This window comes from Carettochelys insculpta, chromosome 15 (assembly GCF_033958435.1).
Source record: "Carettochelys insculpta isolate YL-2023 chromosome 15, ASM3395843v1, whole genome shotgun sequence".
NCBI lineage: Eukaryota > Metazoa > Chordata > Testudines > Carettochelyidae > Carettochelys > Carettochelys insculpta.
In genome coordinates, this window is record NC_134151.1 from 23,431,827 (window position 1) to 23,576,005 (window position 144,179).

The 144,179-nt window shown below is 45.0% G+C and overlaps 1 protein-coding gene across 4 annotated transcripts; it reads left to right on the plus strand.

Moving 5' to 3' along the window:
- Positions 1 to 715: 715 nt before the first annotated feature.
- Positions 716 to 60,434, plus strand: P4HA2 (prolyl 4-hydroxylase subunit alpha 2). Of its 4 annotated transcripts, none has more exons than XM_075009717.1 (16): positions 716 to 808; positions 1,253 to 1,299; positions 18,317 to 18,416; positions 21,579 to 21,675; positions 25,282 to 25,433; positions 27,606 to 27,743; positions 28,872 to 29,111; positions 33,556 to 33,755; positions 37,075 to 37,251; positions 42,930 to 43,000; positions 48,272 to 48,371; positions 50,213 to 50,266; positions 52,309 to 52,368; positions 56,965 to 57,033; positions 58,064 to 58,160; positions 59,951 to 60,434. In XM_075009717.1, exons 3-16 carry the CDS (start codon positions 18,335 to 18,337, stop codon positions 60,019 to 60,021), a joined length of 1,608 nt encoding a protein of 535 aa, XP_074865818.1. In that variant the 5' UTR covers positions 716 to 808; positions 1,253 to 1,299; positions 18,317 to 18,334; the 3' UTR covers positions 60,022 to 60,434. The 4 variants fall into 4 exon arrangements, 3 of the variants coding, with proteins under 3 accessions (XP_074865818.1, XP_074865815.1, XP_074865816.1); XM_075009714.1 differs by lacking the exon at positions 52,309 to 52,368 and adding an exon at positions 52,438 to 52,503; XM_075009715.1 differs by lacking the exons at positions 716 to 808; positions 52,309 to 52,368 and adding exons at positions 838 to 856; positions 52,438 to 52,503.
- The last annotated feature ends 83,745 nt before the right edge of the window (positions 60,435 to 144,179 follow it).

Here is a 144,179-nt window from a genome sequence, read left to right on the forward strand (position 1 = left end):
GGGACGGAGAAGATGACCCGTGGAAGTCCCTTCTGCTCTGTGCTTCTAAGAGACTGCAGTTTCCCTGTATGACCATGAACCTTTCATTTCAGAGTACAACACCTAGAGAAACAAAGACATTGACATTCAGTGGAGAGGAAGCCAAGGGAGCGCTCTAGAACAGTGTTTCTTAACCTGCATTCTACGGAACACTGGTGTTCTGTGGACAACTGGTAGATGTGCCAGGAGCATGTGGAAAAAACGTTGGAAGTATATATTTTCTGTTAGTAAAAGCAGATACAATGTTATTTCCTCATTGCTGTGATACCTGATTAAATGACTTCATTTTGGTGTTGCTGTATATATATATTTTTTTGGTCTGACAACAATTTTGTTTTGGAAGAAAATGTTCATAGGTGTTCCACACACAAAATATTATTGTTCGGTGTTGCGTGGGCTCCAAAAGTTTCAGAAACACTGCTCCAGGAATGGCTTTACACAACGCTAGGGAAATTAAGGACGATGAGCTCCCCGATAGAAGCGGGATTAACAATTCCAATCAGAGCAATTCTATCGGCCTTGCCCCAGGAGCAGGATGCAGATGTTGGGCCCCAGTCACCCCTTTCTATACAGCCGCTCGCTAAGCCTGGCTTGCCTGGGCCCTGCTGCCCGCGAGGCGGCGGCAGCTATTCCAAGCATTACGGCTCGGGCGGGCAGCTGCGCAGGGGAGGTGGGAGCTGCCTGTGCCTGGGCAGGAGGAGGCGGAGCGGGGCTGCAGCTGGCGGTGTCGCGGCTGTTCTGGAAGGCGGGCGTGGGCGGCGTGTGGCTGGTGAGCCGGGGGCACTGGGCAGCGGGACCCGGGGAGCGAACTTTCGGGGTGCGGAGGCTTGTGCGATGCTGGCCGCGCGCGACCCCTGTCCGGCCGGGCAGGAGGAACGTGGGGAGCCGGCGCGGTTTAGAGGGAAAGCAGTGTTGGGGGGCGGGGCACGTGACATGGGGGAGACCCATGGCAGCGGGGGGGGGGACATAGGGGAGACCCGTGGCAGCCGGGGTGGGGTGGGGAGTTGGGACATAGGGGAGACCCGTGGCAGCCGGGGTGGGGGGTGGGGGGGAGCTGGGACATAGGGGAGACCCATGGCAGCTGGGGTGGGACATAGGGGAGACCTATGGCAGCTGGGGTGGGACATAGGGGAGACCCATGGTGACTGGGGCAGTTCTGGCCTCACTCATGGAAGGGGCTGCCCCAGGCACATTCTCCTCCTTGTGTTTGCAGGGGCTTTGGCATCGCAGACGGGACCCGCGGAGGAGACACCCCGGCAGGTACATCCCTGGGTGTGCTGGGGTGGATGGAGGTGGATGTGTTTGGGGGTACCAAGAGCAGGCTTGGGAAGCAAAGGGGGCAGCTCTGGTCCCTGTAACCTGGCTTGCGGGGAGCTGACCCTTGCCCAGCCCTGTGGTGTGTGACGGGGCAGAGAGGTGAGAGTGGAACTCCCTGGCCAGGACACCCTGGGCAGGGTGGGGCAGTGAAGCTCTGGAGACCTCCGTCGGGGTACCTGCTCCCTGGGGAGAGGAGGTTAAAAGTGAATTGTCTCATTGGGTCCTTGTACTCCCCAGTCTGGCTTCCCCTCCCTGCTGTCCCGTCAGGCCTGGTTCCTTCCCTTCACCCAGAGAAAATTCAGGAAAGTTGGTTCCAGCTCTGCGGATGGGAGAGGCACCCGCGGGAGCAGCCAGCCCTTTCTGAAGCACTGGGACACAGGAGTTATGCCCTGGCTTAGACCCAGGGCCTGTCTAGTGCAGTATCCTGCCTCTGAGCATGGGCAGAACCTGGTGCTTCAAAAGAAGCCAGTCACAATGATTAGGGGTTAAGTCTTGAAGCCCAAGGTTTTGAATTCCTTCCTTCATTTTGTTTGCATCAGCTGTTATGTCTCTGGCTAGTCTTGTTACCCTTGGAGACAGCCAAACCCTTTTTAAATGATCCAAAGTTTATGGCTCTAAGGACATCCTGCAGCAGCACATTCAGCAGTCAAGTTAGGGGTTAAATGAAGAAGTATTTCCTCTTAGCAAAGTCTGCATTGATACCTTTTAATTTTATTGACGATCTCCTGGCTAACGTGAGGTAGCTGGTAGAGGAAGGCAAGCGGTGCCCGTCTCTGGTAGCTCATTGTTTGGTATACTTTGATCATGTCTCCTCTTATCGGTTGTCTGTCTAAGGTTGTGGTGTCCAACGCAGTAGCCACGTGGCCCTTTGGCTGGTTGAGTGTGGCTTGTTAGCTTGAGCAATAAATATATAAATAAATATATTTTCAGAATAATGGGGCTAGTTTGCTCTAGCAGTAGCCACTCTGTTAATGCTCCAGAACCGGTGCGCCAGGAAGTGGTGCTTGGTGTGCCTCAGAGTCGATTCCAGAGCTTAGGGGGGTTGGCAGCCAAGACTCTTGGGTTCTATTGCTCCCGACCGTGGAACAGGGGAGTCTAGCTTACTGGCTAGAGTAGGAGGGGTTGGGAGCCAGGATTCCCCAGTTCAATTGCCCCCCTGCACCTGGAGTTCTGGGGTCAGCCCCCTCCCCAGGAGTGGGAGTGGCAGTCGAGTGGAGGGAGGCTGGGCTCTTGAGTTCTATCCCCCCACCAGAAGGGGTGGGAGTTTTGCCTAGTGGTTAGAGCAGAGGATTGGGTTCCCTCTTGGGTTCAATCCCCCTGCCTGGGAGAGGGGCTGGCAGTCTAGTGGAGGGAGGCTCTTGGGACTCCAGCTAGTGGTTAGAGCAGAGGGTTGGGAGCCAGGAATCCTGGGTTTGATTTCCCCTCACCATCCCTGCCCCTGGGAGGTTGGGAGCCAGGACTCTTGTGTTCTGTTCCTCCCTGCCCCGATGGAGTCTGGCCTGGTGGTTAGAACAGCGGGTTGGGAGCCAGGAGTCCTGGGTGGGAGGGGTGGCAGTCTAGTGAAGGGAAGCTTGTGGGTTCTATCCCCCTCCCCCTACCAGGAGCGGGGTAGGAGTCAGGTAATCATGCAAATCTCTTCAGTTTCAGTTTCTCTTCATAGAACGGTTTTCATTGCTCCTACCTGCATCTCTTCTCTCTAACAAACATTTGGGGCTGAGGTGCCTGCATATAATGGCATGATCATATTTTTGTATTATTTCCTCTCCCCCCACCCCCTGCCCTGAGTCCTCACACCTCAAGAGTTTTCTCTGAGGTGGATAGATGGAGTTTTCCAGAGCTGGCCTGTCTACAGCAGGCGGTTTGGAGCCAGTTCCACTTCTCTGCCCATAGGCAGTGACTTGCAGCTGCTTCCTTCAAGTGATTCTTCCAGGCAGGGGAAGAGACAGACAGAAACCTTTACCTAGCTGATGCCCAGGATAAAAAGAGGGGATGCCCGCTGCACTGCTGCCAATGTGTCTTAAAAATAATTTGGGTCACCTGTATCTTCCTCGGGCAGGCCTCTTTGGCTTGCTAACAAAGGGATAACATGAAGCAATGTCTGGAACTTAAAAATTTACATCTTTTTTCCAGTGAGTTGTGAACCGTTGGAACAGCTTCCTAAAGAGACTGTTAAATTCTCCATCACTTGGAGTCTTTAAATCATGACTGTCTATTTTTCAGAAAGGTATGCTCCAATTCATCCACCGGCTCCTGGGCTCGCTAAGGAACGGAGGGTGAAGGTCTGAGCAGCATTAGACAGAAGGTCACTCTACATCGGTGGCCACAGACTGGTTGATTGTGATCCTGGGGAGTCTACCAGTTGATCGTGGTTGCAGGCTCCCTGCTAATCCCAGCCCCAGGCTGCCAGTCCATTCCTGGGGGCAGCCAGAGCAGCCCAGTGTGTGTTTGGAGGGCTGGTGGGAGGGCAGGTGTCTCCATATACTGCTCCTGCCTGCAAACCCCAACCCCTGCAGCTTCCGTTGACCACAACCAATGGGAGCTGCAGGGGTGGTGCTGCCAAAAAGGGGCAGCATGCAGAGCCACATGCCTCCCCATACAGGGCAGCACGTAGGGCCACAGGGGCACATTGGCCTCTTACGGGAGTGGTGTGAGGCCAGGGCAGGCAGGGAGCATGCCTCAGCCTCGCTGCACTCCCAGTCGGGAGCCATCTGCCCTAAATGCCAGCTGGCAGGAGGCCACACCCTAATCTCCAGCCAGCATCCCATACTGCCTCCAGCATGCCAAGCCCAGCCCTTAGCCCCTTCCCAAAACCAGCACCCTAACCTGCTGCTGCATCCCATCCCCACTCTGACCCCCTCCCCAAACCAGCACTCCATACGTCCTCCTATGCCCCAAACTACCCCATGCACCCCAAGCCTGATTCCCTTCCCAGAGCCCATACACCCGTCTGCCCCATGAACCCCAAGCGCCTGCCCACCCCGACCACCATCTCAGAGCCAGCACCCCTCACCTCCTCCTGCATGCGAAGCCCAAAGCCCCGCCTCCATACCCGAACTCCCTCCCAGAGCTTGCACACACCACCCCCTTGTGCATCCAGTCCTGCGCAGGCTCAGATCAGAGTTCCCTTCCATACTGTGAACCCCTTACCCTAGCCCAGAGCTTGCACCCCCCACCCCAGCCCACTGAAAGTGAGTGGGGAGAGGAGCAAGCAATGGGAGAGAGCAGGATGGAGTGAGTGGGGCAGGACCTCAGGGAAGGGACAGGGCCCCAGGGAAGAGCCAGGGTAGATGTTGGATTGCCCTTAAATTCAGAGCGTGATCTTAGGCATCAAAAGGTCAGAGAACACTGGTCTAGATGTCATAGTAGTACATCTAGCATTCAAAGTCTGTCACCCTCTTATGTCCTAAGCCAGGAGGATTTTCAGTTTAGCTAGAAACAGCCAGACCTTTGTTAAATCATGGATTCAAAATGTCATTGCAAACTTGTGAAACTCCCCCCACCACCATAAAGTCCTGGGCTTGATTTTCCCAGGCCTGGTACCTGTGCAAAGGCAGTGGGCAAAATTTCAGGATCAAAGGAGCAGCAATTTGCACAGGAGTCACTGACGAAGTGTCAGGCACTGGAGAATCTGAGGTGTCCATTCTTTCAAGTTATGTCTACATACAAGCTTGTACTGGCATGGTTAAACTGGTGCTAACCCCTGAGTGGGCACTCTTTATTTTGATTTAGTTTAAATCAGTTCTTAGTTCAGAGACCAAAAAATATGGCTCGTTTAAACAAAAATTTTGGTCACTACAGGGTTTTGCACTTGTAACTAAACACGTTTAAAAATAAATGAAACTGGTTTAAATTTTGTGCCTAGACAAAGCCTTAAGTTGGTCCTCTTCTCTCTGTTTTTGCCATCAGCAGTTCTATTCTCTTCTCCTTACTTTTCCCTCTCCTGTGCTTGCTCACTCTCCTGTCCCTCTTCTATCTCTTCTGAGTCTGTCTGTCTCCTGCCTCCCCAGCCCCCACAATTTCTGTCATCTATTCTTAGTTCCTTCTTCACTTCTCTGTCTCCCTGGTTTTACTGGGTTGGAAGCCAACCCACTATCCAGCTCACCCTCTTGCTAGTACATGACTGCTGTAAATCAGCATAGCACAGAAGTTAATTGACTGAGGGTCTGACATTTTGTTTACTCCTTAACTTCTATTTTGTTTTGCTGCAGCCCTGACTCAAATATATACGACGACAATTTGGGCTTTCCATTTTTAGACTTATGTCAAACAGTTGGCATATTTGCCACTCTGTTCATGGCAGCAGATTTCTAAGGAGTAAAATATAAATGTACATAAATTTCTGTGACTGATTCTGTGTACAAGGTTTTATGTTTGTGGGGAAGCAAGATGCTACAGTGTCAGAGTACATGCAGACTCTCAGCTGTCTATAAAGTGCCGATAGCAAAGGAAAGAAAATGCAATTCTTCCTGATATGTTTTAAATTAACATTTACTCAACACTTAATGCAGTTTCAAACCATCTTTTGTTTTGAATGTTCCAAGAGAATTTGGAAGTTTATCTGAGAGATTTTGATCCATTAAAATTATGAGTCATGTGCAGCAACCCAGTTACACTCCAGGGGTTAACAACATGCAGTTTGGTCAACAACCTCTGGACTTATGGACTTATGGTTCTGCTCTGTTGGCTTATTCAGCGCTCCACAGACCATTGTGTTTAATAAGAGATGAGTTGGTTGTTCTCTCTGGGGAAATGATGGGCGGGAAGGATTACTGCTCCTAAGACTGGCATGACTTCTCTCTTTTTTTTTTTACTGCCACGAATTAAATATTTTTTTTTTTGCTATGATTTAAAGGAGCTATTAGAAACTCATCCAGAAGCTGATGTTTCCTATGGTTACATAACTAGGGATGTCACAAGATACCTTTTATACTGAAAGGAGTCAGTGCAAATTTGTGTGAAGACACTGCACTGATATTGACATGCAAAGGGATTTCCAACTTCACTGCACCCCAACCCCTTCTTGAGAGTAAAACTTACTACGTGATCCCAGAATGGACGGCTGAAGCCTAAGCCTGCCTGATTCCGTCCACCATCCCCCCCGCCCCCACTTCAGCCCCACATGCAGGGACTGTGACCTAAGCCCCGCCACTCTGTGCTGAAACCCTTGGGCTTTGGCACCAAGCAATGGGGAACTGTACTTTGGGTTATAGTTGCCAATGTTGTGGGGCTGGAGCAGTCCCAGGGAAAAACTGGCAGCCCCCCCATCAGCTTCTACCATATCCACAGGGCCTCCTACTGCCGACTGACCCCATGGAGAAGTGCCTCCCCTTCCCACTTCATGCAACCGTCTGTTTTACAGTATTTGGGAGTCTGTGGGGAGGAGCAAAGGTGTGGCACAGTGGAGGGAAGAGGTGGGATGATGGTGGATCAGGGTGAACTGTCAGGGAAGGTTAGAGTCTGGAGCAGAGCTGGTGGTCAAGCAAGCACCTCCCCATCCACTGCCACTTTTCAATTCCCTTTGATCTTTTTCTATCCATGTATCCACATGGGGTTTCTTTCCATCCATCCATGTAAGAATACATTTTTAAGGGGACAAAGTGCAAATGTGCACCCCCAGTAGAAACAAAACCCAGCTGTTGGCCTTCTGCTAATCTGCTGGGTGGCACTGGAATCTCTTCCTCCACCCCCTCGCCACCACCAGATGCTCAGCATACGAGGAACACTGATCCTAGCAAAGCTAATGCCAGTCCTAGCAAGCCCACTAAAACAGGTGCATGATCCACTTTCAGCTCCTGACCCACAGTTTGAGAACAGCTGCCCCTGTGTAAACAAACAGCATTTCCTACCTTTTTTCCTTTGGTCTGTTTTGAAAAACAAGGACAAGCAAGTTATTTCATTGGTTTGGGGACATGTTGCTTTTAATTATTTGCAGACGTACATTGGAGGCTTTGGCAAGGAAGCTGGTGATGCAGGCATGTGGAGACGAGTGCAAGGCCTTTGGTGCAGAGGACAAGTCAAACAGAAAATGGTTATCTTAGGGATGGGCCGGGGGAGGATTCATCAGTGCAGAGGCAACTAAGCCTCCTTTGCACTAGGCTGCCAGCCCACCCTAGATGATCACATGCTGTAAGCGTTTAGAGTGCAGTGACTTGCAGCAAAAGAGGGTTCTGCAATAAAGTCTGATGGCTAGAGGGCTGGACTACTGTGTGATAAATCCAGACTCAGTTTCCATTGCCAGAGCAACTTTACAGTTGGCCCAGGCAAGCATGGGTCTACTGAATGTGTTGGAATTAAAGCAGTAATGGATTTATCCTAGGCTCGCTTACTCACAGGCTTACATAGGCAACCACCCGCTGGCTGGAGATCATCATAATGAAGGTGTCTGTGCTATCTGATCTGCTGGCAATTAGTACATATGATAGCAAAGTTATCTTAAAGAAGATCCTTCATACGGTTTGTTCTAGTATGCAGATGCTGTTCAGCATTCCTCACTAAAATCATGTTAAATGGTGCACGTTGCGGTTGCTTTGCTTTTTGAGCTTTCCATTCATAGTAAACTCACCTCCCAGCATGCTGCGATCTGAACTGTGCCTGGGCTGCACGGGGAGGGTTTTAGAGTTTGTGTTAGCCATTTAAAAATCATTAGCCTTGAAGCCACGCAGGGTGACAGCAGCCTGACGTCATCCTCATTTGAAGCAGAGAGACCATTGTCTGTTGGTAGAGGAAAAGTAAATGTCATGTGATTAGTACAACTCTGTTTGTCCTTTCTGCTGCTGGAAGTAATGGTACTGATACATAGGATGCAGAAATGGCATGCGGGGAAAACAGACGCAGCACAGGCAGCAGTTTCACCTTAAATTGCTATTTGTTTAAGTGTTGACCTCTCTTCATGGCTTATATTTGGGCCACGCCTCTGCAGTACATACCGTCAGCCAGTCAGTAGCCATGTATGTGTCTGAAACAGTTAGTTCTTTGTTTAGGTCAGGCTGGTTAGACTGTACCATGATCGTTTTAAATTTAGATACGTGCTGGAAGCAATGTTTATTTTGGCTTTGGTTTTGAGGTATAGTTCATGTCTGATGAGTAAGTATTGAGTAGAACCCAAGCTGTAAGCCGTATTCACTGCTCAGGGCTGATTTACTGCAGTCACGTGATTCAGATAAGTTGGATATTAATGGGACTTTCATTGTTTCTTGTTATGTGGTATCCTGTCTTGCAGTGCATATACCTTTACATCCCATGGTGTGCGTTGGGATTGCAAAATTAGGATGTAACTAGTAGCGAGAGAACTGAAGTAATTTTGTATCATTTCAGAAAAAAAATTGTAAGATAAATATGGAAGTAATGAATCGATCATCTGTTGTGTACCTGGGGCGATTTACTATGAAAACGACTTTAACCAAGCATGTGCAATGACCTCGCTCAAGCATGTCAAACATGCCACCCGATCAGAATTTTTTTGGGGCCTGCAACTCTGTGTACATAAAGTACGTGAGTGCAGCCTGCATGCCTACTCCGGGCGTGTGGCAGGGGCGCCTGGGTGCCCAGCCCCCTGCCTGCTTGCTCAGGGAGCCACGTGTGACTGTTCAGGGGTGGCAGCAGCTCCTTCTGCCCTCACTCCCATTGGTGCAGGCAGCAGTGGGTTGGGGAGCCAGCCAGGAGCCACTGCTGGGTGCAAGGAGCCACGCGTGGCCAGCCCCAGAGCCATGGACTCTGGGAAAGGCAGCGGCCCCAGCCTGGCACCTGGCCCGGAGCAGAAGCAGCATTGCAGGGACCTGACCCTCTTCAGCCCCAGCACGTATGAACTCCTGGTGCTCCTCATCACCACCACTGGCATCCTGGGCGTGTGCCACAACCTGCTGGTGCTAGAGCTGTAAGCCCACTTCCAGCACCTGTGCACCACCCCACCTCTTCCTGCTCAGCATCAGCCTCAGCCACCTTCATCTCTTGCCTCTGCTGCTGCTGGGCCTCGGATGCATCCCACTGCCTCTAGGACGGCTTTGGCAACAGCCTCTTTGGTAAGGCAGGGAGCTCCCCTGCACCTTCCCCACTGCGTCCCCAACTACTGCCCTTCTTCCCCCATATTGCCAGCCACCCACCATCAGAGCTGGATTAGTGGGTCACATGGCCCTGGGCCAGAGCATGTGCTCGCTCCTCCCATTTTAACTCCTGCCAGGAAGATGGGGTCGGGGCATGCCTCACACTCTAGCAGGCAAATTGGCTGGGACCCCTGTTCATAGCAGGTTGGCTCAGTGGTTAATCCACCACTGCCCCCTATCATTACCCACCTCACCATAAACTCACTCTGTTTCCCACCAGCCTTTCCCACTTTCTCTTTCACCAGTCCTATCCTCCCACAGCCCTGCTAGCCACTTACTGTACAATCACCTTTTCTTTTTTCACTTTCTAGCTCAAACCTGCATCCACACTTTATCCTCTCCCTTCCACCACCACCTTATCCCAGCTCCATCCCCTTGCCCCCTGGTTCCACAACATTATCTTATGCCTCTCCTACCCTCCCTACCCCTCCATCTGAACAACCGTGTCTCCAGACCATCAGCGTGTTTTCCGCATATCCCTACTGACTCTTCCATTTTATCGGTTCACCAACTGTTCTGCCAGCTTCATTCTCTTATTGATATTGTTTCCCTACCACCTCTTTCTCCTCTTTTTCCTCCAGCACCTTAAACTTGTATTTAAAGATTATTCTATAAGAGCAAATAACAATTTTACACATCACATTTTATGAAATATTAAAATTATAAAACAATAAAATTCATAGTATTAAATTCTCAATTAAAATTTTTGTATTGTATTCAAACAAAACCTGAACAAATTATAGAATATGCCTCCTTAATCTATAATAGTGAACAATTACAGCTTTCTGATCCAGGTACATTTTCTTAGGTGGCCCTGAAAGCTATCAGTTTTCGTTTGTGCAGCCTTCAGTCGGCTTTACGTTTGACATGCCTGTAGCTGGTGTGTGTGTGTCAATGCCCCTCTGCTGGATGGAATTGGAACTGCTCAGTTCCATGGGTTAAGACAGTAGTTCTCCAACTTCCATTGCTCGTCGACTCCCTTCTGACGACAAAAATTACTACAGGATACCAGTAGCAGGGACTGAAGCCTGAGCCGACCCAAGCTCTGGCACTCTGGGCAGGAGGGCCAAAGCTAAGCCCCACGGCGTCAGGAATGTGGAACTCAAATCCAGAAGCCGAGGCCCTAGGGACCCTAACCATCCCTGATAACCTGATTAAAATGGGGTTGCAGCCCACAATTTGAGAACTGCTGGTTCAGGATATCCTCTGTTCCTAAGAGCTAACACACATTTTCCTCTAGAGAGCTGTGCTTTTTGAAGCACAAGAATCTGAGCTCTGGCCCTACTGAGGAGTGTTGGTGCACTTTTTCTGATAGCTGTGAAATTCCTTTTTGGCTATAGATCTGGCATTGGAAAAGGTTCAGAAAAGGGCAACAAAAATGGTTAGGCGTTTGGAACAGGCACCATAGGAAGAAGGATTAGAAAGACTGGGAATTTTCAGCTTACAAAAGAGGAGACGAAGGGGGATGTGATAGAGGTCTATAAAATCATGACAGGTACGGAAAAAGTGAAATAAGCAAATGTTACTTTCATGTTCCCATAACATAAGAACCAAATGAACATAACAGGTAGCAGAATTAAAGCGAAGAAAAGGAAGCTTTTCTTCACGCAGCTCCTGGTAGGTCTGTGGAACTCCTTGTCAGAGGAAGATGTGAAGACCAAAACTTTAACAGGGTTCAAAAAAGAACTAGATAAATTCATGGAGTTTAGGTCCATTAATGGCTATTAGGCAGCATGGGGTGGAATGGTGTCCCTAGCCTCTGTCTGTCAGAGGCTGGAAATGGATGATGAGAGGGATCGCTCGATGGTTGCCTGCTGTGTTCACTCCCTCTGGAGCATCTGACATTGCCCACTGTTGGAAGACAGGATGCTGGGCTAGATGGGCCTTTGGTCTGACCCAGTATGGCCGTTCTTATTTGTTACATATGTAGTACTCGCTTGTTCCCAACTATCTGGCTGTTCTGTCCATCCTAGGTACAGTATTCACAGCCTCCATTACCATATTCTTTGAGAGCCTCACAGTCTTCAATATGTATCTTCCCAGCTCCCTGTGAGGGAAGGAATTTCTATTATCCCTACTGTGTAGATGTAAAACCGCAGCACAGAGATTAAGTGACTTGCCCAAGGTCACACAAAGTCTGTGGTGGAGCAAGGAATTGAGCCATAGCTCTGCTCGCTGGCTTTTGAATTCTTGATCGCCCGCCTCCCAATTGTCATTGATCAAGTAGGACAGTCCTATTCACGAGACAAAGGAGTTAACCGGGAAAAAAAAAAACCCAAAACGTTTTTTGCCATGTTATCCAGTTGAAGGAATAAAGTTCTGGGGCCTGGTTTTCAGAAGAGATTCACACGCCTACCCCCCCATAATTTCAGGTGCTGGCATTGTGGGTGTCTAAAATTAGTGCTGAAAATTGAGCTTCGGGTAGAACCAAATGTGTTTATAGATCAATATAAGGTTATATAAAATATGGGAGACATGGATTGCATGGGATATTTGTGTTTGTTGGTTTCAGCATATAAAGTAAGAAAATATATGGCCTTTTAGAGAGTCCTGCTCTTAAACAGAGTCCAGGAACAAACCCTTGATATAGGCTGGATGTGCTTCTTTGTCTCTTAGTACCAACAGCATTTTTTTTTATTAAAAAAAAAACAACTAAAGGCATCTTCTGGCCTGTGTGAGCCTGGGAAGCATTTCAGACTGCAGAAGTGTCATGATCTTGGATTAACAAAGTCGTGGCTGGGATAATTTAGTTAGGGTTGATCCTGCTTTAGGCAGGGGGCTGGACTACATGGCTTCCTGAGGTCCCTTCCAGCCCTCACATTCTGTGATTCTTGTGAAACATTTTGGTTTGTGAAGTGAAATTGTGATTTTTAAATCTTAACACAAACAGGCTGAAATTAGGTCATAATGAGATCAGTCTTCTCGTTCTGAGAAATCAGTTGGCCTGCGTTCAAGTTCTGAGGCTGGTTGAAGCAATTAATATTGGGCTAAGCACTGAGAGGGTGCCAGCTAATCAGGGGAGGGAGGGATTTGCTCCCACTTGCCTCTTGTTCATTTGAGCACAACATCCTCTTTGGCTGGAAAGAGCAAACTGACATCCAGGAGCCTGAAAGATCAGCCAAAAGAATTGATTTGAAAGCAGAGGGTGCTAGTGGCACCATGAGGATCCCATTGCAGTTTGTTTTATAAAGCCTCTTCCCAAAGCACAGCAAATGCAGAGTATAATGATGAATCATTGTCGCAACTACATCAGGAGTTTGCAAACTGTGAGGGATTTTTTAGCCCACATGAAAATTGCTGCAGGTCTCTGCAGACACTTAATAGTTGTTTCTTGCAAAGCACTTTGAATAAAAGCACTAAATTTTTTAAAAACTTAATAAAGTAATATCTTCATAACTGTGTGTGTCATCAACTCAAAAGCTCACAGTGGACTCACTGAGTTTTTATAAACTATGGAGCACATTAACACATGGCTTGGGGTTTGCAGACAGATCCCTGCTTCAAAAAGCTTGCAAATAAGGCTTGTATCCTACCAAACACCTAGCATCACTCTCACTAAACCTAGACCTGAAAGTCGACCTTAGATATGCAGTTCCAACTATGACAATTGCATAGCTGGAATCGAGGTACCTAAGATTGGTTTATCAGGCCACCCTCACAGAGGGAGGTCGATGGGAGAAACTCTCCCATCGACCTCCCTTACTCCTCATGAGGATGAGTACCAGGGTTGACCGTTGAGCCCTGGTAGTTTGATTTAGGGCATTCCTACTAGGTGCACTAAATCAAGTCCTGTAAGATTAGCCCTGACCGGGTTGATATTCTGGTCAGTATTGACATACTGCTGGTGTTGCTTGTTACTTGAGTCAATGGGAGGACTCCGAAGAATCAGAACTATAACAAGTAACAAGGATCTGGCCTTAATGGCTTCCCTGCCTTTCTTCAAATGCAGCATAAGTCACTGGTCTGGACAAGTTAGTTCCATTAAGTTCTAGCAGCAGTTTGGGGAGAGCCGTCATCCCGTGACCACCATATCTACTAAGCTTGGCTGAGAAGGATGGGGGGGTGGTCCCTCTCTGCTGCAGCAGTAAGTGAGCTGGCTGGGAATGAAGGCAGGGGGCAGGGAGGGTGTCTCTCCCTTTCTCCTCTGCCACAGCAGCCCCTGAGCTGATGCTGGGAAGGAGGGACTTCTCCCCTGCAGCCGCAGCCCTGGAGCTGGGGAAGACTACCCCATTCTCTGGCCACTGCAGCCTTGCATGTCCCCAGTCCCCCGTCTCTCCTGTTTTTCACTCCACTGCCCCCTCCCACCTACCTCGTATTCCTCACAAGCCCACCGCCTCATTTTACATGTGCACCTTCTCCAGGGTCCTGGCGCTACTAATTAGGTGGGTGACCCTTCATTATTTCATCTGCAGCTTCCCAGGTGTGCACCTTAGAAGGGCCTGTCTGTGGACCACCTGAGTGGATCTTGCAGATTGAAGTTTGAGAACCTTTGAGCTAAATGAAAGATTGCAGATGTATCAAGAAAAAAAATTATTAACTTTCTCTTTTGTGTCTAACTTCAGATGGGCTTGTGAAGTTGATCTGGCACCTACTTAAAATGTTTTAACTTGACAGCTTAATGTCTGCAGTTCTCCAGGGAAGGGCAGGGGGTATTTTGACTGTGTGTTGCTGCCTCCTTACTGGGGCAAGGGTCTTTGGTGGCTGAATTTTGGCTTTCCTGCCTGGTTCTGCTGCTTGAAAAGGGCGAAGGGTGAGTTTGAGTTGTAGGCAATAACAGGGCTGCAAATGAGCAGCAACCCATCACTTGGTTTTCTTAAACAATTGCGGTCCTTCCCTTGGGATGGATGAGAGGAATTCAGTGCACAGGCCTCCTGGATACAAAAGTGGTGTGCCCTTGCGGGTAGAACCCACATGTCGATAGCATTTCAAAGTAACATTTTGGGGAATCTTCAAATCCTGTCACTCTGGGAGAAAATTCTGTTCCTGCTTCTGCTGTAGCCTTCCGCCTCCCTGCTGCCTGTGAGAGCCCCTTTCTTCTGCTGGCCGTTACAGAAGTTCAGCAAAGCACTCTTCTTGGCAGGAGCAATGATTCACGGATTTTGCAGTTTGAGAGAAGCCAAGTGTTTTGTACAACATTACTCAGGTGTGACTATTTAAGTGCAGCTTCCGAGGTGTGTTCAGGGTGGAAAGGAGAGTGCAAGATACTAAGTCTTGACTCAAATTGCCCTACACTGGTGTTGCGGTGGATGCAGCTCCGTTGACTTCAGTGGCCTCAGCTGTTATGTCTCTGGCTGTTCTCACCAATATTAGATCATAACCATACCCCAAATGAAGTGGGAAATAGGCATCAGGTGTTGGATGAACATGCCTCCCGGTGTCCCTGTGCTGTCAACACTTGCCGTGGTGGCTTGGCCATTTTCTCAGCTGCAACAAGGCCCGTGGCAGCTTGGAAACCGTTTCCTTGCATTGCACCCAGTTGTCATTCAGGAAACTCAACCCAAAGGAGATAGAAGTGGCCTCTCCTCTTCTTACTGCACTGGTTTTGCATAGTCTTGTGATGAATTGGGGCCAATTAATGCTTTTGAAGTCTCTCCCAATTCTTGTTACAGAAGAGGTAGCCAAGTTCAAGCAAACAAAAGGAAGTAGTAAAGGTTACCTCAACTAATGTGACTTTTCTGCTTTCAGATATAATTTTAATACAAAGCCTACCTAATAGGAAGGGTGTGCGTAGGTGAAATGGTTGCCCTGAGTAGCTGCCTTCTACCTAATGATTTCTAAGCCCTTCTTAAAAAACTGCAGTGTTGTGTTTCCATTTTGGCTTGAACAAACAAGTTAGTTTTATATCCAAGTGTGTTGGTCTCAGATAAAGGGAGTTTCTGAATCCTTAAGCTGTTCAAGCTGTAACAGAGTGTGGGTGTTGCGGCTTCTTTCCAAAAAGGCTTTTGAAAGAATTGTCTTCATGCTATTGAAGGCAAGTTGGTGCTGGTGTTTGAGATGTAGGAGCTGTGCAAAGAACACATATCAACAATGTTAAAACTCCAAGACAGGAGCCTTTCTGTTGTTCAAGCAAGGCTTGATTTCAGTGCTTGCTGAGTATTCCTGATATTATTACTGATTCTTTGTGTGCGTGTGAAGTCAAAGCTGTTAGATTTGGTAAATTTTATTGTTCTTGGCAGATGTGCTGAACTACAAGAGAATAGTGGGAGTAAGGAATGAAGGGTTATAATGTTTTAAGTGGAAAATTTCTTCATAGACACTTGGCTAAACTGTGTGTGATGAAGCCAGAAAATATCTCTGGGAAACAAGAACAAGCTATACAGCTGGACAGCCAAGGTTTAATATAGCCCAGTACATGTATCTTCTGACAGCTTGACTCACTCTCCTGTTCTGCTATGTCACTTACTGTGGCTTTCTTGTTGGCAGACCTCTTCCTGGTACTACTCATTCACCCTTATTTAGTGCTCAGGTTACCTGTATATTAGCTTTGGAGTAGAACATGTGTCTGAAACATAACAGCTGTAAAACATACGACACTGAAAAAAAATTAGCATTACCCAATTGAGAGCATGTTTTTCCACTTGCACATGTGTGAACTCGATGTACATATTGCAGTAATATTTCAGATTCTTCCAGCAGATTTAGAAAGTGGAATGTGGGAGGGTTGCTTCATAAACTGACCAAAGGTTTATGAATATAATAAACATCAGAACACAGAGCTGGCATGTAAGTGGTTATGCATGACAGATTTATCCTTTACTGGGGTATTAATGCAAGCTTTTGCACTGAATCATCTTACTTTGCTGTCTGCCTGTTTCTTCTTAACCTTAGAGCAGAGCAGCAACACTTTGTCCTGAGTTTTTGCAGTAAGTGTACATGCTTAAGTGACTATGCTAGAGCTTAGTCAACTGCAGATACACAGTTTGAGCTACAGTAACTGTGTAGCAAGAATCAATATCTTTGCAGCAAACTGTAAAGTCTGTTCTCACTGAGGGAGGTCGACGAGCGTTTCTCCCGTTGACCTCCCTTACTCCTTGTGAGAGGAGGAGTGCAGGGGGTCGACTGCTGACCCCAGAGAGATTGATTTTGTGTGTATTTCTCGGGTGTGCAAAATCTCCCTCTTAGTATAAACAAGCCCTTAGCCATTGTTTTGCTATGTTCTTTGAAGGGGTAGTATATTTTCAAAGCAGGTTGTATTTGCAAACTACTTCATATCTGGAATTAACCTTGATCGTCTGGGGCTCAAAAAGGAACAGTTGCAAACAGGATAGTCCATAAAAACAACGAGAAGTCCTGTGGCACCTTATGGACTAATAGGTATTTTGGAGCATGAGCTTTCATGGGCAAAGACCAACTTTGTCTGATGAAGTGGGTCTTTTCCCATGAAAGCTTATGTTCCAGAATATCTGTCAGTCTATAAGGTGCCACAGGACTTCTAAATTTTTTTGCAGATACAGACTAACATGGCTACCATGCAGGATAGTCTGCAGTTTATGATGACCCTAAAGACTACCCTTAGGAATTGTGAAGCTTATTGAGACTTAGAGTCTTTGCAATGAGCATCTTCGCTGTAGTAGGAGTTTGTGGTCAGCAAGATTTGGAGAACAGTCAGTCCCAGAGAGACCTTCCTGCAAGATGGTCTCCAGATTGCACGTACAGTACAGGCGTCCACTGTGTTCAGTGGCAGGGATTCACCACCAATGAAACTACAGCTCCTAGAGTGCCCTTTTGCCGCATATTCTGTGCTCCTACCCAGTATTCCCTCTAATCTAACAAACCCAGCTGTCAGTGCTCTGCTAATCATTTCAATCTCCTGAGCAGCTGCACACGTGCACAGCTTTCAGGGAACCCTACTTCTAACCGACCTGCCTGCTGCCATTGGCCACATACTGATTCCCTCCCGTAGCCTCTATCACACACGTCATCGAAGGCCGTAGGGTAGGTGGGGCTTTTGCCTGCAGGGAGTGCTGCCCTGTTTTCCCACTCCCAGAGTTGTCACCCCCTAGGCAACCAGCCTTCTCCCCTGCTACTCCTGAGTCCAGGTCTGCATGGCAGCTCCTGGTTGTTGGGTGGTGAGGCTGGAAAGCAGCCATGCAACTGGAGCAAGAAGACAACCTGCTGGTAGAGGGGTAGGTAAAAGGGACAGAGCTCATTCCCTCAAGCCTGCATGGTTTATATGGATAGGGAAAACCAGACATGCCGTGGTTAAGAAGTTCACCAGTGAGTTAAAGGCAAAGCCAGTGCTCAAAACCGTACAGTGAAATCAAAGGGAGTTTTGCCATTTACTTTAGTGGAAGCACCATCAGATCCTTACTCTCACTCGGAGGCCATTAGATTTCATCACTGAAGCCAAGAGATTTTGCTTTTGCTTTTGTTGGGGTAGAAGTTAGCTTCAGGTGCACAGAAATAGCCTGATTTTAAATTTGTACTTTTTTTTTAAATGATGCTTTTGTGTCAAAAGTTCCAGTGCCCTGCATATGGCTGAGAGCAACATTCTTTCCCCGGGTCCCACTCTCCATGGAATGTCCCTTTCCAGCTGCTCAGTTCCCACCCTTTCAATCCTGTTCCTGTTTCAGAAAATAAGCATTTCCTCCAGGTCTGGAGTCCTTGTGCCACTTGCTCTCATTTCCCTTCAGAGACAGGTGCATCTCTTCTGTGTCACACCTTATCGTGTCACTAGAGCAAACTTGGTCTTGCGGGGGGCATGCAAAACTTGGCAGCGAAGAGCCTAAGGGGATTTGTCAGGTATCACACTTTTGGAAGCATCTTTTAAATAGGGATTTTGGATTCCCCCTCATTCGAGTATCTTTAGCATTATGTGCACACAGTATATTGAATATTTTTCCTCTCTTAATAACCTACAGACTCCAGTCTTATCGAAGATGAATCCCTGGATACCTTCCCTGCTCTTGACCTGCATTAGCTGCACATGGCGCACCCAGGCTGAGTTTTTCACCTCTATAGGTAAGGAAAGAATCAGTGCAATTTTATGCCACATTGTGTACAGTTCTTTAGTGCACCTGAAGAAGGGTCTCTTGGTAAGTCTCAACACAAACCCATGCAATAGGGCTCACATTAACGGTTAGAGAATATTATACCCTTGCAAGCCTATAATGGAATAGTGCATAGTAGGATTTGCACTGGGACCACTTACTCCCTCCAAGCCTCACTAGTGAGGAGCAAACTGGAGTAGATTTCCCTCCTCCAGACTGGGCCACAGATTCGAACAAATCATGCAAAGGGAAAAGGTGCTTAATTCTTTGTGTTGTCAGTGGGCATTGCATGCCTGTTCTGGTCTGAGCATGGCACTTAACCCTTCCCTGAAAGTTTTATGTTTAATCCCTGAATAGCTTTGAAACAAACCTTCTGTACTTGGAAGAGCTTCTTAGAAAGCGGGAAGCTAATACGGTCGTTTGGAGAACGCACAGAATGAGGACTTACATCCTTTTCGCATTACTTTGTCTGAAATTTAACAATATACAGCAAAGCTTCATGGTAAATTCACTAGAATTTCTTGCCAATATCATTGTGCCAATTTCTCTCTCACCTTGGATAGAGTGCCTGGGGCCTACATATTAACCAACTTGAATAGATTGTTTCTAAAAAGTTCTACTTATGGACAAATGAAGGCAAGCTGCAGGCTGGACTGATAATTGCATCTGGTAAATCTGTGCTCCCTGGTTTGAACTGATGTGTTTTACCTATATAGCTAAATGGGACTTTGTATAATAGGGCTGAATTGTTTCTGCCTCCCACTCTTCAGTATGATCTGATTATATTTTTTATTTCTGCCCTGATAATTACTTAAAGCTGTTTTGCAACAGCTGTAAACAGAGATGACACATGGGCAGGAGAGCACGAGGGGTGCATGCCCTCCATGCTCCGGGTAGGAGGGGCAGGGGGCCAAAGTCCATGGCCGTGTTCCCTGCAAGTTGAGGGTCGGCTGTCCCAGGAGAGATTCAGCTGCCACCAAGCCACTTAGCAGAGTGCCCACAGTGGGCAGCACATGTTTCTGTCAGAAGTGCACATGTCACGTGCCTCAAGGAGGGCGTGAGGCTGCCCCACATTCACTGGGGGACAGGGCAAACTGAGGCTGCATTGTTCCACTGTCCCTGCTGCTGCCAGTGAGCATAGGGGGGCTGGAACCCTGCTGCCAGTGCCAGTCCCCTGGCCCTGCTAGTCCCCAGGCCCCAACGCTTGGGGGAGGAAGTTGGGGGAAAGAAGCGGGGAGGGGACAGACTAAGGGTGAGGGAGGTCAGTTGTAGGAAGAGGTGGGCCTTGGGGAGTAGGAGTGCTGCCCCAGCCCTTCCCAGGGCTGGGAAGGAGGTCACATGACCCCTGTCCCCCTCCCCTTCATTAGTGGTCACCTGTAAATTACTTCACATGCAGGGTACAAAGAGAGGGCAACAATAACGTTGTGTGATTCCCCCCTCTCCCCAAAGTCTTTTCAGACCTCCTATAAATTGTTCAGTAAAGTAATCACATATGTCACACAGAATATTTGAAAACTTTGAAAACAATCCGACTAGTGTTTCTAACCCAGGCATCTTCGTTTTCTTTTTCGTTCAGTAGCACTGTCTCAGTGTACAGACCTCAGTACATTGTTGCTTATGCAGGTAGATTGCTCAGAAGCCCCTCAGAGGTTAAGAAGCACAAATCCCATTAGCTTTCAGTGGGACTTATGCTTCTGTATCTGTAATACTGTGTGGTGAATCATGCTTTATATTCAGTTGTGATTTTAATGGCCTCACAGAGATTTATGCCCTATTTAAATAATTGGAGTTACATTGGATTTGCCTCGATTAGATTTCTGCTTTATTTTTTAAAATTCCTCAGCCTGAACAAAGCATATGAAGTCTCATACAAAACAAATTGTTTTACATTCCGGTTAAATATCAGAAAATAGATAGAAACATATTGTTTGGTAGTCTCTCTTTCATTGGCAGTTAAAGATAACTTCTGATATGCATTTGTTGTGAATGACCTTCTTAATGTCTTTTATTTCCCCATTTCCAAGTCTGATCCAGGCTCAACAGAACTCATTTCTGGGTTCATCTAGAACCGCTGCTTAATTATGCTTCAGTCATTATTAATTAGGAAGGCTGAAAAGAAATCTGCAGCTACATTTCGGTCTAATCAAATCATCCATGTGTGTATTCAGCTTTGCTTGCCAAAACTCAAGGGCTTCTCCTGTGTAAAACATAAAATGAAGTAATATTTGTATACTAGCCATCTCCATTAGAAGCCTGTTTACATATCAGTTAAAGACTATCGGACTGTAAATCTTTTGTATTTGTTGTCTCCACGGTTATCATTTGCAAGTCACATATGAAGTAACTATAATTCTAACTAGTGCATGTGGCATTGTCTAAGAAATTAGCACTACAGTAAACTCTTTCATATCTGGCAGCCCTGGGACTGGGAGGTTGCTAGATATTCAGATATTCTGGATAATGAAGAGGTATACCTAGCAATGTGTAACACTACAGAAAAACAAGATATGATATTAAGAAACAAAAGTGTATGCAGAGTACTTTATTAACCAACAACAGTAGTATTGTACACTGTAAATTTATACTGTATTTATTTGTATTTATGTCCACTATACTGTATTTATGGAAAACATAACTAAAGTTTATGTACAGTTAAAATGCCAGTTATTTGTGAGTTCTGGATGGTAGAATGCCAGATATGGAAGAGTTTCCTTTATGAACTAATCTGTGTACACATGCAGAGCAGATGCTGTGACCATTATTTTGACCACTGACTGTGAAACTTCAAGTTGTAATTATGGCTTTTGACTGCACATGGGTGCATGTAACTAATATTGAAATCACAGAAAGGCAAGGAAGGGTCAAAGCAAAGTTCCTTCAGAAGACATGAAGGTTGACATTTTCAAAGCTCCCAAGGGGATTTGGACAGCTGATTTTAACAGGAATTCAGTGTCCCAATCACTAGGCTTTTCTCATTTTAGCCTCAAAGTAGTAAATTGCTTGCACCTGAACATACTGCTCTTTCAAACTGTTTTACTAGCTCTAAAACATCTGGGATGTTTCCTTTCTGTGCCCATAGGAAAGGGTAGTCCCTTGCTTTACTTGTGTAGTAAAATGTCTCCTTCCATTGCAGGTCAAATGACAGACCTGATTTATGCAGAGAAAGATCTGGTGCAGTCTTTGAAGGAATATATTCAAGCAGAAGAATCTAAGCTCTCTAAGATTAAAAGGTAAAGGGAAGGATTGCGTAACAAATCTGCTTTTCTCCATGGTTTATATGTTGACAGGACAATATCATCTTGTCTCCGGCTCTCTCTCATTGGCCTGGATAGGACTGCCACTGCTTTCCCCTGTGCCTGACCAAGGTAGAGGGAAGAAATAGGAGCAAGCTGGTGGAGGCTTATTCCAGTAAAAGTCAGGGAGAGAGTAAGCCCCCCACTTTGACTGTTTTTTTGGACTTTTGTACCCTCAAATTCCAGCAGAGACCAAGAGTGTGTTTTCAATCAGCTGAGATGCAGAGGTGGGAAAGTACCCAAAAAGAAGTTACTTGAGTAAAAGTGCAGTGGTGGTGGCGGTGGCTTATTTAACTAAAAGTCACCAGTGTCCCTCTAGAAAACCACTTGAGTAAAAGTGCACACATCACATCTAGATTGTACTCAGGTATCCAGAAGTGAAAACACCTGCACTTTTACTCAAGTAACTTTTTGGGTACTTTTCCCACCTCTGCTAAGATGTTGGAACTTTTCTTCTCACATGAAGACTGTCATAGTTATCTCTTTATGCTGCTATCAGCTGGACTGTGTCAACATGCCATGGTTGAATTACCCTTGTAGACCACTCAGAAGCAGTAACCTTAAGGCAGAACGTGGCAGGCTGCTTGTTTAGTAAACTCACAATGAGCACTTTGCACGCACGAGTTCTATTCTGCACTGACTTTGTATTTACTTCCAGTGCAAATCATGGTGGTGTTTCTGATTTTTAAATTTTCATGTGTTCTTGGCCCTAGCTCTGTCAGAAGCCACTTGTTTCCTTGTACGTGGTCGTGACAGCTGAGATGTTCCTGCTGGTCATCCCTGTTTAAATATCCCCAAAATCAGATTGTTTGAATTTGTTAGTCTTCTTCTTCTAAAAAGATGAATAGTGAGTTCACCCAAAGTACTGGGTGTTGGCATTGTGTTTTGTGAATGGGGATTACAGCATCACAGGTAGAAGAGCACCACTCTATAGGGCTAGATTTAAAAGGGCTGTTCATCTGTAGATGGGGCCGGATTTTCTGAAGTGCTCAGAACTCATCAGTTCCACTTGCTCTCAATGGTAAATTCTGGATGCTGAGAATTTATTAAAATTTCACCACTCCATTTAAAGGTTAGACTCAGAATTCTAGGGATGGAAGAGACTTTAGCAGGTCATCAATTCCAGCCCCCTGCTCAAAGCAGGAAAAAAGTCAACTTTCTAAGGGTGGCATACTTGGATTTGAGCCAAGGACCACTTGATCTGCAGTAAAACACTCTGCCACTGAGCTATACATGCATATGTTCAAATGGCTATTGAGCGCTCTTCAAAAATCTAGTGATTAGGGCAAAAGTAATCTACATGCCTTACAAGTTTTGAAATCCAGTCAATATATTATCTTTTACAGATCGTAAGGATCATATAGATTTTAAATGCAGGTTATTGATGCAACAGTTTTTTGCATAAAATTGGCAGAAATGTCTTGTGTATTTTTTAAAATTGATGTAATTTCAATGAAATAAGTTTTTGTTTTTTTTTAAATATTCCCCCACACTGTTTGCAGCCTAGATGTTGCAGCATTCTACTAATATATCAGAACAGGAAGCCAAAGCTCATTAGATACTAACAATAGGCAAAAGTGAAACTTCCATATTGTGATAAAATGAGGACCAGATTCTGCCTCTTTTACTCACGGAGAGTGGTACTTGACTACTCAGTCGGTCTCATTGGTTTCACTGGGGCTGTTTATGAAGTAAGGTACTACTCAGTGGCTGCATCTACACTACAGCGATCTGTTGACAGAAGTTACTGTCAGAAGAGCTCTTCCAGCAAAACTTCTGTTGATAGGTCACATGCACACACAAATGTATATCAAAAGAGCAATCCGCTCTTCTGACAGACTGGCCAGACTGCCAACCTGCTCTCTCAACAGAGCGGCCAACCAGAAGGTCAGCAAACAGAGCTGCCCAGTGAACTGAAAGCTGTGTCCATTGACAGAGGGCTGCTGGAGCATCTACATGACTTTTTTTTTGTCAACAGAAACTGTTGACAAAAGCATTATTCCTCCTCATGAAGAGGCAAAATGCTGTCAGCATTTTGTCAATGTTGACAAAACACATTTTGTGTGTAGACGCTCCTAGTTTGGTTGACAAACCCTTTAGTGTAGATGTAGCCAGTGTGATTAAGAGTACCAAAATCTGGCCATCACTTTGTACAGCAAATAAACTTCAATCAGTATAAATAGTGAAAAATTTAGTTACTAAAATTGAAAGATTTTGAAAAATTTGAAGGAAGTTATTAGGACCATGAGCAAAATTAGCTGCTTTGACAACATGTGGCTTTTAACCTGACAGGATCCCTTTAAATTATCTTTGAAGAATTAGTAGCGTTGGATTCTGTTTTGCACTGGAACATTATTATACGCAGGAAAATATATGAACAACAAGGTGATAATTCCATAAATTATCTTTACTTCAGTTAAAACCATTATTACATGTATAGCCCACTGATTGAGACTGAAAACTTGCAGGTGGAAGCTTATGGAGTGTGCTCAAAGATCTTGCTTAGAGCAAAGCTCTTTCATTGTTCATTTGTTACTTTTGCCTCAGTAGTGTGCTGAGTTCCATCTTTTTGCTGTGGAGAGAAATATGAGGCACTGGTGAATGTGCAGTGGTTCAGCTAAGAGATTAAATAAAGAGGTGGGTGAGAGCACAGCTGTAGCATTAGTGAAGTACCAGGTATCTGACTAGAGTGAGTTCATTTCTGATGCTCAAATATAAGGCCTCATCACTACCACTTTTGAATTTGATAGCCTAGTTCTGCATGAGTGTATGATGGTGCAATATTCATTAACTTATTGTTAGAAAAGCATAATCCTAATACTTTGACAAATTAAGGGGTTTCTCCCCATCTGTGTGCCTCAGTGACTCCCACAATACCCTAAACAGGTTTTGGAAAAACAATCTGATTTTCATTAGTGCCACACTGAAGTGGAAGATCAACCTGCTTGGGGTCAATCTTCCAGGGTTTCATTTTGTGCACATGAGAAATGATGCTTCCAGGCATCTATCTCAACTCCTGTACTCCTCGCTAGAGGCAAGGAATAAGGAAGGTCAAAGAGAGAAACATTCCCATCCACCTGCCATGTGGACCGACATAGAAGTGGACGGCAGATAAATTGATTTTAGCTACACAATTGGCATAGCTAAAATTACATATCAGCGGTCAACTTCTGTCTTGTGTAGATGTTGCCTTTGTGGTGGTAGTGAGATGTTAAATGAGAGCAACCTTTTAAGAACTGCAGTGTAGTTCATCTTGTATTATGTATATTTTTCACCAGTCAACATGATATAAACAAAACAAACAAGTTTATGCAAATGAGGTTTGTGCCCAGTGGCTTAAAAGGTAGGAAAGCAATAAAGTATTTATATTTTATTGTAGATAAAAAGTGAGTTGTGCCATGATTCGCCTTTACAGAGTTAAAAATAATTGGATAGTTGTCTATATATAGCAAGAGGAGCAATTTGTTCTTAGAGGTGATGATAAAAAGGAAGACATGCATTCATAAAATCATCTCAAATTAAGTCATGTTGTTCTTTTTCCAGCTGGGCTGAAAAAATGGACGCACTGACTATGAAATCAGCTTCTGACCCAGAAGGTTATCTTGCACACCCGGTAAATGCATATAAATTAGTGAAACGTTTAAACACTGATTGGCTGGAATTGGAGAATCTAATTCTTCAGGACTCAGAAAATGGTAAGGCATTCAAGGGAAGAAAACAGTTTCTGTAAATTTGTTGCAAGTCTGCTTTTTCTTTCTTTTACTTCTTTTTCCTCTTCTGCTTGTACACTGGAAATCTGCAAACCTCATTGTTGTGATTTCGAATACTATTGCCTGAGTTGTATGAAACATGCAAACTAGAAGTAACTTACTGTTTACTAGTTAACATTTACCCTTCTCTGTCACCATCAGACATTTCCCTTTGATCAATCCTCTGTTCTGTCCCAGGAATAGCACCATTAGTTTAATGATGGCAGAAGCCGTTCATGCTGTTTCAGAAATCCAAGCTGAGAGAAGATGAATGACACACCAAAAGGTCCAACTATTAGGGCAATTTTTATTTAAGGTGTTTTTTGCTTTTAGATTTCGGCTTTATGGGAAAGATCTCATTCCACTCAGCCTTCCCAATTTTTATTCTTTTTTCCCTCACCAGTAATTTTGCCTCTAGTCTTTGACCAGCTTTGGCCTTTGGATCAGCAGACTTAAGAAAACCTGCTGCCTTGAGTGGCTCTCCAAGGGCTTCTGATGTGCTTCAGCATAAGCAACTGGCATATATTATAGCATTAATATCTGTATATTCGTCTATTGTTCATGAGTTTATCCTTCTAAAACTGTTCCGTGTGCTAACTCTGCCTCTTACTGTATCTTCTTCAGAGAGTCTTGCTTCCTTAAAGCTTAAACACTTTTAATGTCCATTTATTTTTGCTGGACTTTATGAAAGTGAAAGAAGAAAAGGAGGAGATATTTTTCTTTGACCTCCACTGCATGTTTTCTCTCTCTGTTCTGCTTATGTTAAAAGTTTAGGTGCTTTGAAGTGTGTCTGTCCAGCCAAGGGTTTTATAGTTGCCCTGGAAGAAATGAAATTGTGGATTTTTCTAACTACATCACTTAATTTCTAGGATCGCTTACTTTTGTCTTTAATTTGCTCTAAGAGACTTCCCTGTCATATTTTGTGTGATTGATATAACACTTAAAATAGATGTCCGAACACTTGTTTTCTTCCTTTTTTTTAAACAACCTTTCATGTAATTTTGGATTGTTCAACACTTCAAGTGCGTTATGCAAATAAATGTCAATTCTTCCGTCATGCAACCTATTTTGTTAGTTGCTGTGTTGAAATACGAACAGAGACTGTTGAAAGAATCCCTTTAACATGCACATACTATGGCTCTGCTGCTAACACGGTATGTGATATTGGTTCATCCCTCTTTGTTTAATTTTCTGCTATTAGAAAAACCCCAAATGAACACTTAACTTGACCTAACTGTTTTATACTTTCTGACATTCACGCTCTTGTTAAAGATGGGTTGAAACAGTTGGGCGCCATCTACAGTAGAGACTCGCGGAGCCTCTGCACACTAATGCATTTTGTCAACAGAAGCTGTTGACAAAAAGCTATGTAGATGCTCTGGGGGGCCCTTTTGTCAACAGAGCGGATCAAAAGCTCGATCTGCTTTTATGTGTAGATGCAGTCTGCCGACAGAAGTTTTGTCGGAACATCTCTTCTGACAGCAACTTCTGTAGACAGATGCTTCTAGTGCAGACATAACCTTTGAAGAAATACATAATCAAGCCTGAAACACAACCTATATGCCTAACTAATGTCAGATAAGTACTCAGTCTCTCCCCAAACGCCCTCTTTAAAAGGAGATCGGTAGGATCAGGGAATGTCTGGCAGCCTCTCTTGGACCATCTGAGAGCTCTCAGAACTCCTATGAAATTTTAGAGGCTTCCAAAGGTTCATATGCTGAGTTATCACATCTGCCTTAGTGGAGAATTGCCAAAGGAGAAGGAAGGGAGGCTACTGGGAATCAGAGGGTGAAGTTAGGAAAAGGCATTGAGGGAAAATGAAAATGACTAGGCTGAAGCAATCATGTCCATAGCCCTGCTTTATTATGGTGCACCACTAGAAAACTGAGTGTCTTTTCTTAAGGTCTCATTTGAGCTCACCAGCTCTGCCTTTAAACCAACAAAGAACGATATATGTATATAACTGAAGAAGCTGACAAGAGGACTGTCCACAGTTAAATCTCAATTATTTGAGTCCCCCTGAGGACGTGTTGCAAAACAAAACCCGTTCCCAGTCTTGCGTTGATTTATATACAGCCACATTGTGGAGTTAACTGTTTTCTTCTTTTTAACCAAAAGGTTTTATCACAAACCTCACAATTCAACGTCAGTTCTTCCCATCTGAGGAAGATGAGATAGGTGCTGCAAAGGCTTTAATGCGTCTACAGGACACATACAAGCTGGACCCTGAGACCATTTCTAAGGGAGAACTACCAGGTAAGGGTCGAATAGTCTACTCTGCTTAAAGGCTTGTTTGTGTTAAATAAATGATTTTTCTTTTTACTGACATGCCCAGGGTGGCTGCATTTCAGGAGACTGGGCAAAAATGTCAAAAGTGTTATTTCACAAACAAATAACAGACAGTCCTTGCCCTGGGGAGCTTACAGTGTGCAGAAGGATGGCTTAGTAGAGGGTGTTTGGCTGCAGTTAGGACATCTGGTTTCAATTCCCTGCTCTGCTACAGACTTCTTGTGTGACAACGATCAGGTCAACTAGGGTGTATCTATAAGTCCCTGAGCCAGGTCTGCAGGTGTGTGCTGTGGAGCCAAAGGCAGCGTTGTAGACATTGGAGCTGGAGGACAGACCCTGAAGCCTGCCCCTCATTGCAGGGTTCAGAACCAGTGTTCCCTGTAAGCTGAGTTCTTGGGCAGCCACCCAGAAAAGACTCAGGTGCTGTCTAGCTGATTAGCAGAGTGCCCACAGCTGGTAGCATATGTGTCTACAGGTGGTGCACATCCCTTTACCCCTTCGTGCACGTAACAAAATTTATTCTGCCCATCGGTGGTTCTCGTAATTTTTTCCCTGTTCAGAACCCAAGCTCCAATACAGGCCCAAACTTCTACAGAGCTGCTTTTAGTGCTGTAGTACCAGCCCAACTGTCTTAGGTCCAAGGCTCACAGCTGCTTGCTGTGTAGCTGTACTTTTATCTGTTATGGGCCACGGTTCCTCATCTGTAAAAAGGTAATAACAACACTTCCCGAACTTACACGGGTGTAGTGAGGAAAAACACGTTAATGATTATGAAGTATTCAGATATGCTATTTGGGAGTCAGGTAAACATCACAGATGGAACATAGGCTAGTGCTCCCAGTCCTGTTTATACACAAAACTCCCATTGACTTTCATAGGAGATAATCCCATGGAGCTGTGGCAGAATATGGTGCTTAATTCTTTACGGAAAATGGATTTTGGTAAGCAGTAGAGAATTTGAGCTCTTGACAGGCTTTTAAAAGCTTTATTCAAATGAGGTCACTATTTACAAATATTTCCCAGTTTGCTCCAGGCCAAAAATATTTTCACTCGAGTTGAAAGAGCGCTGACAATTTTTTTAATTTATAAATTCAGGAACAAAATACAGATCCTCATTGTCAGTGGACGACTGCTTTGGCATGGGCAAGACTGCTTACAATGAAGGAGATTACTATCATACGGTGTTATGGATGCAGCAGGCACTGAAGCAGCACGATGAAGGGGAAGATGCAGCTATCAGCAAAGTGGAGATCCTGGACTATCTCAGCTATGCAGTCTTCCAGTTTGGTGACTTGCACAGGGCCGTGGAGCTCACTAGGCGCCTCATTTCTCTCGGTGAGAAGTGCAAATGATTCATTTTTCTAAAGCCAGGGTGGAATGGAATATACTGTAGGCAGCTGTGCCAAGAACACTCATGCTTCACCCAGCGTGGGAATGTTTGTGGAGAAATGCCCTATCTGATGACACACAATAATGTTAATATGGGGTACTGTGGCCTGACTGGATAGAAAGCAGAGGTGGAAAAAGTACCCCAAAAGTTACTGGAGTAAAAGTGCACCATTCACTTCTGGATACTTGGCCGTGTCTGCACTTACAAAAAACTTCAAATTGGCCATGCTAATGGCCAAATTGAAGAATACTATTGAGGCACTGAAATGAATATTCAGCGCCTCATCAGCATGCTGCCAGCCACAGCACTTCAGAAGTGCTGCAGTTCGCTCACCTGCAGCTTGCCTACATGGGGGTCCTTTTCAAAAGGACCCTGCCAGCATTGAAATCCCCTTATTCCTATAGCTGATGTTGATTTCAATGTTGGCAGGGTCCTTTCAAAAAGGGCCCCCGAGCAGACGAGCCAGAGGCCATTTCGAAGTTTCTTGTAAGTGTAGACGTAACCCTTGAGGACAATCTATGTGGCATGTGTGTACTTTTACACTAGTAATTTTCCAGAGGGACACTGGTGATTTGTACTTATGTACATTTTCCCCACCCCCAATGCAGCTGTACTTTTACTCAAGCAACTTTCTGGGTACTTTTCCCATCTCTTATAGAAAGCCATCCTCAAAATGTATCTTACAGTATATGCAAAGCTGACCCTAAACAGCAACACGCATCTGACACAATGCAGCGTCAGTTGTGTGTACTGTCTGTCATGGAAAGAGGCTTTTAGTGGCAAAATTCTGTATTGTCTGAGGCTTTTCTAGTCATACTCAACTGACTCTTGGGATGTTGTTTCCCCCACTCAGTCCTACCAACCTCTCTACTTCATGACTAGGTTCCAGCATAGTTCTATTGCTTTTTTATGCCCAAAGAAAAGGCTTTTGTCCAAGTTTTTCAAGGGATTTTTCAGAGGCTTAAATGATGTGGTATATTTAGGCTTTTAAAAGGCACTGTTCTGAGCTTACAGCACATCAGCTTTCATTCCTTCCTTCTGAGTGAGTTACAGGTTAAGTCATATGGAAAGGGATGATTGTACTTGGTTGTCTGACGTAGCCAAACTGAAATGCAAGGTCATGGGCTGATCAGTTGTGCTCTGTGCCTAAATACTGGTAAACAGCTGCTGTCTATTACTGCGATGTTCATTGTGCTCCGGTAGTGGGTAACGTGATCTTTACACATGCACATACACAGTCGAACACAAGGTTAATTTTGTCAGGCTCCTGAGGATCAAAATCACCATATAAATGTGAATGTGTATAACTGTTAAATACAGTCTTCCGTGCCAGGGGCCTCTGGAAACCATAAACCTATTGCCCTTATAGCGTCACGCAAGGGACAGCTTTGGCAACGGCTGCTCAGGAAGGCTCAGTGATTCTATCAGTGTGAAGAGGCTTGCACAATACTTTCCTGTGCTCTGTGGTGCCGTCCCGTGTGGTGAAATAAACTGCAGAACCCAGCAAGTCTGTGACACGTACAAATCCACATGTTACATGCAGAGCCTTGCAGATCTGCAGATATCCACAAATATCTGCAACCGCGGATTCCCACATTTGCAGGCCATGTTGTGGAATGGATGTGGATGCAGATTTTATATTCGAGAAGGGCTTTATAAATAAGTGCTCTCAGGCAAGCTCCAAGTTGTTTACATTGTAAGATGAGAACTGGGCAGAGAGTGGGGGGAATTGCATTTGGTGTCTGTTTTAAAACTGGGTTAAGCTATTAATGAGGACCAGGGAATTTTCTTTCTTGGTTCAGAGAGAGGAAATCTCTTATTGATGCATATAGACACATACAAATTGATTTAACTGAAATCCACACAGGATTGAAGAGATCTATTACAAGGTAGCTTCTTTAATAAACCTATTACGTGACACAGTACTGAAATTTTTGCTAGAGGTTGGCTCTTATCTAGGGTGGCCATTGGTCCCATTTTGACCAGGACAGTCCTGTATTGCAGGGGTCAGAAAGGTGTCCCGACTTACTTTAACAAAAGGGCTAATTGCCCTGTATTCACACCCCCTGCTGAGCTGCCTTTCCCTCAGGTCAGCGCAGCCGCAGCTGCTGGCGGGAGAGCTTGTGTAGCATGTGTTCACTGGGTCACGTGTGTAGGCAACAGCAGGGGTGGGAGCCAGCAAGGGCCGTGCCATAGCGAAGGCAGGGTAAGTTGGGGTGGGTTGGGTGGTGTATGTCCCTCAGTCCTTCTTTAAGATTTTAATGGCACCTGGTACCCCAGGGAGACACCCTCTGCCCAGCCAGGGCTGCAGCCCTGTTCCCACCTCCCTGCAGCTTGGGGAAGCCAGGAGCCTCACTGGCAGAGCTGCAGCCCCATTCCTGGATCCCCGGGGCTTGGGGAGAAGCCAAGAACCACACCTGCAGAGCTGCAGCCCCATTCGCAGTGCCTGGAGGCATGGATCATCTGGCAAAAACCCCCCACTCCCTGCAGGGCAACCACCCTGCAACCAGGGAGTTTCCCCGTGGGGCAGCAGCCCCATTCCAGTGTCCCGTGGCTTGGGGCAGCCAGAGAGCCGCACTTGCTTGGCAGCTGCAGCTGGGAGCCCCCTCTCTGCACTGGGTGTCCCATATTTGGCCTAGAGCAATATGGTCACTCTACTCTTATCCAGACTTCTGGAGGTATTCTTGCCCAGATCTGGGCTTAGTGGTTCTGATCCATCTTTAGCCTTGCACGTGGAGCATGGGAAGAGAGGAAGAAAGGGGCTATGTGGTGACTGAACTACAGCCAGATCTTCTCTTACCTCCGGCATGAGCTCACCTCGAAGAGAGCTCCACAGTCTGTGGATAGGATGTAGCATATAGCCAATGTGGCTCCTCTGGAGCAAAGTGGGAGTGCAGGTCATGGCTCTGACTTAACCCGAGGCATTCCCACTCACTTTCAAACTTGGAGTGTCCGTGTGAGTGCTGGTGGGAACCATTCTCAGCAAAGGGTTTCAGCCAGTTCTCACAGTTCCTTCTTTCAGTGGATGTATGCAAGGATTCATATAAGACTAGGGCATAATTAGTTTGTGTCAACTCTCTCACCTCTGGAAGAACATATTGAGAAATATGGATGCAGAAGTCGCTTTGTAGAAATTATTTTTAGGTACCTTGTTAATCTCCATCTCAAATTGAAAAGAGAGGTAGAATTTAGCCTGTCAGTTCAGTAGAAGTGTGGGAGGGAGTCTGGTTTGACATGAAAGATATTTCAGTTTCTTTTTTTCTTGTGATTCATACAGAACAAGGTACAAGCTGTACCTCTCTGGTCCAGCACCCGAGGGATTTGAGTGGTCCCAGTGAGGGAATTTGCCAGACCAGGGGAGGTCATCCCCTGGGCTCACCTGAGGGGACACCAGCCTGTGGGCTAGGCTCCCCTCCTGGCTGTCAACCCCCGTCCTGTTCCTAGGCTAAGTACACCATATATTGGAGGTGCAAACAGCCACATGCCAACATGTCCTGTAAGCCTGTGAAGCAATATAGGGGGTTCTGAAACACCACATTCTGTGCTTGCTCAAAAACTTTCTTACGTCGCTGTCTTTCCTTCTCCAAGCCTGTGCGTTTTAGGGGTGCTGGATGGGCTGGTATTACCAGTTAACATTAAAAGCAGTTTACAGGAGCTATTTGAGTGGGCTAAAGAGGTATTTTAAGAAAATGGCCATCTGCAATTCCTCCCTCGCATCCAGGTGGGCTTAGCGAGCTCTCTGCCACTGCATTAATGGAAAAATGAATCTGCTTAATAGAAATGCTTGAGATGAAAAAATATGTGGTTGTTTTGTCTCACTTTCACATCCTTTTGTAGGTTAGCTTACATTAGTTCCCTGTATTCATAGGGCTCGCTTGCTTATCCATTTAGTTACAATAATGATTAATACCTTGAATGACATCTGTGGCTTTCAAGTTCTGGTCAGGGGGTGGTTCCTCAAGTTTTGCAAATAATGAATGGTGAATTATTTTATTTACATGCTATGTCCACCTTGTGCTGTATTCATATATACACACACATACACACACATATATTTGTTGTGTTTATATTTTATATTAAAACATATAAGTAAAGTTAAAGGGCTTGCAGCCACCTCTGCAGGAGGATGTAAGAGCAGAAGAAATACCTCGTGTCCTCCCTCCAATTTGTATAACCAGTCTGTCTTTCTGGTCCCACAGCTTTCAGAGATTGGACCCCATTGTGCATGTTTGTGCCTCTGCTCTAAAACAATTTGTGTCTGGCAGGAGGCTGGCGTGGGCAGAATTGCCAGAGCTGTGTTGATGTGCTCCAGGCTTTCTCATATTAAATTACTGAGTTACTATGAATGAATTTCACTATATTTTTTCCTTTTCGTTCCCTCCGATCAAGATCCTGCTCATGAGAGGGCAGGCAGCAACCTGCGATACTTTGAGAAGCTGCTGGAGAAAGAGAGAGTGGCAAAGCTGCTAAATAAGACGTCAACTATAACAGAATCCACGGTAGCAGGCGGCATGTATGAGAGACCTGCTGACTACCTGCCAGAACGTGATACATATGAAGCTCTCTGCAGAGGCGAAGGTGTGAAAATGGTGAGAGAGCAAAGTGCTAACTTGGGGTGTTCTTCAAAGAATTGCTTCCCTTGGATTTAATTTGGAAATTTACAATGTAAACAGGAGGGTGGGAGAAGTATGTAGGTTAAGTGCAGAGAAGTCCAGCAGACCCAAAAATAAAAGAAAATAACCTGATCACAGCTGACTAAACATTCCCCATTTTACTCATGTGTCTGTTATTTCAAGATGGAGTCCTTCCCTAGTCATGGAGGTCACTGGATTCTCCATGCCTGGATTATTTCATGGCCTCCAAGGCTCTCCTCTGGCCACGAAACAGCAGGAACAGGAATGCCACTGCTTGCAATTCTGATGTCCACGCTCTGTTTCCATTGGCTCTCCTTACCTCCTGCCAGCTCGTCTCCTCCTCCTCCTCTTGTATTCTTGGGGACTCTCTAGGACCCAGGGTTGTAATCTTTACAGGCAAGAAATTAGGCTTAGATCTCAAGAGTTAACTACCGAGAAAAGGGCTCAGTTAACTGAATGGCTGAAATTTCCAGAGAAGGGTATTATTGCCCACCTCCCCCTGTTCATCACAGTATCTGTTTTTTAACAGAATCTTCTTTCCCTATCCTCATCATTCTCTTAAGACTAGTCCAGATGTATACATTTCTCTGCCAGTAGATGGTGAAAGGAACATAACTTTGATTCTGTTTCTCGTGCTTTACATAGGAAGCCTAGTAGGCTGTGGTTTCTTGTCCCCCTTAGGTGGAAACAGCCCTTTCTATCTGAGTGGGGTTTCTATGTGTATAAGCAAGCTCATTGATGGAAGGCTTAGGGTCTTGCTTATGTCGAGTCATTTAAATAATGCACTTGGAAAAGTTGAGAGCAGGTTACTGAAGTCTATACTGGAACTTCTAGCTGTATAGCAACTGTTTGGAGGTCATAATATAAATCTGTAGAGAAAAAAGCGCTCTCCACTGCTCATTCACAAGAGCTGTGGCCACACTAGGCTATGGTAATGAGGCACTTCCATGAATGTGCAGCGCCTTATTAGCGTAATAGTGGCCAGACGCTTTGACATTGCCGGTTTTGAAACACAGCTGCCCGTGTAGCCAGGGGGCTTTTCAAAACAGCCCACCGATTTTGAAAGCCTGTTATTCCTATCTGGTTTTGGGAATAAGGGGCTTTCGAAATCAGGGGTCCATTTTAAAAGGCCCTCAGCTACACAGGCGGCTGTGTTTGGAAACCGGCAGTTTCGAAGTGTGTGCATCCACTGTTGTTCTAATGAGGCACTGCATATTCATGGAGGAGCCTCATTAGCTTATCCCAAAGTGCCGCATTACCATAGCCCATCCAAAAGGAGGGGCTAGTGTGGCCATAGCCAAAGTGTTACAAACTATTGTCCTTCCATTGTGGTCAGTGAGCCATTGAACACTCATAATATTCAGCTGTGCTAGATGCCTTTTTCTACTATGAGTCTATTGTGCTTTGTAACAGGTGTTGAATTCAGTTGTCTTTATGGGGCAGCTGTTTCAATTGCCATATCAGAGGTGGGGAAAGTACCTCAACAAGTTACTTGAGTAAAATTATGGAGGCTTTGGGACAAATGTAATTAAGTAAAAGTCCAGGTGTCCTGGAAAACAACTTGAGTAGAAGTCCAAAAGTATCACATCTTGATTGTGCCTCAGGTATCCAGAAATAAAAAGCAGCCACCCCATGACCATCCATGAATACTTCTGGGTACATGAGTACAATTAAGTTACAATGTGTGTACTTTTATTCAGGTAGTTTTCCAGAAGGATAATTTGACTTTCACTTAATTACACCCTTTGTCCTAGCATTAGCTGTACTTTTACTCAGGTATCTTTTTGGGTACTTTTTTTTCCACCTCTGGCCATTACAGAGGGTAGAAGGGAGCAGTTTCTGGTACCTGTGCTCAAACATGTCTGTAATTCCTAGATAAGATAACACTTTGGTGTCTTCTAGGCTTTAGTTTTCTTTGTTTCAGCAACCTTGCTGCAAGCTCTTACATATAAAGACAACAGAATTCTAGCATGGTGGCTACTTACTTTAGAATCATAAGAGTCACAGAATCCCAGGGCTGGAAGGGACATCAGGAGGTCATCTGGTACAGCCCCCTGCCCAAAGCAGGGCCAACCCCAACTAAATCATCCCAGCCAGGACTTGTCAAGCCAGGACTTAAAAACGTCTAGGGATGGAGATTCCACCACCTCTCTAGGTAACCCATTCCAGAGCTTCACCACTCTCCTGGTAAAGTAGTTTTTCCTAATACCCAACCTTGCTCTCCCCCTCTCTAACTTTAGACCGGGGTGTCCACCATGTGGCCCGTGAGCTAAAACAGGCCTCCAGAGCCTTTTTATCCAGGCCCCTGAGCCAGCAGTGGTGCCATTTTAGAAGGCAGCCAGGCCACTCCACGCTGCATGTGGCTCTTTAAAGAGCTATTTGCAACTTCTGCCTCTGCCACCTGATTCTGCCTCCGGCTCCTGAACAGCACGGCGTGGCAGGTCCTACTGCCCCAGCACGCTGAAAGACTAGCACTCTGCTGGCGCACGGGGCTCTACAGGTGGCCACAGCACATGGCGCAACACAGGTGGCTCTGGGTCACAGGGGAACAGCTCTGGGGAGTGGAGGTCCACAGGGGCCAAGGGAATCATGGCAGCCTCAGGGCTGGGAACTGGAAGCTCCAGCCCTGGGACCCAGACAGGTCAGCCCTGGAAGAAGCCCGGGATCCAGCAGGGGATGGCAGCATGCAGAGATTCTGGGTAAATTAATCCTGGGGTTGGGGGGGGTGCAGTTTGGGGCTGTGAGGCGGGGTTAAGCCTGGGGGTGGGTAATGGTGGTTTTGGGCAGCAGAGGGTCTAAGGCTGGGGGCAGGGGGAAAGTTTTGGGCTGCAGGGGGTCTAAAGCTGGGGGCAGGTGGGATTATTTGGGGTTATTTTGAGTTTGTCCACTGGAACATGTAAAAAATTGCCATGTGGCTCCCAGGGAAAAAAGGTTGGACACCACTGCTCCTTGTTCTGCCATCTGTCACTGCTGGGAACAGGCTCTCTCCATCCTCTTTAGAGCACTTTGTCATTTGATTACCATAATTGCTAACTTGTTATGATTTAATTTCTCTTTAGGGCACAGTGTCCCAGCTGTTACTCAATGGCATGTGTGGGAAAAGACTGTTCATTACCCATATTTTCATCCCTTTAATTGTTAAATTAACTAGGTGAGAAAGTGTGGACATTCAGCTTCCAAATATCTTCTGTAGCACAGCATACAGGATACTTTGGATTTGGTCTTAAACATTTAAAGAACACAGATCGTGTGTGTTTGGGGACTTACATTTCAGACACCTCGGCGACAGAAGAGGCTATTCTGCAGGTACCATGATGGAAACAGAAATCCCCATTTGATCATCGCTCCCTTTAAGGAAGAAGATGAATGGGACAGCCCTCACATCGTCCGATACTACAATGTCCTATCTGATGAAGAAATAGAGAAAATTAAGGAGCTGGCTAAACCAAAAGTAAGTGTCCCGTTTTGTGTTATTTCCAGCTATTTCAGCTCTTTCTTGCTCAGAAGGAAGACCAAGAAGTAGAGGCAGAATGTTTGTTTGCACATCCTGAACTATGAAATGAAGCTAAACTACATGCCATGAGTCTAAGGCAGTGTTCCTTCTCATTCTATATGTCCATGTGTGGAATTAACATTATTATGTGCACCAAGATGGAGGTGACATGTCACATATCACCTCCATATTGGTTTATATAGCAAAATTCATTCTGCACATGGAGGGTTTGTGAGGGGGTGGGACTGAAGGGTTTGCAGTGTGGTGGGGGCTCAGGGCTGGGGAAGAGGATTGGTGTGGGGCGGGTGAGGGCTTTGCCTGGGGGTGCAGGCTCAGAGGTAGGACTGTGGATGAGGTGTTTGGAGTGCAGGAGGGAACTCAGGGCTAGGAGGGAGGGTTGGGGTGAAGGGGAGGTGAGGGCTGCTGATGAGGAGCTTGTGGTGCAGGAAGGGGCTGGCTCCAGCAGGGAGAACTCCCCTCTAGTCCTCTTCCCATATCTCCAGGCCAGGTGAGAGGAGCTTCACATAGGTGTCCCTCCACAGCAGCAGGGCTGTGCCAGGGGCGGGGTGCCTGTATACGGCTATGGGAGCTCTGCGTGGGCTGGACTGAGGAAAGGCATAACTGTATGGCTCTGGCAGTGCTGGGATGGATTGGAGCTGGGGCACCTGCTCCTTCGCGCTGGGCTGGCAGAGAGGAACTGTGGCAGGTCCCGCTGGGTTGGGAGAGGGGCACCATTTTACCCAGGTGGATTTCTAGTAACGCCATATACAATAAACACTGACATACAGTAGACGCCCCCCCCTGATTTACGCAGGGGTTGCATTCTCACAACCTCCATGTAAGTCAAATTTTGCACAACTCAGAAGCCAGGAAGCTGACCAGAGCAGCAGCTCTGTTCAGTTTCCTGTCTCCAGCGCGTTGAGGGGTGTTGGGAACCAGGCAGCATGGCTTTGTCCTCCCCTCTACTTGCAGAGCTGACAAAAACTGACCATTTCCCCAGTCCTGTCAAGGGCAGCAGCTGGGAGCCGGACTCGAGGCTGCCTCCACTGACAGGAGCAGCTGCCACCCCGACAGGAGCAGGGAAGCTGACCGGCACAGCAATGCTGGTCAGTTTCCCTGCTCCCCTGAGTGGCATTAACCTGAGATACCTGCGACTCGAGTACACGTGTCTCAGGGTTCTACTGTATTGTATTGTATAGCTAATATGAACCTGACATTTGTTTAGCCTGTGTCACCTTCTACTCTGGGAATTGTCTTTCTTTACTGGCTAAATTTCAGAAAGGAAAACAATGGCCACTCAAGACCAATAATAGAGGTTAAGCTTGAGTCATTCTGCTTTGCAAAGTCTGACAAGAAACTAAAATTAAAAGCATTTATATTGATCGCTAATGAATTATTCATTTTAATCTTTTCGAGCTGTATGTTATAAACTAGGCAATTAACAAATCAGTCAGGGTAACCTTTCTGCGTGTATTTCTGAATGAATTATTGTAGGACATATTTAGAAATGGAGTGAGAAATTGATACCTTTTATTAAAATGAATTATATTTAGTAAGTTTTTGGAGCTATATTTGTATGTTGGTCAGCCGAGCGCCTTAGCAGAAAACCATATATCCCTTTGAAGACTCTCACCTCCATGAACTTGGATCTTTTTTCCTCATGGTTCACCACTACATGTTCTGTAAAATTGTCCTTGGGACTTTAGAAGCGTCACATTTATTTAAAAAAAAATCAAGCTACCCTGTATCTTTGGAAAAACTTTCTAGTCTAGCAAAGCGAATGGGATATAAATATAAGAAGATAATTAAAAATTGACTTAATTTAGGGTGTTTTATTCAGGATTTCATTTATGATCATGTACATCTATTTTACATCAGTATAGCTTCAGTGAAATCCTGATTCCTAACCATTGTGTGTGAGATCAGGACCAGTGAATGTAGGTAAATATAGTAATGTTATAGATATAGTAATTTTAGATGAATTTCTAAATATTTCTACGAGTACAACAAAAAGTCTTGTCGCACCTTGTAAACTAACAGATATTTTGGAGCATAAGCTTTCTTGGGCAAAGACCTGCTTCATCAGATGCGTGAGTGGGCACGTGGGGGGGTTCAAAGGGGTATTTAAAGAGTGGGGTCCCAGTAAAGGGGGAGGGCCAGAGCTGACAAGGTCTATTCAGCAAGGTGGAAATCGCCCAGTATCAACGGTACTTATCAAAAGAGGAAAAACAAGTCAGATCAGACAGTGGGATGTAAGCCATTGTCGGAGTCTTGTCAGCTCTGTCCCTCTCCCTCTACTGGGACCCCACTCTTTAAATACCCCTCTGAAACCATGCCCCCACTCATACATCTGATGAAGTGGGTCTTTGCCCACAAAAACTTATACTCCAAAATATCTGTTAGTCTATAAGGTGCCACAAGACTTTTTGTTGTTCTCAAAGCTACAGACTGACACGGCTACCTCTCTGATAAATATTTCTACATGATTGTTCACAAACTTAATTTTTGGTTGTATTTCTCAGACCTTATGGCTGGAATTACTTTGAAACCCAGAAGTTTGGAAAATACAATATTATAAACAGATAATTCCTAAATAAAATAAATGTAATTTCAGCCAGGAAACTTTAGCCAGTAATCATTTTAAGTTTTACAGGCAGAGTTCTGTGCAGTAGTGTGTTACGATCTTGGAGTTGGAAAGGTTGGAATATTGGATTTTGATGTGGGATTTGGACAGCTTTGGAATGTTCCCCCTAATATTTTACAGTGTCTCCTTGAGAAATTTTTCCTCTCATATCGAAACATTATATGCAGGTTTAAATGTTCCAAGACTTTGTTTTTGAAAAAAAGCAATATCTATGTTTGAGTGTGGATAGCTCGTCAGAGTGACCCACTGTTTTTCATGCTCAATTTGCAAAATACAGTCAGTGTTGAACTATTAACATTGCTTTCTAAATCAAATGAATCTGTTCCTTACTATCAACTGTGAACTGGTAAAGACACCAATAAAATGGCTAGTTGTACAGGCATGGATTGCGTTGGGACAAGTGTATCAGTGACGAATATAGAATGTAATCACTGTACATTGTAATAATGGCTTCTTCATAATACAGGTGTTCCAGACTTGACAAAGCTGTAGCCTAGAGAGGAATGTCCAGAGCTTTGCTGAACTCAGACTTACAATGCACAGTCATCCTGGGTGATAGGAAAGGTTGTGCTATTGTAATCCTGTAGAAACAGCCTGGGACCAGGAATGGAAAGTGAGACAACCTGAAGGAGAACTGAGACTTGTGTGTAAGAAGATCAGCTGTTTCTCTGTGAAGTTAGGAAAGAAAATGGAATGTGTAGAACAACAGAAAGATGCTCCAAATCCTGGGAACCACAGATTGTGCACATTGTGTATTGGTCGAGGAACAAAATCTAGGTGGTTTGGGTTTGTTTTTAATCCACTGATATCAATTCTGTGTTTCGGCTGGTGTATTATGGGCCTGTCTACACTAGCTCCTTACTTCGAAGGGAGGGTGGTAAGTGCATATGCAGCACTCCATTAAGCAAATTCCCCCCGCCCCCGCCGCGGCAACTCTGAAGTGTTAAACTTTGAAGTGCTGGTTTGCATCTAGCTGCAGCTCACTCTCTGGTACTTCAAAGTACCTCAAAATCTTGAGGAGTAAAGGGGCTTGGAAGTACTGGCAGGTGCGCCGCGGCTACACGTCAGCCGGCACTTCGAGGTTTGGCACTTCGAGGTTTAACTCTTCGAAGTTGCCGCAGGGGGAATTTGCTTAATGAAGTGCTGCATATGCACCACAGCACTTCATTAATAAACTCCCAACACCCTACTGACCATCCTCCCTTCGTAGGAGGGAGCTAGTGTAGACAAAGCCCAATGAGTTGAATGCTCAGTGGGCATCAAGAAAACAAGGTTTTACAGAGCGATGGAGTATTCAAACACCAAACAAAGGAGATACCAGTTCATAAGTTTATAGCCAGACAGATCTTAGCTTCTCTTCTTTTTTCATGTCATCTGGTGACTATAGAAAGAAACCATTATGGAGCACCCACAGGAAATAGAGGGATAATGAGGAATTGAGCAAGCTAAATTACCATACAAAAAGCAGCACTTCCTTGTCCAAATAAAGAAGAAGTATTGTCAGCCTGACTTCCCTGCTGTGACTTAAGGAGTAGGCTTCTGGAACAAAGTAGCAGATTAGTCAGAATTATAGAGCAAGTTGGGCCGAGAACAACAGGTAGAGACAAGAAACCTAGCAAGCAGATTGGAAGGGAAATAGGAGAAGAGTGACACATTGGGGGGAAAATTCAATAAAATATATTGTTCATTGGAAGAAATGTAAAAGTGTAGAAAGATTGTGATAGAAGTGGGATGATGTAATTAAGTGGGATCGACACTGTTCATCTTCAAAGTGATGTAACACATTCATCTTTATGAGGTAGGCAAAAGTTATGCATCTCACCGATGGAGAAGATGAAGCATAATACGGTGAAGTGACTTGCCCAGGGTTAAATTGCCCAGCCCTGTTAGAGCTGTGATTAGAATTCAAAGTTTAGCAAGCCTTCTGCTATACCACGGTGGCTGAACATGCTTGCTTGATCCAACAGCAGATATGTCCCCAGACTAACACTTGTTCTCACTTGTGCCTAGAAAACCCACCAGTAAGAGTGGGAGAACGGGGGTAGGAAGTGGGGACAGCGGCAAGTGGGGGTGGTTGCCCTGGACCGCAGCAATTCAAAGTGTCCTGGGGCTCCTTTTTGAATTGCTGCCAGAGTACCACTCCATGTGGCTCTGAGGGCTGTTGGGGAGAAGCTCTGGGCAGTGCTAAGGGCTGACTGCCCTCAGCCCCGCGCGTGCCACCCAAGGCCTGCCCCCCCCTCCCCCCAGCACCTTGCCCCAGGGCTGGCGGTAGCTGTCAGCTCTGCTGACTGAAAAAGAAGATCTGGACATGAACCTGTGCATGTCTGTTGAGGTGGTATCCATCAAAAACAAAGGCTGAGGGCTGGCTTGCTCTGAAGAGCTTGTTGTTTTGTGGTTTCAGTGAGCTGGAACCTGTGAACTCCTCATTTGTCAGCACTGTAATGCCTAACAAACTTCCTAACAGACTCATTGTTTTGTTTTGTTTTTTCACATGATCTTTGAGAATACTGAATGCAATTCTTCTGACCTCCCCCATCCACCTTTCAAATAGCCTGGCTGAGACCTATAGAATATTCTAGCATTAACTTGCTTTTTTCTCTGTTAGTAAAAATGCAAACCTCATGGTCATTCATTTGCTGCCGTTCCTTCTTGCTGGCACTGACCCAAGCTGTGCTACAGACAACAGTAATTTCCAAACCTATTCAGCAAGCAACAGCAAATTACAGCTTTAATGGCTACCATAGTATGTACAACCCTGTTAGCCTAGTTCTACAAATTTAGAAGGATGACAGCTATATTCCAGCTGCGTTGCACCTCAGACAGTTTCAGAGTAAAAGCAGAATAAACTCCAGTATCATCCAGAAATCTGTCTAACCCAGAAATTAAGTCTGGCTGTTGGGGAGGGGAATAGACCATTGGTAGAATTTTTAAGTGGATTTTTTGAAAACTTTATTCTTTGATAATTTTGTCCCTGGTATTTCTTTTGACGCAGTTGGCACGAGCCACAGTACGTGACCCCAAAACAGGTGTTCTAACAGTGGCCAACTACAGGGTGTCCAAAAGGTAAGATGAGTGTGAGCGAGCTTGCATCCTGCTGTTTGTCTACAAGCTCCACTCAGCCTGAACACAGGGCTTTTGGCTGTCACTTGTCCATGTGATTTTATTAACATTCTTCCCTTGTCTGCCTGCTTTCACTGACATAACGTGGCCTGAAGAGTGCTATCTATTTGAGTGGGTAGCTCTAATTGCATGTACTGTGGCTTATATTACATTAAAGGCTATGTCTTGATTGCTGAGAATTGTTGGCAAAAGATACAGAAATTGCGCAATGCATTTGAGTATGTCCTGCTGACAGTTCTGTTGAGAGAGGCTTTCCTGACATTTGGCCTGTCCACATGGGGCCAAATGTCAGGCAAACCCCCTCTGCTGACATATCCTTTCTTCCTTGTGCAATGAGGATGATCAGGATGTCTGCAGAAGGCTCCTGGAGCAGCAGACTTCTGCAACGAGATCTCCAGGCTCCCAACAGAAGTCTGCAATCTAACATAGCCGAAGATTAGTCAAGAGTTTTATGGACTTTAATGTTTTTAATTTTTGTGTTCTGGAAGTTGAACATGCACAAATTCTGATGCCCTACAAGCTTTACAAGACTGATGGAGGCCATAGCTCTATTAGTTTAAGTAGCGATAAAACTAGTTAACTCTAAAGATACTTTAATTCTGGACTTAATGTTCATGAATCCTTATATTAATGTACAGTTTAGACAAGAGTTTCTTAAACTATGTTGAATGGAATGCTGGTGTTCCATGAACAACTTGCAGGTGTGGTATATATTTTCTGGTGTTAAACCCAGATGAAATGTTACTTCTTCATTGCTAGGATACCTGATTAAATTATTTCATTTTCTTTTTGCTGTATATGTTGCTGTTTGTTTTTTATTGTTCTGATGACAGATTTTCAAAGAAAATTTTCATAGGTGTTCCACATAAAAATATTATTGTTTTGATGATCTGTGATCTCAAAAAGTTTAAGAAACACCAATTTAGACCACAGAATAGTAATGTATATGTGAGGATCTGTCTAGCTTTATTTATTTAAAATATATATATATATATTTGTCCTTTAACTTTTGGCAACAAGAGGACCTCTACCAAATAGTTTTCAAACAAAACTTAAAATATAGTTTGGATCTTCCAGCAGTATTTAATACTTTACACATAAAGTCTCACAACGCCTTGCTGATGTTGAAAATTGTTGGAAAAGTTATGTCTCTAGAAAAGTTAAACTTTCCTAAATTAATATATATTTCAAAGTCAAAATATTAATCATCTGGTCTGATCTTTTGCACAAGCCAGGCGATAGAATTTCCCTGAATACTGCTTAAAGTCCAATATCTGTCATTGAACTAGAGCATATCTTGTTAGGAAAAACTTCTGATGGTGAACAGAGTGATTTAGAGACTATGTAATGTAACTTTGTCACCACCATCTTAAAATCCCTCCATCATTCTAATGAATCAAATTTGAGCTTCTTGCCTTTGTACCTCCCTTCCCATCAAACTTCATCTCTTGTCATGTGATCCTCCACCCTCTCTGCACTGCTGTTGATGTCACCAGTGATCTGCTTGATTCTCCCACAACCATCTCCCCACTTTATTCCTGCCCTGCTCCTGCCTACTGATCATGAGCTGATAGCCCAGGACACTTCTCTCATCCTTCCCAACCCCTCCCGTAAGACTCATCTCTGTCAACACCCAAATGGAATTAGCCAACAAATAATACACATTATGTATATATTAAAAAACAGTGCCCTTTATCACTCTGATTGTATGTTGTTTCCTGCAGCCCTGTTCTGTTTCCATATTTTCAGCTGAGGTGGGGATCCTTTTTTTTTCAGGATGGAGGCTGTTAACCTACAGAAAAATCAGTCGGGGGCCCACACACAAGTGAGAAGCAAAAACACCTCTCACTGACCTGTTCCCCAACTGAGAAGCAAAAAGAGATGCTCACCTCATGCTCCAGACCCACTAGCGGTAGAAGTGGAGCTGGGGAAGCAGTAAAGCTGAGGACTTAATAAGCTGACGGCTAGATAAACTCTTCTGGGTGCCCAGGGCCAATATATTTTGTGGGGCTCCCTAGGTTCCAGAGCAGGGCCAAAAATGGAACGTTCAGTGTGCAGGGGTGGGCTGGTGAGTGGAGGTGCAGAGTCTAGGTGGGAGGCAGGGTACAGGAGCAGGATGGAGGAGAGAGGGTCTGGACAGGAGGTGGGGTGCAGGAACAGGGTCAGGGTTCGGGATCTAGACAGGAAGCAGGAACAGGATGGGGTAGGGGCATGGGGTGGTGGTGAGAGCCACGGGGATGGGGCTTGCAAGCAAGTGCAAGGACAGCACTTTGTTGCACTAGCTTCCCTGCGCTGTTTCCCTGCCGAGGGGAGGAGGAACAGCAGTGTGCAGAGCCGGTTCCTCCCCCAGCCCCGCCAGGCTGGATGCCACCTGTGGCTTCCCTTGATCTGGCCTGTGAGCTCAGGCCCCTTTGGCCTGTGCACGGTTGGAGCACCCCACTGTGGGATAGGGCAGAGTGTCGTGGGTTGGGTCAAAGCAAGCAGCAGGCTAGACCCAGCCTGCATTTTAGTTCCCCATCTCTGCTTTAAGCTGTTGAGAGCAGTTACTCTGTCTTCCTGTGAGTGTAGCCATAGCACCTGGCACATATTGGGCACGCTTGAGGCATTAGGACAGGTGTAAACTACAAATGTGCTTGTGCTGCTGTAGCACTTGTGGTGAAGACACTCTAAGCCAACACTGGAGCTTAGTAACTTCACCTCCATGAGGGATGATAGCGCTATCAACAGGAGAAGCTCTCCTACCAACATTGCACTGCCTCCGCAGGGGCTTAAGGTCTGTATAGCTACACGGCTTAAGGGTGTGGATTTTTCACACCCCTGAGCAATGAAGTTATGCTGAACTAAACTTGTATTGTGGACCTGGCCTTAATACCTTGCTCAGCGTAGGTCTGTAATCTTTCAGTCTCAGCTTCTAGCAGTAAATATATTGTTTTTCCTTTTTAAGGTTAATCAGTTTTATCTCCTGCCCCTTGTCAAGTTCCTGCAGAGCAGTAGCTCAGTTTCAGCACGAGTGCTGGGTCTGAATTTGAGCTACACAGGCTGATGGCTTCCAGAGGAAGTCAGCAGATTGTAAACATCACAGGGAAGGAAAGAAACATCTTCCAGCCACCTGGTTGCCTTTCAAGGCAAGAATTCGTTGACTTCGGCGGGCTTTAGGTCAGACCAGGGGAGCTCTGCCGCTTTTCCCCTGTTGCACCAGTTTATACGTGACCTTTGTCTTCTCAAGGTAAAGGGCATTTGCTATTGTCCTCTGCCTTCCCATAAGATTAGGAGTGCAAGAACTGATTTTTTTCCCACACTTGGGCCTAAAGGCAGGTTGTCTTACATCATGCACATTTTCACCCTCCTGATCTTGTGCCTGTTACCTCTACCATACTTTCCTGCATGATGATTTCCAGCTCCTTTGCTGGCTGTAGTTTCAGCTGTCTTAGGATATGCCTACACTTAATGGGAGATTGACCCATTTAGGGTCCATCTCCTGGAGTTTGATTTCACACATTGGTAAAGATGCACAAAGTCGATCTCTCTGGGGTCCACAGTCGACCCCCCTGTACTCCTGCGCTCACGAGGAGTAAAGGAGGTCAATGGGAGCATTTCTCCCATTGACCTGCCTCAGTGAGATCAGACCTTATATTTGACTGCAGCGACATTGATTCTAGCTATGCAATTGCTGTAGCTAGAATTGTGTGTCTGCAGGTGACCGTAAGGTCTAAGGTAGACCAAGCCTCATTCTGGAGACTCACACTTGCATGGAGAGTATCCAGCATCTTGCAACACTGTCCCACAGTATCTTCCAAAGGGACAGACTTTCTTGAAGTTTCAAAGCCATAGGATTATGCACATAAATGAGACAAATGCACTTAGATTTCCAATGCTAAATCTCAAGATGGAAAGGTTCCCTGGAAGCTCTGCTAAAGGGCTGAGATCACAAACTGAACTATGTGCTGAAAGTCAAATTTGGTCATTTGGTTGGTTGGTGGTGGGGGTGGGGTGACTGAAATCCAAGCAATGTTTCTCTATCTTGTGCTGTCATGCACAGAGTTATCTGATGAACAGGGCGCTCTGTGAATTCAGGACAAGTTTTACTGGGAGGCACCTTTTAAAAAAAAAAAAAAAGTGAGCAGAAAGGGTTCCTGTCATCTAGCAGCTAGCAAAATAACCGCACATTACAGAAGCAGCACATATTGGTTAGGTGCTTCACACAGCCAAGGTTTGCTTAGCTTCATCTGATGGTGAGCTATATTACCTCCCCCACACCCCTCCAAATCCACGTGCTTTTCACTATATGTACCCCTTGGTTGCAGTCTCTTCAGTTCTCCTTGCCAACGTATCTGAAAGTAACATTTATCCAAATAAACCAAGTGCATCAGCATTGTAGGCCGGAAAAGATGATTTTCTTCAACATTGCAAGGGGCAGGGGGGAATTTTAGATTAGCACAAGCACTGCAGCTCGTTCCTCCAAGCAGGTAACTTCATAACTTCCATGGTAGTTCTGGATGGACCATAAATGCTTATCAAGATCTTTGAAAGCACTCTACACCTCAAAAAGCTGCAAATCACTCATCTTTTTGATCTGTTAAGGGAACCACCTTGCTGCTACTTGTGAAAACCACATAAGAGGGCATTGCTCCAGGATTTCAAAGGTTCTTGTCTTTGGCTGTTTTTCACATATATGCTGAGCCACGCTCTTCAACAAATAGTGTCAGAAATCAGCCAGCACCTCAGACAATGAAGCCTAAGATGTGTCAGGTTGAGGAACTAAACTTGGGGAGAATGGGAAAGTTTTGGCTTAAGCGTGTGGCAGAAATAGCGATGGCCCTTCGTTGTGCCTAGAAGTTCTTTGCTCTACGCTCACTTTTGGATTTAGAGAGAGAGCGCCTACTTTTTGCCATTTGAGTTGGTAAAAGCTGTAATATACATGCAGAAGCCAAAACCAAAGCCTTTCACACCTGCCTCTGCTGTCTGTGACCGAAACTAAATTTGAAGTAGTTTGAAAGAGGCAGAACCTCTGCAGAAACCACCGCAGGTTCTGGTATAGACATGTGGTCAACTGTCTGGCACACCTAAGCAATGTTCAGGAAGGTGTAGCTGTGTTGGTTCCAGGATATTACAGAGACAGGGTGGGTGAGGTAAAATAATGAAGTGTGGCCGCTCTGAGTCTAACCCTGGATCTCTCATCTTTTTTTCCTCTTTTTCCCACTCCTACACACCCAGTTCATGGCTGGAAGAACACGATGATCCTGTTGTTGCCAAAGTGAATCGCCGAATGCAGCAAATCACGGGATTAACAGTAAAAACAGCTGAACTCTTGCAGGTTGATGCCAATATTTCTTACCTGGGTTAATATCACAGTGTTCTGTAAGCAATCTCCATTCCCGTCCATCAGGAGAGTCAGGAGTTTGCCTTACGTGGAAGTGGCTGCGGGGGAGTGGGGAGACGGGGATATTTTCCCATCCGTTTCCCCCCTCAGGTATCAGAAGGCCTATGCGAAGCAGAAATGGGACGTTCCCATGGCATGGGAGGGCAGGGAAGAGCGTGAGTGGGGGTTTTCCACTTCCTGCTACAGAGCAGTGAAATGGGGCAGCTTGTTCTCCCTGTGGACAGCACATGTGAAAGGATGGAGAGCAGCCAAAGAATAAGACATGGAACCAGAGGATCTGCAGCACTAGCAATCCACTCTGTGGCTCTGCCAGTCAGAGGCAGTAGCCTGGGCCCGAGGGGAGGATTGGCGGATGCACACGTCCACTTAGAATTCTCTGTACCTGGGCTTTTGGCAGGGAGCCAAGGTTGGGCAAAAATAGAAAGTCTTTAAATGATGATTCCTGGTTGTGGGGAAAACCATGTGCTGCAGTTGCCTGCTGGACCTTCTAGAGAAGGATATGGAGTCTAGTTCACAGACCTCCTCCAGCCCTTTTGCACTAGTCTGATGATACCAGTGACACAGAGGGCATGCGAATTGGCTGCGTGCGCCGAGGGAATGGCGCTGCAGCAAGGGGTTCTGTACGTGACAGAGGTGCCAGAACAGCTCTACATCCTTCTCGTAGACTCCAGTTTTGGAAGTATGTGGGAGCGTGCCTGGGGCACCGCTGCTCTCTAGCCGTTCTCGGGTGCCAGAGAGGCACTTAGCAACTGTCAGCCAAGTGGAGTATAGAACAGCCCTGGGGCTGCACTAAACCACACCAGGAAGCAACCAGGGAGGCAAAAGGTGGTTACATTCACCTTTGACCCTCCCTGGATCTGTGACGACGTTTGCATGTTCCTGGCCATGCACATGTAATGCACATTGTAAACTAAAGTCAGGCGCTTTAGCTGGAGCTGTTATGGACTCTCTGTGAATCAAGCACATAGAGGAGCACATAGTAAACCCTGGCCAGTGAATTATACGCATTATATCAAAGTGGAAAGATGTGCTGGACAAGCAGGTGAAAAGTTGTTTCTGTTCTTCCATCTGTTTGTCTCTTGCGAAAGTAGCCAGTCATACTAACAGAACATTGCCAAAGGACCAGTACTGCCAGCTGTATTTTTAAGTTTCTGCTTAATAGTACGGAATAGTTTCTTCATTGATCCAGCAAGAGAAGAGTGTTACAGTAACAATACTCAATTACAAGTTGAATCTCTCTAGACCCACAACATCCATAGTCTGGAATGATTTTTGTTAGCCAGAGGACCACTTATCATGGGTGTGGCCGAGTTTCCTGTGGTCCCATAAAATTTGTTTCCAGTTACCAAACCTGGCCCTCAGTGTTCTGTGCTGTTATTTAGCTCTAATTTACCCCTCAGTGTCTTCTAAGAGTCCAGTGAGCAGTGGAAGGGTTGGTAATGTTGCTAGACAATTTTGGCCTCCCACAGTCCGGCAAATTCTCTTGTTTGGTCAGGTCCCAAGGGTGCCAAACTTGGGACATTCAACCTGTATTTTGTCTTTTCAGTATAATATGACATTATCCCCCTTACTTTGTATTTATTTATGTATTCATGTATTTATTTGCTGATGGAAGAAGGGTGGACTAAAACGTAAGTGACACCGTAACAGTGATATGCAGTCCTGGCAAGAGCCACTTCCTCTCCATACGTGAGTTTGGTTTGGCTCTTGGCCTTGAAGAAGAAAATATTTGTCTTCCCCTATATCTAATATGCTTGTTTTCTCCCACCCCGTAGGTGGCTAATTATGGAATGGGAGGACAGTATGAGCCACATTTTGATTTCTCAAGGGTAAGAGCACAGTCAAAATCATTCTACATTATTAGCAAAAGCAATTAGCTTATTTGGAGAGACTGTATAATATTTGTTATAATGAAAAATTGTTTTGGTATTTATTCATGTAAGGCCTGATCCTGTAAGGTGACTAGAGACCTCTCTGCCTGTTGACTTAATTGTTTCACAGCTTGCTGGAGGCACTTGGAACCCTGCTGAATTGGGCCTATGGATTCTAAGCAGGAAAATAACAACAGTAGGAGTCCTTGAGTGTCACCTAAATGCAGTCGGTGACCGTACTATACTACTATGGTTCTTTGTCTCTTTTGCATGTATTCCATTTATATTTGCTTAGTTTTCACCAAAGTTTTGTTAGTGTATTATGGTTAAATCTCAGTTCAGATTCTGATCCTCATTCTGGACTCACTGACATAGGCTTCTGCACCCATGGGTGTCACACTGACTTCATGAACTCATAGTTCCACACTAGTGCAGTTTCAGAATACAGGACTTTAGTTTCCCTTGGCGTTAAAACAAAATGTCAACACTGACAACTCATGTTCATTACCAGATGTTTATACCTCCTTAACCAGTTTTGTTTCATTAGGATGACTGTGTGTATGTATAGCATCGCTTTCCTGTTAACTTGGAGTCTGTGTGATTTCTTCATGCAAATACATGCATTTAAATTCTCTTTAAAGGCTTTCAGCTAAAGGAGGGTGATAGAATCCCAATAAACAATACAAATTAGTCATCAAACTGGCCAGCATAATCTTTGCTCTTGGATTAGGCACTTAGGGAGGAGCCACACTTGGAATTTAACTTGTAATTGCTTCCAAAGTTAAGGCAAGGCAACAATTAGATTCACTATGGGTTTGGGCTGGTCCTCTCTGCCTCTGTGCATTGCAGAGTTCCATATTTTGCAATTTCCAGGCAAATTTGCAGGTCTGAGTTTCCCCACCCACGTTGGACAGTGATTTTTATTATTTTTTAATCTAAAAGTATGTCCTGTTCCGAGCACTAATGTCAGTCACCCAAAACATTCCGACCTCTCTTCAGGAACCAAAACTTTTGCACAGGCTTGGGCTTGGCAGAAACGCCGTGAGCCTGTTAAGTTCCAAGTACTAAACATTTTCTTATGACTTGTTGATTTCAAGTTGTGTGTTTAAATCACAGTGCCTTCTTATGAACCCGTTTTAGGGGAGAGGTATATTCTTGCATCCAAAATCCATTTGAAATAATTTGTTTTTGAGTTGGGGTTTTATAGTGATTTCCACCATTCCCTATTTATTCTTCAGGTCTTTTGTGTTTGTTCCGGGCTGCACTTTTTTATTGCTTTTGACACTTGAGACATTTATTGACATGAATTGTAACTTGTGATGAGGGAAAGCCCGATGCTTTCTACACTCCTAAATTGACTGTAGTATGCAATCTTAAACAATAATGAAGGAGGCCCCAAAGCACTTTCTGAGGATTAATGATAAATTGAGATTCCATTCATGGCAGCGTGCAGCTGGGGTTGTTATTGCTATTATAACATGTCACAGCTGGCCAAAAAGGTGTGCTTTTCCTGAAGCAGAATATATTATATCTGGGACCATTTGGTTAGACCTGCACTGTTGCTGCTTCATTAGGTATTGAGGAGAGCCACAGAGATCCAAAGCCTACTGAAGTGAATGCGAATCTTTCTATTGACCTCGGAGGACTTTGGATCAAGTCCATTAGGGTCAATGTAGCTGTCATCCATACTGAATATTTCATAAGGGTTATAATATTTATTAGCAAAACGTTGGGGCTTTATTCCCTAAGGTTTCCATTAAAACTCCTTTGGTTGCTGAAGAGCCGTGTTGACTCAGTTCTACATATACATCCCTAACGTGCACATTGCATGCATTTGCAGTCTTAGGCTGGCTGCAAGATGTAATGGCTTTATATGCTACTCCTCTAACATGCCCACATTTTGCCTCAGACTATTGGAATTGTTTCTGCAGAGAGCTACGCTCATGTAAGATTAGTGAGAACCTGTTTGGAACCTGGGTTAAAGTTGTTATCTATTACAGCGACCCTTTGACAGCACACTCAAAACGGAAGGAAATAGGCTAGCAACGTTTCTTAACTATGTAAGTACCTCTGTGTCCTTGCTGTTTGTGCTCTTGAAGTCTGCAGATGATTCTCATTTAATTTTGTAGAAAGAGGAGCCTGATGCTTTCAAGCGTTTAGGGACGGGAAATCGTGTGGCCACTTTTTTAAACTATGTAAGTATGATAACCCTGTACATGTTGAATGATGCTTTCCATAGCATCACATCTACAAATAACCAGTTGCATAAGCTGTCGTAGACACTCACTAAAACGCTATAGCATTTCAAAGTGGGGATTTCCTTGTTCTCACACCATCTTCTGCTATCATAGTTCAGCATCTCTTAACCCCAGTGTGGAAAACATAATTTGAATAGAAACTAAATGTTTCTCTTGTTTATGCTGGATAAATCCATTGGCTTCACTGCATTTCCACTGGTGTGCGTGGAGAATTTGACTCATAAGTTTCAAAGTGACACTTCAAAAGGGGTGAGTGATTTCAAACATAACCTTTCACTCAGCATCTTGACCATCAGTTGTTTGTCAAGGGGACTTCCATACTTTTCACCGGTGTCTGATAGCACTCGATGTTGTGGATCTTCTGGCAGTTTCCACCCTGTAATTCTCCGCTCAAAGCTAGTCAACTGTAATATAGTTACTACTTTCATAAATGGAGACATGACTAACAGAAGTACTCGTTCAGTTAAGAAACTCTACTACAAAAGCAAGTACTGAAAAGAAAGTAAAGTTAGGATGGTACAGCATGAAACCTAAGGATCATATACACTAGACTTTCTGCATCATCCCCTTTGAAATTAATAGGAGTTCTGCAAACAGATTCCAAGCTGTATATGGCCCTCTAGGAGTTTTCTTTGTCTCTTATTCTGACAGTGACAGAGGTTATCTGTTACCTGTACTATTTATTATCTCAGTAGTTTGGGTCTTCAGTCCGGTTATAATAAAATATAGTATAGTCTTTAGGTGAAACAGAGTAGTTGTCGCTCTACTTACGAAATGTTTTGAATGAGCTCATATTTCAAATGTCAAGTACAGTTAACTTGACTAGGGGTATGTCTACACATCTGGGAAGATTGACCTAGTGAGGTTGATCGACCAAAATTTGATTTCACGCACCTGGTAGAGATGTGCAAAATCGAACTATCTGGGGTCGACAGTTGACCCCTGTGCTCTTCCATATTGTGAGGCGTAAGGGAGGTCAATCGGAGAATTTCTCCTGTCAACCTCCCTCTGGCCAAGTAAGTTGATTGTAGATAAGTTGATTCTAGCTACACAATTGCTGTAGGTAGAATAGTGTATCTGCAATTGACTTAACTCCCTAATGCAGACAAGCCTGAAGGAATAAAATGGATGACTAAAATCCAAATGGGACTGATATTTGGAAGATGACCTGATAGGAGCCGTGTATACACTAGCCAAGAACTTCGAAATAGCCATGCAAATGGCCATTTCAGAGTTTACTAATGAAGCACTGAAATACATATTCAGCGCCTCATTAGAATGCTGGCAGCCACAGCACTTCGAAATTGACGCAGCTCGCCGTCGCGTGGCTTGTCCAGACGGGGATCCTTTTTGAAAGGACCCCACCTACTTCGAAGTCCCCTTATTCCCATCTGCTCATAGGATTAAGGGGACTTCGAAGTAGTCAGGGTGCTTTCGAAAAGGAGCTCCGTCTGGACGAGCCGCAGCAATTTCGAAGTGCCACGGCTGCCCACATGCTAATGAGGCACTGAATATGTATTTCAGCGCTTCATTAGTAAACTTTGAAATGGCCATTTGCATGGCCATTTCGAAGTTGTTGGCTAGTGTAGACATAGCCAGGATGTTTTAAATGACATATCAGTGGCCATAACTCATACTGGACTTTTCAAATTTTCTGATCAACCTTGAATGAGATTAAAAATAAATAAATAAAAGTTACATACTCTCAGTTCAACACGTACAACAGCAAATTTCCCTTCTTGTGTGACATGTACAGCATGTTAATATGTTCAAGGTGCCTATTATAAAAGATTGGTTTGTTGCTGAAACATAGGCTTCGAGTTGCAAAGCTGCATGCACTGTGCTTTCTCAGTTGGAGGGCGAGGGAATTAGCACCTAATGCCAGTGGCACTCTGTGCTCTTTTATTGTAGGTACCAAACTGGACACTAAAGTAGTAATGATGCTGCTCTTTAAGCAGAAAAACCAAAATAAAATGAGAAAGTGAGATGATATTTGGTATGGTGGTAATTATAAGACACTCAATCCAGTCCTGCTCCCATCAATGACAAAAGAGGTATTGCTGATTAAAGAGAGCAGAATCAAACACCGTTTTATACCTCTTCACCTCGGCTGCATCTACACTAGCCCTTCCTTTCAGAAGGGCATGGTAATGAGCAAGTTGGGAAGATGTTAATGAGACACTACCATGAATATGCAGTGCCTCATTAGCATAATGGCAGTCACACGTGATTCACAAGCAATGCTTTTGAATTGCACGTGGCTGCTATTATGCTAATGAGGCACTGCATATTCATAGCAGTACCTTATTAGAATCTTCCCAACTCACTCATTACCATGCCCCTTCTGAAGTGAAGGGGCTAGTGTAGACGTAGCCCTAGTGTCTGATCTAAGGCCCACTGAAATTAATGGAAATATGGATAAATTTTTCTGACTTGTCAGTCTACATGGTCAAAGGAAACCTGCACAAAACTTTCAGAAGCTGAGCCTGAACAGATGAACTGAACAGACACACTGAGTTTATGACTTATTCCAACAAACTGAAATGCACTAACATCCTTTGTCCTCTGACTGCAGAGGTGTTAACAGGCCATTCTGCCTTGAATGGTTCCTTAGGACAGTGCTCCACAACTGGTGTGCCGTGAAATGGTGCTTAGGGTGCCTCAGTGTTTAGTCTAGGGCTTAGAGGACTGGGAGCCAGGACTCTTTGGTACTGTTCCCCCTCCCCGCAGGAAGTGGCTGGGAGTGTAGCCTAGTGGTTATTGGAGGGGGAGGGGGGGCTAGAAGCTAGGACCCTTGGGTTCTATTCATCCCCAGGGAGGGCGGTGGGAGTCTAGTGCTTAGAGTGGAGGGAGGCCTAGTGCAGAGGGCTGGGAGCCAGGACTCTTGGTTTCTAGTCTAGTGGAGGGAGGCTCTTGGGTTCTACCCCTTGCGGGGTGGGGGGGAGGGAGTCTAGCCTGGTGGTTAGAGCAGGAGGGGCTAGGAGCCGGGACTCCTGGGTTCTGTCTCACTGGGGGGGGAGGCTAATCTAGGGCTAAGTGGGCTGGGAATCAGGACTTTTGGGAGTCTAGCCTAGTATTTAGAGCAGGAAGTTGGGAGCCTAAAGGCCTGGTTCAATTCCCCCTCACCCCCTGTGAGGGTGGCAATCTAGTGGAGGGAGTCTGGGTTCTTGGATTCTGTCCCCCTGCTCTGGGAGGAAGGTGGGAGTCTCTGGGGGAGTTATATGCCCCTCTCCTGCCCCCCCTCCCGTGTAGGTGGTGCCATATTGGGGAAGCTGTTCTATCAACACAGCTACCACCTGTCTGGGAGATGGATTAACTACAATGACAGGAAGCTCTCTCCGTAGGCATAGAGCATCCTCATTAAAGAGCTAGAGGATTTTATGTGCAGATCCGTCCTCAAACTCTGTTTATTCGTAGTCAGAGAAATTTCCTCCTTACTCAGTTTTACAGGACCACGGTATTCCTTTCAGTTTCAAGTTATGTCAGTGTATTCCCTTTTACTCTAATGGTCCATCATCATCATTGCAAGTCACAGAGGGGTAGCTGTTTTAGTCTGTAACTGCAAAAACAATGAAGAGTCCTGTGGCACCTTAAAGACTAACCAATTTATTTAGGCATAAGCTTTTGTGGACAAAAACCCACTTCATGTCTTTAAGGATGCTGGTCTTAGAGATACTGCTCATTATCTTTGCCTGGGTAGAAATGGATGACTACCTGAAGTTGACAAGTTTTGCGTAAACGTGAAATTGTAGCATGTCATGAGTAAGAATATGATTTGGTCACAGAGGTCATGGATTCTGTGCCTTTAACAGCTCTCCATGACATTTTTGGCTTCAGCCCCAGATGATGGGGCTCAGGATGTCAGCACTGGGCAGCAAATGCTTGGGCTTTAGCTTCAGCCCTGCAGTGACCATACCTTGACTTTGTCCTTTCTGCCAAGACTGTTCCATGAACTTCGCTTAATTTTACTGTGACAAAATCTTATCTGTAGTCACGAGCATATTATTCACATACCTAAATATATAGATTCATAACCACAGCCTGTATACGTTATCTCATAATGACCCTCCCAGTCAGAACATTATACCCTTTCATGAAAAGCTTAATGGTCGTATTTTTATACACATTAACATTGAATGCAACCACTGCTTATTCTTTGGGGTTCACACTCCCTCAGTTTCCTTTGGGAGTGCCAGCACCCTGATTGTCACACCAATTTTGTGTGTTCTGCTCACACTTCAGATTCAGTATCCTCCATGTAAGCAAACTTTATGTGTCCTATGAGGTATAACTTTGTGTTTTCACTGGTGCTTTGGGCACTGTTCAGTGTTTGTGATTTGCAGGCTCTGACGTTGCCTTGTAAAATGTTATGGTAACTTTGTTAACTTATTTTCCCAGATGAGTGATGTAGAAGCTGGTGGTGCTACAGTTTTCCCAGACTTTGGGGCGACAATTTGGCCCCAAAAGGTGAGGCCTGCTTGATCTGTGTACTCTCCCTCTTTCCCCCATGCACTCTGAAGTTAGTGAAAACATTGCTGCTACCATACACTTCTCTGGTAAGTGTTGTAATAGTGACTGAGGGATGCACTTGATTATGGGCCTATATGGAATTATGGAAGCAGTGATACTTCCTTTAGGGTGGGATGGCAAATCGTATTTTACTGTACACAGTCTGAACAATTCTGCAAAGAGCAGTTTTTGACAGGAAAGGAATGGTATGTAGCTAAGGATACTCCCTGCTCCAGACACAGTACCTACATACTAAATATTTAAAGATATCTCCCAGTTCGGGGTTCTCCTTTATCTTCAATAAAAAAAAACAAAAAACGGCCTCATCTTGAGCTTCCTCTTTAGTGTGGTATATCTAGGTTTTCTCTTTTCAGACTCCCTTGTCCCTATCCCTAGTCTAGCCAGCCACAGGCAACCTCAGTTATGCAACTTCAGCAACATGAATAATGTCACTGACGCTGACAAACTTAGATCTGTTTATCGGAGTATCTTCACTGTAGTAAGTCGATAGCTGATAATCTTCCATTGACTCTCCTCACACTTCTTGTTCTGCTGGAGTACCGAAGTAGATAAAGGAGTGCTTTGTGGTCAATTTCTCTTGTCTGTCTAGATGCAATAAATAATCCCTGTTGGATCGGTTGCTGCCCATCAGTCCAGTGGGTAGTGAAGATCTACCCTTAAAAGTCCCAACTGGGGACTTGGGTCAGTTTAAATAAAGATAGTGACAGTCCCATAAACCCAATGTGCACTATGACAGGGATGAAATAAGAAGCTTTGTATTTGACAGATGTGAAGCTTAGAAAATTAAGGACAATAGTGGAATAAATTAATAGTTGGAGTTTAATGAGTTTAATTTTGATATACACTCAGTAGTGAGCCACAGGCTTGAAGTTATGAAGAGTGAGGGACTTAATGTTTTTGCTTCCTCTTTCATGCACATTGAGTAGTTGTGTTTGACTTTGTTTAATGCAGACTTTTTTGTTTTCAGGGCACCTCAGTGTTTTGGTACAATCTTTTCAGAAGTGGTGAGGGTGATTATAGAACAAGGCATGCAGCTTGCCCCGTATTAGTAGGATGTAAATGGGGTAAGTAATTGTTCCCTACTTGCCTTTAGTAACAAAAAATTGCAGGCTGATTTATAAATTCCAGTTGCAGTGAAAGGAATAATATACTCAACGCATTGTCAAAAAAGGGGTCTAATTTTGGCATTTGCCATTTTAACTTTCAGCCTTGTGGATCATAAATACAAATCACTCCAATCAATGTTGCATCAAATGAAATTCATGCACCCAGTTATTGCGTTCTCTGGTTGATATCGTTAGTCATTTTTTAATGTTAAGAACACAAAAAGAGGCTGCCCTTTGAATATGGCACACTTTTAGATCCAGGTGACATGAAAATCAAGGATGGTTAGAATTCAATATGCTGATACTACAAAAGCTTAAAGATGGGCTTGATTTTAAATGTGCGGTCCGACAGAGGACAGCATGACTACTCATATGCTTCAAAGCTAAACATGTAAAAGTGTTTGCAGGATAGAAACCTAAATACTTAGAGTATTTTTAGGGTCATACCTCTAGATGACACACACTGCTTGGAATATAGAAGGAGGACTCATTAGCTGAAATGATGACCTGGAAAGTGACAGTGTAGTTTAAACTAGATAGTATCTTGACAATTTTTACTGTACTGATACTGCCAAAACACTAAGGAGAAGTAACACAAGTGTGTCTACACAGCAGTCGTATTTCCAAATAAGCTATTCAGGAAGAGCTATTCCGGAATAGCTTATTTCAAAATAACACTGCTACAGACAAAAATGCATTTTGAAATAGCACTTAGCTGTTTCAAATGCAGTGTCTACACACATAGAGCCCATTTCGAAATACACGTTGGACATACTATGGCGTATTTTGAAATAATCTCTATTACGTGTCTTAACAGTGCCCGTTTCAAAATAGCTATTGTAGACTGAGGTTTACCTATTTTGAAATAAGCTAACCACTGTTTTGAATGTATTTCAGAATAGCGGTTGTGTTATGTAGACATTAGCATAGTTATTTTAAAATAAGGGCTGTTATTTTGAAATAGCTTTGCTGTATAGACATACCCTAAGGGAAGTTCAAGTGGAACCCAAAGAACAGAACTTTTTCTGCAATGTGTTTAGGAATTGGTTACTGTAAGTAAAGTAGTTGGCAGAGGTGTGACCTCTTCCCCACCCCACAGCTACACAGTGGTCCACACCAGCTTTCTCCCACTGCAGCAGAAGCAGCATTGCAGAGGGGAAAGTACCAGAACACAACACACTGCAGGGTGATCCAACCTGGCAGAATAATGCAAAGGGGAATGTTGCCAGCATTACTCTAGGGCTATGTCTACACTAAGCGAAGTAAGTTGGCCACTGATATGCAATTCTTGCTACGGCAATTGCTTTGCTGAAATTGTCGTATCTGTGCTTGGCTAACTTGGCTGTCTATATTGGGGAAGGTCGATGGGAGAGTTTCTCTTGTCAACTTCCCTTATTCCTTGCGAGTCTTGAAGAGCACAGAGGTCAGCTGCAACCCCTGAGATATTGATTTTGCATGTCTGTACTAGACATGTAAAATCAAACCCCAGACGCTGAGCTGGTTGATCTCCTGGGGTAGCGTACACACAGCCTAAGTTATGACTGGCCTCAGAATCAGGGAATTGGAAGGGTACTTGGCACCTCCTCCCCAAAGTCTCTTGCTCTTTTGCAGAGGAAGGAGAAGGTTGTCCAGTTCAACCACTTCATTTTATTTAACCTGCAAAACGTTTCACCCTTAGAAACCAAACTTGGAAGGTCATATGCAGGCTCCATGTACAGTTCTAACTAACTGATCTCTTTGTTTCACAGTTTCAAACAAATGGTTCCATGAAAGAGGAAATGAGTTCTTAAGGCCTTGTGGGTCAACAGAAGTCGACTGAAATCTAACCTTCTACGGCTTTTCCTTTTGCCCCTTTCTCTCTCTCTTTCTGTGTCTTTCAGTTCATTTCTAAGAAATGATCCATCTTCTAATATGAAAGAGCTCTGGCACTTTTTAAAAAGAATGCAACACCTGTAAGCGAAAAGAAACAAAATGTTTTATATTTCTCCCTTCCCTCTTCCAGTTTGACTTTCTCACCATACCCTCCCAGTTTCTTTCTTCGGTCATAGCAGTGAAACAGCCTTGTTGGTGAGTCAGTGCATTTGGCTACCTGGTCTTGTGCCTTTCGTTCCTCAGATGTTTTAGATGTTAAATATTTCATTCAACCAAAGTTCTGTGTTCACATTAAATTTATTGTATTTCTATGGATTGCAAATTTTAACAAATAAATGCTGTTTTTTAAAAAAAAGGCCTGTACAATGAGCTAGTGTATCATAGCTTTTCTCTGGGTCTGGGCCATTTGCTTCATTTAGAAATGTTTGTGGTCAACTGTGGACTAGAACCTCAGGTGCAATCATGTAAGGTGCTGAGCACCCATACCTCCGAATGAAACTAAAGTGAACAAAGGCTATGTCTACACGTTCCTGGAAGAGCTAACTCCTCAGGGTCAATCTTCCGGGGTTCGATTTCATGCAGAGCAGAAGGTGGTGCCTGGGAGTGGAGGAACGGGGAGCGGAGCCATGTGCTTGCAGGGGCGAGCAGGTAAGCTGCACCCCTCAACCACACCTGCATCCCCCTCCCATCCAGCCCCCCATTCCCACCTTCTTCCTGCATCCTTCCTCTCAGACCCTGCACCCCAACCTGTCCAGACTCCACACACCTCTCCAGCACTCTCTGTCCCTCCACACCTCAAACCCTCCTGCACCCTTCTTCCCCTCCTAGATGCACACCCCCAGCCTGCTCCTATACTCTCTCCCATCCAGACCCTGTAACAGGGTCTGCCTGCTCTCAGGTGTCCCTCTGCAGCCAAGGGCATGCTATGCAGTTTTGACCAATGCCTTCTGAGTTCTGAGGGTGGGATCCAACACAGTGCTGTCAGCTCCTTCGCCAGTGTTGTGTCCAGCCTTCAGCTGCTGGGCCTGAGTCCTACCCAGGTTGGAGCTCAGCACTTCACTTGGAGCTGTCCAAGTACCACAGGGCGTCCAGGCAGCACAGGCATCTGCCTGAGTCAAGCTCCCAAATGGAGCTGCCTGGCCCTAGCCCAGCAGCTTCTTTTATATTGGCCTGCCAGGCCCTGATTGGCTGCCACTGAAATAACCACTCTGTTCTCCCTGGATGACTTCTTGTCTGCTGCTCTCTGGGTAGGACAAGGTCTCTGGCTTCCTCTAGAGGATGTCAGTGTTTAGTCTACCCCATCACAACCCCCCCCACCCTCAGCCCTCTCCTGCATCCATCCTCCTGCCCAAACCCCATAGTCCTGTCACCCTACAGTCAGGGACCACATCAGTAAGGTGTGGGGTTTTTTAATGCTTCTTGCTTGTGTCTCTATGGGGTTGGTGGACCCTGATCCAGAAAAGGTTCCCACCCCATTCTAACACCTCAAGCATGTGCAGGAATGGTAGGGTTCACATTAGCATAACTGTATAGTAGGTTATGATCTTGTGACAGTTTAATAAGCTTAATATTTCCAGCAGCAGGTGTAATGTATTGCTGGGCTGTTGTTTTTGCTAATACATTCAGTTAATGCTGCCTGGCTTTGAATTTAAAATCCACTGGAACTGGGGATAGTGTCAGTCTCTTGGGGACTGGATTGCAACCCACACATTATCACTTAGCTGAGCTTGTTTTATACCACCAATTGACCAGCATATGGGGGAGCTGGGGGACAGGAAGGGAAGAGATGGCTGGATATCAAAAGGCTAGTATTGGAAGCCACAGTTGTCAGCATCGTTTGACTCAGTTCCATTACCTTTGTCGGGAAGGAAGTAGCTGAGACATAAGACCTATGTCCTGTCTGTTCTGGATATAAAACAGTAAACCTGCAGCACTCTGTAACAGGAAGAGTTGCTCTTCACTTTGAGCTGCACAATGGTTCCCCTGGGGTTGCCACCTCTTGCCCCAGATGTGACTTTGTGTGGTGAACAGTTTCTTATAGGGCAGGGTTTGGGCTCCTCTCCAAAACCAGGCACACTTTACATTGGGTACAAAAGCCCTTCACTCAGCTAAGCCTAGGGACTGCTCCATCCATGAAACCCCAGGCTAGTAGAAACTCAATGGGAGAGGCATGGGGACATGGTCTGCCCCTCTTCTCCACTTAATGCCAGAGCCAGCGAGCCAGAGGATATATGAGGCATCCTCCAAGGGAATGTACATGCTACACCATTTCTTGAGTACTTGGGTACTCTGGAAGGAAACCAAATCCCTCCTGGCTCTCAACCTTGGGAGATGACTCCACACTGTCCTTGGGCTGGGCAAATCTCTGTCAGACTCCACATGTATGGAGGTCAGAGGAGACACACAAAACACTTGGGAGAGCTTTGCAAAATGCTTTCAGGCTGAGCAGGAGCTGTGAGGAAGCTTTCTCACGGCATGTTGGAACAGCAAGCTCCTGTGCATGGTAGATGCTGATGCCATGAGGAATTTCTCTACTCTAGAAAGACATCCATTTACCTAATAGTATGTACACGGAAGAATCAACCAGCTTCCTGCCATGCCAGTGATGTAAAACAAGTTCAGTTTGTTAAACTCTGGCTTAACGGCAGTGAGTGGAAACCCACTGCAGTAACAGCTATGCAAGTAGTGCAGTCTTCCAGTTGAATTGAGAAATCACCTAAAAATCCAGGTGCCCCATGTTCATTAAATGAAATACTTATACTTTTCTTTGTTCTGCATTTAATGTTTGTTTGTTTCCTCTCCAAGTTACTAGAGAAAAAGAAGGGAAAATCACCCACGGGATTGCTGTAGAGGAGAAGATAAGCATCCAGTACAAAATAGGTTTGGGTTGCTGATAGCTGTAACCTTGGTAGATGGAAAAGAGGCCATGTGAGTAAGTTGCATTGCCCTGTGTATGTCACCTCACAGACCGTGTGTGGGGAAACTGGGAGGGTTGTGGGCCATGCTACCTCATGCCCTTAGCATGAACCAGGTTTGTCTTTGTCTGCTGTGGATCAGTTCATGGAAACTACCAGTCTCTGGGCAGCACAAGCACTGTCTGCCAGGCTTCACAGCCTGTCTCTTTCTGTACAGGTAGTGCTAGGTAAACACTAACTCCAAGGCTTAGTCTGTGCTACCATGGGCCATTGATCTAAGTCATACAACTTCAGTCACATGAATAACATAGATGAAGTGGAAATACTTAGATCTACTTATCATGTTATCTTCACGGTGGTAAGCTAACAGCTCATGCTCTCCAGTTGACTACGTGTATGCATCTTATTCTGGTGGGGTATTGGAGTTGATGGGAGAATGCTTGATAGTTGACTGGTCTTGTCTATACTAGACACAATAAATCAATCTTCTCTGGATCGACTGCTGTCCATCAATCCAGTGGGCAGCAGAGACGTGCCCCAAATTCTTGGAACATTCCCTGTAGTCTTGTGCCCTTTTTTCATTGAACATTCACAATTACAGGTCTGGTATTCCCAAGGAGCAGTACCCACTAGCTAGTTTGATTTGAACATCACTGCACTTAAACGTATTCTTGTTTTCACTCTAAATGTGTCATCAAAGAGAAGGGATTCTGGTAAAAGCAAATAACGTAACTGGAATAAAATGTTGTTACAGACAAAGTAACACCATGACATGCTCTCTAGAGGTTACATTTAAGCTCCTGACTGTGGAAGTCTCTCACCCAAAGTTCTCTCCAGTTTTTTTTTCCAACCAAGCCTGTTTGAGACTCCTTTGTCAAGAAGCAAAATCACTGTTCTTTTGCTTTCTCCATGGATGGGTAGAACATCTTAGGCATGTCGTCAAGATTGTTCTTAGGGTTACTGCAGGCAATGGTCAGTAAACATATTTGTAAATGGTCAGTAAATGTAATTGTCAGTAAACATGTCTGCTGTGTGACTGTTTACATCTGTTGTATGTGTATCACATGTTTTTCCTTGTAGGTTTCCTTTCAAGACCCAAATGGGCATCATGGTGCATTAAATGTAAAAGAGTTTTCCCTTTGCCCCACCCCCTCAAAGCAGCCAAAGAGCCAAAGAAACTCTTCTTAGGACAACTGCTGAGTATGGCTGTATAAATTAGAGAGAGAGAGAGATGTACAGCTATTGTGTCACACCCCCCCCATAATAATTACTTAGACTGTATGTATCGAAAAACAAAAGTGATTTGATTAAGTATAAAAAGTAGGATTTATATGGTTGCAAGTGATAACAGATAGATGAAAGTAAATATCAGATAGATGAAAGTAAATATCAGAGGGGTAGCCGAGTTAGTCTGTATCTTCAAAAACAACAAGAAGTCCTGTGGCACCTTATAGACTAACAGATATTTTGGAGCATAAGCTTTCGTGGGCAAAGACCTGCTTTTAAGTCACTAAGCAAAACAAAACAAAACACACCAGCTAAGTTTAATACTCTAAGAAACTTATCTGCAATTTCTTAGGCTAAAAGTTATTCTAATCACCTTTTCTTGCAAGCTAGGCAGCATCCCATCTTGGACCTAATGTACTTCCCTTCTATTTCGTCTTAGATGTTTCCAGCAGTCAATGTAACCAAGGGCCTCCTGGCTTCTGCACACAGTCCCCACAGTTTGGCTTCATGCTTTTATATGCATTTTGCCCAAAGCAGGAATCCTTTGTTTTCAGTTGACACTCTTCTCACCTTGGCCGTGTCTACACTAGCCAAAAACTTCGAAATGGCCATGCAAATGGCCATTTCGAAGTTTACTAATGAAGCACTGAAATACATATTCAACACTTCATTAGCATGCAGGTGGCCGCGGCACTTTGAAATTGACACGGCTCGCTGCCACGCGGCTCGTCCAGATGGGGCTTCTTTTCGAGAGGACCCCGGCTACTTCAAAGTCCCCTTATTCCCATCTGCTCATAGGAATAAGGGGACTTTGAAGTAGCCGGGGTCCTTTCGAAAAGGAGCCGCGTGGCAGCGAGCCATGTCAATTTCAAAGTGCCGCGGCCACCCGCATGCTAATGAAGTGCTGAATATGTATTTCAGCGCTTCATTAGTAAACTTCGAAATGGCCATTTGCATGGCCATTTTGAAGTTTGGGGCTAGTGTAGACATAGCCCTTGAGTGGAAAAGTGCCATATCCAAAATGGTTTTCAGCATCAGGTGGCCTGTGGTCACATATCTTTGTAGGACCACCTATAGTTTAAGCTTACAGAGAAAGCAAGACTACTCACAGATCAATGTCCCAAATACTGAGCCATTAAGTTCCTTAAGTACCACTAATGTCTCTCACCTAGTGTGTCAAAATCAATAAAGAGGTTTATGATTTAAAGGTCATATTCAGACACAGGAATGATGCATCACACAGGTGGAATAGCACATTCAGCAGTTTATAACTTAAAATGTGTTATGTACAATATATTGCATAAAGCATATTTGAGCAAAGTATATTCATATTCAAAAGCATATTTCCATAAAGAATATGGGGGCGCAATGTAACATACATCAACAAGAGTTCTCCTCCAGCAAGGGAACCCCAAATTTCCTGGTGTTTTGCATTGCATTAAATGGAATGGGGGCCCAGGATCTGGCTCTGAAATTGTAATCACTGTGGCACAGAAATTACATTTTTGTGTGTAGTCTCAGAGTGGTAGCCGTGTTAACCTGTATCTTCGCAAAACAAAACAAGCAGTCCTCTGGCACCTTCAAGACTAACAATATTAATTATTAAGTAATGAGCATTCATGGGAAATATCCACTTCTTCAGATTCTGGAGCAGAATAGAGAGAGAAACTGAAAAAGCTCATTACCCAATACAGATATTGTTAATCGTTAAGGTGCTACAGGATTGCTACCTTTGTGTGTGTTTGATATATCAGTTAACGAAATGCATCCCTCATCTTGACAAGGGCCTCTAGTTGCTATGGTAATATTAACAATTTTTTTCTGGATCTATGTATTATAGAACTCTCAGTTCTGTACTGGAAATGTTATATCTTGAGAACTGAGGAAGTGGGTCTGCCCCACAAGAGCTCATCACCTAATAAATTATTTTGTTAGTATTTAAAGTCCTACATGACTGCTGGGTTTGTTTTAATGTAAACATGAAATACTAGTCAGCATGTGTCTTGCATATTGGCGGTACACTTGCTTTATAGCTATGCTTTTTATAGCTGTCTGACAGCTGTTGGATTACATAATGTTTTAATTTGTAGGATTACCCCAAATGTGACATGCATTTTGAACATAACTTATAGCTGGGAAGCCTTCAGCACTGCGGCCAAGTATGCATTTACATGCTGCATAAGGAGGAAAATGAGTATAATTCATAGAGAAGGGACGTTGAGTTTGTGAATGTTGATGGCAATTACATGAACAACATTGGAGTCTTCCAAGTATCTGAGGATCTGATGCTTCTCTTGAAAACTCTGTATATAGGCTTGAACTGCGTGTGACTTCTGGGTTGTTTATGGGATCACAGCTGGGGTGATGCTCTGATCCTGAGCCTTGTTAAAATGGACCTAATTTATGTTAAACCTAACAACTTCAATTCTGAATACTTTAGGCCTGATTCTGAGCTCATTTACACCAATACCAATTAGAAGTGACTGTTTTGAGTTACACCTAAGGTAGAGCAAGACCAGAATGTGGGCTGTTGTGCACACTGCATGTTCAATGTTGAACTTTCAACTAATTAGTTAAATCTAATGTCAATGAACTGCATTGTGAAATTGACATGGAGCAGTTTTTCTGGCCTCATGAGAAGGCATAGGGTTTCTTCTGTTTGCTTTTCTTGTAATTTATATCATTCCCAGAGTTTCAGCAAAAATTCCCATGAATTCTCCATCATAACAAATGGTCCTTGATTTAGTGTGTTCTTTTGATACTGTTCACCCATAATTTCCCCTTACAGTCAGGACAGAGAATCTAGAATATACAACACCAACTTGGTTTCAGGCAGTGCCTGGATCAAAATAACACATGCAGAAACTAAAATGTAAACTGTTTTGCAAAGTAAAACAGAAGTCATATAGCACTTCAAAGACTAACAAAATGATTCATTAGGTGATAAGCTTTCTTGGGACAGACTCACTTCTTCAGATCTATAGAATTTCCAGTTCACACATACATAGTACGAAATAAAATTGTAGTAAAAACTGACAAATCAAATACATAAACTGAAGGAGGGAGGATGGGGGAGGTTGTGTCTTGCCTGCGACCATTAGGAACATCAAAGGAAGGGAACCAGTCCTTGTAATGCATGAGAGAGTTGTTGTCTTTGTTCATACCAAGTGTTATATGTGTTGAATTTGAATATGAAGCCCAGTTCAGAAATCTCCCTATCTAATCTGTTTTTAAAGTCTCTTTGTTGTAGGATGCATATTCTCAGGTCTTTCACAGAATGGCCCACACAATTGAAATGCTCACTGACTGGCTTATGTGTTTTGAGATTCCTAATGCATGCGCTGTGTCCATTCATTCTTTGGTGAAGTGTTTGCCTGGTTTGTCCAATGTACATTGAGAGGGGCACTGCTGGCAAATAATGGCATGTATAATATTGGTCGAGGTACATGAGAAGGAGCCTCTGATCTTATAATTAATGTGTTTAGGTCCAGTGATGGTATCCCCGAAATAAATATGTGGACAAGGTTGGCAATGGGGTTTGTTGCAAGGAAAAGTTCCAGGATTAGTATTAGTGTGGTATAACCTGTGATTGCTAGTGAGAATCTTTCTTAGTTTAGGAGGTTGTCTATAGGAGAGTACAGGCCTGTCACGTAGGGCCTTCTGGAGTGTAGCATCATGATCTAGAATAGGTTGTAGGTTTTTAATTATGCATTGCAGGGATTTGAGCTGAGGGCTATAGGTAATGACAAGTGGTGTTCTGTTATTGGCCTTTTTGGGCCTGTCTTGAAGTAGCTGGTTTCTGGGTATTTGTTTGGCCCTGTCAATCTGTTTTACTTCTCCTGGTGGGTAATCAAGTTTTATAAATGCTTGGTAGAGATCTTGAAGTTTTCAGTCTCTGTCAGTAGGATCAGAGCAGAAGCAATTGTATCTAAGGGCTTGACTATAAATGATGGATTGTGTGCTGGGTGGAAGTTGGAAGCATGTAGCTAAGTGTAGCAGTCAATGGGTTTCTGATAGAGAGTCGTACTGATGTGTCCATCAGTGATTTGTACTGTGGTGTCCAGGAAATGTATCTCTCATGTGGAATAATCAAGGCTAAGATTGATGGTAGGGTGTAGGTTGTTAAAATCTGTGTGGAGTTCTTCCAGAGTCTCTTTACCGTGGGTCCAAATGATAAAGCTGCCATAGATGCAGCATAAATAAAGGAGAGTAATAGGGGACAAGAGCTGAGAAATTGTTGTTCTAAGTCAGCCATAAAAATGTTAGCATGCCATGGGGCCATGCAGGTGCCCCTAGCAGTGCCACTAATCTGGAGGTATAAGTTGTCCCCAGATTGGAAATAATTGTGGGTGAGAACAAAGTTACATAGGTCAGACACCAGATTTGCCATGCCAACATCAGGGATGGTATTTCTGGTAGCTTGTAATCCATCTATTGTGGAATATTAGTGTAGGGAGCTTCTACATCCATGGTGGCAAGGATCAAATTGTCAGCATGTCCAGTGTCTTGTAATTTTCTCAGGAAGTCAGCAGTATCTCAGAGATAGCTGGGAGTGCTGGTTGCATAGGGTTTGAGGAGGAAGTCTACGTATCTGGATAGTCTGGTGGTACGGGTGCCAATACTCGAAATGATAGGGTGTCCTGGGTTTCTAGGTTTATGGATTTTAGGAAGCAAATAGAATAATCCGGGTTGAGGCTCAGATGGTTTTCAGAGTGTTTGCGCAAAGAAACATTTCCAAATGTTCTGAAACAGACTGTGGATCAAAACCTGTTATCTTAAACATGTCCTTATTGTAATACCCAGTATGTCCAACTCTTCTTTGTCTGTCCCAACAGTGTAGACTGAATGGCTTTTATTTAAGGATCATTTCAGACTCTCATATGAATAGCTAGTTGTCTTCTTTCATGTGGTCTGGAAGTCTTCCGACCATTCAACTGCTCAGTCTGTAGCAAGGATTAGTTTCCAGCAGTACTGTGATTCCTGCTGTGCTGAAACTATAGCCGTCATCCTGCTGGTGGTACTGCTGCTCTTTTTGCTCTTGGGAAACTAGGAGGTAACCAGCAGACCTAGATTAGAATTTGGTGCAGTGTTGCAAATGAAAAAAAATGGGAGAAGTCTTCTCCAAGCCATTAGCCAGGTCCTGCTCACTTCCTCGTAAGAGTAGTCCCACTGACTGCCCCACAGTTAGCGCAGGCCTGTCCACCTAAGTGTACAGTGAAAACAGAAGAGCATCCTTGGCATGTTATGCACATGCGTAACTGTCCACAGCTGGGTCTGAGACTAATCGTTCTTACTGGCTGTCAGCTGGACACAAAGCTCCACTTGACTCTCAAGCAACATGGAAAAGTGAAAATGCCAGTGGAGTGTGAATTAATGTTCCCTGTTACCTTTTTGCAGCTTGTGTGGATTTTTTCCATCTGCATGAAGAATAATTGTTTTGTGTGTACCAAGACATATGCCAATGTGTACTACCAGTAGAATCAAAAACCTGCCTGTGGGGACACTGCTAATCAGCTGGGCAGCATTTTACTTTATCCCATGCTGCTACACAAGTGCACAGCTTACAGGGAACAGTGGAGTGAATGACCATTGCCACCTTCATGGGTGCTAATCTCTCAGGGCCTACTGGTTCTGTAACATCACCCACAGCCAGAGATGCTGGAGCTTTTCTGTGCTTGTGGCTGATGCCAGTGGATGACTCCTGCAAATGAACCCTTCTGAAGTTCATCTACTGTCAGTGCTGAAAGGGCCAACCTGTGCAAAACAGAGCTCAAGAACATGCAAAATCTTTTCCAGCTCTCTGGTTAAGGGCTAAATTGCTGAGTCATCTGGGTGCTGTGTGTTTCCAACCATATTTATTTCTCTTCCTGCCAATGAAAGAAACGCAGAGCAGGGCGGCGAATCTCTAAATGACTCATCACTTTGGAGTAGGAGAAACGATTCTGATTCAAGCATTAGCTTAGTGGGGATGATAATGAGGCCCAGTACAATGACTTGCTCCTTTGGCTGCGTGGCAGCTATGCATGATTTCCCTTCTGGATCTAGCAGTCGCTGGCTGGCCTGAGGATAGAGAATCCAATGTCTGCGTTCCAGATGGATGGCTGTACACGTGGCACTGCTGATCCTGCAATAGGCCATGCCACAACTTCTTAACCTCAGGTGGTTTGACAGAGGAAGCTTTTGTAAAAATCTTCCCAGCTGCAATTAGCACACACGTAGCATTTCTTCTTGGGTCTGTTTTGAGTCCTTCTCTTTCCCTGATTTCTTACATGGGGTGGAAGTAAGTGAAACACTACAGATTCAGCCACAAGTACATAACTCTGTAAGGGCTTTCATTATCTCCATTATATATAATACCTGGCTTTGTAGGGTGTGTCTGCACTGCATGCTCAGCCTGGGCCCTGGCTCAGGGATTCATAGATTCTGAACTCGGCAGGGATTATTGTTATCATTCAATTTTAGGTCTTGTATAATACAGGCCAGAGAAATTCCCTGGGATAATGCCTAGAGCAGATCTTTTAGAAAAACACCCAGTCTTGGTTCAGACGTCAGTGATGGAAAGTCTTCCACAACCCTTAGTAAATTGTTCCTATGGTTGATTACACTCACCATTAAAAATATGCACTTCAGGCCTGCCAGTAGGGGGAGAAATGGGACAACTGCTTCAGGGCCTGTCAATTCAAAAGCACCCAAAGCTTGCAGCTGCTGCAATGGCTACTGTGGCAGCAGTCATGGCAGGATAAATTGTTCTCCTTGGCCACTGAGGACAGGGCAAGATACAATGGGCTTAAACTGCAACACGGGAGGTTTAGGTTGGACGTTAGGAAAAAACTTCCTGTCAGGTTGGTTAAACACTGGAATAAATTGTCTAGGGAGGTTGTGGAAACTCCATTGCCGGAGATATGTAAGAGCAGGTTAGATAGACACCTATTGAAGATAGTCTAGACAGTGCTTGGCCCTGCCATGAGGGCAGAGGACTGGACTCGACCTCTCGAGATCCCTTCCAGTTCTAGTGTTCTGAGATTCTATGATCCCCTGGCCCTTTAAGTTACTATTGGAGCACTGCACCAAATGCTGTGGGTGGCTCTGAGGATTGGGGGGAATGGAGCCTAGTGTTGCACTCTGGGTGGCATGGAGGGCTGGCTTGTCCCACCCTGCCCCTTCTGTGAAGGCAAAGCCCCTTTTCAGGGACTTGTGGAGGCTGTCAGCAACTCTGGTGTGCTTTATTTCCATTCTGAATTTGTCTGGTTTCAGCTTCCAGCCATTGAACCCTGTCTTGCCTTTCTCTGCAAGACTGAAGAGCCCATTATTAGTTATGAGTTCTGCAACTGCAGCCATGTAGACTGTTATCAAGTCGCCGGATAATTCTTTGTGGAGCTGTTTGAGTCCAGGAAGGTTCTCCATTTCTTTCACCATTCTTGTGGCTCCTCTCTGAACCCCTCTCCAGGTTAACATCATCCTTCTTGTGAACTGTGGGCCCCAGAACTGGTCACAAATTTTCACCAAGCCCAAATAGAATAGTGTCTCTGCTCTTACTTGAGATCCTCTGGTTTATGCAGCCCATGCTTTCATTAGCTCTTTCAGCCACTAGTGTCCCACTTGGGGAGTTCGTGTTCAGCTGATTACACACCATGACCCCCAAATCTTTGAGTCACTGCTTCCTAGGATCGCCATCTTTGTTCCCAGAGGTTTACATTTAGCCCTAGTAAAACGCATATTGTTTCATTGTGCCCTACATGCCAAGTGGTCAACATCACACTGAATCATGCCCTGTCTTCTCCATTATTTCTCTCTTCTCCAATTTTTGGGTTATTGGTAACATTTATCACTACTGATGTCATGGGTTTTTTCCAGGTCTTTTTGTGTAGGGTTAAGAATTGATCCCTGAGGGACTCCTCTGGAAATACTCACTGGATGATAATTCCTCACTTACAATTACATTTCAGCCCAAGTCTCACTTGTATCCAAGCCCAAAAACGGGAAGGGGAGGGGCAAAAGGGGGGGGAGCTATCCCGGGACCCGGTGATTCCAATAGGACCAACTCTCCCACCTGCTACTGCGGCAAAAACAAAAGCTGGAGCCCTGGACCCTTTAGCTTGCTGCCCCCTCCAAACAGTGCTGAAAGGCTGGTGAGGGAATGCTTTTCCCAAGCCTCGCCCCTTTCAACTGAGGCCCCTCCCTCCACCTTGCCCGGAGGCTCAGCAATTCTTTCAGCTCCCCTGCACACAGATAAGTTGGCTCAGCAAACACCTCAGGATCTGAGTCGTAGGTTCCTGCTGGGGGCCAGGAGGATGTCAGTGTGAGTCCCACTGGGACTCAGACCCAAGCCATGCCATTTTGCAGTGTGAATGCAGCCCACCAGGCACAGGTTAAGCATAGGTCTACACAGCAAAATTATTTCAAAAGAATAGCCATTAGTTTGAAATAACTATCCTGGCCTCTGCACAATTCAACCACTATTTTGAAGTAATTTTGAAATAGAAGTGAAATCGGTAAACCCCATTCTGTGAGGAATAACACCTATTTCAAACTCACTATTTCAAAATAGGTGCTGTTAAGACAGGGAATACAGCCTATTTCAAAATAAGCCACAGTGCATCCAATGGCTCTATTTCAAAATAGCTCCTGTTGTGTGTGGCGGCGTTATTTCAAAATAAGCTATTCCTGAACAGTAGCGGAGAGGTAGCCGTGTTAGTCAGTGTTCTAACAAAACAAACCACCAGTCACGTAGCAAGACTGACAAAATAATTTATTAGGTGAAGAGCTTTCATGCGGCAGACCCACTTAGCTCTATCTCCAGCTTTGAAGAATTGGGTCTGCCCCATGAAAGCTCCCCACCTAATAAATTATTTTGTTAGTCTTTAAACTCTTCCTGAACCACTCTTCCAGAAAAGTTTATCTGGAAATAAGGCTGCGAGGGAGAGAGACCCTTGCAGCAGGGGTGAGCAAACTTTTTATAGCAGGCTCCAGTTTTTGGCCCTGCAATTAGCCAGCCCTTCCAACAACCAGTGGAAGACCACAGGAAGGGATGCAGGGTGGGATGCTTGGGAACGGGATGGGATGCTTGGGAAGAGCATGCTGGGGAGCTCCAGGGGTGCCCCAAAGAGGGCGGTGCTTGCGGGGAGGCCCCCAGGAGGGTATGTGGAGGACTCAAGGGGACTCACGGCTGTACCGTGTTGATGAACACCAGTGACATCAGGCTGAAGGCAGCCCTGCACCCCCACAGGTAGCACTCACTCCACACTGGCATCTTGGGGCACTCCTGGGGGCCAGCGTGACACAGGCTGTGGGAACCAATGTGGCTGCCTTACTGAGCAAAACTCACAGGCTTGGCCCCGCTGCTTCACACAAGGCCCCTGAGCATTCTGAAAGGCCCTGAGGTGGGGGGCGCGGCTGGTGTTGCCTTGGTGATGGCAGCAGTGGAAGCCACAGGGGTGAAATCAGAGGGCTGGGGCGGCAGTGGCAGACGGAAGCCGCCGAGGGGAGCTGATCGTTCTGCACCCCCTTACAAAATGCAGAGGGGATGTGCCCCCCCCACTTGGCACACCCTTGCCTTCCAGTGCAATGTTGGACACTCGAGCATGGTCCGTGGGAGGCTGAGCCTACAAGCCTGGGTCCTGCAAAGCAGGGTTTACAATGCACGGCGGACTTGCCCATAGTCAAATGCCACCTCAACCAGGTCAATGTGCTGGCTGAGTTTGCTTTTCCCTGCCACATAGTTATTTCAACTGAGGAAATTTTGCTAAGGCGAGATTTCTCAGCCACATGTTAAGCATCACGAGTAAGAGTTGTGGAGGGGAGAGACTGAAAGCTCCCCTTCTCTTTGCTGTTACGCTGGTGTAAATCAGGATAGTCAGGGCTGAGCTCAGCAGAGTTGCACTGGTATGTACAGAGCTCACTCTGCTTTGGGTGGGCCTGGCAGTGCGGTCATACAGAACAGAGCTTGTGGTTTGGGCACAGTATGTAGGCTGTGCCTGGGAGGGACCGTTTCTGTACAAATTTGGGAAATGCAAAACTGTCCATAAAGAATGAGGCACTAAAATCACCACATCGGCCTGAGCCTGGTTCACATTACACGGTCAGAAATCCTTCATCCATAATCCAGGCCTGATTTAATGTCAGCAGTGTTGCTTTTAAAAGGAGGCCAAAAAAATACAGGCCTGGGATGTGTGTTGCTTTATCCTGACAAGTTGATTGGAGCTGAACTGGCCGTGTCTCCCTCCCACACGTGTTCTGCTTCTGAATTAGAAGGGAGAGAGCTGTTTCCAAGCAGCAGACAAAGTGAATGAGGTCACTGGACTCAAGCTTCTGCCCTGGCCAAAGCAAACTCTGAAAAGCTGTTAGCAAGACCATCACCCCAGCAGTGGCCATGTTCACTGGCAACCTCACGAACACTCTAAGTCCCGGGGAGATGCCAAGGTGCAGGGCCTCCTGCAGGACTTGGTTCTGGTCCCCTTACTTCTGTGGGTTGTTTCAGTGAATCACAGCTTGCTGGACTGGCATAGCCCTGGTCTGGCTGTGCCAGGGAATAGGGCCCCACTTCAGTCTCCTCCTTGGCCTGGTAAGATTGAACTGAGGCCCTGCTGGGACAAAGGGAGGCCAGTGGAACCTACTTGGCAAGTGCAATGGGACACAGCCCCCAGTGTGTGGGCTGCAATCATCAGCTTCACGCAAACAGAGAACGACTGTGACTCTACAACTCATTCTCTGCACCACAGCCAGCACAAAACAGCTCTGTGCCATCCTCAGTCCGGGCAGAGGGGAAAGAAACAATCCAGTCTGCCACAGAAGCGCTGCTCAGTGTGGGTAACGTTTGGAGGTTCAGGCTCTCAGCACACAGATATTAAGGGGATTGTTTCTCTGTTGACATAGCAATGCTGTTCCCATAGCTGCATACAGCAGCATGTGGCCTGAATTAAACCTGTCTGACTTGAGGGGACAGTTTCTTTGAACATCTTTGCATGTTATTTAGGGTTGTCAACATTGTATTTGTAAAAAGGGGGCTGTCTACTTAGCACTTCTCCCCCAGCCCTCCTCCCAACATTACAATTACCGTACTTATTACAGTCATTATTAATTATAAGCAGTTCCCTATTATCCTTTCCATCCATGTGGGGTTTTTTCCATGTCTCAAATAATGTTTGAACATGCTCTGAAGCATGTGTGAATGCAGACTGCTAACAGAAACACAACAACTAGCTGTGGGTGCTCTGCAAATCAGCTGAGTGGCCACACAAATGCAGAGCTTACTGGGAACACTGCTACTCACCTATGTTCACCATATTCCTTGCTGCTTTTTGCATGTTGTATAGAGACAAGAAAACAAGGGCCAGCCTCTGTCACAAGGAACTGTTGGCAATTGACTGTGTTGTACGTTTCCTGAAATTCCTTACCAATACCTCAGAGACTCAAGACTGGATATGAAATTATCCCTGTCTCTACACAGCAGTGGAAGAAAGGCATCTATAGACACCCTAGTCCTCCAGCTTTGCACTCTCTGCTATCACATGCCCTTAGCAAGGTGAGCACCAAAGTCAGCATAACATGCTGTCATTCTCATCTGGTAATGTTTTACAGGTGTCAGCGATGACACAGGCCTATGTCTGCTGCAAAGGACCTGCTGCGGTGGGGAAAGAACAGGGATAGGGCTGTTTAGAAAAGCTAGACATGCACAAATCCATCCAGTTCTGCCCCCCTGCCTCCTGGTATAGAAAGGATGTTAATGCATTGGAGCAGGTCCAGCGGAGGGCAACTAAAATGATTAGGGCGCTGGAGGCGCTGGAGCATATGACTTATGAGGAGAGCCTGAGTCATCTGGGCTTATTTAGTTTCCAGAAGAGAAGAGTGAGGAGCGATTTGATAGCAGCCTTCAGCTGCCCAGAGCAGCGCTCTAAAGAGAATGGAGAGAGGCTGTTCTCAGTTGTGACTGGTGTCAGAAAAAGGAGCAATGGTGTGAAGTTACAGAGGGGGGAGGTGTAGGCTGGATATTAGGAAAAGCTATTTCACCAGGAGGGTGGTGAAGCACTGGAATGCTTTACCTAGAGAGGTGGTGGAATCTCCAGCCCTAGAGATTTTTAAGTCCTGGCTTGACAAAGTCCTGGCTGGGATGATTTAGTTGGGGGTGATCCAGCTTTGGGCAGGGGGCTGGACTCGATGACCTATTGAGGTCCCTTCCAGCCCTAGGAGTCTGATTCTGTGGGGATGGCCCATTCCTGGACACCGGTGAAATACTGGCTGCAATTTGCTTCAGTTTAAACATTTCTGATGCTCAAAAGGGCTTGACTTGCACAAGCGCTGAGTTCAAAATCTTGATCTCTTGGTTTGGTGATCAGGATTCTGGTATTAAGGTGGTAATTAGATTGAGTCAGAAAATCCCATTTTTTTTCTGTTAAGTTTCAACTAGCTTTTATAGTGATTCCTTAAGAACCTGGCTCCAGCGGTATCTACCTGCTGAACTGGCTTTCTGTTATGGATCGGACTGGTGGTTTGAGCTAAGCGGTTGCAGTATGTGAAGTTCCTGTGGGCATTGGGCAGCAATCCACATTGTCGTTATCTGTGGGCTGCACACTATGATTGTATGCTCAAGTTCAGCTTGGAGGTTGGTTCTTTTGTCCCATCCAAAGATACCTTGCTGTGTGGTGGGCATTCAGTAAATAGAATTGCAGAGTGTGCATGCGGGGGGCGGGGGGAAGGAATCCTGAAAAGAGAAAAAAATAAAAAACACTAAATGAAATCACAGTTTGACCTTGCAATCCGCATTCATCAGAGCTATCCTGGCATGTGATGGGGCCAGCTACTCAAAGAGTAAACTAGAGTAACTCCACGGGTGGTGCATATCATAGACATGGGAAGGCAAACTGCCCAAGGAGGCCCCACCTATGTTCTACCTCTAGCCTGGGGTAGTCAGGCTGAGGGCTGTGGTACACCCTGGTGCCGCTCCAGCCACCCAGCTCTGAGGTTGGCAAATTGGTGTGTGTGTGTGTGTGTGGCGGGGGGGGTGATAAGTGGGAGGGCCATCAGGGTCGTGTGGCCTGGGGAGGTTGAGGCCGCACCACCTGCCCAGCCCAGCTCTCCAAGGCTGAGGGTCTCGGACCATGCTACTCGGGCTTCCCGCACTCCAGGACCAGGAAGTGGCCAGCAGCCACAATGGGACAGGGCAGAGGGCCAGTGGCCACAGTAGGTAGGATGGGGGGCTGGGGCTAGTGGGTGTGGGAGGGCCAGGGCTTTGGGCAGAAGGGGCAAGGCTGGGGAGCTGCTTCCACAAGCAGAGGGTCCCCCCACTGCCCATGACTATCTCCACTGAACTCAGAGCAGTTCCTTCACTTTATAGAGACACAGTCCCATTGATGGGGATGGGTTGAGGGGCAAAGGGGACAGTTGTCCCATAGCTCAGCAATTCAAAAGGGCCCATGGCTCCCCGTCATCACTGCTGCTCCTGCAGCAGCAGCCAGAACCCCAGGCCCTTTAAGTAGCTACAGGAGCACCACAGCCTGCTTTGGGCAGTACTAAAGACTATCTCGGAATGGCCCCACCCCTTCTGCCCGAGGCATTGCCCCTTCCAGGAGCATGAAGCTTGCTCTCCTGCCTGTGCCTTGCCCAGGGGTCTGGCAAGTCATCCTGCCCACGCCCCTCCCGAGCAGCAGGACTTTGGGCCTGTACCTGAAGCTGGAAAGCTCTAAATGGTTTGGGACTCCTGCTTAAGGGGTCACTTCCCTACCTGTGTGCGACCACGACCACAGTCAATAGAAGCGCTTGAGCGGAATCCAGGTTGATATAAATAGAGGGAGCTGCCAGCCAGATATGCCTCTGAGGGGGCGCTCTGGAACTAGCTTCCTCCTTGGGTCTGTCATTCTCCAGGTTTTTTCAATTTTCCCTGGTAGGTTGCAATGCCAGAAATGTTTCCTCTGGGTTCAGAGAAGGTGGGGTGGGTGAGCTGAAGGTCTCAGGGGTTTAGTGATGTTCACTTATGTATGGCAGTCCTGTATAGCACAGAGTAGTATTGTTACACTGGAAGTAGCTAATGACTGCCAGTAGGTAACTCATGGAGCCAAAGACTGGTCTGTGCTTTGTTAAATGAATGGGTGTCCCATGCTCTCTTTCAGGGTCAACCAAAGGAGCCATTAAGCTCCTTTGTACAGTAAAAACAGCTGCAGAACATTGGCGGAGGTGACCACCCAAAGCAATAGGCACATGGCAGGTCAAAGCTAAGCCGTACAGCCTGAGCGGTTTTCCTCATTGCAAATGCTGCAGTGGGCCCTAGTATATTACAGGCTGTTTTAGTTATGAGTGTGAATCTGGAAAGAAGCAAAAAGTCAGAGCTATCCAGGCACCAAACTTGCTGGAGCAGCAGATGTGGGAATTTCTCAGCTATTCGTTGTTTTTTCCTGGCATTGGTGCACGTGCTTTGTAAGTAAATAAGATGGCACCAAGGATATGCCTGACCTGCCTGATCGATTTCTTCTCCAGATAGAACTGTCCCTGCAAGTCCCTGAATACTAACTTACTGCTTCAGCCTAATTCACAGCCGTAAGGTGTATTTTAATTCATGGGATGACAAGTTCCTCTAATTTTTAACTTCTATGGGCAAAATACATTTTATGTGCACCAAAGCATGTGTGGATGTGCGCCACTAATAGTAACACACGCTGCCCACTGTGGGTGCTCTGCTTATCAGCTGGGTGGCATCTGAATCTCTCCTGGCTATCTGCCCAAAGTGCTCGGCTTACAGGGAACACGGTGTGGGATGGACGCTTATTGGTTACTTGAATCCAAACAGAAGTACTATATTAGTCATCGTGCTGAAGTCAGTGGTATTGCACCTGTGAACTGGGCTTACCACGGTATGGAAAGTTGTGGTACATTTTATTTGATGTTGAGACAATTTTTGTTTTATTTGGTATATTAATAAAATTCAGAAATAATAAATCTCTCAGTTTTGCTAGGGTGTTAATATATTTTTAACACGTATGTAGGTCTGTCACTGGAACAGAGCTAAATAGTAACAGAGAGGAAGCCGTGTGAGTCTATATGCTATCAAAACAAAAAGCAGTCAAGTAGCACTTTAAACACTAGCAAAATAGTTTATTAGGTGAGCTTTCGTGGGACAGATCCTGCTTTTTGTGACTGCTTTTTGTTTTGGAATAGAGCTGAACTAGCTAAATATTTAATAAAATTCATTGTCATGTAATAGCTCTTTGTACCTTAATTAGTTCAATGTCCTACCCCCTTTAGTCATCTCCAACTAAAGGATGTGTGAGGTCTGCAAATCAGTACAAAAGGACAAAATATCCCTAATAAAATACTGCAGATAATTATATGTTTTTACTGATTGGGAAGTGCAGGCAGTTAAGACTTGTAACATCATGTCATCTAATACATATATTTTAATAACATTGACCTAGGATTGCCAATTTACAACTGCATTGCCCATGATGAAAAATGGCAGCCTTTTAGCACTTCTCAGTAAGCCACTTTACAGAGAATACATGATTGTGGCTTATGTGTTTGTTTTGCTCTGAGTAAATGATACCTTGGGTTTTCTAGATAACCAGCATGGTTTTACTAACAGGAAAGAGGAAATAAGTGTTAAATTGCAAAGTGGCAGATGAGAAGCATTTTTAAAACTTCAGGTGAATTGCAACACAGGGAATAGCAGCAGTGTTGAATAAATCCAGAGGCGACAGAGCTTTTGGATTCAGATCCTGCTGGTGAGCTTTTTTCTCCTTTAATCACCAAACTGAAACAGGAGCTGAACTGGGAGTTCAGTGATCTACTGGAAGCTGCGTTCCCTGTAAGCAGCACCCAGAAGAGATTCAAATGCCACCCAGCTGATTACCAGAGTGCCCCCAGCTGCTCACAGCCAGCAGCACGTTTTCTACGCTGGTGCACATCTGCATATGCTGTGTTGCACATAAACTTCATTCCCCACCCACCCCCCGCGGCTGGAAAGTGTCATTTCAATCACTATTAGTTACCTGCTGGTTGCCCAATCTGCATCCACAATGCAAGTGGCATTTCTGGCAATGCATGGCACTGACCTGCAGCTGTGATGGCATGTGCATGATGGATTTCTTCATCCACTGATTATTAGATTTGTCATCTTTAATACTGTATGTCCCACCAATGCATCGAATGAAATTAGCTAATTTATGAACTCTTGACACAGAACTATAGGCTTGGAAGAAACCTCTGGAGGTCATCAAGTCTCAAAGCTCAAAGCAGGACCAGTCCCATCAAAATCATTCCAATCAGGCCTTTGTCAAGCTGAGATTTAAAAACAGAGATTGCACCAACTCTCTAGGTAACATATTCCAGTGCTTCACCAGTTTCCTGGTGAAATATTTTTTCTAATAGCCAACCTAAACCTCTCTCACTGCAACTTGAGACCATTGCTCCTTGTTCTGTCACCTGTCAGCACTGAAAACAGCCTCTCTTCATCCTTTTTGTAATTCCCCTTCAGGTATTTGGCAGATGCTATCAAACCCCCATAACCATACTCAGCATAGAGCTGTTAAAATGCATGCACTTGACTGTCATTACTACATTCTGTCAAAACAAAAAAGCAGTAAAGTGGCACTTTAAAGACAAACACAATAATTTATTAGGTGATGAGCTTTCGTGGGACAGACCCACTTCTTCAGACCACAGCCATACCAGAACAGACTCGAGTCTGTATCATGTCAATGCATATGTGACAGACTGGCATGATCAGCACACCAGGAAACATCCCAAGGGGTCTTCTGTGACCACACTCCATCACAATGAGCAGTGTTTCAATATAAATGTAATGTGGCAATGTTTTCTTACTGCAGGACATAGGGCAGTATGTCCTCAAGGGGTGGGGCCCATGACAAACCCCCCTCCCCGCAGACCCTACCCCTACCCTTTCACTGCTCTTCCCCAACCCCACACCTTCCTCTAAGCCAGTGGTTCCCAAACTTTTTGGCATCAAACCCCCATTTTGATTTTTGAGAAACCCTCACACCCCCCACCTCTTCTTTACCACCATCCAGCTCCCTTTTAACAAAAAAAATTCGTCATAATTTAAAATAAACACAAAAACTTGATATAAAAATTTTATTTAAAATTAAAAGTAAGCAGAAATAGTTTTTCTTAGCCCCTTGCAGGTGCCTGGCGCAGCCCCAGCTGGCCAGCCACCTGCCCACCTGAGACCTGCGCTGCCAGAGCTGCCAACCCGAGCCCATTGTCACTGGGGCCAGCTGCCCAAGCACTGTGATTCCCACAAGCTGGTCACCTGCCTGAGCCCCTCCCATCCCACTAGCCCCCAGCTCTTACCCGGTCCCCATCCCCCTGACTGGAGCCAGCCACCTCCAGCCTCCCATCTAATCCCATCCTCCTCCTTCCCCTCACCCCAACCACACACAGTCATCTTTGCAGCTAGCACCTAGCTCTAGCTTTTCATAGCTGCTGCACCAGGTCACCCACATAAAATGGCAGGGGCTGAGAGCCAGAAGCAAAGGCTGGTTCTTTCTTCAGGTAGGGGGGAATCATGGGAGGGCTGGGTCATCTCACACTCCCCTTGGAATTTCTTCACAGCCCCCAGTTTGGAAAGCCATGCCCTAAGCCCATTTCTCCAAGCCACACTATTTATGGGATTGCCAGGGGGTCTAGTACCAGCAGCAGCTGTTGGGCCCCCTGGCACTAACTGTGGGATGGTGGGAAGTGGAGTGACTTAGCCCCTCTCTGCTCCACTCCCCTGCCCCTGGCTCCCAGCTGCATCACTTGAGGAAGCAGAGCAAGCTGTGTCTACGTTGCTCTGCTTCCTGTAGCTCTCACCGCCACAGGTGAGTGTGGGGAAAGCCCAACCCTTGCCATTGGTGTAACTGCCCAGAGGGGGACTGGAACTTGGGATTTCTGGAGCTTAGTACAGGCACCTTTACAGCTTGAGCTAAAGGCCAGCTACCGCTCAGGCTGTAGAGGACACTTATTCTTTCTCTGTGACGTGGTCTGGATACTACGATGTGGGACAGTGAACCACACATAGGTGTGTGGGTTACACTGGCACCAAGTCCCTCTGGTTATCCCTCAGGCTGCCAGGGTGCCTGCAGGGTTCCCCAAAGTGAGGGGCCTGGGGCACTTCTGGTTTTATGCGTAAGAAATGTGTGTAAAAACGGGTGGTAACTGATTCTCAGCAATGAACAGAAATGGGTTAAAGTGGTTTGGTTTCAGTCTCTGAGGAATTTAGCTATAATCACATTATAAAATGGTGCTAGTTTTTCCTGATGTGTCGATTTGAAAACAGTCACAGCCCAAGAGACAGTTCGTCCTTGTCCCCAGCATGCTAAAATTCACAGTCTTTGTTCTTGGTAGCTCTGATCCTGCAAGAATTTGCACACAAATGGTAGCTGTTTGGTCTAAATCCATAACCTTATTTTAACTGATAATATATTAGTATTAATGTAGTATGAAGGGGCACTAGTCACAGAGCAGGGCCCATGCTACTAGGTGCTGTACACGTACAGAACAAAAAGACCATTTCTGATCCAAGGAGCTTACTGTTTCAGTGTGAGCCAACGGAAGATTATACGGTCAACCCCCGAGAAGCACAATTTTGACTTGCGTTTAACTCGCATTAACGTGAGTTAAGTGCAAATGGAAACCTCCCCTCTCCCCTGGCTCCTCCACCTGGGGAACCGGGTGGGGGGGGGCACACAGCTGCTTGCGGTGTGGTTTCTCCCCTGTAGCACAAGCAGCTGTGTTCCCCCCCAGTGGCAGAAGCTGCCCCCCGCTTCCCCAGCTGCCCGCTCCACCAGCCAGGGGAATTCTGGGGTTCTCCCCAAAACTCCCCCCAATTTATGCAAAATGTGATTTACATGGAGGTTTCCCAGGACATGACCTCCATGTAAATCGAGGGATTTACTATAGACTAGACAATGAGATGCTATTGGACAAGCTGACAAGAGCCTATGTTATCTGGGAGGGGTCAATCTGATAAGCAGTGCTTTCTACACAGCAGCAGATTAACCACTGATAATTTTTGATTTTTATTTTTTATTTTTATTTTTGTAGCTCTGAAACATTTTGAGGAGGATGTGACGGGGATTTTACCTCATGCTTGCCTGGAAAGAGTTTAGGCAGACTGAGCAGAGGCCTAATTAACGCATTAAGCCACAGGTGAGGGGAATCTGCAGGCTAACAATTCCCTGACTGAATGAGGGAGCCCAGCTGAGGAGGAAGGAGCTGGGCTGGGATTATAAAGGCAGGAAACTGGCAGTAGAAAAGGCTGGTAGGAAAGTCTGCAGTTGCTCCTGAGGCAATAGTTAAGTGGGTCTGAGGTGGTGAGTAGGGGACAGTAGGCTAGTGCTTAGGGAGAGGCTGTAAGTTCTGCAAGGAACAGACTTTGATTGCTAGTTAGATGATCCTTGAGCTAGAGCCCGGAGTAGAGGGAGGCTTGTGTTCCTTTGCCAGGCCCTGAGTGAGGGGCATGGTGAAGAGGAAGGCTGCTTCAACCTGTGCATGGAAAGAGACTGTCCAACCCTAGAAACTGGTAACGCAGAGAGTGGTCTGAGAGATGAGGCAGCATGAAAGAGGTGTCCCAGACTGCCTGAAGGAGACTGAGTACAACTGTGAGATGGGGCATTGACCTGGTAAGCAGTTTCGCCAGGAGGAGGCACTATCCTAGTGGTGAGTCAAGTGCACTGGGACTGAGCGATTTGAAGATAGGTAATGAGGTAGGTTAGTGGGTGTTTAGGGGTGGCACTCGCTGAATGTGTGGGGCAGTTAGGGAGATGGCACAAAGGTTTGTGTTTCATGTTTTAACACATGGGTTGATTGGAATGAACATTGACCACTTGATATGAAAGTCAGTGTATTTTCCTAATGCTTATATAAAACTTGAATTCATCCTTTTAAAAATGACCCTTTAGAAGCCTTAAAAATAAAGATTCTTATCAAAGTGTTCCTCCCTCCTCTGTGCAAAATTGGGTTTTAGTTAAGGCTTCATACAAGTTTGTGGCTGTGTGTGAGTTCTAGGCATTAGTGTTGGCATTTTTCTTCTCCTTTAGAAAGAGAACCCCTTAAATATTTTTATTTTAGGGGAAATAGTTACATAATTACATGGACTCTGCAAATAAAATTAAAAACACTTGGTGGCAGTGGGGGAGGTCTGATAACCCTGAGTGTTTCCTTTTAAAGTTGCATTTCCTCTGTTTTGTTGCTGTGGTCTGTGTTGTATAACTGAGGCTGTATTTATAAGGCTTATATCAACAGCACTGGCTACCTGTTTAATAAAAATGTCAATAAATAGAGTGCATATGGGGCTTAACATGAAGAATCACTGGATCAGAGTGTATGGTCCCCTTTTAATAGCTGACTTACTAAATATTTCGACACACATTATTTTTAATGATCTCAGGTGTTAAGGATGTAAATACTGTAATGAAAGTCCTCCTTTAGTTCCTTTCTGTGGGATCCCATCTCTAAGGATGCCAGAGAGCAATGCTTCTTTGATTTAAATAATAATAATAAAAGAAAGGTGGGGGGTGCTGGTGGGACTCACTGCTGGCCAGAGGCATGGGGGACCCTGCAGCCCTGTGCCTGGGGCATGGAGCCCACCAGCAGTCCCAGCCATGGGAACCCCAGTTAGGGGCAGGGAAAACATGTGGTTGGGAGCTGGTTGGGGCACAGAGCCCTGCTGACAGTGTGGGGCACAGAATCCCTGACTGAGGGATGGCAGGGTGGGAGGGAAGGACCCTGCAGCTTTGTGGCTGGGAGCTGGCTGGGACACAAAGCCCCCGTGGGAGCCCTAGCTGTGGGATTCATGGCCTGGGGGAAACACTGATTTATCTTTGCAGAGGTGCTGGTACACTGTACCAACCCATATCACCACAAAATAGCACTGCAACAGAGAGGTTGGGAGATGCATTCTTTGCAAGAGAAAAATAACTTGTTTTTATTTAAAATATATATTTAACATTGTGTGGAAATATAGCCCCCAGCCTGTGAGGGTTTGAACACTGCAAACCTCCTCTGAGTCAAGGGAAATTGACAGCAGTCAGATTCTGTCTGGCCAACTGCCAGGATTTAGGCCGCAAAATACACGCACCCTCCGCTCCCCCCGACCCCCAATCCCTGTATTGGGACATACAACATGGTACATTTATTCCTAAAATTATGAGGCTTCCTTTCCTGGGAACTTCACATAATTTTTTCCCCCCTTTGTTTAGGCCCCACACCAGCAAACACTCGCATGTACTTCACTCTAAACATATGAGCAACAGCCTTGACCTCCAGGGCACTACAGTACTTGCACAAGCAAAATTAAGCCTTGGTGGGGTAAGAGACTTGCCTTGCTCTGAAATTTGGGTCAGATACTAAAAATGTCTCAGCCTTGGGAACTGGGTGACAGGAAATAAGCTAAATGATTAGACCGCACCTTGAAAACAGCTCCTTCATGGCCTGCACCTCTTGCCGACAGACTTGAGTGTTGCTTTCTGTGCTCACTGGCAGGCCCTGCCACTGATTGCTAGTTTCTCCTCTGTGGTTACGTTGAATGTTTGGTGTAGTTTCATGAGTGGCAGTTCAAGAAGTCAGACCTGTAAGTTACAGAAGTGGGAGATTCCATTCAAAGAAACAGTTCTGTCAATAGTGAAGTTGCTAGAATTTGAAGCAAATCAAGAGCTAGCCTTTGCGATGGAGGCATTCCTTACGGCTGGGTACTCTAAACTGTGATATGAACCAACTTCCTAACATGTCCCGAGACTTGTTTTTTAAGCTCATGATGCCTAGCGTCCACATTAACCTAGGCTTTTGGGAGCAAATCTGGAAAAATTAGAAGCTCAGGTGTGGCCCACACTGACTGATAGCCCACCATTAATGGATGGCTTCCACTAGCCCCTCTGAAAGGAATGAGTAGGCGTCAGTAGCATCCCATGATGGCAATGTCGTCATGGCAACTTGCTGCTGCTCTTTATCCTTCTCGCTGGCACAGAAACCATGAGGGTTGAAAGGGAAGCTTATACGTTCACCTATAGAAATGGTCCCTCTGGATCAAAGAGCAGCATGTTTGTGAATTCCTGTGCCTGGGGTTTTGTGAATAAACTGTTGACTTCATTCTTCAGGACTGACTGCACCAGATCTTCCAGGGCTGTTTAGTGACTGTTCACTATCCTAACTGGATAGGATAACTTGCTGGTTATCACTGGCAACATGCAAAAATGGGAGGAAGCCCTTTTATCTATACTAAAAAAGTACTGCGTCTCACTTACAATGAAGATGAGACTCCTGTAGTACAAAACAGCTTGCAGACTGATTTCCCGCCCCCAAAAGCAGACACTGATTTTTGGGCCTGTTTCCTTTGGATGCTCAACTTAAGACATCTTGGGCTTGGCTTTTTTGTGTTTTCCAGGAATGGAGCATGCTCACTGCTCCCATTGATATCAATTGAAGCTCTGAATGATCAGCTATTCTGAACATCAAAACACAGATGTCTAATAGTCGTTGCTCAAAAAGTGAAGCAACATGAGCAGGGGACACTGAAATGCCAAAATATAGGAAATATTTTGTTACTGTCAGTCACGGGCAGTTCTGAAACAGTCAGAACCCAATCCTGCAAACACCTGTGTAAGTCACTTTAGTTGGGTGAAGTTTCATTAACTTTCTTTGGTCTTCCTTTTTTGTTTTGGAAGTACTTCCTGTGACTGAACCAGGATTAAAACAGTGCAGATACATCAGCTGTTTAGAAAGAGGCCCTTATCTTGGACCCATTTGGTCAAATCCTCTATATAGTGCATATCATGAATCTGAAGCAGCTCCACTGAAATTAAGGGAGTTGTTCCAGATTCACACCAACATGAATGAAAGTAGAATGTGGCCAGTTCTTACAGTATTCTGCACAGCAGATCCAAAGACTCTTCTGAGGGGAATAAGCACAAGATGAAACTACTCCACTTTTAGCTTACATGGTTTTTTAAACACTGTAGTATTGCTGGGATACCTTGCAACAGATCAAACAGGCCCGTGTGAAAGTCAAGAAGACGTAATGATGAGAAAATGACCTTCTCTAATACTTTCATTGTGCAGTGTAATATGCACAGGTTGATCTCCCTGTTCCAGCACCACTGGGACCTTGCCCATCCTGAATTAGGAAATTTGCCAGGTCTGAGAGGTTCCCCTGCTTCTGGCCCCCCAACTGCTGTCCAACCAGCACCTCTACAGAATGCATGGCTGGGGTCCTGGCTGGGTTGCTGGCCAATTTCCTAATTCAGGATGGGCAAGGTCCCAATGGTGCTAGAACAGGGAGATCCAATCTGTACATATTAGTATTTTCATTTTGCAGTGTAGAGAAGGTCACTTTCTCATTGTTATGTTGTCTTGACTTTCACACAGGCAGAGTCCTCACCTGTTTGGTCTGTTGCAAGGTATCTCAGCAATACTACAGTGCTTTTTTAGAAAAAAACAAAAACATAAAAGCTAAAAGTGGAGCAGTTGCATCTTGAGCTTATTCCTCTTGGAAGAGTCTCTGCTGGAGGCGCCTGTAGCTGGGCTGCCAGACGAGAGAGTCCCAGCTCTGGGAGGTGAATCCTGTAGTGCCGTCTGCCACCAGCAAGAGATCACTGGGAACAGAGAGGGCTTACAACAAGGAATGCCCAGAACTTTTCAAATGGCTTAAAGACAAATGCCTTAACATATTTTACATACATGCTTTTAATGCAACAATTGGTCCAAACTTTGAGGATTTCTTTGCCACCTTATACCTTAACATGGCCTGTTCCTTTACACTAAGCTAAAGTTATTTTCACTCTTGTACACGGTGCAGTTTCTGCGGAAGAGAAACTATGGATTGAAAGAATATAGAGCCTGATGTTTCAGCTTTGGAGGCAGCTGTGCCTGCTTTTGATAAAGTCCAACCTTTCATCTTCCAGTGGCAGCTATATCAAGCACTAGTCACATTGAGGCAAATTTTCTGATATTGCCTTAATTCTGGGAGCTCCACACTGGTTCTGATCTTCAGAGGCACTGAGCCGGAGCACCGAGGGCCCTGTTTGAAATCAGTTGATGTTGGAGGGGTTCATCACCTCTGACAATCAGGGCCCAAGTGTCTCAGCTGTGGCACTCAAAACCAGAAGTTAATTTTGAACTATGGTCCTTCATTTGTTTTACAGTAATCACCACTGTTCCTGGATCAGCAAAGCTGAAGACTAGTGAGTGGCAAATGTCTGGAACAATCATGCTGTTGGTACAGTCTCTCATTGAGTCTCTGTTCAGTCATGGCTAGTACCTCAACAGCTATAGGTGAAGAGAGCACAAAGGTGCACTAGGAATCCGTTACAGGAGGATAGGGGTCAGCAACCTGTCCAAGGCAGAGTGCCAAAAATTTGACTCTTTGACCTCTATGTACAGTCTGAGTGCCGGTGATAGTTTTAAAAGTCATTAGTAGTCCTACTTGCAACAGCTTTGTTCTTTTTTTTTTTTTTTTGTGAGAAGCAGGTTTTACCATTTAGGTGGCTGATGGTAGCATTAGCTGATCTGTTAATCCACAGGTGGCCTGGCTTTGAGCAAGCTCCCGGCTGTGAGGTGGGGGAAGGGGTAGGACTGAACTCCCCTCTCATGTGCCTATGAAAATCTGCTCACGTGCCACTCGTGGTACATGTGACTGGGCTTGCTGACCCCTGCTGCAGGGAGTACAAGATAGTGTTTCAAAAGCCCGCACCCAGCTGGTCCTCAGGAGCCTTACTCTTGGCAATTCTCTTTTTCCCTTTATGAGAAATTCTTCATCTGCACTACACCACTACCAACTGTGCTTGGGACATAAAAGGAAACTATCCAGCCAGTTACTCTAAAACAGGTCCCATCTCAAAGCTGCTTTCAGAGCTAATTTCAACAGACTAAATTATTAAAGCAAAGTGGAAAATACATCTTTCTGAAGATGATGACTCATGGGCTGACAGAGGAGAACCTCCTCTGCAGAAGACGCATCTAAAGCAAAGCAAATGAGGTATTTTCCCTGCAAACTAAAAAACATAGTTAGACACAATGGAAAGTGCTTTCTGTTCATACACATCTGTACCAGTTGTGAGCCAAATTTTTATCTATATTCATGCAGCTGGGATCAGAAAAGAACATCCGTAATTGGGGAGAAGCAATTGTTTCCTGGAAACTGACTCCTGTCTAATGACAGAATTTCTTTTTAAGCAAAGTGCTTGAAAGAGTCCTGATGCACTTAAAAAAAAAACCCTAGTTACTGAAATAATTTGTCATCAGAGGTGGTTGTTTTTTTTCCTATCTACTCTAGTATAAACAAGGCTGTCAGCAAATCTACCATGCTGTTGCCCAGTATTTTATCTTTATCTTGGGGCCATTATTTTATGTTTGGAGATGATGAAATAAAGGCGCTCTCTCTCTCTTCACTCGGAGGTTCTGCAGCTAGCATGTGTCATCCCACTTGCCCAGGACCAGTCGATCCCACCAGTCAAGGCTCACGGGGTGAGTCCACATGCACTGGATGGCCTGGGGTGGGGGCACATCTGGGGCTGGGGTGGGTTGGGGCCCAGGGGCTGGGTCTTCAGCACCATAGGAGGCTGAGGACCGCCTCAAGCAGGATGGCTAGCTGGCAAGTCGTGGCAATTGCTTGGGTCTGCGGCTGCTGTGGGCAGAGGCTCAGCTTCAGTGTCAACAGCTGGGCAGGCCTCAGCAGCATGCGCAGGGAGAGAGTGTTTGAGAAGAGCCCTTTAAGGGGGCACATGGCTGGCACTCCCCAAGGGGGTTTCCAGCCCTGCGACCCTGTCTGCAGTATTTCCTGATCCACTCTTTTGAAAGAGCACCTGTGGCTGTGTGGACAGGCTCTTTCAATCTGCCTTTCATGTATGGACATGATATCATCTTTTGAAGGATCGCTGCAGTGCGGACTTGCTATCCATAGTGAGACAATGTGCAGTTTGAGTCAAGATTTTGACTATATTTTTGATTCTTTCACACAGTGTCCCTTTCCCCACACCAGTGCAATCCACTCATATGCCTATATGTTTTAGGCCCTGGTATTTACTCTGGTATCTGTAGTGACAGATGGCAGAACAAGGAGCAATGGTCTGAAGCAGGGGTGTCCAACTTTTCATTGGGAGCCACATGTTCCGGGGGCCAAACCCAAAATAACCTCAAACCCACCTGCCCTTAGCTTTTGACCCACTGCAGCTGAAAACTTCCCCCCTGCCTTAGACCCTCTGCTGCCCAAAACCACCCCCACCCACCCTCAGGCTTAACCCTCCATCTTAGCCCCACACTGCCCCCCTGCACCCCAAACCCAGGATTAATTTACCTAGAATCTCTGCATGCTGTCATCCCCTGCTAGTTCCCAGGCTTCTTCCAGGGCTGACCTGTTTGGGTCCCAGGCCTGGAGCTGCTAGCTCTCAGGCCTGAGGCTGCCAGGATTCCCCTGCCCCCTGTGGACCAACACTCACCAGAGGTGTTCCCCTGTGACCCACGGTTGTCTCTGTTGCCCCATGCCCCAGCACAGCCCTGCTCATCAGCAGAGAGCTATCTTTCAGCATGCTGGGGCACTAGGACCTGCCCCTGCTGTGCTGTTCAGGAGCCAGAGGCAGAATCGGGCAGCTGAGGCAGGAGCTGCAAATGGCTCTTTAAAGAGCCACAGGCAACTTGGAGTGGCCTGGCTGCCTTTTAAAATGGTGCCGCTGCCAGCTCAGGGGCCTGGATAAAAAGGCTCTACGGGCCGGCTTTTACTCCACGGGCCATGTGTTGGACACCCCGGTCTAAAGTTTCAGAGGGGGAGAGTGAGGTTGGATGTTAGGAAAAACTATTTCACCGGGAGAGTGGTGAAGCTCTGGAATGCGTTACCTAGAGAGGTGGTGGAATCTCCATCCTGAGATGTTTTTAAGTCCAGTTTGACAAAGTCCTGGCTGGGGTGTTCTAGTTGGGGTTGATCCTGCTTTGGGTAGGGGGTTGGACTTGATGACCTCCTGAAGTCCCTTCCATCCATAGAATTCTGTGACTCATTTGATTTCTAGGCATTTTAACACCAAAGTGGCAACATGCTATTTATGTTGAACGTAAATATGTCTTAAAATCTAGGACACTGTACCATCTTCAGAATTTTTTGAGGGATGATTCCTATTTCTCCCATACCCCACCATTGGTTCTACTGGCTTGTTTCAGGCCTGTGTTTGCTGTCTTAAACCTGGTTGGGGAAAGTTAAATGGGTTGTGCTGATTCAAAGGCAGATGGTTGATTACCTGGATATAAGGGAAGAAAGGATCTAGAGTATTGGCTGAGCAGGCCTAAGGGGGAAAACCTTAAGGAGTAGCTAACCAAGTTAGAATAGAACTTTACATTGCATTTGATGTGCATGTGTGGGTGTTCCTGGATAAGGAATACATCTGTGGGTAGTGCTAGCATTTATCACCACAACTTGATGAGTTGCTGCTGTATGATTTCCTCATGAATTCAAAAGCCACACATCAGTTAAAATTTAGCCTCTGTGGACATCTTATGATCATAGGCAATATACCATAATGCTGTCATAGACCTGTGTGTGTGTGTTTTTGTTTAAAAGACTTACAACTTTAAATATCATAGAGGTGAGTAAATTGGTGTCTACAAATAATTGTATTCAGATTTGTACACACTGTTAATGGCACAAATAGTGCCACCTAAACATGAAGTTACCTGTGCTATAACCAAATAGATGGCGAAGTGGTGGTATTTGCCTTTACGAAAACAGTCTCCTGTTTAGTTAGTCCTCATCCGCACCAATGTTGACATTTAATGGGTATTTTCCTCAGAGGCAGGTATATCCTTTTTAATTAGAAGGCAGCAAAAAGGAAACCGCTGATATTTGAAATATTTGGGGGAATTGCTTAGGTCAAATGGTGAACAGCTTGATCCTGAGCCTGTCTGATGACTGGTTTGACTCCAAGATAGTTTAATAGAGACCAGACGTTCTTTTCCTTTGAAGGTCGGGGGTGTTTTGCGTGGCCAACTTTAACACAAAGTTGCCTGGTCAAGTAGTGCAAGTTCACCTCAACCTTAGCCTGGATCCTAAGTGGTGAATGAGGCTTAGACAGAATTCTCTTCTCCTAGAGATAGGCCTTCCAAGTGGAGGCATGCTTGTGAGAGCATCCTGAGGAAAAAACTATCTTGTAATGGGTTGTTGCTAACTACAGGACTTTGCTTTCCAAAGATAACCCCATCGTTCATTTTCAACAGCACTAGGTTCACCTGAGAAATAAGAGTTTCATCAACAGTTCCCAGCAGAAAAGCTGGCTACACAGGAAATGATAAGGCACAGCGATGACCACTGAAGACATTGCTGTCTTTGTCTCTTGCTTCCTTTCTCGACCACAGTTTTATCTGAAACTTATATCTAGGGGAGGTCTGCATCAGCTCATCACAACTTTTCCTGTTTTATTTTCTAGTTAGTACACATCGTCAAGCTTCACTTACATCTACGCAATTAAGGAACTCAAATATAACTTTTAAAGACCTCATTCAGTACAGAGCTTGTTAGCATGCAAGGATTTTTATTTATTGTTGGAAATATTAAGTCACTAAAGGGACTATATTTTCAACCATGGTGTGTTATGGAAAACTGTGCAAAGAGGTAGGTCTGTTTCTATATTTAATTATGGAGTCTGCTGAATGTATTGAAATAGCTTTCTGACAAATGGTTCCAGTCAGTTGATATCTTTTTTTAAAAACTAGTTTAAATTGTGCTCTTTGAAAAAGGCTATGCTTGAGTAAAGCAGGAGAACACTATGTAAACTCCTGTGCAATTATACATATAACATGCCCTGATGGGACTCAGAAGAGGCTATCTGGGATGAGAGTTGTTAACCTGTGTATTGACTGAAGAGCTTTATTGAGGCCCAGCACGATGAAGAACCTGGACGAACTTCACAAGTAACCCTGGCAATTATGTCAGTAGGAGGATATAATCTGCTGCCCTTTTCTGGGAAAGGGGGTGGATAGTGGCACAGATAGGTCAGAGACCACGGAAAGATGCTTGTACAAATAGCTGGGGATGTTTGGGGGATTTTTGTTGGTGTTTTTGACTATTAAGTTTGATGGCAATTAAAATAGCACCCTGTCTGAGGCCCTAACCGAAAAGGTTATTGAGTTTTTAAGGCTAATAATCTGGGCCCTGTCACAAGAACATACTAAAAGCACTAACCTGTGGCTATTGGACGCTGAGAGGAAAGCACACAGATTAGGCAAATTACTCCTTTGCGCCTTCCCTTCATTGGCCAGGAGTAAGAGGCATGCACGCAAGTCCTGTGCTGTACTGATAGGTGAAGGGAAAAGAGAAAGCAGCATCCCAGTACACGCGGCTGCTGCCCACCCCCTGCCATCCCAAAATGACACGCTTGTGGTGTAAACCAGGAGGGTCCTGATGTATGGCAGCTGCCCCTACTGTTCAGCTTCCCACCTTAGCAACTTCTATATAAAAGATGTGAGCCCTTTGTGTTCGGTTTAACTTTTTCTCACTCTGTAGAAATACAGAATCTTCTATGGGACCCAGCATCAGGTGGCATGTCCATATGTCTTGGTAGGACCAACCATCATCTGGCCTCCAAAGTTGCCAGAATAACAAGTCCATTTACAATTCATTGTTTTCTTGCAGCTGGGTCATCAAGATCCTGAAGTACCATTAATAATGGCCCTCCATTAGCATAACTAATAACACAGGTTTATACTCCATATATCTAACATCAAATAGAAGAATGATCCAGGCATACAAATAGAATATAAACATTCAGCAGATTAGAGCCTTTCCAATGATACCTGATAAGACATATTTTGCATAAAGCATATTCTAGTTATGTCGTTACTATTCATAAGCATAATTTCATAAAAGACACAGCCTGATTGTAATGATCATCTAGTCAAACGTTTCTTAAACTGTTTGCTGTAGAACATTGCTGTTCCATGAGAACTTGCAGGTGTGCCATGAGCATTTGGAAAAATACACTGGGATATATTTTCTCTTATTACAACCAGATGCAATGTTACTACTTTGTTGGTATGATACCTGATTAAATTACTTCATTTTGTTTTTGTGGTACATGTTTCTGTTTGTGGGATTTGTTTTTTATTTTGTAATGTTGCCCTCTGATCACAATATTTTCAAGAATTTTCATAAGTATTCTGCATAAAATATTATAGCTTGGCATTCTGTGGTCTCAAAGTTTATAAAACACTGATTTAGCACACACAGCCACCACCTCTTGCCCTCATCCGCTGCAGTGTCTTTGCCAATCTGACCCACGTGGGGGAATTCCTTTCCTAACCCAGATATGGCAGTCAGCTGGCACAATCCATATGAGGAAAGAATTGTCTGTAATAACCTCTATAATAACTCAAATGATTTACCATTCACGCTTCCCACCTTACTGCAATTTCCTCTTACAACTTTGCATAGTGATCTTAATCCTTAAAAGAAACTTTAAAGTGTATTCACTAGTTAAAACATATACCCAGCTTTTCTTTGTAAGAAAACGAAGGAAATTGTGATTAAGAACATCATATAAATGGTATTCTCCTTGGATAAGAGGTGTAATATGGTGCTTATAAAATGAATTTCAGTATTTAGCAATGGGTAATGTCACTGTTACTAGAGACTCCTAGCCTTAATTTGGAAAAAGACCTGAGCAGAACGTAGCCCATGGTGTTTGTGTTTTCAGCGAGTATGCCAGTTCTTGGGGGTAGAGATGGAACAGACTTGCCTGATCTCCAAAAATGCTTTTTTTTTTTTAAGAAAACTTGGATGAATAGTTTCTGCAGTGTTTCCTCTTGCTTCTCTGGAGATGTGGGAGGCAATAATTGGAACCACAGCAAAAACTGAGGGTCTCTATCTGCGTGTACCTTGAGGCCAATTCTGTGGTCCAGACATGCTCAAAACGCCGAGTGAAGTCAATTCTGTCGTTAGGAACTTCTTAAATAATCTTGAACAATTATCAAGGTAAATATCACCACTGTCTGAAATGTGGCCTCTCTTTCATTCAGAATTCTCTTCTTGAGAGGTGACCTGCACAGTAATTGTTTAAAAACATTGTGTCTAGTATTGGTGCTTTATGATGTAATACTTTCTGATGATCTGGCGCAGCTTGCTGATTGGCTTGGTTTTTCAAACCTGTGTGGTTTTCTTTTTCTTTTTTTTTTTTTAAACATTTAGAAATGTCAGAAATGTGAATTCTGGTCTTCCATGGTCTTGCTGGGGACCTCTTGGATGTCTTGAACATTTTTATTATGGGCTCTGATACCCTCCTTGAAGAGCTCGGGGTAGTGAATGCTCCCCAAATATTTCTATCCTCCAAAATGTCTCTACACTGGAACTTATATTACTGTTCAAAGCAGAGTTTTAAGCAGTCTCAGTAAAACTTTTCTCCCTTGCATGACCATCATTTTAGTCTGACTTGTGTGAAGTCAGAAAGTAGAATTTTTTTCCCACATATTAGAAATAAGATAAGCCCAATTTTCCCTCCTTTGCAAGTCATCTTTAGTTACAAAGTTCCCTTTACAGCTGAAGATATTCTCTTGTACTCCAGCAAACTGCTTTAAGTCTGGGTAGACTTGCCTCTCATAGTACTTACCATGCTTTTTGTGGATTGGGGCCTCAGGTAAGGGTTGAGCCCTGTAAGCTACTGAATTTTGTGAATATCAGTCAAGTGTTTTGTCGTATTTATTCAGACTTTTAGTCAGCAGGTTTGGGAGAACCTCAGCTTTTCAGTAACTTATTGGAGTTATGTGATAAAAGTAGTTTTTGTTTTGATTCATAATCTATACCAGAAGCATGGGTCAGCCAGTCAGGACAGAAACTTAACATATAACTGGTTTCCAGTCTAAACTCGTATTATCACTATTCTACTTCCATCTGCTGGCCTGTCTGTTCCAGTGATGTTTGCATATATACAAGAAGGGACTGGCAGTGAGAGACAAAGCTGTGGCCATCTCCACAAATATTTGATGGACTCTACTGGAGCTCTCTGCTGCAAAGCTCTTATTAGACCCCTGACTGGACTTGCTAATCAGGTTCCTTCTCAAAGGTCACTAAATTGTGGTGGGAGTTGTAGAGCAAAGCCTCAGGTCAATCTAAGCTTAAAATGCTGCAGCACACCCTATAGACTCGAGCGCCTCAGCAACAGGCTGCAGATCAAATCGGGTTGATAGCACCTCTTAATACCTTCCACCACAACAATACCCCATGTTTTCTATCTGCTCCCTCCCGTCCTGCTCCTTCTCTAATACAGGAGTTCTCAGACTGGGGCTTATAACCGCCTTGCAGGAGGGGAGGCATGCAACTCTGTGCTTCCAAAAGGGGAGGGGCCAGGGCAGCTGTCCATCAGCGCTGCTCAGACTACGCTGCTCATTCCTTCCTGCACCGTGCCGTGCCATTGGGAGCACGCTGCCTGGGGCTACAGCAGTGATTTTAAAGGGCCCAGAGCGCTGGCCACTGCTGTTGCCACAGTAGTAGCAGCATCAGGGAGCCCAGGGCCCCTTTGAATTACTAGGCCCTGGGGCAACTGTCTGTCCAAGGGGTTACATGGGAGGCTTAGGCTGTCATGTCTGTGGAGCTGACAGCCTTCAGCCCTCATTAAATTAAATTCCCCAGCTCTTAATTCCTCAGGAGAGGGTCCCACTCAAAGGCTTGCTGTGAGAAAGGGGGTACCAAAGCAAAAAGTCTGATATGCACTCATCTAATCAATTGACTGCCTGAGTGAGTTCCCTGCCAGAGAATAACAGAGGCTCCCCTAACATGGAGGAAAAGAGGAAGAAATCGCCACAGGGTGTTTACACTCGCTCCTTCTATCGACAGATCTTGTCCACTTTGGGGGCACCATCATTGGCAGTGTGAGCAATGCATTGTGGGTAGGTATCACACAGTGCAGTGGTGTGGGAAGGCAGAGCTGATCCCTGTGCATGTTGAGATTCCCTTTGAGTTCTCCGACAGCCTCCTCAGCCTCTGGGAACAGCAACTTGAGTAGCTCAGGGAGAGGTCTTCGCTGAGGAATGTCAAAGCTGCACAGCAGCCTGTCCCCCTGCCCCCCTCCTTTCTGCCTGAGCTATCCCTCAATGACCAGAGCCACAGCCTCCCTACCCTCTGAGAGGAGATGGGAAAAGGTGAGGTGATGGGAGTAATAGGGTGGGGGTAGAGAGTTTTTGGCTGCCCCACTGTTGCCAACTTTGCCCACATATCTATTCTGGAGATAACATCACTGGACCTAACCAGGTTATTCACAGAATCACGGACACATCCTCATGTTCCTCAACTATCATAGATGCCAACATGTGCCAACAATGCCCAGTTGCTTTGCATATTGGACAGACTTCAAACTCAGACAGAGAATTAATGGGCATAAAACAGGCATAAAAATACTCCTGATTCACAAACCTGTCAGCCAGCACTTTAATGGAGTGGGCCATTCTGTTAATGACCATTCTGTTCATGACCTAAAAGTGTGCATCTTACTGAAGAGGAATTTTCACAACATTTAGGAAAGAGGCTGCTGAACTCTTTTTGTATTCAAATTCGACACATTAAAACATGGTTTGAACTGGAATGGGAATTTTCTAGGTCATTATAGGGGCTCTTATGCATACTGGCTTTATCTAATTGACTCCCCCCCCACCTTCTGCCCCTCTACTCTCTGATTTGCTCACCTTGATAGTATTTTTCTGATTTGTCAACCTTGACTACTATCTTTGGTTCTCTGTGCCTTAAATATTGAGTCTGTTCTGGTATGGCTATGATCTGAAGAAGTGGGTCTGTCCCACAAAAGCTCATCACCTAATAAATTATTTTGTTAGTCTTTAAAGTGCTACTGGGCTGCTTTTTTTTTTTTTTGATAGTATATAGACTAGCATGGCTATCTCTGTCACTTGGCATATGTGTTAATAGCTCAAAAGAGAGAGCATTCTTTTCACAACATAATTCTTTAGGAGTTTTATAGCTATCTGAAAAATGATCAATTTAAAAAAAATCTGTTACTTTGCTATTTGGTGCATGGTAAATTTAAAGCTGGAAGGACTTTACCATAGATCCTGTTCATTTGAATTTTCAATGAGAGTTGTATTTCCAGGTAAGTGATTTCCATCAAGTTTTAGCATCTCTTTGGGGAGGGTATTTCAACCATTAGGCTGCAGCCAGTATCTTAATCTGGCCTTGCCCTGGGGAACGAGAGAGCTAGCTAGGCCAGGACTGCAGAGCGAGCAGAGGACAATCTTGGAGAGGTAGCCCTGTTAGTCTGTATCTTCACAGAACAAAAAAGCAGTCCCGTATCACCTTAAAGACTAATATTAAGTTAAAGCTTTTAGGGGACAGCTGCACTTCTTGGAAGGGGTGACCCAAAGGCAGCAACTAGGAAACAAGTAGGCACCATGTGTTCTGGACATTTGTGGAGAGGGGCAGCTGGGCCTCGTGGTTAGATGGGAGGTCAGCTCACTGGGTGAGATATACCCATGATGGGTTATTTCAGTGGGACATGGTGGGAGGCAGCATCAGGGCAAGGGGTGAGGATTTACAAGCCTGTCAGTACTGTACCTCTCAAACTCTGAAAATACTGTTTACAGAGTGGGATATTAGAATGTAGGCCTGTTGTATACATACTGGAAGGTTTAGCAATGGGCTTAGCATAGTGTATATGGATATCAGAAGGTTTCCTGTGGTGTATTGAGTACACTGAGGTGTTTAAAGGTATCAGGTATGGAATAATATATTGTTTCCCATTGAAAGATAAGGGTATATCTGTTGTAAATCCACTGGCTCCAGTGAAATTAAATGTGTGTGGGGGAGGAACTGGCCTAGTAAATTTCATTCTCATTTTATACTACTGCAAAAATATCCAATGGCTTACTTGTATTGTTCCAGAACCCAGCCCTAGGACTCTTCCCCACTTCCAGCCTCCTCTCCTGACTCCTACCCTCCTGCACACACACCCAGCCCTGATTTCCAGCAGCCATTGAATTTGCTTAACTCCAAGCAATTTAGCAGGTGTCCTATATTTCACAGAGGGAAATATGGTACAACTAGGGTGACCCAGTGTTTACACTAGCTCTTTGCCCACAGTAAATGGAAGGGAGAAGAAAAATGTGCCTTGTAAGGGGGGTAGTGTTTTGTTGGGAGAAACAGCAGTTTCACCTATAAGTCACATTGTAGTGTGAATGTTCTCACTGTGTTTTGGTTGCCAAAAGGCAGTTTTTGGTAACTAAACTTGGTAGCGTAGCCATACTCTGAGGCTATGCGCCTTTGGAAACAAAAGGGACAACTGAGGTGGAACAGAAGTGACTGGTGCATCCCTGCCTATTTTGATTTTAGGCTTTTGGTATCTTCTATGCAAGTGCCTCAATTTGAGGCACTGCAGAGCCCATTCATTTAACTCAGCTACTCAGATTTTTTGAATTTCATCTTCCTATTTTTTATCTTGCATTGAAGGGTGAGAGTTCTCATCTTTCCTGTTCTTAGTAAGAACTAGGTTTTAACAATGAAATGGAAGGCATCTAGGATTCAGTGCTCTTGTACAAACTCAAATAAATCTTGCTTTTCAAGTACTCAGTCTGGTGTTTCTTAGTCTAAATTATCCATTCTTATTTATCTCTAGGTGGAAAATGCATAATTTGCAGATATATAGCTGTTCCTCTGGCCACACAGTGAATATTTATAATTAATCGAATAGTTAGTAGCATTGAAGTTCTTCCTCTGATCTTGTTGACCTTCCCTCATGTCACTGTTTTCAGTGGGAGTTTCTGTGAAATAGGAAAGACCTTCTCTGTTAAACCTGTATGTGAAAAACACAACCAATTTATAATTAAAAGTAGAAATCCATGTAATGACTGCAAAAGACCTAATATGAACTCTTAACAGCAAGGAAAATAAGAATAATGGATAACACATCTGTGTTTAATCTGCTTATTGCAGGGGCCTGAAATAAATTTGGTGCAAATGCATGTAGGCAGTAAATAAACCAAATGCAAGCTGGGTAGAGAGAAGTCTGAGTGTAGTTTAACTCTGAATTTTTTCCACTGTGGGATTAAAGAAAGAAATGTGTGAGCAACATCATTGACGTTGAAAACGGCCCATTCTGACTCAGGTTAATAACTTCATAGCTAGAGAAGATTCACATAAGCCCTCTAAATCATAACATTTCAGATTTGTCATTTGTTTAACTTTAGTAAGCTGGCAATTTTGCTCAGTCTGAATGTGCAGTCGGAAAACGGAACCCCATCACTTTGAATCCCACCACAATAGGGAATGGAAATGCAGTCTCTCTTCATCATTGTACCAGGCTGCTAATTGTACTCTGACAGACTGCATATAATCTTGATTGACTGTCTCTTTTTACAAACTAGCATTGTTGTTCTCCCATACAAGTAATCAATTCTGTACCTGTCCTATTATCTTTAATGTGCATAGAGTTTTTGGGTGGGGTTTTTTGTTTGTACTAGCTTGGACACGATCACCTCCTGAGGTCTCTTCCAGCTCTAGGATTCTGTGAAACATGGTTCACTTTGGTCTATACAAAGCATGTGACAGAAAAAGTGAAAGCTTCTTTTTATGGTAGCATCCACTGCAACGTTAGAGAACAGCGATAACATATCAGCGAAAGTCTGTTTACAAACTTACATAATTTCTGTAGGTTCCTCGGAGTAGAGAGAATGCATGTAAATTTTTCCTTGGAAAGATATTCCTGAACCTTTCTTCAGCTCTAATGTGCATTATATCAGCTACCTCTTAATTTTTGTTAATGTTTTTAAATCTATTTTAGATCTCCCCAAATTTTTGATAAAGCAAACTTATATAATTCGCACTTCAGTTTAATGCATGCAGTGTGACACATCTCTTAAAATTGTCTCAAGGTCATCTAACTTACCCAGCTATATTCTTTAACCTGTTCTTTCCCTATTTTTGTCTTGGATTCCTTCCTCCTGGTTGTTCAGTATCAGTTGTGTTGAGATCTGGTCATCATAAATAGGTCTATGGAAGACTGATGCAAAATATCAGAGAGGTAGCCGTGTTAGTCTGTATCTTCATGAACAACAAGAAGTCCTGTGGCACCTTTATAAGCTAACAGATATTTTGGAGCATAAGCTTTCGTGGGCAAAGACCTGCTTCATCGGATGCAAAATAAGATGCAATTGGATGCAAAATAAGTATTAAGCCCCTTAGTTTTCTTAATGGCCTCCGGTATGAGCTCTTCTTCCCTGCTAAGTAGAGGATGTATGTGTAATGGGGTTCAGGGGTCCCCAAGCACTGCACCCTGTCTGCAGGGAGGAGTGACTCTCACTCTGCAGGTAGAATGAGAAGTTTATTAGTCGACAGAGGCATAGCTCAGTACAGAGGTGTCAGTACAGCAGGCAGAGACAGACATTCCAATCCATCTTGGGGAGAGGACCCCAAGGGGTGCCCATCTGGGGTCTAGCTTCCCCCTCAGCCCTGGCAGGCTGCTTTCCAACTCTCTCCCCCTTCCTCCCCGCCCCCACCTTCTAACTGCTGCCTCCGATTCAAACCCCAGCTCGGCTCCTCCCTGGCTCTTTGCTCAGGTCAGAGGTATTACCTGCCAGCTTAGGTTACAGCCCCAGGGGGTCATCCTTAGCTGCTGTGAGCTGCTCTGCATGTGTCTCACACACATCCAGCCCATCATTAATCAGGATGCCACACTCCAGAAGGCCCTAGGTGACAGGCCTTCTCTCTCCTACAGAAAACCTCCCAACCTTACGAGTATTGGAGAGGTAGCCGAGTTAGTCTGTAACTTCGAGAACAACAAAAAGTCTTGTGGCACCTTATAAACTAACAGATATTTTGGAGCATAAGCTTCCGTGGGCAAAGACCCGCTTCATCAGATACATGAGGTGGTGGGGGGTGGTTTCAGAGGGGTATTTAAAGAGTGGGGTCCCAGTAAAGGGGGAGGGCCAGAGCTGACAAGGTCTATTCAGCAAGGTGGAAATGACCCAGTATCAACAGTACTTACCAAAAGAGGAAAAAACAAGTCAGATCAGACAGGGGGATGTGAGCCATTGTCAGAGTCTAACGGGGAGCTATCAACACCCAGGACAGGCCTTGCCTACGGACAGCCTGCCAACCTTAAACAAATCCTCACCAGTCACTACAAATCACAAACCAGTCACTTTAGGCCTGGAATCAGCCCCTGTAACAGTCCTTGCTGCCAACTCTGCTCACATATCTACACCAGTGACGACATCACAGGACCTAACATCAACTATACCATCAGGGCCTCTTTTATGTGCACATCTACTAATATAATATATGCCATCACATGCCAGCAATGTCCCACTGCAATTACACTGGCCAGACTGGACAGTCTCTCTGTAAAAGAGTAAATGGACATAAATCAGACATCAGGAATGGTAATGTACAGAAGCCTGTGGGAGAACATTTCAATCTCCCTGGACACTCAGTGGCAGATTTAAGGGTGACAGTTCTGAAACAAAAAAAAATTTCAGAAATCAAGCGGAGAGAGAAATCTCTGAGCTGCAATTTATTTGCAAATTTGACTCCATTAACCACGGATTAAACAGAGACTGGGAGTGGCTCACAGTTTACAGACAGAGAGGAAGCCGTGCTAGTCTATACACTATCAAAACAAAAAGCAGTCAAGTAGCACTTTAAAGACTAGCAAAATAGTTTATTAGGTGAGCTTTCGTGGGACAGACCCACGTCGTCAGACCATAGCCAGACCAGAACAGACTCAATATTTAAGACACAGAGAACCAAAAACAGTAAGCAAGGAGGACAAATCAGAAAAAGATAATCAAGGTGAGCAAATCAGAGAGTGGAGGGGTGGGGGGGAAGGTCAAGAATTAGATTGAGCCAAGTATGCAGACGAGCCCCTATAGTGACTCAAAGTTCCCATCACGATTTAAACCATGTGTTAATGTGCCGAATTTGAATATAAAAGCCAGCTCGGCTGCTTCTCTTTCCAGAACGGTGCGATAATTCCTCTTCAGTAACACACATACCTTGAGGTCATTGACAGACTGCCCCATTCCATTAAAATGTTGACTAACTGGTTTGTGGATCTGGAGTGTTTTCATGTCTGTTTTGTGCCCAGTGACCCTTTGTCTAAGGGAGTTAGAAGTCTGTCCAATATACAAAGCATCTGGACATTGTTGGCACATGATGGCGTATATGATGTTAGTAGAGGAGCATGAGAAAGTGCCCGTGATTCTGTGAGTAACCTGGTTGGGTCCAGTGATGGTATTTCCAGAGAAGATATGTGGACAAAGCTGGCAGTGGACTTTGTTGCAGGGAAAGGTTCCAGGACTGGTGTTCCTGGGGTACAGACTGTGGCTGTTAGTCAGGATCCTCATGAGGTTGGGAGGTTGTCTGTAGGAGAGAACAGGCATGTCACCCAGGGCCTTCTGGAGTGTAGCATCCTGATTAAGGATAGGTTGTAGGTCTTTAATAATTCGTTGCAGTGGTCTGAGTTGGGGGCTGTAGGTGATGACCAGTGGTGGTCTGTTCTTGGCTTTTTGGGGCCGATCTTGGAGTAGCTGGTCTCTGGGTATTCGTCTGGCCCTGTCAATTTGTTTTTTTACTTCTTCTAGTGGGTAATTCAGGTTTATGAATATTTGGTAAAGATCTTGTAGTTTTTGGTCTCTGTCAGTTGGATCAGAGCAAATGCGATTGTATCTAAGAGCTTGACTGTAAACAATGGATCTAGTCACGTGTGCAGGATGGAAACTAGAAGGGTGTAGATAAGTATAGCGATCAGTAGGTTTCCGGTACAGTGTGGTACTGATCAGGCCATCCTTGATTAGTACTATAGTGTCCAGGAAACGTATCTCTTGCATGTTGTAATCGAGGCATAAGTTGATGGTGGGGTGTAGATTGTTAAAGTCTCTGTGGAATTCTTCTAGAGCCTCTGTACCATGGGTCCAAATCATAAAGATGTCATCAATATATCTTAAGTAGAGGAGTGGTAATAGGGGACGAGAGCTGAGGAATCATTGTTCCAGGTCAGCCATAAATATATTAGCATATTGTGGGGCCATGCGGGTGCCCATAGCAGTTCCACTAATCTGGAGGTATAAATTGTCCCCAAAACAGAAATGACTGTGTGTTAGAACAAAGTTACAGAGGTCAGACACCAGATTGGCTGTGGTGGCATCAGGGATGGTAATCCTGATTGCCTGTAATCCGTCTTTATGTGGAATATTAGTGTACAGAGCCCCTATATCCATTGTGGCAAGGATGGCGTTATCAGGAACTTTTCCAATGTTTTGTAATATCCTCAGGAAGTCGGTGGTATCTCAGATATAGCTGGGAGTGTTGGTGGCATAGGGTTTGAGGAGGGAGTCCACAAAACTGGATAGTCCGGTGGTAAGGGTGCCAGTACCTGAAATGATAGGGCGTCCAGGGTTTCCAGGTTTGTGGATTTTGGGAAGTAAATAGAATAATCCAGGCTGCGGCTCAGATGGTGTGTCTGAGTGAATGAGGTTCTGTCTGTTCTGGTCTGGCTATGGTCTGAAGAAGTGAGTCTGTCCCACGAAAGCTCACCTAATAAACTATTTTGCTAGTCTTTAAAGTGCTACTTGACTGCTTTTTGTTTTGATAGTTTACGGACAGTTTCTCTGCTCTGGGTGTTGATAGCTCCCCATTAGACGCTGGCAATGGCTCACATCCCCCTGTCTGATCTGACTTGTTTTTTCCTCTTTTTTGATAAGTTCCATTGATAATGGGCCATTTCCACCTTGCTGAATATACCTTGTCAACTCTGGCCCTTCCTCTTACTGGGGCCCCACTCTTTAAATACTCCTCTGGAACCCCCCCCCCGCCCCCATCGCATCTGATGAAGCGGGTCTTTGCCCACGAAAGCTTACGCTCCATAATATCTGTTAGTCTCTAAGGTGCCACAGGACTTTTTGTTGCTCTCCAACCTTATGAGGATTCTCATCAACAATCAGTCTATGCCACAGGAATCCCTTATACAGACATAAACAACAGTCACTTTGTGTCTTAGCCTTTGATTTTGTTCTTACATACTGTGCTCTTCCTTACCAATTGGAACACATTTCCACTTTTTGTAGGATTCCTTTTTTGAATGTTTGTTTTGTCCTCAACATCTGAGAAGTCTAGGCAAAGTATATATTTTTATGATCTGTCTTAATTTTTCTAATGCTTGGCAATCCCTCAGCTGAAGTTTGCTAAGGGCCCTCCATTATGCCTGGTTTCTCTTAAAGTTAGATTGCAATTCAGTAAATCATCCTAAGCAATTGAAGGGTTTAAGACACAGCACTGAGATCAAGCTAAAATGACAGGCTGCTAATATGTCAGTGGAAAAAAAATGTTCTAAAAGTGGCTTGTTTCCTGGTGGCTTTTTTTTATGCCTTTTTAGAAGGTGAAGTGGCTCAAAACACATGCAGAAATGTAGCTATGGCTAAACTGACCTCACTGTGGTGTTAATTGACTGCACTTCATGTATGCACTTGAATAGGTCAGTTACAGCAAATATATTTGTATATGTGTAGTCTCCACTCCTGCAATCAGACCCGTGTGAGCAGCCATCCAGGCCCATCAAGAGGAATACGGTGTCCAGTTCATGTTCTCTGGGACTCCACCCCTTCCAGTTTCAACCTCGTGGCATTTCTCACTCCCCCAGCCTCCAAACAGCATCCCTGACAGCTGCCACAGGCCCTGGAGCAAGTGGGGAGGAAATGCAGCTCTGCCGACCAGAAGGGGTGGGGCCAAGAGGAGAATGGGCAGGACCCAGGACAGTCAGCTCTCAGTGCCATCCAAATTGGGCCTTCCTCACACTGCAGCACTTCAGAGGGGCCTGAAGCTCCAGTCACTGCCACTCCCAAAGTACCAGCAGAGGCAGCTGGAGCTCCAGGCCAGCCCCTCTGAAAGGCCAGACTCTGGGGCAACTGCCCCTTTGATCCCCCCATGCCCCAGTTGGCGGGTCTGCCTCAGTGCTTAGGGTCCTCATACAGTTCACTTTGCCTCTCCCTACCCACCTCAGCCATGTAGACCATTGTGTCTGGATTGAGCCACATTCACTTCAATGAACTTTGGGTACAGCTGCATTGTGACTTTAAAAACAAACCCCACAGCCCTGAGTCTGGGTCAGCTGACTCAGGGTCACAGAGCTCAGGCTGCGGGGCAGTAACATTTTACCATAGATGTTCAGGCTACACTGCCCCTTCACCACTTCACAAGCCCATGTCAGCTGCGGCCATGCCGCAGGTTCTTCATCACAGTATATGCGCACCCTCAGGGTACAATGGAAGCTCCGCTCAAGCAGGGATGCTGCAAGGGAGACGTTAGTGTAACTGCAATTGAGAGGATGTCAACGTTTGGAGTGTATACATTTTTTGCAGGCTTGGAGCTTTGTAAATGACTGTTCCGGGGGCAGTCACGAAAATTCCAGTTCGGGGCAAGTTTTAAAATTTAGGCCCTTTTTATTTTATTTTATCTTTTTTCTTTTTTTAAATTATCATATAAGCCTGCATCAAAAGGTAGTTCTCTTAACTGTTCTCTGCTGGCAGGGAGTATTCCTTCGGAGAAGTGGGGCAGGACAGTGTGCGTATTCTCAAACGTCTTAGACCGAGCCTCTAATTTTTCAATAAGAATTTTTGCCTGGATTTCTAAAGGGTTGGCTGAGGCACACGGAGTATTAATGGTTAAGCCTGGATTGAGACCTTCTAGCTATTATCGCATTGTCCTAAACCAGGGGAAGGCAACATATGGCCAGTAGGCTGGATGCAGCCTGCCAAACCTTCGGATCTGATCCTCAGCTCCTGGGGACCCTCAGATCTGCTTCCTGCCTGCCACAGCCTCAGGGCACTGAAAGGCTGTGGGGACTGTGTGCTTCCGGGTGCTGTGTGTGTGTGCGTGCCTCCCCCTACCCCAGGGTGTATGGCACAGCAAGGCACATGGCCCCAGCAACTAGCTGCCTTAAGTGGCCTGGGGCTGTGGCAGGCAGGGAGCCTGCCTGAGGGTCCCTCCTGGGCTGCTGGCTGAGAGCCACTTAGATAAGTGTCTCCTGGCCTAAGCCTGCACCTGCAAACCACCCCCTCTGCACCCCAACTCCCTGCCTGGGTCACTGCTCCCCACTGCCCCGAGTCACCACCCAAGCCCTCTACACCCTCCCTGCCCCAGGTCACAGCTTCCCCACCCCAGACTCTACACCCTCTCCTGCACTCCTCCCCCAGATCAGAATCCTCTCCTACACCCATATATCCAGCTCACCCTGCATCCCCTCACAGACCCTGTACCCCCCTACATTCTGCCTCCCTGCTGCACTCCAATCTCCTGCCTGAGGACACACCCCAAACCCTCTGCATCCCCTTCTACTCCCTTCCCATGGCTCATAATCCTCTCCTGCACCCATACACCCTCATGGACTTTGATCCGCAAGATCCTGCCTCAGGTCACAAACCGCCACCACCCAATCTCTCTCTCTCCCTCTCAAGCCCCACGCCCTGTCCTGCACCCCAGTCTGATACTGCAAGCTCCCTTCTGCATGCATCCTCTGTTCTAGATCCCAAACCCCCTGCCACAGAAGAGTGGGGCCCTCGACTTCTTACCAAAATCTTGGTGTGGTCCCCCAGCAAAAATTATAGCCCACCCATGCCCTAAACACAGCCTAAGTTGCAGGCATAGCCACAACAGCTTAAGGCGTTGTTGCTGAGTTCTGTTGTGTGAGCAGTCCATTTGCTTCCTGGTCTCCGAACCTTCCGTTTGGAATTGCTGAACCCATGGGCAGTGGTAGCTTTTCCAGTTTCTCCTTACAAGTGTGTCTTCCTCCTTGTCACACACTAATAAGCAGTCCACAAAGCAGAGATGTGGGCAGGGCTTGGTGTTCAGCTGTTAGCGTGAGTAGTGAATGCTATGTAAGCGAGAGCAGGAACCAGTCTGAGGTAGACTGGTTGAATCTCTTGTACCTGCGTGATGAATCTTTGTGTAACACTAATTGTGAGGAACTTTCCTGGCTTATAAACTTACCCCAGGGAAAGGAGCCAGTGAAAGGACATCTGAGTCTCTGCTCCCTCTTCATTACTCACAGGCCTGCCTGACCTCAAAGGCTCCCCTTCCACTCTCCTTTGTGGTAGAGTCCTCCTAACACCATCCAGGCTGGGCCTAGATTCTCAGGGGGCTCAGGCCTTGATCTTGTTGTGACCTCTTAGAAGCAGGGCTAGGTTGTCCTAACTCTGGGATATCGTCTCCACACTGGACACTTCCCTAGCCCACTGATTGTTACAGACAATTCAAAGCCAATGCAATTTAATATACAATATTCAATTTTTTTAACAGAAGGAAAAAATGGGGAAAGGTTAAGGAGAACCCACAACCCTCCTCCGTGGCATGTGGAACCTCACAAACAGCTTCTAAGGGAAGCTCACAGTCTGTGTCTCATGCACCCCAGCCCTCTTTTTCAGGCCCTGGTTGTGCTGCTGGCTGGACGCTTGCTCTGGCAGTGGCCTCAGGCTCTCGGAGGCAGGACCCAGGGCAGACTGGTGCAGTGAGGGCAGGGGGGCCCACTGGCCACGTGGCCCTGCTCCACTCCCTCACTGCCCGTCGTGTCCAACCCCACTACCTATGCCCCTCTCCCACCTGCCCTGCTCCACCCATGTCCTGCCCTTTCCCACCTCTGCTCTGTCCCCACCAGTACATACTGGACAGCCCCCACCCACTTCCCTGGAGTGGCATTGCCCAGGAATAGCTTCCATGGTGCACCATTCCAGGGGAGGCCCCCACACTCATCGGCAGCAGTTCAGTGCAGTGAGTGTGGAAGGGAGGCTAGATGCTGGGGGGGGACGGGGCGGTCGGCTCATGTGTCACTAACAGCAGGATTCTTCTTACCTGTGTCAGCTCCCCATCTGTGGTCAGGATTGCAATTCCCCTCCTAGTCTAACCCACAAGGCCTCTTAGCTGGTGGTGTCTCCCCCTGGGTCCTCTGTCTAAGGTTTATCTGCTGTCTCCTCAGCTGCTTGCCACACCTGGCTGGCTCTGGACTGCTCCAGCCCTAGCTCCCCTCTGCTTCAGCACTGATGCTACTCTGCCTCCAGCACAGCTCTCTGAGTTGCTTCTCTGGCAGCTGCAGCTCTGCTCCCAGCACAGCTCTGCTCTGTGGGCAGTTTGTGTATGGCTCTGCTTCCTGTGATACGTCTCTCTCTCCTTAGCACAGGCCTCACTTGCTCCAGGCAATAACTGAGAGATAGCTGTGTTAGTCTATATACCATCAAAACAAAAAAAGCAGTCCAGTAGCACTTTAAAGACTAACAAAATAATTTATTAGGCGGTGAGCTTTTGTGGGATAGACCCACTTCAGACTATAGTCTGTTCTGTTCCGGTCTGGCTATGGTCTGAAGAAGTGGGTCTGTCCCACGAAAGCTCACCTAATAAATTATTTTGTTAGTCTTTAAAGTACTTCTGGACTGCTTTTTTGTTCAGGCAGTTCCAGGTCACTCAGGGGAGGGGAAACCTTGACCTCCAGACTTAGCATGCCACCCCGTCAATCAGGCTGATCTCGAACATTCACCTTTTCCCTATTGCTCCTGGGGTCTGTTTGTCAGTGTCAGGGTCCTGACTTCCCACCTCTTTTTGGTACTGAGAGCTGGGCAACCAAAAAACAAACACACACACACACAGAGTTTTAGTGAGGCGACAAGAGTCCCCTTACACTTCCATATTTCCCTTTGCAGTATCGCTTTCAAGAGATCTTTTTGTCCTGTGAATTCGTGGCTGCCATGTATCCAGTACACAAGAGTGGTGAATTTATATTTAGGAGTTGCAGAGGTTGCAGCAGTGAGATTAGATTTTATCTGTAGTTCAGTACTTAACTAGATTACAAAATTGTGTAGAAGATCAGTTAATAAGGTGTTATGATAGTAGACCTGAATTCTTGTCGTAATCATTCATTATGCTGGAAATAATACCAAATTTTGGTTTACCATTCATACCTATCACATCTTGCGCTGTATGTACAGGTGGCTTTTTTTTTTTTCCTCCTGTAGTATTGGAGAAAAACTCATGTTTGGGGAAAGCACAGCTCCTTAGACTTGAAAACCAGTCATAATCTAACATTTGTGGAGTGGACGTATTACTTTCATCAGCACTTGCAGTCTTTGGAACAAATATCATTGGTCCTTAAATAGAACTACAAGCATTTTTGGCCTGTTAAGTTTAACTCCCAAGTGTAGCAACTGCAGTACCTGGGAAGGCTTTGTTTTCCCCAATTTAGAGGTCAAAGTAGCAGCATCTATTCTAGAATCTGAATACAGTAATCCCTTGAATTTCACATAAATCAGGGAGGGCTTGGGGGATGGGTTGGGGCCCTGGGAGGGGACTCCTCTGGCTGTCGCTTCCCCAGGGCTCTGGGGCCAGGAAAGCCCACCGCAGGTACTTCCCTGGGGCTCCATGTGGGTAGTGCCCATGGCTGCTGCTTGTGTGGGGCTCTGGGAAGGGGGCTTTAGCCTGCCTGGCTGCCTGCAGGGTCAGGCAGCTAGGCGAGCTAAAAGCCTTCCCCCTACCTTCCCAGAGCAATTCCTAGTGCTGCTCTGGGAAGGCAGGATAAGTGGCTCTTAGCCTGCCTGGCTGCCGGCAGCTGTGGGAAGGTAGACAGGCTGACAGCCCAGTAGCTTCATGTTGTGCACCACTCGCATTAATGCAAGTTTCATGCCGTGTGAAGCTGCGTAAAGCGAGGGTTTGCTGTATTCATCAAGGCAAAGTGTGCTTGGTGAGCCACTTCAGCCATCTTTTCTCTGAAGAACAATTAGATATTTCATGGGGGGAATTTCTGTTTTTGGTAAGGCCCAGCACCATTGTTGTGTTCATGCCCCACAAATGCTGCTCAGTTGTACTGAAGATGCCACTGTTCTAGTGGAGCATCTTTTTCAGCCCCTCCTGAATATAAATAACCATTCAAAGAGGCTGCTGTATCTGGTACACCTCAAAATCACTACTAGTGAGCATGGGGAGTGCATAAGCCCCTGCTCCAGCCCTGTCCTTACCCTCCCCTTCCACACCTATTTCCACTCACCTGCTAGAGGCTAAGACCTCCGCACCCCAGGCCTGCCCGATCTCTTGGCCAAACTGAGCTGAGCCCCCACTGGCCTTGGGGAAGAGCGTGGGTGAGGCCATACAAACAGCCAATTCAAGATGCCCCAGAAGGAGTGAACCCAACAGGTAATCATCAAGCATTACCCTTTCTGTCTCTAGTTGGTTTGCTCTCATTTTGTACCTTGGCCTTTCTAATTTCACCCTACACACTTATTTGTTTATATTCATCCTTTGTAAGTTGACCTAGTTTTTTACTTTTGTAGGACCTTTTGTAGGTGTTTAGATCATTGAAGATCTTCTGGTTAAGTCCTTTATAATAGACCACCTGATTGGTGGATTGGGCCAAGACTGAGTACATTGTGTCAGGCTGCATCCCGGAAACTCAGTCCAACACCCCATCAAGTTACAACAGAAATTGCTGCTTTCTTCCCCCTCCCTGGTGTCATGGTTCTGTGAGGTGCTAATCCCACTTCAGCTCCCACAGACTTCATTGGTTTATGAGGAGTTGAAAGTATGTCACATCAGTACCAGATTGCATGGAAACTAAACCACATGTGGTGGAAACGCTCTTGACTCTCTTAATACAGTGAACTCTTTCATATCCAGCAGCCCCAGGACCAGGAAGCTGCCAGATATACAAATATTCTGGATAACAGAGAGGTATATCTAGCAATGCATAACACTAAAGAAAAACAAGATTAGATAGGTATAGCTCCATATACGTATCTCATAGAGCTGGAAGGAACCTTCAGAGGTCATTGGGTCCAGTCTCCTGCACTTACAGCAGGACATATTGCCATCCCTGACAGATGAGTGGTGTGTTGTGTTTTGTTTTGTGTGTTTTAAATCTATTTGCCCCAGATCCCTAAATGGCCTCCTCAAGGATTAAGCTCACAGCTGTGGGTTTAGCAGGCCAATGCTCAAACCACTGAGCTATCCCTCCCTCCATATATTAAGAAACAAACAAAATGCATGCAGAGTATGTTATTTACCAACAATAGTACCATTGTATACTGTAAACATAACCTGTATTTGCTGTAGTATTTGCATTTACTTTGACTATGCTGTACTTAGTGTTAAAATACAATTTATCTGAATGGACCTGTTGACTACCTATACCATTAAAGTTCAAAATGTACTGAAATGTTTTGCTGAACTGGGGCTGTATGTCTTATGACAGCTCCCTTCACCTCCACCCGCCTAGAGTAGTAGCTGAAAGTTAAATTTTCTTTCTGCTTTATCTGCAAAACGTAACAGCCACGATATCTTGGTTTGTATATATGTATCTTTATTACAGTTAACTCATTGTCATTTCCAATAACTACTGTAATTCATCATCCATGTTAAGCCTCAAATCTCCTTTCTTCTATAACATTTTGGTTGCTTCATATGGGATGTCTATTTTCTTCTTTTTCTTTCTATGCTTGACACAGTGCCAACTCCAGTTAGAAATAACTTTTGTTTTTCTCCTCCTCCCTGGCAATATTGTGATTACAAATGTGATTACTCTTTTTTGTACAAAGTGATAATTTCAGTAGTTCTTCAGGGTAGCACAGGTGCATTTAGGAGATGTGCGTATACTTTGTTCACGTTCTAGGTTTTGTAACATATGTTTTTCTCATTGATCCAAGACACGAACTCCTCTAACTCTTCTTTAAATCTATTAAAAGATGTTCTGCTAGTCTTACACGATGAATGTTTGCCTCGGGATTTCTAAAGGGGGAAAACAAATTATTTGAGGAGAAACTTAGAGTTAATTTCTGTCCAAATATTACATGTTCTAGATCACTCAGCCGAAATTAACAGTATCACATGAGAAACCAGGATGACAGTTCTGCCCCACAACCCACGCCCCAACCCCCACGATCAGAACCCCTGGCTTCACATTAATCCCATATAGCAGTAATGTGAGCCCTTGTGACTGTCCTTGACAACATGCAAAGTACTCCATGCCCTCTGCAGCTCGTGGATGAGGAGTATGTGGCTGATGGGAGCGCAAGCAACCAGATCATAAGGGATGTTCTCTGACTAAAAATACAGACCAGGGAAACTCAGAGCCTGATCTGGAATACCCTGATATTACCCCAGCTGTAGGAGATCAATATAACATTCATAATGTTTTTTCTAAAAGAGACAAGACACTACTGCAGCAGTTCATGTCTAAGGATTTTCTCTTGGTTGTGTCCGTGTGGAGTTTGCTGATGCACTGAGTCAGTGAGGCCTCGTTATTCCATTAAAACCAATCAGTCAAAACAGTGTAGGTACCATCTCAGTCCCTGTTACCTCTAATTTTATTTTTATTCATGACTGGAATAAATGTTATGCGCACCAAGGCATGTGCAGAAGTGTGCCACCAACAGGAACACATGATGCCGGTGGTGGGTGCTCTGCTGAACAGCTGGGTGGCACCTGAATCTCTCCTGGGAGTCCACCCAAGCTCTCAGTTTACAGAGAACATGGCTCAGCACGATCAAAATTGCCCAAGATACCTCTTGGAGATACTGTCTGTATCCTCCCTGTTAACTGCATTGCAGCTCTTTCAAGAGCAGATTGCTGATGGTGCCCGGGCATGCAATTTTTTTTTTGTGTTCATTCCTTTTTTTTTTTCCTAAGAACCCCGTACTCATTAAAGGTCTGAGTAACTTAAAGTCGCTAATGGACTGTATAGGCATGTATCTGCAGGACAGTCAAATCTTGAAAACCTCAAGGGTGAGAGCTGGTCAGAATATAGTGCAGGGCTGGTATTGCAAAGATGGCTATGTGTTTCTAACTGAAATTAAAAACAGGCATGGAAAACTTCTACCAGCTCTACAGTTTGTCAAAAGGCTAAGAAGCAAACTTTGTGAAAGGGCCAATTTGCTGGGAAGCTTGCACAATTATCTCCCTACTTCCTGCATAGTTAGGGCTCAATTGCCTTCAGCTGGGCCACATGGACGGCTTGTTTAGGGATTCACAATCAACTGAGGACATGCAAGCCACTCAGTTACACAAATCCTAGTGCCTGGAGGACTAGGTAGCCTAGTTTATTAAAGGAGGTACACCTGAATGGAAGGAGCGGATTCGCTATAAAGCAGAGCAAATGACTGCAGGGTGGGAAGACAGGTGTTCAGGAGGCAGAAGCTTGGGGAGTTGTAGCTAGTTTGGCTCTTGAAGAGATAATGAACTGTGACTCCCTTCTGAGAGAACTCCCCCCCCCCCCGGCCCCACACCACAGCTAAGCAAAGAGAACTTGTGTTGGAGCCGGGAGGGCCAGTGTGTACTTGACTGAATGAATTGGATCCCAGGTGGGGAGTATCTTAATTTCCTTTGAAGTGTGTTGGTTCCCAAAGAAGAGAATAGAGACGGGGCAGTTGAGGGCTAGTGAGGTGGTAACCCCATTTCTGTCTGCCCCACAAACATTGCCCCTTTTAAGGTGGAGTTATCTTGGGGCATCTAGTAGCTGTGGAACCGAGAAAGAAGTTTCTCCGGGTGATTGCCCTGCCTTGAAGTGGCTTAGTGTGTCACCAGAGACTGTGGGCTGATGCAGGGGCATTAGACCTCCATTTGCCTTATGATCATGCTGATTTCCTGACCCCCAGGACCTCTGCTTTTGATACAGATCAATCCACTGGAATAACAAAGGGAGAGAACTCTCTGCTAGAGAGCCTTTTGCAGACTTCCTGTCTTTTAGATCTTTCTATGAACAGGCAACATGGCTGTCTGTTTTCACTCATTCCTTAATTGGGCACAACGTTCACTGATGTTCTACTTCAGGGTCCCAGTCATTCTACTGGTTGAAGTCAGAGGAAACTACATGAGAGGTTCCCAAAGTTGGGCTTGATGTGCTTGCAGAAAAGATTAGGTACCTTTCAAAAAAAAAAAAAGCACCTATTTACTGAATAAAGAAAGCAATGAGGAGAGAGCTGAATAAATTGATAGCCATATGGGAAAACACTGAAGTAAACCAAAATAAATAATAAACCTACTTTTAGAACTGGGCAAACATTTTCCAGTTCTTTCATCTGTAGTTCAACTCTGCTTATCAAATCATGTGTGTTGTTTCTTGATGGATTCTCTATTTTCTTGAGTTCCTGAATAAATTCCTCTGTGTAGTCATGTGAACAACTTAGACACTGAAATACAAAGGAGAAAAGTTAACTGTAGCTGCATCATATAGGTTTATGTTCCATTTTTACACCAACCTAGATTTTTCATGAAATAAGTCAGTCAAATCATATATTAAATCTCAATAATCAAATTATTATTTTTAACACTAACATAACTATTCACCATTACAGAGAGGTAGCTGTCTTAGTCTGTATCTTCACAGAACAAAAAAAAGCAGTCTTATAGCACTTTAAAGAGTAATAAAAAAAATTATTAGGTGATGAACTTCCATGGGCCCCATGAAAGCTCATCCCCTAATAAATTTTGTTAGCCTTTAAAGTGCTACACAACTGCTTTTTGGTTCTATAACTTTTGAAAAGTCAGCCTTTGTCTGAAACTTTCATACACACTGGTTACAAATCACACCTAAATTACCATACTGAAAAACTTAGCAATAGAAACTATTTTCTTTATTTGATTTAGTTTATTTTGTGTTTGACAGTGTTTGAGGCCTAACTGAGCTCTATAGAAGTTTTTCAGTTGATTTGAATTTACTCTGGAGAAGATCCTTGGCTGCGATTACACTAGCAAGTTCTTCCAAAATGTTGAAAGCATGGGGCTCTCTCAAAAGAGCCCATGGAGCATCTGCACAAAAAGAGTTGTTTTGAAAGTATATGGAAGGAATGTGGCACTCCTTTTGAAATCGCTCTTCCTTTCCTGTTTCAGGAAGAGTCCCCTGCTCATGCATCTGACAAAGCAGGTCTTCACCCACGAAAGCTTATGCTCCAAAATATATTAGTCTATAAGGTGCCACAGGACTTGTCATTTTTGAAGATACAGACTAACTCAGTTCACTGATGGATATCATAGTAAGTCATCCTTAACTGCAGAAAAATATCACAATACATTGTACGGGTACCTTAGAGAATCATCAAATAAACATCACAGATCACTAAGCAAAAATCCCTTTCTCCAAGCCATTCTTTGATTTCCTCATTAACAATGCCCACATACCATTCTCATGCCTTAGCTGTTATGTCAAATGCTGCAATAGTATGAGACTTTCGAAACCCTGTGCTTTCATATGTCTTGCAAACCCTGGATACATTTACCAAAACAATATAAAAATAAATCACAGTTGCTTACCGTGAGATTTGTTGGTGTGGTAAATGTGATTCCCTAAAAATAAAAGAAAATCAATCAGGTTCAGGTTTAAAATTACCATAAAAAGAAATTGTTCAAAAATTAATTCCTGAAATTGACTTACGTTGAATTTATCTGTAACTCTATTAAGTAAAGAAATAATTTCCTTCACTATTGTAGAGACATTATTGCATTGTGAGTGTGACGTTATCTTCAGAGGAACAAAATGACTGTGTATCCCAAGACTAAGAAATATCAAAAGCATGTCCTTATACATGTTATATCAAGTATGTGTATACTTGGAATGTATTTTATGTTCAAGGTCCTGTCTTTACATATAGCTTTTCAGCATGCTTATATATGTCCGTGATTACTATCTTATCTGATTTGCAGATCATTGAAAGAGGAAATAAACCACAACCTAAGCAGCAGAAATAGCTGCATATCTGATTTTAGATGTGCTGCTTAATATTAAATGTTTTAAGTATCTTACTATGAAATACATACCCATTTATAACTTTTAATTAGAGATTTTTTTATTACTGAAGCAATAGTGATGTACAGATCTATAGCCAAGTAAACCTATGCAATCACATGCGGTACACTCTGTGGCCGGTGTAAATCAGCATACCATCATTGACTTCAGTGGTGCTACACCAGTGTGTACCAGCTGAAGATCTGGCCCATATAGTGCTTTATTAGTAGATTTAATTAACATTGTAAGAATGGGTTTTTTGTTTGGTGTTTGTTTTTTTTGTGGTTTTTTGGCACACGGTTCAGTTTTTTGTTGTTTAGACAAACCTTGCAGAATCATATGGGTTAAAGTCTTTGGGGCAATGACCTCTTTATTTATTTATTTTGATACATGAATAAAAATACCATTTTTTTCTTAGATGTGGGGAATAAATTTTATTCGTGTTCTAGTAAACTCCATGACAATGTGACAAGCCTGTATTGTAGACTTGAGCGTGTGATTCTTTGTAGAGTTCTGTGGAAGAAATGTGATCCTCACACAGCTCTACACCTGTGCAAACATGCTCGTGATCTCAAAGGAAAAAGACATGAATAAAGTTGTGTTTAATGTATAAGTATTTTCAGGACCCGGGCCTAAGATGCTAACTACAAGACATCAGGCAAAATACCTTAAAGGGACAGATTCAATTTCTGTTGCTCTAGTAAATATTCCAATTGACTTAAATAGGACTACTCACATGGGGAACATAAGTAGGATTTATTACAAGATGAATATAGAAACAAAGCAGTTATGTAGCACTTTGAAGACCAGCAATTTTGAATTAGATAAAGCATCGAAGTATGTAAAAATCCATATAATGGGTCAGGTAACTGCTGTCCCTGTTCAAACCATGTGTCAAAATTTGAATATGAATGTTCTGAACATTCTCTCAGTAGACAGTTGTTTCAGGTCTCTAACAAAATTGAGATACGGAGGGTGCGTCTACACTAGGACCAACTTCGAAGTTAACTTTGAAGTTACGCACTACGTCGAAGTAGCCAGCAGACTGTCTACACACATTTTTCCTTACTTTGAAGTTAACTTTGAAGTAGGGACCCCAACTTTGAAGTCCTTACTCCATTTATGGGAATGGAATAGTGCCCTACTTTGAAGTAGGGTGTTTTTAGATGCCATTTTTACAGTGTAGACACAGCCAGAATGCTGAAGACCTGAAAAGTATCAGAGAGGTAGCCAAGTTCATTGGTATACTCAAAAACAGCAAGAGGACTTACGGCTAACAGATATTTTGGAGCATAAGCTTTCATGGGCACTTCCTCCAAAGTTGGTCTTTGGACACGAAAGCTTATGCTCCAAAATATGTTAGTCTATAAAGACTTGAAGGTTTGTGTTCTACCAAAAAGGGACTTTAACAACAGTCTACAGAAGGAATACTCAAAACTAACATTCATAGTCAAATTTTGACACATCTAACACATGGTTTGAACAGGGAAAGCAGTTACTAGACTCATTATAAGGACTCTTTTTTTAAACTCACTTAATGTTTTATCTAACTCTTAACCCCCCCGCCCCTGTCTCTCTGCTCTTCTGATTTGCCAACCTTGATAACAATTTTTGGACCTCTGTGCTTTATATATTGAGTCTGTTCTGCTATGGCTATGATCTGAAGAAGTGGGTCTGTCCCACGAAAGCTCATCACCTAATGCATTATTTTGTTAGTCTTTAAAGTGCTACATGACTGCTGGTTTGTTTTGATAGAATACAGACTAACACGGCTAGCTCTCTGTCACTATTCAAAATGAGTATAGAGTGAACCTCTGTCATCTGGGCTCCCCTGCTCCAGCATCATCAGTGACCCTGTGGGTGCTTCAGGGCTGGAACAGTCACAAGGATGTGGGGCCAGGAGTGTTGCCAGAACAGACAGGAGCATGCCCATGGGGGCCAGCAGCGGAATCACAGCATGCCGGGGAAGCCAAGCACTGGTGCCCTGAGGGTCAGGAAAACAGGACAGCAAGTGACCCAGCATTAACTTTTCCTGGTCTAATAAATTCTTTGGCTCGCTTCCAGTGGCGCTAGACCAGGCAGCTTTCATCTGTAGTAATGAACATTACCATTGAAGTACAGAACAAAGCAAGCACAATTTCAGGGACCTCTGGCTCAAATATAAGCCTATGTCTACCTACCAAAGGTGCAGCCTGAACAAGGAAACAACTAAAAGTTCAACAGTGGGTATAAGGTGCTGTTGTGTTAACTATTCTCTATGCCTCCCTTGCTATCTTTTGTGTTTGATGTGAGCTCTGTATGCAGAGGGCAGGCTGGTGATTCACCAAGGTGCACAGGTGCCAGCACTGTGTGGCATAGGGTAAGACCTAGGCCACTGGCATCTGGGCAGCGATGGGCAAAGGATCTCCTGAGATGCTGTTTTCTAGCCTGGAGCTGACTCGGACCTCTCCCCACCCCGGACACACACCTTTTGCCCTCACGTATTTGTCAATAGGCTCCCTTCCTGTCTCTCACTCCTCACATCTTCACCCCCACACCTTCAGATCATTGCCGTGTGACTTGTGACCCAGCTGCACCTGATAATAGAGGAGATGGCAAACAGCTGGTAGTCTCAGACTGATCTATAAAAACTGCCAGGTCGGTAGTTGCACATAAGCAATAAACTTGTGGAAATGAGGGTCACCTCATAATGACCATTATTTGGAACAAATATTGCCAGCTTTAATGCTTAAGTGCCTTACAGTGGAGGTGCAAGGCTTAAGGCTGGTAAGTCAGGTGGTTTGAGATCACCAGGGAGAAGTAGTCTTTGCTACATCAGAAGTCAGCTTTTTATAGGCTTAGCACTGGATGTTTTCTTTAGTACAGGTTGAATCTCTCTAATCCAGCACTCTTGTCCAGCAACAGCCATAATCCAGCATGATTTTAGTTAGCTGGACAACCACTTATGGGTGTGGCCAAGTTTCCCGTGGACCCATAAAATTTGTTTAAGCCAGCAGTCCTGGCTGTCGGTGTTGTGTGCTGTTATTTAGCTGTGATTTGCCCCAGCTGTCTTCTAATAGCCCAGTAAGTAGTAGCAGTGTTGGTAATGTTACTAGAAAATATTGACCACCTGTTGGCTGGCAAATTCTCTTGTTCAGCACTGGTCAGATCTGGAGGATGCCAGACTAGAGAGGTTCAACCTGTAATGCTTCAAGGACTGGGAATATGTACTGCATCACTGTGATGTGGTAATTTATTCTGTTCACATCCAGGTATATAAGAGTTGTATGAGAGGCTTCATTCAGCTACTTTAGACATATCATGGTGTAAGAATGCTAGTTTATTTTTATAGGTTTTGCAAACAGGAGGGAAAAGCCAAATCTAGTGTCTTATTGTTTCCTTGGTTTATGTTCTTTTGGTGTAAGATTGTAGATAATTGGTGTAAGACTGTGACAGCACTTTAAAACAGAGGAAGATGATGTGGTGTTAACACAGGGAGTTCTGAGAACACCAAGGCTGTAGCTACACTAGCACCTCCCTTTCGAAAAGGGGATGCTAATGAGACACTTTGGGATATGCTAATGAGGCACTGCAAAGACTATACAGCACCTCATTAGCATAATGGCAGCCATGGCACTTCAAAAGTGTTGCTTTCGATCCCGTGTAGATGAGCCACACGCAGTCCTTTTCAAAAGGACCCCACACAAGTCAAAATCTGCCGTATTCCTATTTGGTTATAGGAACAAGGGATTTCAGTGTGTGCAGGGTCCTTTCGAAAAGGACCCCATGTAGACGAGCCACACACGATTGAAAGCGGCACTTTCGAAGTGCAGCGGCTGCCGTTATGCTAATGAAACACTGCATATTTATTGCAGCACTTCATTAGCATCCGCCTTTCGAAAGGGGAGTGCTAGTGCAGACATAGCCAGAGCTGAGAGAACAACGATGCAGAATGCTGCAAAGCAGAAATAGACTGGAATTAATATTTAAGTCTTTGTTCAACTTCATTCTGTAGAATTGACTAGAAAACTTGGATGGAAAACATGATGATAGAAGGAGCTCTTACTTTCCCTTCTCATTCTTTCACTAGCTGTATTCAGTTCATCATCCTAGAGTAAATTATATCAGTGTTGTTCAGCTGTAAGGCAGTGCCATCTACAGAGTATCTAGTGCTAATTCCACACAGTATTTTGTTGACCGGGTTTTAGTAAAAAGATGCATGCCAAACCCCACAACATTGCCACAGTTGCTATCCCCATCTAAAACAAACATGGGATGAACACACCTCTATGTTAAAGTACCTGATTGAAACAAGAGGGCAGTGATTTGTTTCTGTTATCCAACCCCACTCTACCAGAATAAGAATTTTAAATTAAGGAAGTGGAGGAGGTTGAATTCACATGGGGTAACTTCCTGCTCAATAGAGATAATCAGCCTAGACATTCAAGTTGTGTGGGTACAGTAGAATTTGGAGAGAACAGATCTCTGTAGCTAGTTCATTATACTACGTTTTTAAAAATGCAGTGTGTGAAGTGTACCCGCTTGGTTACAGCGAAAGTTGCATATTTGTTTTATAAGCCTACTGTTAACAGTTAAAGACCTGTATTTTCCTCTCAAGTGATGGTGGCACCTGTATTTGGGAACCCTGAGCTCTAGCTGTGTTGTTCTCTTGGGGGCTTCAAGAGACAGAGCACAATGACTAGAGCCCTGCACATCTGTGGATACCCTCTTTATAGCCTCAGGTGTTTGCATCTGGGGATGTGGAAGTGGATATCCACAGCTCACTTTGTGGACATGAATACAAATGACTACCATGAAGTCCTTGGTGACTGCAGATTTGTTCTGACAGATATTCATTGCTCTCGTGAATGGGTGCAGTGACTGTTTTGGTGCAATTGTATTGTCCTAGAATGCAGAAAATTGTTTGTTTTTGGTTCCTGGGAGATAAAAGCAAAGTAAAATATTAACTGGCAAGGCTGATTCTTGTACTGAAAGGGAGCTACAGAAAAATGGATTGATCTTTGACTGAGACTATGACTTTACAGCAAAACTCTAAAAGTCATCCAAGAGGTGGCAGCTGCTGCTACGGTTCTGGAGACTTAGAAGAGGTGACTGCAGAATGCAGTCCAGTTAATAAGGAGGAATCCCTCTGTTCTGGGGGCGTCAGATTGTTAGCAAAGTCAGTGCTGTGCTGGAGACCCAACTTGAGTGTATACAGCCCAACTCTCAGAATCTTTGCCCCAGTCTGTAGGAACTAGCAACTCGCCAAAAAAGAAAACCCAGTAATAACCCAAAAAGTGTAGTGCGTGTATTTTGCTGTAGGAAATTTATAGCAGTTCACCCCAGATTGGGGTTGTTACCCTCTGCACTTAGCCCTGATGATGCAGCAAGTGAGTGTTTAGTATCTGGAGCACTGGCGAAGAGAAGGTTTGGGTACAGGCAAAAGTATGTTTCATCCCCAGCAGAGATCTTAGATATTTAGTTGCATTTGTAATTAGGGGTTAAAGCTGGTTTGTGACAGGTGGTCTAGTCATTCTGTCCAAAGCTTGAAATGAAATCTACTACAATCTCCCCAGGGATGAATAATGGGGAAGGGGAAACTCTAGGAGCAAAGAGCATATATGCATGGGAGTGAAGGCCAGACTTGGGGAGGTAATCCTGTTCCTTCTGTGCCCGCTAGACCTCATTGTGGCCAATGGCCCCCAGTCCTACTCCGTCCCCACCCAGTTCCGGGCAGTCATGCGCCCCAACTCCCTGTCGTCTTGGCTCCCAGAGCACCTGGCAGCCCTAACTCCCCACAGCTCTGACCGTGGGAGCAGTGAGACAGACATGCAACCCAGGCCACAGCTCAGCCCCAGGAGCAAGCCAGGCAGCTGCACTGCAGCCCCAGTCTTCCCAGGTGGCTGGATCTCTGATCAGCAGGCAGGACAGCCAGACCTCAGCCAGAGCCCCAGTCTTCCCAGCTGGCTGGAGTGTGCTGGGAGGGGCCACCCCAGTCTTTTCCCTTGCCTATATTATCCACCCCCCATGCACACAGAACCTCTTAATAGTAACAGAGAGGAAGCCATGCTAGTCTATACACTATCAAAACAAAAAGCAGTCAAGTAGCACTTTAAAGACTAGCAAGATAGTTTATTAGGTGAGCTTTCGTGGGACAGACCCACTTCTTCAGACCATAGCCAGACCAGAACAGACTCAATAATTAAGGCACAGAGAACCAAAAACAGTAAGCAAGGAGGACAAATCAGAAAAAGATAATCAAGGTGATCTATTTTGGTAGAGTGATGGCCTGACAGAATCAAAACATAAAACTAGATAGAAAAAGAGATATTGACCCGTCATCTCCTGTTTATATTGCAATGTCTGCAGAAGGTCTGTTCTTACAGGTTGAAATTACCTCCTAGGCAGAAGGCAATCACAAAGGGCACACCAATGAAAACCCATCTGATTGTGAAAATGTAAGTGATACTGCTTCTTATGGTGTTTTCTTTAGTGAAGTGAATTTTACCCACATTGAGTAGCATCACTTGACATTTGTTCAATGCGCTTATTTTTGAATATGCAATCTTTTGAAATTGTCAAACCCTTACAGTGAGTTGACCCCACTTAAATCATTCTTTAACTTCTATTTACATTATTTATAAATGGGAGTGTTCTTAAAATCACCCTAGAACTTCCAGAAAAATGACAATGCAAACTCACATATTTCTGAAGGAAGACTGATTTAATTCTGCATAGCTTTTTATTAGTTTGGTAAGAAAGATTGGTCTTTTGGTAAGAAAGATTTTACAAAGATTGGTCTTGAAAAACAGTCTGCAGTATCCACTCATTGCCTCTCTACAAACAAATCATTAATACCAATGTCTGACAGTTGTTTATAGTTTATTTGACTTACTCTTAAAACTGACTCATAAAATATAGAAATATTCTATATATTTCACGGTAACGATTTTTAAAGCAAGTTTCATATTTGTACGATCCTGCCTCAGTCTACTCTTTGAAGTATCTTATCAATAATTAAGTTCACATTAGGGATAGGCAGACATACAGGCTATGTCTACATGACACCCTCAACTCAAAATAAACTGTGTAATTGTGTACACAAATTGCATACCTTATTTTGAGTTTATTTAGAAATAGGCTATTTGGCACTGTCTAAACAGTGCCAAATATTAAAATAATGTGCTATTTCAAAGCACCCCTTACTTCTCCTGCGACAAGGAGTCCAGGGATGCTGAAATAGCACACCCATTATTTGGAAAAATATTTTGAAATAAAGGCATGTTTCAAAGATGCAGAGTAGCTAATTTGGGATAGTGAGGTATCCCTGCATAGCTCTGGGTGTCCCTAAATAGCTCTGCCTTGTAGATATAGCCACTGGGAGTCTCAGTGGAGTTCTCCTGTTTCTGGTTCTACTTCTGCCTTCTGCAGAATTTGGCAACATCAGAGCTAATAATGTAAGCCAGGTCTGTGTGCCTGGGCAAATTATGTGTAACCCCTAGTAATAATAGAGCCCCAAGAGGTGAGTCGCCAGTTTAACCTTTTGTAATTGACAGTTTTATCATAGATACAAAGCACCCATAGCCTCAAAAACAGGCACAAATATACATTTCCAAAAGAAATGAGGTAAAAATAAGGTGGTCAATATTAACTCATCAATACTTAGGAAATCAATATTTTCATCAACTGAAATAAATAGGTAAATACATTTTGATCATAAAATTACATATTTTAAATAACTTACTGTATAAATAAATAAAATAAATTAAAATACTACTTTGGCTTCTAAAAATAAAAAAAACGACTGCCCTGCTTCAGCAATTAGGTTTCCAATCAACTGCATGTTTTCTAAACAATTCTAAAACATTTCGCCTAGAGTTCCATAAACATAAGCCTTCTGTAGTCATACTTGTCAAGGAATCGGAGCCCACTACAATCAAGTCTTCTGATAGGCTGAAGCATCAGTATTTCATTTTTTTTCTTTTCAGAATTCTTTCTTGACTCATAAATGGCACTTTTCTTGTTTTATGAATGCTAAAAAACTTTGGAGTTTCTCTTTGAAGTCTTCAATACCTTCTTTTACACGCTCACATTCCTTTGGATCATTCTGTAAATATAAATTTTGAATTATTTATCTAGGACCAAAAACTGCAAATCGTCTTTTACTCAGAATATTATTTGAAATGCTAAAAATATACACTATGATATACACCTGCAGCAGTCTATGCAGTTATGATTATATAAATCCCAAAGGGGGCAATAAAAACAATCACAGGCTGAACTCTTCTGCTACACCAGTGAAAATCCAGAGTAACTCCACTGACATCAGTAAAATAACTTGGCTTTCACTAGCCTGGCTGAGATCAGAGTCAGTCCCAGTGTCTGTTCAGATCTGTTCGTTTTATGTCTTTCTATACCTCTCGGCTTTACGACCCTTTTTGCATCTTTGATTAAGACTCCAATTCTAGCTGGCCTTTAGGAAGGTGCGAGGGGGAGGGAACATAAGGAACTTTTTTGTCCCATATAGACCCAGCTTGTGAACTGATCACTATTCTGATCGCTGAGCTTAGAGTGCGGTGTACATGGCGGCGGGAGGGGTTACTCCTTACATGTTTTGGTGCCTCAAGAGTTTAGCAGGAGACAGGGGGACTAAACTCCTCACGTGGGTTTTGTAGCTTCTGCTAAACAGAAAGCTCTGGGAGGAATTTGGTCCCCCTAGTGTTCCTCCTAAGACAGTGCATCTCCACACTACATTTTACTATAGTCCAAAAATTCGCAACCTCCCAGCACAAGTGCCAAGAATGGCATGCGAGTAGATTTTCTTCAGCACACAAGGTGGGAGCTCAGCCCTGTCCCTTCTCCCCCATGCAGCTGGGAGCTTGCTCTAAGCCATGCTGCCTGTGGATTAACAAAAGACCAGCTAATGCTACCAACAGCCACCTAAACAGTAAAGCTCTGCATCTGAATTGCTTTATTAATGAAGCTGTTGTAAGTAGCACTAGTAGGGACTTTAAAAATACCACAGGGACTCAAATAGTACATAGAGGTCAAAAGGTCAAATTTCAGCACTCTGCCTCAGAAAGGTTGCTGACCGCTACTATAGACAGTGGCTAACTAACATTCTCTGATTTTTTTTAACAAGCCAAGTATTTTGCAGAAGTGAGACAAACTAAAACTACAAATTAACAGTAGATTATTCCTTCCATCCATCCTGCTTTCAGGGTGCACATGCTTTCATAGATATATGGGTATTTCTCTAACATCACATAACCAACTCAGCTCATAGCAGCAGAAGTATAAGCAAACAAAACTTACTTTCTGGTTGGGCTCATGCTTTAACTGTGTCTGGATATCTTGCAAGTTTCTGAGTAGCACCATCTGAGTAGTTTTGTTCACGGATTCAATAAATGTATTTAAGTTTTGAAGCATGCAGTCCATATTCTGGAACAATAATAATTTTCAACATGATCTATCATTTGTCTTCACAATGGCACCTTGTAAATCTATTACTGGCATATAATACATCCCTGGAATGCAAGTGCCTTGTACGCCATAGTAATTAAAGCCAACATGCTCAAAAGTGATCTGTAATTTTGGATCCCTCAGTTACTGGGTGACCACTTTAGAAACCTAATGGCGTAATGTTTTTTTTTTTTTTTTAAAGGTACTGAGCACACGCTGGTCTCATAAGCTTGAACTAAAATTGTAGATGCTAAGCAGCTCTGATCATTGGGATCTACACGTGTAAAGACGGGCATTCCCCAAAATATGGAAGCATCCAAAATCAGAAAAAAATTAGGCCTGGATGTTTTCAAAGGGAGATGCGGCAGAATCTGTCTTGCTGCTAGGAATGTCATGGACTACATTGTCTGCTAGCGGAATGTTTCTGTAGTCAACTCAGAATTGGTGGAGTAGCTGTGTCATTTGGGAGTTTATTATCTATGCATTTTGTATTTACAAGGAGAGATTTTCAATGACATAAAGAGGAGAGACCTGTTAACTTTCAGTGGGAGTTCAGTGCCCACCTCCCTTTTCTGCTTTTGATAATCTCCCGCCTTAAAGTAGAATAATATTGCCCTGGGAAAAGCTCTGTGCAAGCTGCCCCACTATTTTTCCCTCTGGGTTCACTGGAGTAATTGAATATCTAAACCTGTTTAACAGAGGAGAGTTTGGTCCATTGAAATGAATGGGGGTATAAGTCAAAGCAGAAACTGGCCCTTTATGAGTTCTCTGTTAGTAACTTCGAAGCTAATAATAAAATTATTCACTTAGGGTGAATTTCACCCTTTCTCCAGAGGGCCAGTAGCAGTCCTGTGCTGCAGTAAAAGTCTCACTTAAGGCCTAATGTGCAAACTTACGTCATAGGTCTTGCATGGCATCTTGCCAGAAATATGAATTTCGCTCTTGCAGCCCAGTTTTGATACTCTTTTTAGTAGTGCCCTACTCAACAAAAAGTTGTATTGGAATTAAAAGGTGCACTTGCAGAGTGAGGTCCTGACTCTGCAAAGACTCATGTGTAGTTAGCTTTATGTATCATGAGCACTCCCATTTAAGTCCATACACCTTCTCCCAGTGTATGAAGTTAAGCACCTGGTTGAATTTTTGCACAATAGTCTCATTGTGGAGGAGGGGTGGCAGGATCAAGCCCTTAAATTATACAGCATCTCCAGCACAAAAAATATTTAACTACCTTTGAAATCACAACACATACATCAAATCTGGCTCTTCAACCAAAAATAAATTTCAGCTTCTTACCATTACATTATCTGGTGTGCATAGAGTACCCTGAAATTGACAAATAAAAATGAAGTTAGATACTGTAAAACTTAAAGTTGCAATAAAAATTAGACAACTGAAACTGACAAAAATAAAAAGCCCATACTAGAAGTAAGTTACCTCAGATGTCTTAATTTGCTTCACATCCTTCCAAGATTCTTCAATCACTGTTATTAGATGTTTGCGTGTGGGTGCTGAGTTACAATATAATCCCAAACTAAGCAAAATCAAAAACAAGGGCAGCATTTTGGAGAGAGCTCTGTACTTCAACTTCTTAAACTGTGCATGGCTGTGTTGGTAGTACTCTTTTATACATGATTCTAAAGGAAATGATTAATATCTAACCACAAACATGAGTGGATGGTTGGGGTGAGGGGGAAGGAATTACCTGAAGAATGGAATCTCCCAGCTGTTTATCTAACTGAATCTACTTTTTTTTTTAATTAAGAATAAATTCATTGGTTTTGAAAGATAGAGCTTATGCTCTCTTGTATTATATATCTATTCACTAACTTTTTTGTTTAGTTTTTTAAATATCTGGAATAGTAGAAAAATAAAAGGTACAGTGATCCAAGGAAAAGACTACTACTACTGGAAGCTTTACAATTTTACTCTTATCCTAATTAATTTTTATCCTTTATCCTACCATCATCCCTGCCTCTGGCTTAGGGAATGTCATGATTACTGCAGTTGTAGTATTATTCACATGCAAACAGTACTAGGTGGAACCCATGCTATCTTTCATGAGCCCCGCTGCCAGCCAATCCTTGCATTCATTAGAAGCACAAGTATTGACCAATAACAGACATCTTCCTGAGTGATTTCTAACATTTAACTGACTACTTAGGGGGCTAAGTCCCACTAAGGACTCAAAAGAAGGCCATTTTTGCTGAAGGGTGGCACTGTATCCCCTCAAACTATGGTACCCCAGTCCAGCTGAGGGGTACCATAGGTACGGTCAAATAACAATTTTAGTGGGGGTATTCACCTGGTACAGTGGTTCATTATGTGCAGCACTTTTTCTAGTTCAAAATAAATTAAAAAAGCCATACTCAGCTAGCTCCCCGCTAGTGTTCCTGCAGCTGAGGCAGCCAGTAGGGCTCCATGCCCCAGCCACCTCTAAACACTGGGGCTGCCTGGGTTCCCTGGCCATGGCCAGGTCCCCAGGGCTGGATCTGCCAGCGGGGCTCCATGCCCCAGACAGCTCCCAGGGGGCTGGGGCTGCCAAGCTGCTGGTACAGCAGACTGGCACAAAAACAGTACTGATTATATGTCTGAAATTTTTCAATCTCCAATACAGATTGTCTTTGCAGCGGCTGGAGCACTTTTCTCCTTGAACAACTGGGTAACCACCAACTACCAGTTACAAACCAAGAAAAACAGTCCTGTAGCACCTTAAAGACTAACAATTTTATTTATTAGGTGAGGAGCTTTTGTGGGACAGGCCCACTCCTACAGATCTGGAGAATCCTGATAACTGAGAGGAATCAGCTAGGTAGGGCAGTTGGAAATGGGGGGAGAAGAGGGAGAGAGAAACCTCTGCAAGTATCTCTTTTAAGTTAAGTGGGATGGCTGCCGTCACTGTGAATGTTAGAGGTGGGGAAATTTTCCTTTTTATGCATGAGATAATTGCGATTTTGTTGAGTCCATGGTGGTAGTTGTCAAGCTTTAAAATAAATTCCGATTCAGATGTCTCCCTTTGTAATCTGGCATTAAAATATCTTTGTTTTAAAACACAGACTATTAAGTCATCAATAGTGTGTCCTGCCAAATTGAAATGCTCACTCTGCCAGTTTATGTATATTCATATTCCTAATGTCTGATTTGTGTCCATTTGTTCTTTGGCAAAGTGATTGTCCAGTCTGTCCATTATACATGGCAGAGGGGCATTGCTGGCACATGATGGCGTGTATCACATGAATGGAAGTGCAGGAATATGAGCCCCTGATCACATAACAGATGTGCTTAGGTCCAGTGATGGTGTTTCTAGTATGAATATGTGGACAGAGTTGGCAACAGGGTCTGTTGCGAAGAGAGGTTCTGGGACTAGTATTTCTGTGATGTGGCATGTGGTTGCTAGTGAGAATTTTCTCGAGGTTTGGCAGCTGTCTGCAGCAAAGAACAGGTCCACCTAACCTCAGGAAAACAATGGACAATATAATTAAAAATATTAAACTGTGAATGCTAGAAAACATGGATCTAGAGCTGTGTCCATGCAAGATGTAAGAAAAATAGAGAAATCAGCCTTTTAAAAGAACTGCTCTATTGGTGGAAATACACCTAAGAGCAGGTGTTGAACACAGCAGGATCCATGACAAAGAGCTCTTCAATTGGTGTTTTCCCCAATAAGGGGACAGGAAGATGCCCTTTTTGTTATCGAGTGACCCCACAAAGAAAACTGAAGCATCTTGCACAGTGTCTTATGAAAAATAGGACCTCAGCTGCCACCCAAGAAAATGGTGGCTGCGGCAGGGTCTGAGACCTTTATCAGCAGGGTCCGCTAAGGCATGGAATTGCCTTTTAAAAGGTCAAAATTATTTAATCAGTTTCTACTATACATGGGACTTGCTTCTCTTTGTTCTAGCCTGGCCTTTCTTAGACTGGTGTATTTTAACGGTGAATTGTAAGCAGAACTCTCCAAGGAAGTCGGAACAATCTCAACTCCTTGTTAGAATACTAAGGCCTGGTTGTAAGGCAGTCGCGGGCGACTTCTGGTCTGTGGGCTTCATGTGGCCCATTGAGGTTCTCTGTGTGGTCCATGAGACATTTTCTTTCCCGTAGCTCATGCATAGGGTTATCAGAGTGTGTTGGTTTCCATCCGCATAGCTTTTTTCCTGTGGGTATTGTTAAAGTGACATGCACATAAAGCAAGAGCACCTGAAGTGAGGTGTGTGTGTTTGATTGATTGCAAACAACATTTACTGGCAGCTGTGCGCTCCCTCAGCATCCAATCAAAGCATTGCTATGGTTGAATTGGCACACCACAAATTCTAGATACACCAGCACAGGTAGCAGAACTACCCAATCCTGAGAGATGGTCTTGGTTATTACAATCTTGTGGCCCTCTGAGATGAAGAAGGGCCAGAGATGAGGCATGGCAGGGTGCAGAGGGAATCATATGTACCCCCAGTGTCAACCCCCCACCCCCAGAGTAGCATGGCCTGAGAGCAGCAAAGCTTCCCAGCTTGCACTGCTCTCAAGCTGCTGCTCTGGTTGAGGGGAGGAAGGGGGTGGCCCCTGGCCCCCACACTCACTGGAAGCAGTGCGGCATTTCCACAGGAAGAGGCAGGTGCTGGTAATGCAGGTGCCATCCCCTCATGTGGCCAATTCACTAGCCTAGGTTGCCTGTTGCTGTTGTAAGATGACCCTGTGTAACTTAAAGAGGTGTGAGCATGGCACGGCTCCCGCTGTGTTCTCCTTGCTGAGCAGCTGTGTGGCGCTGGGACTGCGGCAGTAAGAGGCGTTAGAGCGCGGGGCACGGGGGTGCAAGTTTGGCAGCACTGAGAGTTCGAGTCCCCCCTGCCCCATTCTGCTTCAAATGGCAACGGCGGGAGGGGGCTGGTTTCTCTTTCCTTCACTTCAAGGTTTAGAGGATTCACACATGCAGGTGTGGGGACCCCACTGCTTATCTCTGTGCATCTTCTTAAGAACATCCCTTCAGAGCTTCTTCTATGAACGATTTAAAGGACACCTCTCCAAAGGTCTTGTAGAAGGAAAATTGGCATGAGAGTAGGGGTTCCTGGCCTCTTTGTTACAGACAGGTTTTTCAGATGGATGCTTTAGTACAACCAGCTGCCAGAATTAACCTGCATGGGTCAACTCAGACTTTTCATGAACTAGGAAAATATTTTTCATGTTGAAAAAAGTTGAATGAAATAGTGACATTCCCAGACCAAAGTCACTGATTCGAAATACAGAATCAGATTTTAAGAATGCTATTGCCTTTTTTTTTTGGGTGGTGGTATGAGGGGGTAAATAACTGCATACATGAATGTATGCTTTACTTCTCCCTTTATGCCACCTCACATTCACTGAGCTACACAGAGTAATGCCAACACAGAGCCTGCTCCTCTCCTGCATTTGGGCTCATGATTCAGGAGAACCCTGCACAGTAGCCCAAGGAGACAAGGGTAGAAGGGCTCAGCCAGGCAAGGTCAGCTCCCAGACTGCTGAACTGGGAAGCACAGTATGAAGAGGAGATGAGAATCAATGTGATGCATGATGAAAGAACAGGATAAGGGCTGCAGGTTCACCCTCTCTATTCTGGCACACTCTCATCTGAGCTTCCAAGACCAGCATCTGATGAAGTGAGTCTGTGCTCACGAAAGCTCATGCTCAAAACTTTTCTGTTAGTCTATAAGGTGCCACAGGACCCTTCATTGCTGCTCTCTCATCTGAGCTGTTATTTAGTTGTAATTTACCCCTTAATGTCTTCTGAGAGCCCAGTAAGCAGTGGAAGGGTTGGTAATGCTGCTAGGTAACATTGGCCTCCTGGGTTCCAGCAAATTCTCTTGTTTAGCACCCGGGTGCCAGACTAGAAAGGTTAAACCTGTGTTTAGAAAAGCTAGACATGCACCTTTCTATGGAGCTGGATAGGAGGTGCTGAGGAAGTTAGCTGATGACTGCAGAGCCATGGGCCTTTTGAAAACTTGTGGTGATCAAGCATAGTCCTGGATGACTGGGAAAAAAAAGCAAATACAATGCCCATCTTTTTAAAAGGGAAGAACAAGAATCAAGAGAATTACAGACAAGTCAACTTCACCTCAGCCCCCAGAAAAATCATGGAGCAGATCCTCAACGAATACATTCTGAAGCACTTGGAAAGGAAATTAATCGTGATTAGTCTAGATGACGTCACCAAGGGCAAGTCATGCCTGACCAAGCTGATTTGCCTTTATGGTGAGATAACCAGCTTTGCAGACATGGGGAAAGCAGTGGATGTGATTTATCCTGACTTTACCAAAGCTTTTCATGTGGTCTCCATCAGTAATGTTGTCAGCAGCATTGTCAGCACGATAAGTATGGCTTGCATGAATGGACTATAAGGTGCATAGAAAATAGACTAGATCTTCAGGCTCAATGGATAGCGATCAACAGCTTAATGTTTAGATAGTAGCTAGTATCAAGCAGAGTGCCTCAAGGGTCAGTCCTGGTGCCAGGTTTATTCAACATCTTCATGAATGATCTGGATGATGGAATGGATTGCACCACCAGCAAGCTCTCATGTGACACTAAGCCTGGGAGGAGAAGCAGATATACTGGAGGGAAAAGAAATAGGGTCCAGAGTGACCTAGACAAATTGGAGAATTAGGCCAAGATACATCTGATGAGGTTCAACAAGGGCAAATATAGAATCCTGCACTTAGGACTAAAGAATCCCATGCACTGCTACAGACAGGTGACAGACTGTCTAAACAGCAGTTCTGCAGAAAAGAACCTGGAGATTACAGTGGATGAGAAGCTGATATGAGTCAGCAGTATACCCTAGTTGCCAGGAGGGCTACCAGCATATTGGGCTGCAGTAGTTAGGAACATTTGCTAGCAGATCAAGAGAAATGATTGTTCCTCTCTATTAGTGAGACCACTTCTGGAGTATTGTGTCCAGTTTTGGGCCCCTCCATTACAGTAAGGATATAGACAGTGAAAATGATGTGGGGCACATGACTTATGAGAAAAGGCTGAGGGAACTGTGTTTATTTAGCCTTCAGAAGAGAAGAATGAGCGTGGATCCGAAGGGGCTGATCTTGCCTGTGAAGACAGAAGCCAAAAAAAAGTATTTCAGCTTTTTGCATATCATCTGCCACTGGGTTTCCTCCTCCCACATTGTGTCCCATACTTCCCTTGACCTTCTTGTTGCTAATGTACCTCTACAAACACTTCTTATCTTTTAATCTCTTGCTAGCTGCAATGCCAATTGTGCTTTGGCCTTCTTGATTATAACCCTGCATGCTCAAGATATATTTTCATACTCCTCTGTAGTCATCTATCCAAGTTTCTCCTTTTTGTAAGCTTCCTTTTTGCATTTAAGCTTTTTTTAAGCTTTTGCATTTAAGATTTTTTTGTTCAGCCAAGACTTGTTGCCTATCATATTTGCTATTCTTTCTGTGCATCAGAATGGTTTGTTCCTGTGCTGTCAATACAGCTTCTTTAAAATACAGCTTGCTCTTCTGGACTCCCTCCTTTTGATTTTGGCCTCCCAGGGGATCCTGCCGATCAGTTCCCTACTTTTCTAAAGTCCAGTGCCCATATTCTCCTGCTCGCCTTTCTTCCTTTGTTGGGTATCCTGAACTCAACCTCATGGCCAGTGACAGCCACTTAGACTTCCTCTACCAATTCTTCCCCATTTGTGAGCAGCAGGTCAAGAGAAGCAGAGTCCTGGATTGGTTCCTCTAGCACTTGCACCAGGAAGTTATCCCCAAAGCTCCCTAAAAAATTCCTGAATTGTCTGTGCACTGCTGTGTTGCTCTCCCAGCAGATGTCAGGGTGACTGAAGTCCCCTATGAGGCCCAGGGTTTGTGATCTGTAACTTCTGTTAGTTGGTGAAAGAAAGCCTGGTGTAGCTCATCCTCCTGGCCTTGTGGTCTACAGAAGACATCACCTGTTACTCTTGCTTCTAAACTTAACCCAAAAAGACTATCAACAGGCTTTTCTGCAGGAGCTCTGAGCAATCATACTGGTCTCTGATGAAAACTGCAACTTGTCCACATTCTCCTCTGCCTGTCCTCCCCTCATTGACAGGGCTCCAGATGTGAATTTTCTGAGGAAGACACAGTTATTCCAATCACATCTCAGTTCCTTTACAGTTCCAGGACTTCCAGTTCTTCCTGTTTGTTTCCCAGGGTTTTTGCACTCATGTACAGGTAGGCATCAAAGATAAATAGCCAATCGCTATATGAAACAAGGCCCCCCTATCCAGGGGGTATCCACATTTGCAGACAGGGAGATCATTAGATCATTTTTGCGCCTGTGGATACCAAACACTGCATCTGCACAGGGCTCTCACAGATCACTCACCAGCCATATGGTGCTCCTCGGCGTCTCTCTGTGTATCCAGCGCCCACAGAACCCTGAAAGGCAAAAGGCTCTGTGGGAACCCACCTCCCCTGCAACTCCTTTGTTTGCAGCTCACTGGCTGCTTTTTCAGGGCTGCTGGCTCTATGCAGTAACAGGGCTCAAAACCTTCCTCCCAACTCAGGGCTCAAGGGCCCCATGGACCAAAGCGCTCCCCGTGCACACTTCTCAAACCGCCCCAAACTTTTCAAACAAGAACAAGTTGCAGACCCAGCAGCCACTGAGCAGCCCCTGGCCTCCAAAAGGGGGAGCAACCTCCCCCCCGCAAGGCGCTGCTTAAGATGCCCTGCAGCAAGCTCGGGAATAGCCGCAGCCCAGCCGGCAGCAGACAACGGGCCGAGCCCCGGGCCGTTCCGCCCGCAAAGCGAGAATGTAAAGTCCTACCAACAAAGAGATAATCTTTTTTCAGCAGATATTCTTTTGAAAGAAAAAAAAAAAGCAGCGTAGATGGGGCTTTTTCAAAAATAAACCCCCATCTTCAAAAGAACCCTTCTACCTATTTTGTTTCAGAAAAAGGATTCTTTTGAAGATGGGGTTTATTTTTGAAAAAGCCCCATCTACACTGCTTTTTTTTAGTTTCAAAAGAATTTCTGCTGAAAAAAGATTATGCAAATGAAGTGCAAGAATCAGTGTCTCATTTGCATTTAATTTCCCTCATTTACATTTCTCTTTCGAAAGAGGAATGCAAACGTAGCCATAGCCACAGAGATTGCTAAAATGGAGCCAAATTAAGTGTAGGATATGTAAATCAGTGCCTCATTTGAATTTTTGACTTCCCTCATTTGCATTCCTCTTTCGAAAGAGGAATGCAAGTGTAGACATACCATTTCCTCAGATAGGCTATTCAGTAAGGTGTATTTAAGTGCTATTCAGTTTTAATACTGCAAACAGTTTTAATATAATATGCAGTCATTTAGCACACTGCAAAATTACCACACCCATCCGGGTTTATTTTCTCTTATAATTTAATGGAGCTGATCTTCAGACACCAAGACTGAATTTGATCCATTGTGCACTATTCTTTTGTGCTATTTGAGAGAAACATTAGCATTTGACATAAATAATATTGTCTTTTTACGGACGGAGAGACCTAAAATTTCAAGCTGAGCATCATTTACTTGAGACAGCAAAGGCATGTCAATAGAGTAAATGTTTTTGTAAATAGAAGATACAAATAACAGTACACTCAATGCTCAACCACATTTCGGATTTTTTTTTATTATATATAATCATCCATCTTCTGACTTTAACAAAGGTCAGGAAATATTGTACCTTATTTCTGCAAGTAACAAGTATCTATTTCTGTTTTCATGGTGAATACCTGAAATCAGGAATGCCTACATTTATTATTTCAGCCAGTAGAAATTTTGCTAAGTATGTCTCTCTCACATTTTCTTCTTTCCTTTAAATAAACAACCAAAACAGAATAGTATATACCTAGCAATCAATCCAGTCAGGTCTATGAGCCTCTCTTATTGTGCCAAAATATATAGATCCATGATATCACTATTTTTCTAATAATGGATGGACAAGTTAATTTCCTTCTGAGGTTTTCTTAAAGGTAAAATCAAGATAAAAATAAAACTGACTTTTTATGACTCCTATTTTAATATATCACTTGAATTAGAGTATGTACTATCAAAAAGTAATTGTATGTTTAATTTACTTGAAAGAATTTTTTTTATTGCATTTGTCAATGGACTTTTAAGAAACATGGAGGATCTCAAGTTGGTGTTCTACCAATGTTCTATAATTTTTGGGTTGGCTAAAGAAGTTCATATCCTTGTGAGTGTTGAGCATAAGAAACAGAGGGAGGGCAGGGGGAGGAAGTGGTGGGCAGTGGGGAATTTTCACTACTGGAAAAACCAAGGCCAACGTTTAGGATCCCACCTGCTGTGGTAGCAAATTTTCTTTTTCCAGCTACTGATGACATACTGGTAGGTTCTTAGATTGCAACCGCTGTGGAAAGATGAGAGATGATATCACTTTTTTTTTTTTTTTTTGCTTAATGCATATGTTATCAGGGCAGCCTGTAAAACCAGTGACTCATTTGTGAATAAATAGTCAACAATGAAACTGTTCTGACCACTGTTTGTTTCTCATCTTCTCTACTTGGTCATCATTGACCTTTCTTTTTTCATGAACGGATATAATTGCACCAGGACAACTTTAAAGATGTCCTGATAGTTTCCCACGTGGCTATTTACTTGCTTTATCATACCTATGCTTTTTTTCCCACTAAGTTGGAAAGTTAGAGGGGATTTGGACTGATTTGTACACCTCTACAGGATGATTTCAATCGCACCGGGATGCTCTCAGTACAGCATTCTCTGAAAGATTGATTGCTGTTCACTTCTGTTCTCCTCAATGACTAGAGAATGTGGAAAATCTGAGACAGTAAGAAATTAATTTTACTACCAACCAGACCAGAAATATTTTAATACTACCTATATTAAGCTAATGCAATCTAAGGAAGCAACTCTCACCTGGAGTCCAGCCACTTTTAAATGCACTAAGAAAAAATTTCTAATCACTACATTTAATTAGAAAGCTGAGTATAACTTTAAGATACGTCAGGTATGGAATTAAAATTAACAACCAATCAGGAACCTAACCATTGGGAATTAATTGGGGGAAAAATAACATCTTTCTATTTGGGAGGTCTTCTTCCTTTGTCCTGCATTCAAATGATGGGCTTTATCTCATGGTACTCTGCTGTATAAAATTATATTAGATATCCTGCAAAAACTACCAAGGAAAAAAGTATATTTGAACCTCTTTAACTGTGGGGAAATAAGTTATGCTGATTTATGGATTTTTTTCCAAACCATGGGTGTTTGCCATAATGAAGGGTAAGAAGAAGGCTATAACTATGAAGTTTTTGTACATACAAACCATTGTAGAGCACTGGACATATATAACATGTCATAAGATTAATCCTTATCACACTGTATTTAAACTTATGTCTACACTAGTTTTTTTCTGTCAACAAAACTTGCAGAGCATCTACACTAAAAATGCATTCTGTCAACAGCAAATTGATAGGACACAGCACTTGTCGACAGCCTTCTGCCTCTCCTGCATGGCTGTGTCTACACTACAAAACAATTTGGAAGTTGCAACTTCGAAGTAGAACATCCACACACACAATGCACACTCCTTCACTTCGAAGTAGGCTTTCCCCTGCTTCGAAGTTAAACGTCCACACACAAATACTCCCTACTTCAAAGTAAGGAGACAGGAAACGATGAAGGCATGTGGTCACATAGCTGACAAGCCCTTCCGGGCTCCCAGCCAGCCAACCCCTCAAAGGGCCGCTCCCAGCACCCACAGCCCGCACGTGCTCAAGGCTGACAACCTGAAGGCAGCAGCACGTACACGGGGGAACAGCCAGAGACCACGTCAGCTTCCCCTCCCCCCCGACCCCTCCACGGCAGGGACGATGCCCTCACAATCCTGCTTGGCTGCTGGCCATGCTGCTCGCCATGCAGCACCAGCAGCACAGGCAGCTCGCTCTCATGGGACCCAGCCTTGAGGCCCTTACCACCTTCACGCTGCCCCTCCCTCGTTTCCCCCCCCCGTTCCTGATCCGGAGCCGGTGGGCATATGCCACCAGCACCAAATGGTGGGATGGGCTGGTGCTGGAGGACTGGGACGAAAAGCCGTGGCTCAGGAATTTCAGGATGACCTGGCAGACATTCGAGGGCGTCTGCCATTGGCTCGCCCCAGTCCTGCAGCACTGGGACACCCGTATTCAGCCAGTGCTCCTGGTGCAGATGAGGGTGGCTATTGCACTATGGCGGCTGGCCACCTCTGACAGCCACAGATCCGTCAGCCACCAATTTGGCATAGGCAAGGCCACTGTCGGAGCAGTGCTGAAGGAGGAATGGCCAGCCTTCACCATGGACCCACCCCTAGGAGGGGGTGACCAGACAGGGTTCAGGGGGCTCCTGAGGGGAGGGGGCATGGATGTCCCCTCCCCTTTCCCCGACAGGTCGTCCAAGCCATCAGCATTGCTCCTGTGATGTGTCATGACCCTGGGGGACTTGGACGCTGCCCTTGCTGGGTTCGTGGACCTGGGCTTCCCCAACTGTTCTGGAGGCCTGGACAGGGTGCATGTTGTGAACCAGGCTCTGGACCACAGTGGGGGCACCTACATAAACAGGAAGGGGTACCACTCAGTGGCACTTCAGGCCCTGGTGGACGTGAGGGGCTGTTTCCTGGACATGTGTGTGGGGTGGCCAGGCAGGGCCTGTGATGCCCACGTGTTCTGGAATTCGTGTCTGGGACGCCAGATGCAGGAGGGCAAGTATGTCCCCCCGCGGGTGCTCCCACTCAGGGACATTGCGATGCCCCACTGCATCATGGCCAACACCATGTACCCACTGCAACCATGGCTCATGTGGCCCTATACCGCGCACACCATGCTGGCCCAAGATATCTGTAACCGTTGCTTCAACCATTCCAGGGGCACAGTCAAGTGGGTGGTCGGGAGGCTGAAGAGGTGGTTTCGGTGCCTCCTCACTAGGCTGGATGTCAGCCTCCCAACGGCCCCCACCGTCACTGCTGCCTGCTGTGCCCTCCACAACTTTGTGGAGGGCCGCTGGGAGCCCTTCATGTAGGGCTGAACCGCGGACCGAAGGGCTGGCTATGAGCTGCCACCCAGCACAGGGAGATGGGGTCAGGGTCCAGGTCTGGGTCTGCCATGCCCTCGGCTGGGCCTTCACACAGGGTCAGGCCTGACCCCAACCCCCCACCACACCACACCACGCCATCCTGCACCCTCTCACAAACATCCCACCATCCCCGCCCCAGGAAGCACCAGGGACACAGGCTAGGGTGGGAACTGGAAGCTTTAATGGGGGAAATAAAGTAATATACAACACTGAACGGAATGTGGAAACCTTTGTATGCATGGGGGGACTGGTTGGCAGTGGGGAAGCGGAGGCTCAGGTGGGGGACCAGACTGGAGAGGGGGGCCGGGTCAGTTGGTTTGAGGCGCAGGTTCCCCCTACCACCGGCTGCCCCTACCACCCTGGGACCGGGGTCCCCTGCAGGGCTGTGACAGGGCTGGGAGTGCAGGGAGGTAGGGCTGGGGTGGGGGTGCCGCAGGCTCTGCCCCCACAGGGTAGACAGGAGGGGCCGCTGGGTCAGGAGCTCCCACCTCCATCAGCAGCCAGTGGGCTAATTCAAGGTGCTCAGCTGGTGACAGGTCTGCCACATGTCGGGCTGCAGCTGGAGGGGTGGCTGCGGAACAGGCTTGTGAGGGGGCGGGAGGCTGGGCAAGGTGGCCAGCCAAAGCCTGGAGCACAGCATCCATGCTGTTGGCCAGCTGCGCCCCCCCCATGTCCCGCTCCATCATCAGCCATTCCCGCAGCACAATGGTCAGCTCCTGCACAACCACCTGGTTGGCAGCCACCTCCTCATTCCTCCACCGCCGTCTCCAACGGACCCATCCACAGCCGTGGGGGGGGGGATGCAGGCTGGGGCAATGGCCCTCAGGACTGCAGGGCTGGCTGGCTGGCTGGCTGGCAAGGGGCCTGGGGAGACAGGAGGGGACAGGGGGATGGACTGTGAGTGTTGGCTCGCAATGCGGGGGGGGCAGGTGGGTGGGCTGAATCTCCTGCTCCCTTGCCCCCTGCCCCACCTCCCTGCCGCCCGCTGGCCCAGGGGTTCCCGCTTGGTGAGGATCAGCCTGTGCTCTCCCATCCTCAGGTGTATGGACTGTGGGGTTATTCTGGGAGGGGCCCCATCCCTTGTGATGTCTTACCCACCGCAAACATACCAGCTGTGACCTGGGACGAGGCCTGGCTGGACAATGCCTGGCTCGGTGTTCCAAAGGGGAGGGCGATGACAAGGGTCCCATCACTGGAGCTTCCCCATCACCCTCGGTCTCTGCATGAGGGGGCTGGTGGTGCCAGAGGGGCCCACCTCCTTGCCGCTGTCTGTGGGGGGCAGGGGGGAGGACAGGTGTCCACCATGAGCTCTGGGCTGGCCCCCTCCCTCGGCCGCAGGAGCCTGTGCAGCTCCTGGTAGTGGGGGCAGTGGATGGGCCATGCCCCCAACCGACTGGCAGCAACACAGGCCTCGATATATGCCTGGCGCAGCTCCTTTGCTTTGATTCAGATGCTGCTACTGGGCCAATTGGGGTGTTCTCGGGCAGCGAGATCTCTGGTCAAGTGCCTCGGCATTGTGCTGGCGGGTTCCAAGTTGCCACAGGACCTCCTCCTCCCCGCTGCCCCCACAGAGCGAGGAGGTCCTTCAGCTCTGCCTCTGTCCGGGGGGGGTCCCCTCCTGTTGCTGCCCTTGCCTATGCCCTGTGATTCCTGGGACTCTTCCTCTGGAGCCCCTGGAGAGGGAGGGGGGATCCTGTCATGCAGCCATGGTGGGTAGGGGCTGCAGAGGCTGGCAGGTGCTTTGGGTGGGGGCAATCCAGGGCAGAGCTCGTGCTGACCCTGCTTGTGGCACACTCTCAGCTTCCTGCCTGGGGGTGCTAGGGAGCTGCTTCCCTTAAGGCAGGCGGCAGGGACTATAGAGCCCTGTCTGGGCTGGCCAGACTGTCTCCAACCTCCGGGAGGGGGCCCTCCTTGGAGGACTCCTTACCTGGAAGTAAGGAATGCAGAACGTCTACACACTACCTTCGCAGTTACAGGTCGAAGTAAGTCATTATTCCATTCCCAGGAATGGAGTAGTGACTTTGAAGCTAGCCTCCCTTACTTCAATGTTAACTTTGAAGTAAGGAAAAGCGTGTGTAGGTGCTCTGCAGGCTACTTCCAAGTTGCCCCTTACTTCGAAGTTAGCTTCAAAGTTAATTTGTCATGTAGGCACAGCCCATGAGGCAGAATGCTGTGTGGAGGCTCCAGGGGGCCCTCTGTTGACAAATAGGGCTTCCAGGTCACCTGGCGGCCCTGTCTGCTGTGCTTCTGGTTGGCCATTCTGTTGAGAGAGCGGCCAGGTGGTTCAGCCACTCTCTGTCAACAGAGTGTATGGCTTTTTCGATCCACTTTCCTGTCTGGCTGCAATTTGTCAACAGACTGTCAACTGATGGCTGTATTGTAGACATAGCCATACTGGGTGGGCTGTGGGGTCTGGGAGGGAGGGAAAGTGTAGGATTGTGATGGGTGTGCAGAGGGAGGGAGAATGTGTGAGGGGATAGAGGTGTGGATGTTGGGAGTGGGGCATTTAACTGACACCCTGTTCCCAGAGAAGCCAATGGGAGTAATGGGGGAAAAGCCTCTAGACAAGCACTTCACTGCTCTGCCATTTCCCTAGCTGAGACGGGAAGGGGCAGTGGCAGCATACATAGCTGCTTCCTTCTCCCTCCGCTAGGCAGACTCTTTGGGCTGGATTTGGATTGTGGTTTGTCCGGATCTAGCCTGCAAAACTCAGGGCTCCCCCCACCCTGTAGTGGGGAGCTGGCACTGGCACTCCTGCCAGTCTGTACCACAGGTGTTCTGGGTCAGTCACCCAGAGTAAGGCTGTTCAAGTGTAATTGTCTTTCAGAAATTCTAGGGCTATATGTAGACTGGGTGAAATTCAGTGTTGGGTAGAGATTCCACACAAGGCCTTTGCACAGCTCAAAATAGGGCTGCAGTGGGAGTTCTAAGTGGTTTATGCACCTCATGTAAAGTTTAGGCCTCAATTTACACAGAGGACATCTGCACGTCCTTGGAATTGTGACAGTGCCTAACTAAATATTGCTGCTCTGGTATCTCCAAAGGACTTCGGGCTTACCATCAGCCTAGAGAAGGCAAACGTACTTGGTCAGGACATTGCTGAACCTCCATCAATCAGCACTGACAATTACATGCTTGAGGTCATCCACAAGTTTACTTACCTCGGGTCCACCGTCACCAACACCCTGTTGCTGGAGTGTGAGCTAAACAGGAGGATTGGAAAAGCAGCCACAACTCTGTTCAGACTTAGCAAGAGAGTGTGGAACAACAACAAGCTGTACACTCACACCAAAATGCAAGTCTACAGAGCCTGCATGCTCAGCACCCTCCTCTACGGCAGCAAGTCTTGGACCTTGTACGCCCGCCAGGAGAAGAGGGTGACTGTCTTCCACTTGCGCTGCCTCAGGCGCATTCTTGGGATATCATGGAAGGACAGAGTGTCCAACAACGCCATTCTCGAGCAAGCTGGAATTCCAACCATGCATACCCTCCTCAGGCAATGGCGGCTCCGCTGGTTTGGCCATGTCCACAGGCTGAATGATGGAAGGATCCCAAAAGACATCCTGTACAGCGAGCTAGCCTCTGGCAAAAGACCTCCCGGACGCCCCCAGTTGCTCTACAAAGACGTCTGTAAGAGGGACCTCAAGGAGGTAGACATTGACCCAGATAGTTGGGAAGAGCTGGCAGACGACCGCAGCAGCTGGAAGCAGGAGCTACACAAAGGCCTTCAGAAGGGTGAGATGAAGTTCAGACAGCTGGCAGAGGAGAAGCGAGCCTGTAGAAAGGACAGCAAGGACCTGCCAGACACCCACTACATATGCAGCAGATGTAGCTAGGACTTTCACTCTTGTGTGGGCCTCCACAGTCACAGTCAACGCTGCAAATGACGATCTTAAATGGAGTTACGAAGGGCGCAATCCATAGCGTATGCAGACTGAAGGATACCTTGAGGTATCTCCAATTCAGCTGTTTGGCCATACTGTTATTGTGTAGGTGAGTAAAGTCTCACAATCGTTGCTGAGTGGAATATAGCGTCATTGTAAACAAGATATTTACAAGTAGTAATTTATCAATATAAAGAACAATAACTAGGTATAATGAATTTTAAAACCTATTTTAGAAATATCTGTCACCACTATAGTCTATAGTAGTACTCACAAGTACTACTTTTTAGATATAATTCTCATAGGCATCACTCTGTCTCACTACACTGGCATGAATTTTACCCTAAGTCTAATTGATATACGTTCCACTCTTCAATGATTGTGGGACTTTAGGTACCTACACAATAACAGCATAACCAGGCAGCTAAAACAGGAGATACCAGAGTAGTAATACTAAGTTAGGTGCTTATTAAGTTATTAATAGTAATATTGAGTTAGGCATTTATATTATTGGACCAAATTCACCGCAGTTGTTCAATGTGCTGACTTCAAAACACTTTTGTAACAGATGTGACATTCTCCACCCATATCAGGGATAGTCCCTGCCTATTGCACACTCTGGCTACGTCTACATGTGAAGCCTACATCGAAATAGATTATTTCGATGCAGCAACATCGAAATAATAACGTCTACACGTCCTCCAGGGCTGGCAACGTCGATGTTCAACTTCGACGTTGCACGGCACCACATCGAAATAGGCGCTGCGAGGGAACATCTACACGCCAAAGTAGCACACATCAAAATAAGGGTGCCAGGCACAGCTGCAGACAGGGTCACAGGGCGGACTGAACAGCAAGCCGCTCCCTTGAAGGGTCCCTCCCAGACACA

Bases quoted from the DNA above. Each gene is read 5' to 3' on its own strand.
- P4HA2 (XM_075009714.1), top strand. From the start codon at position 18,335: ATGAATCCCTGGATACCTTCCCTGCTCTTGACCTGCATTAGCTGCACA. The intron at 43,001-48,271 runs GTAAGATGAGTG...CTACACACCCAG, and splicing joins AACTACAGGGTGTCCAAAAG to TTCATGGCTGGAAGAACACG. The intron at 58,161-59,950 runs GTAAGTAATTGT...TTTGTTTCACAG, and splicing joins ATTAGTAGGATGTAAATGGG to TTTCAAACAAATGGTTCCAT.